The sequence below is a fragment of the Mesoplodon bidens genome (assembly GCF_964165515.1).
Source record: "Mesoplodon bidens genome assembly, chromosome: 1".
Taxonomy (NCBI): domain Eukaryota; kingdom Metazoa; phylum Chordata; class Mammalia; order Artiodactyla; family Ziphiidae; genus Mesoplodon; species Mesoplodon bidens.
Window position 1 is genome coordinate 10,471,022 of NC_138176.1, and position 142,920 is coordinate 10,613,941.

At 47.4% G+C, this 142,920-nt stretch overlaps 1 protein-coding gene across 9 annotated transcripts; it reads left to right on the forward strand.

The window, feature by feature from the left end:
* The first annotated feature begins 10,833 nt into the window (after positions 1-10,833).
* FGFR2 (fibroblast growth factor receptor 2) lies at positions 10,834-116,186 on the forward strand. Of its 9 annotated transcripts, none has more exons than XM_081228251.1 (18): positions 10,834-11,293; positions 15,098-15,388; positions 37,567-37,833; positions 38,718-38,795; positions 50,273-50,442; positions 62,023-62,146; positions 78,100-78,290; positions 79,416-79,563; positions 83,027-83,223; positions 92,352-92,503; positions 95,357-95,478; positions 98,037-98,147; positions 100,059-100,249; positions 107,110-107,232; positions 107,790-107,860; positions 109,510-109,647; positions 111,356-111,461; positions 114,486-116,186. In XM_081228251.1, exons 2-18 carry the CDS (start codon positions 15,223-15,225, stop codon positions 114,648-114,650), a joined length of 2,520 nt encoding a protein of 839 aa, XP_081084377.1. In that variant the 5' UTR covers positions 10,834-11,293; positions 15,098-15,222; the 3' UTR covers positions 114,651-116,186. The 9 variants fall into 9 exon arrangements, with proteins under 9 accessions (XP_081084377.1, XP_081084378.1, XP_081084379.1 ...); XM_081228252.1 differs by lacking the exon at positions 79,416-79,563 and adding an exon at positions 80,813-80,957; XM_081228253.1 differs by having other exon boundaries at positions 114,394-114,610.
* The last annotated feature ends 26,734 nt before the right edge of the window (positions 116,187-142,920 follow it).

Here is a 142,920-nt window from a genome sequence, read left to right on the forward strand (position 1 = left end):
GCATGGCTCGCTGACACCTTGATTTGGGGCTTCTAGACACCAGAACTGTGAGACAATAAATCCCTGTTGTTTTAAGCCGTCTACTTTGTGGCACATTGTCACAGCAGCCCTAGGAAACGAATGCACCTTGTTTTACCCTACAACATCACTACCCCATCTGCGGTAGGCAGAATAATGCCTCCCCACTCCCCTGCCCCAAAGACATCCATCCTCTAATCCCCAGAACCTGGTAAAAGGATTTTTCAGATGGGATTAAAGTTATGGACATTAAAATAAGGAGATCAACTGGGGGGACCCAATCTAATCACGTAAACCCTTAAAAGCAGAGAACTTTCTCTGGCTTGAGCAGAAGAGATGCCAGAGGGAAGAAGTCAGAGGGATTCCCAGTGTGGGAGGGACTTTCTGTGTTGTTGCTGACTTTACCAGTGGAAGAGGGGAGTGGAGAGGGGCTCCTGGCAGCCAGGAAACAGGACCCGCAGCCATCAGGAGCCGAATTCCGCCAATAACCTGGATGAACCTGGAAGCAGGTTCTTCCCTCCGAGTCTCCAGAAAGGAACACAGCTCTGCCAACACCTTGAGTTCAACTGGGCCCACCCAGACTTCTGAACCACAGACCTGTGGCTTAGCTAAATTTGTGTCAATTCAAGCCACTAAGTTTGCGGTAATTTGTTACAGCAGCAGTAGGAAACTAATACGCCATCTAGAAAACAGATGTAGCAACGGACACACAGAGAACTCGTCCAAGTTCAGAGAGTGGTTCAGTGGAGGAGCTGGCGTGGGAACCCAGGTCTGACTGAAACCAACATCCATGGCTTACCTGTCGGAAGCTGAAGGCATTGGTGACAGAGACAGGTGACGGGTAAAGTGAGCCCTGATGCATGATGTGACATGACAGGGGCTGGCAGAGGGGATGGGAGGGATGGGCAGTGGAATCCATGATCTCTGGGGCTGGTGTTGGGGTGATACCCACAGCAGATGGCTGACGCTGGTGGGGTCACGAGAAAGTATTGGGAATTCAGCAGGAATTCTCTGGAGCAGAAAAATTGGCTCTGAGAAATGGAGTCAAGTAGAGTAGCAAGGGCTGGCACTGGACAGCAGCCAGAAAAATGGCCCAGGTGTGTGGGGACATATTTGTAGCAGAGGGCCTGTCTGCTGCCATCTTGGACCAAAGTTGTGTTTTGCCCATCAACTAACTCCCCGTAGGATGGCAGAGATCAGGTGAGGAAGCACAGTGGCTGAGAGGCCCGTCACCACAGGCTCTGTGAACTGTGGCAAGCTGCAGTGCCCAGGGACTGTCACATACACTTGATGGCAAAACATCATGTCTTCTCCAATAGCGCAGTCAATACTGTAGTTACTACTTCATTCAAGAGGAAGCATGGTTTTATAATAGATTACTATCTTTACCTCCAAATATTCAAATAGCACTCTCAATACATAAATTAATCAGGTCCAGGACGGAAGGAGAAGGCAGTTAGTTCCCAATGACCTCTGGAAAGAATGCCCAGCTCTCTTGGACTTGCCCCAGTCAACTTGTGGGAGTGCCTTCTACCCAGTGTAGGGTTGCCATATAAAATATAGAACATTCACCACAATCTGAATTTCAGATAAACAATGAATACTTTTTTAATAGAAGTATGTTCCATGCAATATTTGTTCATGCACTATTAGGGAATACTTATACCAAAAAAGTATTCGTTGTTTATCTGAAATCCCTATTTAACTGAGTGTCCTGTATTTTTATTAAATAGCTAAATTTGGCACCGCTAACCCAGTGGTGTCTTGTCTTATTTGGAGGAGGCTAACAAATGTCCTGATTCCTGTTTTGAAGCACACAGAGGATTTTTACAAAGAAGTGAATGGGTTCTTTCCTTGTTCCCCGAGCATGGGACTAAATGATGCCTCAGTGGGATAAAACCAAGAATCTGCAGTTGGTCATGATGAGCCAACACTGGAATGAATTTCTGTGTGATATTGAGAAGCCCCTTAGAAGAGAGTGAGCAATAATTTGCCCTAGACAGCTTGAGCTGCTTCTGGAATCAAGGCTATTCGGGGTGAAACTTGAACATGGTGACATCCAGTACTCACCACCTATAAATAAGGACACAAGAGGCTCAGAAAGCCCAAGTCACTTGCCCATGGTAACACAGCAAAGAGAAGTTGCAGGAAACAAAGCCAGGGTTAGGACAGAGCTACAGAGAAGGAGGTCTGAACGCCTCTTCATTCAGACTGGAAATAATCACACAAGCTAACATGTACTGATCATTTGCCATGAGCCAAGCACTGTACCTGAAGCCCCCCATTCAATCTGCACAAAAACTCTTTTAAGCAGGTATTACTTGACAGAGGAGGATGTGGAAAGAAGGTGCGGATGTGAGGCCCACGGCAGGCAGAGCTAGAGGCTTCAGGGCCCATGCTCCCAGCCACTCCAGGACAGCAAGGGTGGGTGCAACCTGCAGGCCCACGGGCCAGCTGAAAGAGGGGCCAGTCCAAAAATTGACACAACTGTCATAATCTGAATGGGATGGCCAAGCTCTCTGAAAGGATCAGAAGAATTGGCCCTATTGGCCTCCATTTCCATCCACCAGCTGAGGCTGCCGCCCCACCCTGGACTTGATGTGGCCCCCACCGCCTGCTCAGGGAATCCTGGCAGCATAAGGGACAAGCATCTGCTCCAAAGCCAGGCTCCCTACCTCATGACTGTATGACTTCGGTAAACTCTCCATGTTTCCACTGCTTGATTTGTAAAACGGGGGTCAGAGTGGTACCTACCTCACAGGATACTTATAATCAATAGGGGGTAACCCATAAGGCCATGATCACATTTGCTTGGACCAGAGCAAGCACCTAATAAATGTCAGCCACCAAGCACCCGCTCTGTGATGAGAGCGCAGGGTCATGGTTCTAGCAAATGCGTGAGCCGCCAAGGCTCTGAGTGATGAAGGAGCAGGGCTGTGGTCGCCACCTCCGGGTAGAGTGGGTGGCGGAGGGCAGAGGCTAGAGGGAGACGCTGCCCCAGAATCCCAAGGGACTGGGAATCCAGGGCAGCTGCAGTGATGCTAGGAAAGAACAAACCCGAAAGGGGGGCGGGGTGTGCATGGTTTTCAAAAGACAGCCCAGATCCGGGCACGGACAGGCTTTGGTGGGAGGGGAGCTGGAAATCCCCACCCTGGAGGGTGGCAGTCCGGTTGGGCCCTGGGGCTGGAAGCCCAAACAGGGGGCCGAGGCGGGAGGTCGGAGCTGGTGTAAGGATGAGCGTGCAGACGTGGTTCTCAGGCTTGATCCACGTGGAGAGATGTGGCCACAAACTGGAAATGTGGGGGAGAGGCCACGCTGTGGACAGAGGAAGCCGGAGGTAAGGACACGCCAGGCCAGGCCAGGCCCGGTGGAGGCCGCGCCGCCCGCTCCCCTTGCCGCATCCCGAACCCCAGACATCGGGGCAAGACATTCCGTCCCAGCAGGATTCCTGCTGCAGACACGCCTCGACGTTAATCGCTCATCACCCGCCCGAACGACTTCCGGGAGAGGCCGGGCGCAGGCGGGATCGTCCCTGCTCCGGGCCGGGCTGCACCCCTCGTTCACCCGGCCCCGCGGTGCCGCCGGGGCGCCACCGTCCCACCCAGCCACCCTCTGCGCTCACGGGACGCGCGCGGCCACACGGGGGCGCTGGCGCCCGCCGCCTGCCTCAGCGCAGAGTCCGGAGAACAAAGGGAGCCCTGGGGACCCTGGCCTCAGTCACCTGGAGCCACCTGCTCCCGGGGCCGCGGGCCGAGCGCCACGCCGGCATCCGGCTCCCGCGAAGGAGTTAATTTTGGTTCAGCGCCGCTCTTAGAAATCTGTTAAAGAAATCGCTCCCCCTTGATGGTCTTTCTCCCCAGCCTGGGGACAAAATACAAGAGCTCTGGGACTCTAAAAGTGTTACTGGGCTTGTGGTTTTACGATTTCTGCTCTGTATTCTCCGTCTCCTTCCCCGACTTGACCAGGATCCTGGCCGCATCGTTCTTCTCCCCTTCGGTTTATTAAAGTGAACTTTTCTCGTTTGGACGAAGTAGACTCACACCCTCAGGGAAATAGCAAACCAAACCAAACGCAGAAATCAAGAGGAAAGGGGGAGGAGGAAGGCACTGTGGAAATCGCGTCTTGCGGAGAAAGGTAACTTCCGCTGCACAGCTAGGTGGGCCTTGCCCTAAAACGGCTTTTATTCTCTAACTTCTGAATATACTTCATGGACTAGGTGCAAAACCCTATGTAAATGTCCCCAGATGCCTTAATTAGGAAGCCCCAGAAGAGGCTAAGTTCAATCAGCATCCATCACCAAGTACCTGTTGAGGGCCTGTAGGCACAAAGGCAGCTCATGAACTGCCCACAACCAGCCAGGCAGTGTGCCAGGCCCTGGACTGCGAGATGGGAGAGGCAGGCTGGACTTTTCTGGGTGTTATGATTTAGTGACCCGCAATTAACCCTTTTATCCCCAAATTGTTGTCCAAGGTCAAATTCGACCGGGCTTTCTCCCAGGGCATTGCCATCTTGGTTCAGCCGGCCTTTCTCCCTCTGATTCACGGCCCTGGAATCAGAAGGTGATGGTACAGGCACCTCATCACTTTCACTCAGCCAACGGTAATATTGTATTTGTCCATCAAAGAGTACCCTGGGTCTCTCTGTCACTCTTCCCATTCCGAAGGGTAGAATTCCTATCCCTAAACCCTGCTGGTAGGGACTTCCCTGGTGGTCCAGTGGTTAAGAATCCACCTTCCAGTGCAGGGGACGCAGGTTCGATTCCTGGTAAGGGAACTAAGATCCCACATGCCGCAGGGCAACTAAGCCCACGCGCGGCAACTACTGAGCCCGCCACAACTAGAGAGAAGCCCGTGCACCACAATGAAAGATCCCGCTTCCTGCAACTAAGACCTGATGCAGCCAAAAATAAAATAAATAGAAATTATAAATAAATAAAAATAAACCCTGCCGGTAGCACAAGACGATGGAGAGCGAGTGGGAGTTGGGGGGAGAAAGGCAGGAGCAGATCCTGGGGACTCCCCTGGCTAAAGAGATCCTCTTGGAGGAGGAGGGGGAAGGCAGGGAGCCTTTCCAGGGAAGTCCATCCGATACAGCGTTCTGCCATGATGGCAATTTCCTCTAACATCTTCACTGTCCAATGTGGTGGCCCTAGCCACATGTGGCTTTCGAGTACCTGAAATGGGGTTAGTGTTAACAAAGACCTGAACTTGAAGTCTTATTTAACTTTAATTAATTTAACTTAACCACATTGGCTGGTGGCTGCCGTATTGGACAGCACAGCTCCAAGCAGCGACAGTGGGCACGGAGGGGGCAGTGGGAGGGGGCAGGAGGTGGCAATAGGACACCATGGTTGATCTCGTTCTAATTTGCCCTGCACCAGCTAAAGCCACCTGCGTGTTTTCTCTCCAGTCCGCTTGGAGGCGTTGTGGTAGAGGTGGTGGTTGAGGGCGGGGTGGGAGTGGAAGGAGAGCACGGAGTCCCGCAGCCAAGCAATGACATGCCGTAAATTGCTCTTAAGCAGCAATGGGCCGGAGATTAGAGGACTTTTCCGGCAGATACCGTTACTAGCAGACAGGGGTCAACAGCAGGGTTCCTGGACTATGGTTTCAAAATACTTTAAAGTGGACGTTGACTTCCTGTAACCAGTTCGCTCTTCAGCGATGGGTAAATGACAACCTCTCTGTTTCTCCAGAGGCAAGGAGTGCTCTGAGTTGGGAGGGGCTGGAGATCATAGACAAATTTATCTCTGCAGCTAGAAGGGGGAGACCTCAGTTATGCAAAAGTGGGTGATGCCAAGGGTGGTGGGGTGGGCGCATTCAATGACTTTGCTGGAATCAGACAGTTAGTCCCTGACAACGTTGGGATGAAAACCCAGGTCTTGGGTGCCCTGGCCTCGTGCTGTTTCTGCGGTACAAGGTTGCCTGTCAAATGCCCTGTGACTTTGGGCTTCACAGATATCACATCTGGCTGGTTTGGCCAACCAGTGAATCGATCAATCAAATTTCCTTCACGTGTTCAGATTGGCAAACGCCAGGTAGGAACTTGCAGCTTATGGGGGTGGCACTAGGGGACAGTGTTGAGACCAGAGTAAAATTTCCCCAGTTATGCCCTCTCCCACTATCTTTTACAGCGATTTTTGCTTTTCTTGAACCAGAACACAGTCAAGGTTCCTGAATTGCCCCTCAATTGCATTTTGAGTAACAGACCCAGTTACCCAGATGCAAATAGCAAACGTGGGGTGGATTTGTAAGGCTTCGTTTTTCAAACGAAGGTTTTTGCAAGCCTCAGCAATTCTTCAGCACCTTCCATTTCCATTTGTTTTTATAATATCACTGATAAGAATCACTTTACGAACCAAAAATGTTGGCCTTTAATTCTTCCCGTTTTGAAGACTATGCAAATTCAGCTGATGAAACTGTAAGTGTGCAAAAGAGATGTCAGACAATCTCATGCACCTGAACTTGAAGGTTCTTTGGAACATAACACAACAGTCCCAGATTCTTCTTGGAACACTTGACGAAGGAGAAATGGGCTGGATCCATGGGGAGTGGGTAATTTCTCTGGAAATATTAACATTTTGGGAGGCAGTGAATTCTACTCAAAATATCTTAGTTCTATACTGAGCTGAATCACCTGGCATAAACAGATGAAAGTGGCTGACTTGCTCTCGTGGCCACTGACAAGAATCCCAGCCTGATCGGGAGAACAGATTTCTGGGTTTCCCTGCCATCAGCCAGCGTGGTGGCCTAGAGCCCATCACTTCTCCTTTCTGCACCCTGATTTCCTCCCCTGTAAAATTCGGGAGTCAACAGGATGGTTTAATACACACTTCCTCACCTTTGGACCCAGTCTCCCTAGGAAGACCTACCCATGTCATTCAAGCCATTTGGAAATCCAGCAAACCATCAGAGCAGGGCATAGTGGCAATTTTTATTCAGATGCTCCTCACAATTTCAAAGAAGCTCTTTCTTAAGCTGTTCACTGGTGTTAAAAATGTCTTCTGCCCAACACCACCCCCTGTATCTTCCTCGCCACTCCCTGGGACCGTTTCTGGGCAGTGGGTACCAGTGAGCGTTGTAATGCTTTCCAGTTGGATGGCCATTTGTATGACTTGGCTGCCTTCCAGCCATTTCATCTTAGGGGGGTCTTGGGTAGGCACCTCCAGGCCTTTCAGCTGGGGCAGAGGAGGATTGGGGAATCCAGCAGTGTTGGCTCCAGACTCTCTTAAAACCAGGTTCAAAATAATATCCACGTGGTGCTAGTGGGTTCTCGGCTCTTCACTGAATCGCTTTAATTTTTCCAGTAGTCCCAGGAGGTGGGAATAATACTAACAGCTAATAATAATCATAGCAAGCACATTGCATTTCCCACGTGCCCAAGAGTTGCTCTAGAACCATGGGGTATCTGGATAAAAAGGTCTAAATGCTTGTCACACCTTAATTCATTTAATTCTTTGAGTGACTCTATTAAATTACAGCAAATCCCCTACATACGAACGAGTTCCATTCCGAGAGTGCGTTCGTTAAGCCCGATTTGTTTGTAAGTCCAACAAAGTTATCCTAGGTACCCAACTAACACAATCAGCTATATAGTACCGTACTGTAATAGTAATACGTTTGCATCGTTGAAACTTCGCAACTTGAAGGTTCGGATGTAGGGGACTTACTGTACTACAAGATAGGTACCATTGTTTTCCTAATTTTATAGTTGAGAACATGGAAGACTCAGATAACTTAAGTTTTTCTCCAGGGAAGTCTTGGCTTGGAGGTTCAGGCCCTGTTCTAAGTTTAGAATCATTGATGATGATCAGTGCTGGGGTTCATGATTTTGCTTCAGCTAAAATGTCATAAGCTCCCTGAAGATGGGTCCAAGCTCTCCGATCCCCCGCCTCCACCAGCCCATCCTAGGATTAACAACTCTTACCGTAGTCCTTGGACTATTGTAGATTTCTCCTTTCGAATGCTTCTTTTATGCTACGGACATTCTTGAGATGTCGCTTAAAGAATGAAATTCATAGTTTTGCAGGGCGCTCAGAACCACGTTAAAAGGGCTCATTAGCACTTAAATGTCAGTAGCCTTTTTATTCCTCTAACTTTTCTATCGGGTGAAGGAACAGCCACCCATTAAAAAACAAATTATTAAAAGAGAAATTCTAAATCTTTAAAGGAGAGAGGCCCATGGCAGCTAGCGTTCCCACCCCCTCCCCCTTTCTCTTCGCAGAACCAATGGGCGAGCAGCAGTTTGTTCCTTGAAGCTTATGGGGCATTGGAGTTCTGGTGTCCTCATTTTCCGTCCTTCCATTGATGTATCGTTACTGGAGTGAAAAGAAGAAGGGCGTCTCGAGGGCTTTTGAAAAAAAATGGGTGACTACTCAAGACGTTTTGTAAAGGGGGGGCAATTGCGAGGAAAAGGGGCCTCAGTGGGGGGCGGAGGGGCTGTGAATGGGGCCTTGTCTGGCGGTTCTTCCAGCTGAAACCTGGTGCTGGCGTTCGTGGTTCAGTTCAAACTGTCACCTTTAGTTCTTTCTGGCTTTTCTGCCCTCGGCTCTGAACCTCAACAGATTGGGGCTTATTTACCTATTCACACTCGGCTGTGGAAGCTCATTAATAGGCTTATTAGCTACACCATTCACGGGAGGCCATTGACAAAAGAGGTTCCAGCCACTTGAAGAGGGAAGAGAAAAAAACTGTAAAGAGATTATTTTCTCATTCAGAAGCCTCGCTGGTGTGAAAGCTTTCCTAGACCCTCTGAGGTCACTCGAAGCCTAAATATGATGACAGGATTTTTTTTTTTTTAATTCCAAACATGCTTTTGCTTTTCTCAAAACCAAACAGTTTGCTGTTGTGGGCTTGCGGGCTTCCCTCACTTAAAAACGGGCACTCTTAAGGGAATAAGGGGCTTTTGATGGATTGGTGTCTTTTCATCCCTATAAAGAATAAATTCTGCAAACTGCATCTGGACGTTGAAGTAGGTGTTCTTATTTGTCATTTTCAGCGGAAGGCTTCCTTTTTATTTGACGTACATAGAGCCATTGATGAATGGGGGACAGGGACGGCAGCTTCCTGCACCACTAATTTATGTGGGAATGTGTTAACAGCATTTTCAATGGCTGATGGATTCCTTGCAGGATGGGAAAGGAATCTGTACTGAGACACTTGAGTTCCCCATTGGCAGGGGATATAAAGACGTAAGTGCCAGCCTCTGAGCAGGCAGACGCTCAGCCACGTCTCTTTCCGTGACCCCTGGTCTGAGATGTTGAAAAGGTACTGATGTGGTCACAACAACTCAGGTGTGGTGGATGGCTGAGGGTCACCTGGCTGAGGTGTCCATGAATTAAAAGGTTCTGGGACTGATCCGGGTTTGAAGACTTGACCAAAACGCATAGCCCTCCCCCAATCATATACATGAACTGATTGTTTTGCTTGAGAGTCAGACTATTACTTTTGCTGTCACATTTCCAAAATAGAATTTCATAGCCATTTGCCTGAAGCATTTCAATGGATCTGTTACTCCTGGCTTTTAGGGAATTTTACATAAAAGTTCTCTGAGATGTATTGTGAAGGAAAATGATTTTCTAATGACGTGGCACCTTGAAAAAATATTTCCGTAGATGTTATGAAGTGTGCAGTGTCAATGACCCAGGAGCAACTGCATTTCTAAATTCAGGAAAAGTCGATTTCCCAGGTCACTTTGGTACTGCTGCTCCATCCATCTTCAGAACTCAAAAGCACTTCTGGGTTTAATGACCTTTTCTAAGGAAAAATAATTAAGGTTTTTATCTATATTGTCTTGGACTTAAGGCATCACTGCTTAGGAGCTGGATGAGTGAGGAAGGAGAGAAAGTATATTAAAGAACAAATTATCCGGTAGATACAGCCTAGTGGAAAAGGTAAATGGAAAATATGAACTTTAACCAGTTACAGCTTGGCATTTGGTTGAAGAATCTTAAGATTCAGAGAGAGGAATTGATTTGCTCAAGGTCGTACAGCTACTTACAGCAGAGTTGAGTCTTTAGAATCTTCCGAATTTATTGATCCAAATATATATTACCAAACAACACTTTTTTTTTTTTCTCCAGTTTTGAACTTTTTCTAAGAGATCCAGATTCAAAGCCAGGCTCAGCGGCTGCCAGCAACCAGCTGTTTAACCCTGGACAAATAACCTCTCTCATCCTCACTTTCCTTACCAGAAACTGGGACTATTACTCTGCAGGGTGGCAGTGTCGATTCAAAAGAAGACTCTATTCCGTGTGTCCCACCCATAGCAGGGCCTCCATAAATATTCGTTTCTTTTCTCATTGCTCTCGTTTTGAAGGACAGAGCAGTGTAGCGTCCAGCAACCACTCCCAAGTTGCTTCCTCTCCTCTCAGTTTGTTCATTACATTTCTCCCCCCAATACCACGCAGACGCATTTTAAAGTCTCTTTCGGGGGTAGAGCAGGCATTCTCTCATTTGTTTTGACTTGAAATAAGACAACGTAACGCAACCGCCCGGCAAACCGTCGGTCAGGCCAGCTCCCGAAGAAAGGGGGCGGGGGCGGGGGACCCGGCCTGATTCACCGAGGATGCTGCTGCCTCTCTCCGTCCCGGTTCTGGCCGGGCCCCTCGCCTTCCCGGCCGGGGTCTTGGGGCCGCTCGCAGGCGTCGGGAGCCGCGCGGAGCAGGGGCGGTCGGGGCGCGCGGCGCTGATTGGCAGAGCGGGCGCCGCCGTCCAGGAAACGGCTCGGGTTGCAGCGGGGGCGTGACCCGCCGGGAGGGGGCGGCGGCGGCGGCGGCGGCGGCGTGGGCGGCGGCGGCGGCAGTGGAGAGCGCCGCGGAGAGCCGAGCGGGCGGGCGGCGGGTGCGGAGCGGGCGGGCGATCGAGCGAGCGATCGAGCGCGGCCGCCACAAAGCTCGGGCGCCGCGGGGTCTGCGCGCGGCGTAGCTGGCCCCGCGCGGCGACTCCTTTCCATGCTGGCTGGGCCCGGCCGCGAGCCCCGGGCGCCCCGAGGCCGCGGCTTTCCTGCGCGCTCCGAGCGTTCGCAAGTTGCGAGCAAAGTTTGCTGGAGGAAACGCCAAGCCTGAGTCCTTTCTTCCTCTCGCTCCCCAAATCCAAGCGCAGCCTGCGGGCGTCATGCCCGCGCGCCTCCGCAACCTGGGGTGCGCGTGAAGCCTCGGAGCCTTGGCGCCGGCGAGGACCCAAGGACCACTTTTTGGGGGGAGCTCGTCGTTTGCTCCGTCCCGACCCACGCCGGGCGCGGGGACAGAGCCGGTCGCCGGGGATCGTTGCCTTTCAAGGTAACCGCCGTGGTGGGCCCCTTGGGGAGCCTCGCGGGACGGGAGAGTGGGCGCCGTGAAAGCCCGGGACGCCGGGTGCACGGCCCCCGAGCGGAGGGCTGGCACTGTGGAGGCTGCTCCCTGTTCTCCCTCTTTGGCGGCATAGGTGATGGGGGAGCTGGGTGCATGCTGACGGCTGGCGTTAGGGAAGTTCTGCCTCAACCACCCCCATCCAGATGCTGACATCTGCCTCTGGCGCTCACACCCGCCCCCCTGTCAAACTCCGGACGGCGCACTCCCGCCAGCCCGGCGAGATCCTCCGACCCCAGAGCTGGCGGGCGAGCGGCGGGGCTGCCTCGCTGGTGGCACAGCCGCGCAGGTCCGGAGCTCGGAGGGGCATCTTCGGGGTGCCTCGTTCCGGGCCCCGGGGAGCACCCGTCCCGTCCCATCCAGGCCCCGACGGGGGTGCCCTTCCCCGGGAGGGAGCCGCTGGGGTGGGGCCGGCGACACCTCTGTAGGGTAGGAGATGCTCGGGGGTGGCACATTTGGGGAGGGGGCTGCTCCGGTTCCCCGATTGCAGTGCCGGGCGCCCCTGGCCCGCAGCCGCCGTCGGCGCTGGAGGGAGCCCGGCGCGCCTGGGGCTAGGGGGCGAACTGGACCGACTTTTTCTAGTTCGCTGCCTGCTCCGCCGGCAGCAGTTCGGAGATGTCGAAAGCGCAGGCGAGTTCTAACTTGCGCGCTCATTCTTTCGGCTGCCGGACCGCGCCGGGGAATCAGCCGGGGGGCCGGGTCAGGAGCTGGCTCCGACCCTCGCGGCCAGAGGGCCAGGCGCAGAGGTCCGGCCCGGGGGCGATGAGTCTCCGCAGTTCCCCTCGCTGTCCGCTCCCTTGCAGACTCTTCTCGCGACCCTCCTTCCTCTCGCCCAATTCAATAAAACCTACCCTTAAAGGCAAACCTGCTTTCACCCATTATGTGTTTGGTGTGAAACGCTATCAACATTTAAAACCCCATTGTCCCCTTGGTCCCAAATCCCTGTAAATCTTCCACTGGCCTCGACTCATTTTCATCTGAAAAGACTGTTTAGTTTGAATAGAAAAGCAATCGGGAGCCCCCCCCCACCTCTTTCTCCGTGGAATGTCAATTAAAATGCAGATTTCTCTGAGCTCTTTAGCGCCCGGAGAAGGGGGAGAAAATCAGATATTCCAAGCAAACAAATGAAAGAAGTGCTACAGTGAAGCCGGGTTGGTGGTGTTCAGTTCTCCCGAAGCGGCGGCAAGTCCTCACTGGCTTGCCAGCGTTAACAGGGAAGAGAAGGTGGTCCCAGGTCAGCCTGTATTTTGTATTTTCTGAGATTTCAGTATGTTGAGGAATCCCCACACCCATCGCATTTGACCCCCTGAGAGGCCCCCGCCCTGTTAGCTGTGGGGAGAAGGGGAGCTAGGGAGGCTCTGAGCCAGGAGGTGGATCTGCCCCCTGGGGGACCTGGGCGCACCGCCCCCCCCCCACCTTGCCTGGCTCTCTTGACTGATGTGAAATATACTGGGAACAAAACACCCAAGTGCTCGTCATGGGCGGGCAGGCAGACAGACAACCTCTTAGGGGTAGAAACTCAGGTAAGGCGGGCGCTGTATGGGCTGTCTTCTTGGAGGGTGTGTGGGGGGGTGTTGGGGAATGTTCTGGTAAACCGAGGAGCCCAGCATCGACCTGGCATAGGGACCACTCCCCAGCCAAACCCTCTCGCTTGTCACTCTGCCTGTCTTTGGGGGCAGGCTTGTGCCGAGGTGAAAATGGACCAGGGGGACGGGTGGCCATGAAGAGCCATCCATCACTGGGAGGGTGACAACTCCTCCCGCGCCCGGGTGGAGAAGAGAGTTCCCTTTCAAGGGGAAACATAAACACGCTGGGGCTTTCACTGAGGCTCAGACTCCAGGAGGGATTATGGTATTGAAGGCAGGAAGCCGGGATTGTGGCCGCCAGCGGCATGCTGGGCCTGTGTTCCCAGCACCGAGCCTGGGGACCTCATTATCCTGCCTAGGAGGTCCCTCCATACTTTTGTCCAGTCTGGAGAGGACTTGTGCAGACCTGCCGCCCTAGGCCTCCACCTTCCAGAGATTTGGGAAAGGGGTGGCCGCGGGGCCTGGACCTGGAAATGGCTAAAAGTCAGTTTCTGGTGCAAGCTGATGGGATGAACGAATGGTTTGGGATTTAGCTGAGGTCACTCACTGTCCACCTTTCCCTGCCTAGAGCAAAGGAAGCTCCTCTAGGCTGGGACAGGTGGGCGAGGCGGCTGGGGAAGCAGCCTGGGGCCCACTCTCCTGCTAGGATTTAAGATTGTTCCTGTGAGGCAGAAAACTCCCATGCATTCTGGAAATGCTTAGTAAATCAATGAGAATGTTTGTGTGTTTTCCTCCCACGTGTATGTAGAAATAGATATGGAATTATCTTTTGAGGCTCTTAACTTGAAGAGGAAGGAAAAGCTGGCCAAAAAATCCCTCAAGCAGTCTGAAAACAGGGTGGGCACACATGCTTTTCTTGCTTGTGCTGTGAATCACACCATTTCACATGTGCTTTCTTTGAAGCAGAGATTTTCTTTATTCCTCCTCTGGAAGTGGTGCAGCATCCTCTTTTCCCTTACCCACTTTAATCCTTAGTTAAGGCTGAAAGTTTTTTCTCATGTAGCTTTGGGGAGGCTCCAGCAGTATTGAAATCGTAATCATAATTCGAAATATCAAGTCATGCAAAAAGTGTGGGGTTTAGAAAGCTCTCAGCCCTACCCTCAATCCTATAAAATGTGGTTCATTCATATATAGTTCACAGAATCTGACTGTGTCGATCAAATTCTCTAAAGTTTGTGCATTTCGGTTCTATACTTAGTAATTGATACCGAACACATTTAAAGTTATTTGGAATATCTTAAGTGTGGAAACTTTTCTTTGCCTTTGGATCAAATGAGTGAACAGAATAGCAGGTTGGGCACCCCCTTGTAATTTCTGCTCTGAAATTTTAGCCAGTAGGTTAGCATACTGAAAGTTCTTGGCCCAATCACATACCTTGATAATAATTTACATATCATCAGAAGCAGCATCATTAATAAATGCCTGTGATATTCATCAGAATTTGCACTTGCTCCATTTCGTAACCCGCTCTGTCTGAAGGCATTCGCTAGGCCTGGGTTGCCATTAATCATAGTGGAACGGGATTCAGCTTTCGAATCTCTCTTTTGGATCAGCTGCTTTGAATGTATTGCAGTTCCGTTCATTCTTTGTAAGTGACTGCTTGGCGAAAGATTGAAATACATTTCTGCGTTTGAAAATGAATCTCGACAAGTGTAAACTGGTGGGAATTTTTGGTCGCCTTCCTGGGGTTCTCTTTACTTTGCTGGTCTCCCTTCTTCCTGAGGCCTCCAGCCCCCAGAAGCAGATGCCTCTGAAGCCCAGTTGGCCTGAGAGAAGTTAACGAGAGGCTGGGTATGCCAGCCTGAGCATCATTAACTTGCTTTGTAGTTGCCCTTGAAACTAAGGTCACGTTGCTTCTGCTTTTTGAGGGCTGTAGAGGCGACAGTGGGTAGGAGAAGAGGGTACACTTTGCCTGACTGAAGTGGCCGCACGTATCTGTGTCCTGTAGCTACCCTTTTTTTTTGATCTCTGTTTCTTAAAAGTAGGCCTTCTAAACGATCAGCCTGACACCTTTTGTGGACCCGTCTGGTGGAAACCCCTGGGACTCACGTGCGGATGGAAGGCATTTGCAGATAATGAAAGAGAACTGGGTTGAAATGAATTGGCGTTGGGGAAGATTTCACTGACTTGCCGACTCTCTCTCCTCTAGAGGCTACAGCAGCAGCAGAGTGACTGCAGGGCCAGCAGAGGCTGTCAGAGTACCTTGGTTCCCGAGCCCACTGCCGGCTGAAGGCATTGCTGCAGGCAGTCCATGCTCATAGAGGAAGTGTGCAGATGGGATTAACGTCCACATGGAGATATGGAAGAGGACGGGGGATTGGCACCGTAACCATGGTCAGCTGGGGGCGCTTCCTCGGCCTGGTTGTGGTCACTATGGCAACCTTGTCCCTGGCCCGGCCCTCCTTCAATTTAGTTGAGGATACCACGGTGGAGCCGGAAGGTAAGTTGTTTAATTTCACTTTCAGGGTACCAGGTTTGTTTTGGGATTTGTCCGGGGAAGTGGCACTCAGGTCAAGGCCTGTTTGAGAATCAGCTGCCCCTTGCGTTGTAAATGAGTCTTCCAAGGGCAAGGGAGAGTGGGCTGTCTGCTCGCCGCAAGCCAGAGATTGCGAGAGAAGGTTCCCAGCTGTCACACTGCAGGCAGAGTGGTGTAGTTTGGTGGTTTCTCGGCGTGTGCATTTCTCTGAGCTGGGTGAGGGAGACAGCGGGCAAGTTTATCCAGTGCCCAGGAGAGCCGTGGAAGGGGAGCCTGCAGCTGAATGCCATCTAGGGCTTCCTGCGGGAGCATGCTTCCCGGAGAAGGTCTTGCTCCCAATGTAAAGAATTGCTGTTTTCTAACAAAAGGAGTCACTAAGGGAAATTGCCAGCATCTGAAATGCTGACATTTTATTTTCATTGTCTAAGGAGAAAAAGCGGCCTCTGAAGTTCAGCACAGAGATGCTTGACACATTACATTCTTTTGAGCCATTGTAATTCATAATACTTCAGCAGTACGTCACAAAGCGGCAGATTCTATTTTAAGTCAATTTGAAGTGTACCTGGGCCTTTCCTGAATCTCTGAGAACTTCCAGATCTAACAGGGTGTGCGTTGGTGTTTCAGCTTTGGAAATTGCATGAAGGCAACACATTATGCATTTTGGAAGGTACAGAAAGGCATGAGGCCAGTTGTGAGCACCAGACAGGGCTGAATTATCCCGCCGGGCAGATTTGGAACCTCTTCCCCAGGTCCTTCGGAGACGTCGGTAGCCAAGCCTTGACTTGGTGCAGCACTGAAATCTGTCATCAGTAGGGAATATTGGTAGCTGAGCTATTTTTCACGTGGTAATCTGAGAATAAAACGGCAGATCCTAGCACTCATCGCCACTTAATGAACCTGTTTGCTGAGAGCCCACCTGGTGCCTGCTGAGCTCGGGGGCCTGAGTGGGCTGGGGTCAGCTCAGCTGTTCTGGAAAGGCACCCAGCACAGAAGAGGACCGCAAGCCCGTCTAGGACCACGCGGGAGGGAGGGCTGTGTCCCCATCCGAGGGGGGCTCCCGCTGAGACCCTGAGTCAGGAAGCATAAAGGCATATCTTTTTCTAAGACGGAGGGACTTCTTACCGGAAGCAGTCCAGCAGTCGTGAGATGAGGCTCGTGCCCTTTTTCTTACAGAGCTACGGAGGCTTTATAATGAACAGGTGTGGTGACATCGCCGAGGCTTCCAGATCTCCGGGAAGGAAATCTGGTAGGAGCTTGTGTCTGTGACTGCCTCCTTGTGACACAAGCATGGCTGTACTGTGCAGTGGTGATGCATTTTTAAAGGGCTTAACTTGAGGGAAAAGGGTCCTGGTTTCTGAAAGTCATGCCTGTACTTCTTTAATTTTGCTAATAATTAAAATGGATGTTTCTCTAATTGCCAGTTTTCCCCCGAGTGTGTGGCTCAGCCCACACCGAGGCAGCTGAGCTGGGATTTCCCAGGAATGGCCCAGGTTAGGAAGAAAATGTCATTTTTCATTTAGACTTTCAGGGCAGTATTATTGGGAGTTTATTTCAACATAAAGTGTAAAATGGTCCTGGAGGACTTCTTTTTATCATATTTAATTATTGAAGAGAGTTTAAAATAAGTGTGCACATACTGGAAGAAAGAGGTGAGGCAGAGAGGGGGAAAAGCAGTGGACAGGGATGAAGTCCCCACGGTGGTTCTTTGTTAAAAATGTGCATCCAACAATGTGAGTATTGTTGGAAGCAGGTCTTCCCAACTTGGCATCTGTGGATGCACTTGCGGGTTGAGGGGAGGTGCCTGAATTCCCTGAAATGGTAGGTCATATTTTGCAGATGTCCTTCTGTGCATATTTCGGGGTTCATAGCTCCTATGAGGTTTGTGTCCAGAGTTGTGAGAGGTTAAAAAAAAAAAAGATTTAGTGGACCCCGCAAAACCCTGCAAAGAGGTGACTTTGGAAAAGCAAACAAACCCCTGGACCTCAGTTTCCTTCCCTTTCTGTCACCTGAGGGTTGGATAAGACAGTCTTCAGGGTCTCTTCATTCGTGCTAAATGAATATTTATATCCTCAGAAGCCTTCTGATGACCTGCCTCAAAAGCTTGCTGGGAGATTTAGGTGGGCCTGGACGTAAAGTGCAGTTAGCGCAGGGCCTGGCGTCTAACGAGCACCTGGGATGTGTTGTCATCGTTGTTCCCAGTGCGCTGGGCACATGCATCTTCCTGGTCCCGTGGGCCGGCTGGGTCAGTTGCCACAGTGTCAGGAAACATCTAGGCTTTTGGAGACAGTTGAGAAGAAGGTTGCTGTCTAATGCAGGAGGCCCTTCGTGTTTCCAGGCAGCTGTGTTTGCTTTCTGCAGGGTCTGTACTTCCCCCTTCAACTGATTTGAGCCCTAAGATGAGTTCTTCCAATGCCGGAGTTTTGCTTCGGTGTCCGAGGGTGTTAGGAAGGTAATCTGATTATAGATGAGGAAGAGGAGATTTTGGCAACTGGAAGCAGGCTAAGTAGGGCAGCTCCACTTTAGGCTGTGGTACCAGCGAATTGGAGAGAGACAGACTGAGAGTCCCCCATCCATGTGTGTCATCAGTCCCTGTCTGTCTTCCGCGGTGAGTTTAACTGTAGCTTTGGTTGAAATAAGTTCAGCCTTGACCTTCTAGTGCACACGGCCTTATCTTAATTTTGGTTTGCTAATTGGGAAGCTCAGTTTAGATAATGTGTATTGGGCTGGACCAGAGGAAAATTTGTCCAGAGAAAAAGGTGACTAAGTTCCAGGAAGGAGCCTGAGCCCTAATGCTTGAGGGTCCTTTTCCAACTGTCCCGGCTTTGTACAGTATCATGTCATCTATCATCACCCTGTCCCATCCATCATCATATCATGTATCCCATCATCTCATCTACCATGTATCATCATATCATGTATCCCATCATCTGTCATAGATCACTTGTCTCTGGACACATTCTGAAGTGGTAACAGTAGGTTTGGGTCTACTCAGCTGACTTAAGAAGAAAATAATCTCTAGAAGATTTTAGTTGTTAGTATTCCAGACTAAAAACGAATATTTTCAGCTGGTCATTCATTTTTGTAGGTGACCAGCTGCGAAGGGTTGAAACTCAGTTGACTCCAAGGGGCCAGTCCTCAATGCCAAGTACTGTTCTGTTGATTAAGATTGTAATTATTTAAAGTATAGTCAAGCTTGATGACCCTGGGGTGGAGGCGACTCTTACTTTCAAGTTCTTCCTGACATTGTCACCTACTCTGGTTAATTAAGTCATTGTTGACATTATCCACATCTTTGTTTACATCAGCCCAGTAGGAGCTAAAATGAAAGGACTTTTCCAACCCCAAACCCTTAATTACTTTTCCACCCTCCACAAAGTGTCATTCTGAAAAGCAACAACCTGGGAAGAAAGTATATGCCTTTTTTTCTTCTTCTTTTTTTTTTTTTTTGTAATCAATTTTTGGGCAAGGCAATGCTGACTGATGTGAGTTGGTCCGAAGTTCAGTAGCAGGGGGTCCACACGGAGACCTCCTTACCTCAGATTTTTCCAGCATGGTTTAAGTCCTTTGTTAGAAGTATTGTAAATGCCATGATATCAGCCATACGCATTTAATTGCAAGTTAAAAGAAAAGAAAAAAAGAATATATCCGCATACCAAGAATGAATGATTTAAAATAATCTTCTGTTTTGTATTATCTGCATCTTTGTTTCTCAATATGAGTGTTAATATTTAAGAGTTGACTGTAACTTGATAGCTTAGGAACAAGGACTTATTCTTGGTAAATTAAACCAAACGTAGGCTTATGCAGTTAAATACACAATGAAGTACACATTCTTTATTAGTATATAAAGTATTTCACAATTCATAGACAAAGAGCTGTGTTTAATATTAATTCTAGAGCAAAAATTTGGCAAGCTCAGAGAATTGGTATTTGTGTACTTTCTATACTGGCTCGCTCTCATCCAAATTCCAAGTGTGTGTGTGTGTGTGTGTGTGTGTGTGTGTGTGTGTTTGTATTTTGCCTTTTTATTTTAACCAGTTAAAACACTGAGTACCTACTAGGTGACCAGTCCTTGCTAGGCCATAACTGAAGACTTGTTGATCTCAAGTGTTTCCCACTCGGTGGAGGGTGAGAATTCAAATAACTAGAGCAATCCAATATGAGATGTTTCCAATATCAGACTTAATGAATAATTACATGGTTATGAAATAACTGGGGTAGTGTTTAAACAGGAAGAGTTTTGTTTAATGTTTGTATTCCCAATAAAATGTGCCCAGGAGCCCTCCCATTTGTAGTCTCTTGTTTGGGTATTTACTTATCCAGGGTAATTGTTAAAAGGCTACCCCCCTCTTTCATCAGAGTCTGGCTTAGTTTTACATTTCCATTAAAAATGCTGTCTAATTTTAGTCTTTAAAGGAAAACGTGGGAAATTGATTTTTGGCTGCCAGCATCTTAGGCTCGGTAGGAAATACAGCTAGTGTGCTACTTTCTGCTGTGTTGGTTTGATTCTTAGCAGGGTGTGCTTGCCTTGGTAAGCAATTCAGAAGTGATTGGAAGTTTTTCAGGCTGTCCCACAAATGATTCTGAGCCAGTGGGTTTTATGAGGCTGTGCAAAAAGGCCCATTATCTTTATTATTATTTTGTTTTCCTGGAGGGATGACTTTAGCCTTAGGTTTTGCAACCTTTTTATGCTTTTGCTATATCCAAGTGAGACTTAGAGATGGCTCTGCTTTTCCTGCTTCCCTGGCATTGCAATGCCTGATGCCACACCCTCACCCCACGTCCTTCTCTCTGCCTTGCCATCTTAGCAGTAATTTCTTTTAACTGATGGTGACAGTGCTGAAGGCCATATGTGTCTGAATCGTGAACCCAATGTAAGGGCTGAACATTTGGCCTTAAGCCAGAGAGGTGGGTTTCTGATCATTATATCCAAGATGAACAAACCCCGAAGAATTCAGCTTTGACTTCTTAGAGGCTTAGAGGCTCTTGAGCTTGAGTTTTTAAAGCTATGCACAAGTCGTGTTCCATTTTGCGGACAGTGTTTATCTTCATGGGAAGCCTTAAGGCTTTCTGGCAACCCGAGAGTCTGCACAAACCGGCCACTTCCTCCTGCTTACCCAGATAGACCTGGAGTGACCCAGCCAGGTTCAGCCCTGGCTTTCCTGGATCAGGGAATGTGAGGAGGTGGGGAAGGGAGCTGAGGCCGAGTTCTGTAAAGAAGTCTGGTTGAACAAGCTGCTGGCCTTTTCACTATGACGGTCCCCCATGTCTTGGAGATATTTCCTTTTGAAATTAACAAAGGTCACACTTTTCCCAAGTTTTTTTCCCCCCGTGCTCTGATTGTTACTACGCCATTTTTGGGCATGACAGGAAATCCAAAATGGTAGCCACATCAGTGGTAGATGGTGGTTGCAGGCTTTCACTGGCCTCTGTTTGTATAACTTCAAGCTTTTACCGTTTATATAATCATGCAAAAGGATATTTTTAATTATCAGGCTAGACCACTGTTGTCCATGAAGAGTGCAAATCAAGTAAATTAGGCATGCTTTAGAATTTCAGTAATTTTGGTTTTAGGAAACTTGTACCATGATGGAGTTTTAAGATGTTGGGTGTGAGCTGTTGTCATTTATTCCACTTTGGAATACCATAAGTAGTTACGTCCCATTCTGGACTTTTGCCATTTCATGTGAATATTAAAAATGTCAACTTCTTTTTGACTGTACTGAGTCAGGGAGCTAAGGTGTGGCCTACTCTTTGCTTTAACCCCTGTCCAACTAAAGCATGGTAAATTCCGAGTCGTGTCTGAATGGAATGCACATATATGGAACGTCGGGTCGTGGTGAACGTGTTTTATGGGGAAGTCAAAAAAATAGCTTATAAGGAAAATACTGACAGATTCAGAATTGAGGTCAAGGGACATATATATTTTATGATTTATATACAGCACTTTACTTGAAAGAAAGAACCCAGTTCTGAGCTCTGACATTAATACAGTAAGCTCTGTATATATTGTCATGATTATTTTCTAACACTAGAACTTCTTCTGAGTTACTATGTGTGACCTCTTTTTAAAGGCCAGTTTACTGTGAAGTTTTGCCATACATAACCGGCTGTAATGTTTTAAGAATATCAAGACACCGAAAAGGCCAACTTTATGTGTTGCAGAGGGCAGGGGGGTCGGAGGTGGGGAGGTGCTATAAAATGAATAGAAAGATCTTTGCAGTGGCGAGTTTAGGGTTTAAACTCTTTGAAGACCCTTACACTTCAGATTGTGAGTAGACAGTGAGTTTGCCCCAAAGGAGTGTGGCTGCCTTCAAGGCACCTCCTTCCTTTGGGAATTCCCTGGCGGTCCAGTGGTTACGACTCTGCGCTTTCACTGCCGAGGGCCCGGGTTCAGTCCTTGGTCAGGGAACTAAGATCCCGAAAGCTGGCTGCACAGGTGGTGGCCGCCCCTAACCCCCGCCCAAAAAAAGGCACCTCCTTCCCATCCCGCTAAGCCTCCTGGATCTTGACCAAAACTTGTTGCCTTTTTAGCTGACCCAGGTAGGCGCACAATTAACTATACATCCTAGGGTTCAAACAGAAAATCACTCAGATCTTTAAAAGACCAGGAATCCTCTATGTAATTAACCTAAATTCTGCCTCTGACTTTTTTTTTTCATAGAAATGAATAAAATCATTTAAAGTGGTATGTAATGTGCTTTCTGGGGACAGAAACTCACAGAAGGAACTTGGCCTTGGGAGCTAAACAAAGCAGATTTGAATCTTTCCTTTATCTACTGGTGCTGTGACCTTGGATAAGTTAGATAACCTCTCTGAGCCTCTCTTTCTTTATCTAAAAGTGGGTCTGATAACATCTATCTTGAAAGGGGGACCATGAGGATCAAATGCAAGTGTATGTAAAGCCCGTACAGTAGTTCCTGGCAGATAGTACGTGCTCAGTAAGTGCTGGTTTCCTCCCTGCCCCACCCCACTTCCTTGTAGAAGTAAAAACCTGGGATAGGATGTCAAACCAATATTTCTGGGATGTTTACCCTACCGATATACAATGACAGATTTTCTGATGAGAGTCATTTACTTTAATTATAGTAGAAAGGGAGCCTATCCAACCCTTTTTATTATCCTGGGCATTTACAAGTCTGGACCTTAGAAATGGGGTCCTCTTGCTGCTTGCAGTCCAAATGGTTCAGGGTTGACATTTTTTTTCCCTGTTGAAAAAAGTCAGTTGCGGCTATGTAATAACGGCAGGATATGTGCTTCATACGGAGCAATATATTTTGGCAAGGAGTTCTGTGCTTGGGGCTTCCAAACAAAGGATTGTCAAGAGGCCCTGTGAAGAAGGATGGAGAGGGACTTCCCTGGCGTCCAATGGTTAGGACACTGTACTTCCACTGCAAGGGGCACGGGTTTGATCCCTGGTCAGGGAACTAAGATCCTGGATGCCACGCGGCACAGCCAAAAAAAAAGAGAAGGATGGAGAGAGGTTTATGGGATTGGTTGGCAGGGAAGGGGGGTGTCACAGGCTCTGCTTTTGTCCTGGCCCATGAGGGGAGCTCCATAGCATGTTATGATAGGCTCTGCCAGGTTGGCCTGTAGTGACTTCCCCCCGGGCAGCCTGCTGGGCCTTCCTTAGGTGCACAGGTGGCTGGGCTTCCAGTCTTCGTGGAAGGGAGCTCAAGGAGATTGTTATGGTACCCATGGTACTGGGGGTGTGAGTGGGGTTCGCAGTGTGGCTGGGGTCGTATTCTATTAGCCCATTCCTTGAGAGGCTGAGGATGCAGGTGGTGGTAACAGTAATTTTTATTACCATCTATTAAGTGCCTGCTGTGTGTTGGACATCGTGCTAGGTACCTTGACATATTATCTCTAATCTCTTTTCCCCAGTTTTATTGAGATATAACGGACAGCACTGTTTAAGATGTATGGCATAACCATTTGAGTTACATATATTTTACCACAATAAGTTCAGCTAACATCCATCATCTCATACAGACACAAAGAAGAAAAAGGAAAAAATATTTTGGGATTAACTCTCTTAATGACATTCACATATACCAGCCACAGAGCAGTGTTAACTCTAGTCATCACGCTGTACATTATATCCCTGGTACTTATTTCCCTTCTAACCGGAATTTTGTACCTTCTGAACCACCTTCCTCCAATACCTCCTCCCGCCACCATCTCTAATCTTAGTAATGCAGCTGACCCCAGCTATCCACATGCCCATTTTATGGCTGAGACTCTCGACTGAGACTCTTGGAGATGAAATGATTCCTCCAAGTCCCCATAGTTAGTGAGTGTGTGTCCAGGCCTTGGGGTAAATTTATTGGTGGAAGGGCTGGCCCACAAGGCAGCAGCATGAGGCCATCCCATTTTCCTTGTCCCAGGTGCTTCAGGCGGTCTGCCCTGGGACCTACTCTGTGTGTTCAGTTTTGGTTGTCAGTTTGACATTGTGTCAAGCTTTTCTTCAGCATTTCTGGTTTGAGATTGGGTCAAGGCTTACCTCTGCAGACTGGTATACCTGGGGCTTCTGCAACCTGTGGTCATGGACAGATACTGGGCCTTCTAATGTCAGAAGCTAGGAAAGCATAAATAAATAAATAAATAAATAAAAGGGGTGGGGAGGGAAAAAGATTCCGAGAACGAAAGGGCAGGAGCAGCAACACCTATATGCTTCCTGTAGCCTTGGCCAGGAAGGGTGTCCGAGGGAAAAAAGAGGCCGAGGAGCAGAACCCATTTTTAAAGCAAACAGAGTTCAGTTTGGTGGTTTTAAAAAAAAAAGAAAGTGAACTCTGAGCGGTTCCAGCCCGACGTGGAGGTGAATGAAGCCTGGTTCAGTCAGTTGCACTCTGCGCCGGCCACCTGCTCGGTGACGCAGAAGACGCAGGCATTCAGAAGGGGGGCCCCGTGTGGGTGAGAGGTTGTAGGATGCTTGGCTGGAAGGTGACACTGCACGGTTCCCTCTGAGCCTCTCAGCCTTGGGGCGGCCGCAGCTTCCAGAGCCCAGGTCATTACCACGGAACACCTTTCAGACTGCAGCGTAATTGCTGTGGCTCCTTTGAGTTTGTCCCCCAATGATGTTGAGACCCTACTATGTCCTACTGTGTGCCGGGCTCTGTGGGGATAGAATGACAAGCAGAGAAGTCTCAAGTCCTGTTGAGTTGGGAGGGACAGGGGGCGGGGACTGGGATTGGCATTCGTCAAATACTTGCAAAAAACGAGGGGGCACTTCCAATCGGAGGTGAAGGTAATCTGAAGTAAAAGCATGGTGTGTCTCATAGGGATTCGGGGAGCCCCGAGGAGGCCAGTGTGCTAGAGATGGGGCTGCAGAAGTAGGCCAGGCCAGGCGGGGCTGGAGGCAGCCTATGTGCCACGTTAAGGATTTTTCTGGGTCTTCCAACCGTGCACCTTCCTGACGCTGGTCTTGAAGGCAGTGGGTGCCGCCTTGATTTGCTGGCAAGTTCACCGCGTTGGCCCTAGTCAGCCCCGGCCAGGTGTGCCGGCTAGGTTGCTCTGTGCCCACTTTGGGAATCCTCCTGACCTCTCTGCTGTCCGGTGAGAGGTACCTACCCTTAAAGGTATGGCGAGTAAGGAGGTCACGGGCAGCCCTCAGCTGGCACTTGAGTGGGGCATCTCCTCGCTCCTTGACAGTCTGGAGCTGCGGTTCCTTACCAGACCTACGTGGATGCAGGGAGACGGCCCCGGGAAGCCAGGGAGACCTAGTGAACACAATTCTGGTCCCCTCTTGGGGGCCTCACCTGGGGACTCAGAGATTCAAACAAGGCTTCCTCCTCTTTCCATGGAGAGGGGTGCACAGTCTCAGCTTAAGAAAGGACCTGGTACGCCCTGTCCACGTCTTGGGAAACCAAGATGTGGGGGAGCCGTGCACAGCCTTTCCAAGAGCAAATGCTCCCAAGGGTTTTGAAAGGGGCTCTCTTAGGAGGTAGGGGCTCTTCAAAGTTTGTTTCCTTGAAGTTTTTACCTCTCTGCAAATAGGCGGCTTAGGGTTGGGGAGAAAGGTTAACCACGGTGGCGCCTATCTTAATTTGGAATTTCCTGAATGAATGTGGTTTCAATCCTCAGGCACAGGATTCCCCTAGGGAGACTTTTTCTTTTCTCTGCGTATCACGGGAAAAAAGTGATCCCTGTGGCTTGTCCTGCCTTTCTGGGCCCAGCCCGGCTGGGAATGGGCCCTGCCCACCACAGAGGCTCCCCGCCCCCTCTGACTTAGGGAGACCTCTCCCAGGGGCCATTCTGATCGAGCTGCTCGCTAAAGACCCCTCGGGCTAGGAATCTGTGCCTTCGCCTGCCTGAGCAGGATTTCAGCGCTGGCCGGGCCTGAACTTGCTGAGGCCCGGGCTGCCAGATCAAACCCATTCAGATGAGGAGGCCCATCTGTTTCCCAGTATCCAGCTGCTCTCCCTTCATTTGCAAATGGCTGGGATGCTGCTGGAGGGGGGACCAGACTGGGGACACATCTGCAGGCTCCGAGCGGGTGTTGGAACTGGGGTCCTGCTGAGAGAAGAAAGGCCGAGCCCTTTAAGTAAACTAACTTGCTGAATAATACCCCCAAAAGGTCCTGAGTTGCAGAACCCGAGGCAACCTTGCCTTCAAGGAGTAACTCTTCACCTCCCTCTCCTCGTCAAGCTTCCCGTTTTCTTCCCCTCTCGTTTGCCGCTGGGGCCGCTTTAAAAGTATTCATGTATTCAGAACGTGCTCACTGAGGGAGGGGCTCGGGAAAATGTCCAATAGGATTTGGACATTGATCTGACCTTTACGGGACTCAGAGGGCAAATGTATCCACTGGAGTTGGCACCATTTATGTCAGTAACGGGGCCGTGTGAGCCACAGGTAACACTAAGGTGGAAAGGCGACCGCCCCTGAAAACTTGCTTCTGAATGTAGTCAGACTGCTGGCTTTGGAGCATGCTCTCTGCAACGCAGGCAACTGCCCCACTCACTGGAGTCCAGGTCCTCAAGCTAGTGGCCTCTGGGTCTGGCGTTCAGGGGTTTTCATGGCCTGCTGTCGGGTTGCGGTGAGTCATCCCTGAGCTCAGCTGGGATCCCCTTTTCTAGGGGGTTCTTTGGGGGTTACCGTGCCCCCCATACAAATATCAGTTATCTCAAATTTGTTGGATGGATGAATAGTAAATGGTATTTTAATAAGCCACAGGCTTCTTCCCTTACAAAAGTAATCAAACAGGTGTTGTACATGGCCGTTGATGACGACGACTCTCACAAGATCCTTGGATGTTTAGTTCCATTTGGGAACATTCCAGAAATCCCCATTTTGGTAACTTACATATATATGATGTGGCAGATTTGTTCATTTGAAAGAAAACCCCTTTTTAAAATCAGACAAATTCAAATTGAGGTTCCCATGTGATTGGAAAAATGTAATGCTGCTGATCAGTTAAAATATTACTCAGCCATAAAAAGGAACAAAATTGGGTCATTTGTAGAGACGTGGACGGATCTAGAGACTGTCATACAGAGTGAAGTAAGTCAGAAAGAGAAAAACAAATACCGTATATTAACGCATATATGTGGAACCTAGAAAAGTGGTACAGATGAACCGGTTTGCAGGGCAGAACTAGAGACACAGACGTAGAGAACAGAGGTATGGACACCAAGGGGGGAAAGCGGGGGTGGAGTGGGGATGGTGGTGGGATGAACTGGGAGATTGGGATTGACATGTATACACTGATGTGTATAAAATGGATGACTAATAAGGACCTGCTGTATAAAAATAAATAAATAAAATAAAATTCAAAAAATTAAAAAAAAAAGTATCAAGCTACAGCCCACAAGCAGGAGCCTGGCCTGCTCTGGCCAGTGCTGAAGGGTGGGCAGGCAGGGCACCCCTGCCGGGGTGGAGGCTTCTTTTAGGTGTGCCCCCCACTTTACAAAAGCCTTCCCAGGCAGTCTCTGGTTTTGTCCCCGTGGTGACCTTGACCTAGCCTGGAGGTAGCCTCTTCTACAGACCAGGACTCTGAGGCTCAGGGAGGAGAAGGGGCCGCCCAAGTTGACAGAGTTCATCACTGCCGCAGCAGGTCTCAAGCTTGTGCTTAGACACTGGAGCTGAACTTCTCACAAGGCGGCCCTTGGACCAGTAGTATCAGCATTCCCCGGGAACTTGTGGGAAATCCAGAATCTCAGACCCCACCTCAGGCCTCCTGACCTAGAAACTTTGGAAGGGGGGCCCTGGAAGCTGTGTCTGGCTGATCTTTATGCAAAATAAAGGCTGAGAAGCAGAGCCCCCCTCCTCACACCCCCCCGACCCCCAGCTCTCAATTGGAGTGGGTGGGTGGAGGCAGACTGTATTCTGCTGGGAATATACTAGACGGATAAACAAAGACCTGATGAATTGGAGATGCGAGCCATGCAGTCTGTCTTAATGGGAATCAGAGGAGTCTTCACAGAGGAGATGGTATTTGAGTTGGGCTTTGAAGGCTGAATAGGAGTTTGCCACGCAGAGTATCAGGACAGGGGATGCAGGTAGAGGGAACAGTGCCCATGTGAACAGACAAGCCTCGGGTGTGAGAGAGAGGGTAGAGCGGGATCTGGGGCCAGGAGCAACCAAGGCCTTAGCGTGGTTGACGTTCTTTGGGTTTTACCCTGTCGAAGTGTGGAGTGGTCTGTGCCTTTTTTTTTTTTTTTTTTTAAGTAGTGGTAAGATTTGCTTTTCAGAAGATTGCTCTAGTGGCTCATGAAGGACACAGGGGGCGGCCCACGGGTGATGGGTTGGGGGTGATTGCAGAGCTCTTTTGGAGAGGTGGTAGAGGCCTGGAGTAGTGGGCCCGTGGGACCGAAAGCCACCCTTGCTTTTATTTCCAGAGCTGTTGCAGAGACGGACTGAATAGGGGAGGAGATGCGGGGACTGACGAGATGCGAGGCGAGAGGGAGCAGAGATGCTTTAGGGTGGGTTTGGAGCTTGAGCTGATGGCACGTGGCGACTCCATGCAGCAAGAGGCCAGAGGAGGAGGACGAGGTTGAAGGTCATCTGCCGGTTTTAGATAGGACCTCTGCAGACACCCAGGTCATGTGTTCCCTCGGGCAGGTGGAAATGTGAACCCGCAAGCAGGGACTTGAGTAGCCTTGCCATGTAGGGGTGGGAAAAGCTGCAGAGATGGAGGAGATCAGAATGCAGGGAAAAGGACCAGAGAAGCTGGGGGTGGAATTCAGAGCGTATCCACAGGTATGCGGGGCGGGGAGGGGATTCCCAGAAGGGCAGGAAGGTCTCCAGGCACATTCCTGTTCTTGAGAACACATGTGCACACGCGTGTGCACACACACACACACGCCAGCAGCAAACAGCATGCCGCCGTAGGTAAACAGGCACTAAACTGTGTGTTAGGGGCTCTCCCTTTTCTATCCTCGCCAGCCTTCCACGCTGAGAAGACCTGGTCAGGAGCGTTTCCTCCTTTCACGCTTAGCCGACTGCAGCCCCGGAGTAAGGCTTTCAGCCACAAGCTCTTCCCCACGGCTGGTACTTTGGAGTGCTTGCTAAGTGCTGGGCACTGTGCTGGGTGCTTTCCGTGCACTGTCAGTTATGGTTGTTCCTGGTCTGCGGGGGAAGCACGACGAAGTGATTAGAAAGCTCAGGGCCCTGTCCTGGGTCACGCAACTTCTAAGTGGCAGAGTTGAGACTCAGGCCTGTTCGAAGTCTGGTCTTTTAACATCCCCAGCCTGTCCTTGCCTTTTCTGAAGAGTCACCGGGGAGGGGACCACAGGGGAACAGCTCCAGGAATTGAAGGAGCATCGGACGAGGAAGGCGGCCTCCCACTCTGTACAGTGAAGAGGGCGGCCTGGGGGCAAGGGCTGCCACGAGGACTTGGGGACAAAACTGTTCTGGGGGGCAGGGGATTCATTTTTCAGGACTGGAGATGATGGTGTTTGTTCATTTTACAGGCGATGATGCCTCTGCAAGCCCACTCTTGACCTTAACGAGGGTGCTGATAAAGCTCAGGCAGATCCCGTTCATGCCTTCATTCCTTTACCTCCTCGTGACGCCCCCATCCCCGTTCCCCCCTTCTCCCTTCCTGGTTGTGGTGATACAGGGAGTACAAAACCTTCTGCTGAGAAAAAGAGACAGATTTTCCAGTGGTCTCAGTCAGTCGGCAGGGCCAGCTTTTTGATGATGTGGTTTTTCCTAGAACAGCATGCCCTAGGAAGCCTAGATTTCGAGAAGGGCCAGCCTCCTCCGCTGTGTCTAGCAAGCGTGTTTCCAGAAGGCAGGCTCAGGGCCTGGATGACCAGGTGGCTGAGCACGTAGGCTCACTGTATATCCGACCTGGGGCAGGGGAGCTACTTTGACACAACTCTTAGAGCCAGTTTCTGCTTCCCGGGCACTAGATACCCCGATGGCTTGTCTCTCTGGGAAATGGTTTTTGAACAAAGGGCTCAATTTTGAAGTTCTTGCTCAAGCAAAGCTGCCAATATCTAGGGATTTTATGCAGGTGGTTCTGCTCGATACCCTCATCCTGGTGGTCCAGTGGGAATCTTGCTCTCCCGAACGTGAGTTCGATGCACGCATTGTGACCAGGAGAAAACCTCTTTTGTGTCCCGCTTGTTCCCTTTCGGAGGACACTATAATTAATAGCCTAAAACCTTGGATCAAAAGAAGATGGGATGCTGACAGAATACGGGGTGAATATTTCCGCGTTTTGGGTCCGAATATTGGGCGATAATGGTGACTCACTCTTGAATGGGTACTTTCTTAGGCACTTTACTATTTCCACGTTTTTATTTTCTCTTAGGTAACAACATCATTTCTTGTCAAATCTGGAGAGCCGTTCACCATGTTTCTCAAAGACAGACCTAAATTATATGAGGGGTGTGCCTAAATATATACTTTTTAATGGTTACCATATTGGAAGCATTAGCCATTATCCCATCTGATCACAAGGAATGTGAGCCAGGCTAGAGTTTCTGGAACAGTCAAGCTACTGTGGCAGAGACAGCTATTAGTGGTTGTTCTGGCCCCCGTGATACCGCCAAGGAGAGTTTTAAGTCCTGACGTGAGTCTGCAAGACACCCCGACAAAGAGTTGGAAGAGAAAACTGCAGCCTGTTTACTTATCTGTGTTCCAGCGCTTTGAATTCTTTGAGGCCCCCATTTTTATGTTGGCAGTATTTCTTGAGGTAGAGAACTTTCATCTTTATATTGTGCAGAGTATTTGTCTCTCCCTTCCCCCCTTAAGGAACAAGTAGTACCCAGGCCTTATAAGGCCTCTGTTTGAGGCCCGGATTTTGTCTTCTGCAAGCCCGTTCTCGTAAAGGAGAAGCTTCGAGCCTGTCTGAGCTGAAAACAGCCAGCTCTGCTGCTGCCCTCTGGGTGTCTGCAGAACCCCCCTGCTAGGGCACGCAAGGGTGGTCATTTCTGGCTTGATTGCAGGGACACCAGGACCTTTAAATCTTTCTACGGCTAAGTTTTGATGCCACCTAGATGGAAACTGTGCCATAGAAAAGTGTGGGCTTTGCTCTTCCAAAGCCCCTGTGCTCTAAGACATCGTGGATTACGGAAAAGTAATGCGATATAGATGTCTGTCTGTCCAGACTCCCTCCATTCCGGCTGGTAGAAAGTACTTTGGCAGTGCTGTGCATGTGAGGAATTCTGTATTCTGTTCCTATGGACAGGAAATGGGGGATTGGCCAGTTGAAACTTCTTACCGGGACCGGAGTGTGGCCTCTACGGGCCATCGTGAAGACCAGGAGGGCGAGTCTGAAACAGACACTTACCTGCTCTGTGCCCTGTGACACTGCGGTGACATGTGCAGCTGCGTCCTGTGTATTTCTTCTGTCAAGACGGTGGCAGCCCCACAGCAGTGATATTTATTCGTCTCGTGCAAGGTGGCAGAATGTCGGGAGGGCACCAGGAAACCAAGGTTTTACTACTCTTGCCCCACATGCTGGTGTTATAGCTCCCGGGGAGGCCTGCCACCCGTACCCCCTAGCAGGACACCCCTTTCCCTTTCTCTTCCTTCCTCCTCTCTTGCTGAGGAATCTGTTTAGGGATTTCTTTCTCCATTTCTTCCCCTTCCTGGAGGAATGTCTTTAGGGCTTGGATGCCCCTGACTTTCTCAGTTGGAGAGACCTCAGGGGGGATGCATTCCAGGGGTGACCCCCCCTGCATCCTTGAAGCTGGGCTTCCCATTTCTTAGCTGTGATCATCTTGACCTTTGAAAAGACACTGGTCCCTAGGAAACCCTAGAAAAGGCTAAATTTGTGTAGTTAGTTGTCCCCTTGGCATATGCGGCTTTTTTCTTCCTTAACAGTTTAAACCTGTCATCCATTCTCCACGAAATGATTGGACAGGGCAAGACGTGGGTTTCCCATCTGTTCTCTGTTTGCGTTTGGGCGCCATTTCAAAAACCACACGGGAAACGTTTATAGGCAAACATTATAAAAAGTGACAGTCTGAAGTGCTGCTCTGGCTGGTACGGCAGCATCAAGTGTTACCTGAAATAGCTCCCTGTTCCAGATTCTCTCCTGCTTCAGTTGTCTCAAGACAGCCTCCCGATGACACCAGGGAAGAATCCAGCTGGTCGTGTACAGCGAAGTCCCAGAAACCACAGCCTTTTCTGACTTTTACAAGACTTCCCCCTCCCTGGGCTCTGCTCACCCCCAGCAAGGATTGGCTTCCCTGTGTTGATTTCCTGTGAAGTAAAGCTGGTGACATCAGCGTGATGTCACACCTCTGCCCTGATCCACTGCGGGACTTGGGGTGTCAGGCAGCCCTCGCCTCAATCTTCTCTTCCCAGTTGGAAGCCCCTCAGTTCTACATTCCAGTAGCTCCCAAGGCATCCCGGCTTCAGGGTTTCTTAGGGGTGGGAAGGAGATGCAGCTCCGGACAGGAATCACACACCAACCGTATGCAGTGGCGGCTGTTAGTCACACCATTCACTTTTCGATGAGCTGTAGAGATGCCCATCTCTCATTTTTTAATATCAGATTAGTCCATTTATTGGAAAGCAGCTGTGAGATAAGATGCCACTGGTGCTTCTCAAGTGTTTGAAACTTGTGGGGAGAAAGTTCAGATTGATGCAACCAAAGATCTGCACAGCCGAGCTGCCCCCGCCAGTCGTGTGGCCTCAGCAAGTAGAAACACGTGCCTTTTCGTCCTCCCAGAAAGTAAACTCAGCGCCTTGTTTGTTTAACGCTTTTAGGTACAGAGACAAAGAATGTCCAGCACTGGTGTGTGCGCTGCAGCCTTCTTGCTTCTTTGTGGATTGTAATTTATATTATGAAAGATATGAGGAAACATCTTCTGTCTGTGGAAGCCTCTGGAAGAGCAGTTGGTGTAGAGCAGGGTGGCTTCTGGAGTCTTCTCCTCATTGTGTTTTGGTGAGAACAGATGAGGGAAGCGTTGGGCTGTGTGTGTGCTCTGCATGGATCTCTCCACTCCTGTCTGTAAGAAAGAGTAAAAAGGGTGCTACAGTACCAGAAAAAATAAATGCAGGAAATATTAATATTGCTCTAAAAGGTACTGTTTACATTTCTCAGGGAATACTTTGCCCCATGTCAACCATCATATTTTATAGAGCCGGCCGTGCACCTTGGTGGACTCAAGGGGAGGCACTGACCTGTGACCCTGGGAGGTGATCACGTCACAGTTAGAGGGGTGGGTAGGGTACCGCAGATGCAGCATCACCGATGTCAGAGGGAACGGGCCCGTTGTCTCCACGGAGCAAAGTGAGGTCGGTACCACTGTGCAGGTGTCCGCTGAGCACTCGGGAGCACGTGGCAGGGAGTCGCCTGGAGGATAGCGGCACAGAAGAGAAACCAAGCCCCAGTGGCCGCATGGGAGGGGCCGGGACAGAGCTGCCTCCTCTGAGCCGGTGGTTTGGGTCTCGGGCTAAGTGTCCGTGTCCTGGGATGTCTTTGATGCAGGAACCTGCGAGCTGGGCCGCGGAGCTGCTGGGTGGCCTGGGATGGGCGTGTCGTCCTGCCCCTCACCCCCACCATGTGCCCCCCTGGTCTTCCTTGACTTTTTACCCCCAACCTCTTCTGCCTTTCCCCCCCTTTCTGTTCACTCTCCCATCCTCCCTAAGTTGCGCTTGAAGTCCTAGATTACTCAGAAGTGTTGCTGGGTTCTGCTGGGGTTCCCCAAAGCCGCCACAGACCCCCAGATGAGCCTGTTGTGAAATAATCAGCTGGGGGGGGAGCACACACTTTCAGAATTTCCCGCCGGTAGTAGTTACTGGTTTCAGACCTTGAAGGTGGATGGCTTAATGTTATGAATGAACATCGTTATCTTATTGATATATTTTAGGGAATTATTTTACTATCCTTGAAGCTTATCACCTAATTGGAAAACTGGGTGACAGGTTTTTTTTTTTTTTTTTTTGCGGTACGCGGGCCTCTCACTGTTGTGGCCTCTCCCGTTGCGGAGCACAGGCTCCGGACGTGCAGGCTCAGCGGCCATGGCTCACGGGCCCAGCTGTTCCGCGGCATGTGGGATCCCCCCGGACCGGGGCACGAACCCGCGTTCCCTTCATTGGCAGGTGGACTCGCAACCACTGCGCCACCAGGGAAGCCCTGGGTGACAGTTTTGACCTGGTTTTCCTGGAAATTAGAACCACTCTTAGTATCTCAAGTCACCTTACTAGTCCGTTTGACCTGGGAGCCCATCATTAGTAGCATCATTCTGTATCCATGGCGATACAAATCCAGGAGTCTCTCTGATGATCCTCCGAAAAGAGTGGTGCTCGAGATCGTGGTAGTGTCTTCAGCCTTGAAGAACGACGGAGATAGTGACCATCATGGGCTTAACAAGGTATAGTTGCAAGATCAGGTTCATATTGAATGGCTTGTTGGAGTCTCAAGATAATATCCTGTTTGGGGGGCATTCTTGCTTCTCAGGAGATGAGGAAGCTGAGGCCGAGAGGTTAGGTAGGAGCAGAGTGCGCTTGGACCTCAGGGCTTCATCCTTTTCCCAGGCAGGCAGCACGCACTTAGCCAGCATCTCCTGTGTGTCCAGCCTGAACAGGACGTGGTCCTTACCGCCCCGTGTTACCTCCTTCTACAGCAGCAGGTGGTGGTGTCTTTTTGGTGATGTTGGTCCAGTATCTCAGATACTCCTGGTTTCAGCAAGACTTTGTGGTTTACCCATTTCACATGAAGGACAGGCTTCTCAGTCAAAATGCTTTCCTTTAAAAATGGAGAAATCATAATTCCACCTTGGTCCGGAGAGACATTTTTCTGCATCATAATTGCAAGTGTCTTGCTTTTTTAAAAAAAAAAAAAAAAACCCAACCAAACAAACAAAAAAACCAAAACCCAAACCAAACAGTATTAGAGCTTTCCAATGCCTCCATGAAATAGGAACATGGCTTCCCCTTATCCGAGGGCCAGGACAGAGCAGGTTGGCCCTGCGGGTCCTGGGCTCTCCTTTAAGGGAGGAAAGTGTTGCTGCTTCTGACCAGCTGCTTCCTTGCTCAGTCATCTCTTGATGACCAGTTCTGGTTCAGAGGAAAGCAAATTCCACAACATTCTTGGTAACTTGCTCATCATACAGTGTGGTTGTAATAAATATCGATTGTTTTATGACCCAGGCTAAGCCACTGGCAATTCATTTTGACATGGTGGGTGCTGTTCCTGTAATCAGTTGTTGGAGACCCAGGACCCAAATGACTTCCGATCCTGGCCTTGACCAGCTGTGAAAGGGGTGGGCCAGGTGGCCTTTGGGGGCCTGTCATTTCGGATATTGACTGGCTCTGACTCTAGGAGGTGGGAAGTGGGAGATGCTCTGAGATTACGGGCCAAACTGATTTCTTTGTTCTTCTCCATTTCCCCTCTTACCCGCATTTCTGCTCAGGATCCAGAGTTCAAAACATTTTTATTAGTCCCTGAATTCAGCAGCATTATGACTTAGCCTTGGGAGGCCTCATCTGAGGACCTTCCAACTAAGTTCCCAGCAACATCTTTTCAGCATTGCTTTGCCCTTCACTTCTCTCTAGAGAAGACGTCTCTGACCGTCCTATACAACAGGAGTTGGTGAAACTTGCTCTACAGGGCGAGACTGTAGATATCTTAGGTTCTGCAGCCCATCAGGTCTCTGTTTCAACTACTCAGCTCTGCCACTGTTATATCACAGCAGCCCCAGACAATATGTAAGCATGGCGGTGCGCCTGTAAAACTTTGTTTACAGAAACAGACGATGGCTGGGTTTGGCCCGGGAGCTGTGGTTTGCCAGCTCCTGCTTTGGAGCCCAGAGCCTCCATCTCTGGGTGTGCCACTAACCTGCTGAATTCTTCTCCCTGACACTTAGGACCACCCTACATACTTTATAATTTTGTAGATGTTGTATTTATTGTCTGTCACCCCACTGTAATTAATATCCCATAAGTGCAAGGACTGTTGTTGTTTCCTGTTGCTTCTTGAGCATCCAGAATAAAAAGCAGCATGGCCCGTAGTAGGTGTTCAATAAATAATTGTTGAATGAGAAAAACAGACTTTTGAAATGTAACCTGCTTGTCAGTTGGGGCTCTCTGCCCTTGTTTTGGGGTGGTGTGTTTTTCCATATTAAATATGACTTGTATTTTCTTCTCTTGGTGTGGTTACTTCTTTATGTTCCCATCCTGTTCAACGTCTGGGCCCTTCTTGGTGTGGATGCCTCGGTGAGGCTAGGGGTGCCCCTTTGGGGGGCCCTGGCCCTCCATGTTGGCTGACAGTGGTGGTGGGGAGAAGGATTTTTCTAGAACCAGATGCGTGCGGCTCTTGCTGGCCCTTGGATACAGGGACTGAAACCTGAAGTAACTTTCTTTCAATCTTATGTGGGAGATTGGTTCAGACCACATTCAAAAGGACAAAACAATTGCCTTGTGATGCTGCCCAGCTTTGGAACCGTCCCAGAGCTGGGAAGCTTTGTGTTTTGCTGGGCCTGGGACTCTGGGTACCATTCATAGTTCTCACTGTGAAGGATGAAAGCCGATTCATAGACCCTCGTGGGTCCCGGCTGGCAGCTCCGGCTGTTCTTAAAGACGCATGGCTCCTTGTCACTCCTTTCGCGGAGGCTGGATCCTGCCAGGTCCCATCTTGCCCTGCAGGTTTGGGGACTGTGATCCTGTCCGAAATGATCACCTTCCATGTGTCTGCCTGGGGCGGGGGGGTGGCGCTCACAGAGAGCCACAAGACCTCAGCCCTGGCTTCAGGATCTTGGCATCTCCGAGGGGAGACCCGCTGCACTCTGGGTCAGGGTGGCTGGTGGCACACCCTCATCCAGGAGGGCACGAGTGATTTGGGCCTTGAAGGACAGGTTGGTGTTAGTGTGGAAGCAAGGGAGGAAGGAACAGCCCTAAAGGAGACAAAGGCCGAGGCCTGAGGAGGCTGAAACCCAGGGTGTATGGCGGGGGCTTGTGGGCAGGGAGCGGTCCAGCTTTCCGAATGGAGCAACAGGCCTGCAGCCTTCAGCAGCTTCATTTCAGGATCCATTTAAGTGTAATGGGGACCGCCTCTTGGCCCACTGGGGGCATTTTTCTCTTTTCTGTTTTGACGTTAACGCCTCCAGGCTATTATCATTGTAAGAGAAAGCAGTGTATCCCAGCTCACCCAGCACAGAATTAAATCTCCAGACCAGAAATGTTCTGATCTGAGCCTGAGAGTTTGAGGCATTTCTTTTTAAGAAGCTCAGATTTATGACAACAGGCAGAGTCAGCACAAACAAATAGGGGGGTGTGTGTGTGTGCGTGCGTGCGTGCGTGCGTGTACACAGCCATGCAGCCATGTGGAATGAAACCATTTGTAAAACACACGTTCTCGCAGATTAAAAACGCCACAGTGATAGACTTTCCCGGGGGTTACAGTGTAAGCAGGCTTTGGATTGATAATCGACTTCAGAGTTTTCTTGTATAGTGTCTTTCCAAGTTGGGTTTGGGGTTTGTGTTTAACGCTCTACAGTTTGCGGAAACTCAGTGGGGCAGCTTTTGCCGGGTGCTTCCTCTGGTTGGTTTTGGATGCTCCTTTTCTCCTTGGTGAGGGCGGCTTCTGGGGGTGCAAGGAGAAGCAGACACCCCTGGGGCCATTTGCAAAGCATGAACTGCCTCTTCTGGGAGTCAAGGGGCCTCCACTGACCTTTGTTGGACGTTCTCTCCTTTCCCTCTTTCCCATCTGTCTCCGTCTTCTCTCTCCCACCTTTCTGCAGAGCCATCAACCAAATACCAAATCTCCCAACCAGAAGTTTACGTGGCTGCGCCCCGGGAATCGCTAGAGTTGCGCTGCCTGTTGCGAGATGCCGCCATGATCAGTTGGACTAAGGATGGGGTACACTTGGGGCCCAACAATAGGACAGTGCTAATTGGGGAGTACTTGCAGATAAAAGGTGCCACGCCTAGAGACTCCGGCCTCTATGCTTGTACTGCTGCTAGGAATGTAGACAGTGAGACTGTCTACTTCATGGTCAATGTCACAGGTGAGTTGGCCTGCCAGCTGTCTGCTCTCTCTCTTCTCTGTAGCCATTTTTCTGGGTAAAGTGTTATTGGACAAGTGAAATCATAGTGGGATCTGCTAATTGGATGCCAGGCACAGAACTTCACAGTTTGTGATTGATCTGTTTTTGAAGTTCTTCTACGGGACCTGGTATATCAGAGAGGCTGGTCATTAAAAATGATAGGATTCTCATGTGCACAGTAACATTTTTCTTTGAAGACAGCACACTTTCCTATAAGTAAAAAAACATCTTTTTTTTTTTTTTTTTACCCCCATACCACTGGCATCCTTGGCATTTAGAACATAGAATTGAAATTTGGATGCTGAAGATTTCTGCTTCCTTTTGTTAAAATTTGAGTTTCTCTCCTTGACTTTTCTTCCATGTGGTGAGGAGGGACTGCACAGGACCCCTTTTGCAGCCAAGTTTAAAGTTCCGCTTTCAGAATATTAGTAAACGGTTAGAAGGCCACACGGGGGCTAAGTTTTTTTAGCGACTAATTCCTTTCTTGAAGTAGACCCCGAGTGCTGAAAGGTTGTGTTGGAAAGAATCTTTGGATATTACACAGTCAGTAAGTTCGTTGGGGACTCGAGTACCATTTGAAGCTTAAAATCCAGTTTCAGTATATCCAATTTTATAGCATGTTTAAATAATGTGAACGCAAAAACATTGAGAATTATAATATAGACAAACTATCATCATGGAGTGAAAATTTAAGCCATTAAAACCATCTTAACTAAACATGGTCTCAGACTTCTTGCCTGGGCTCCTGGGTTGTTGAATCCCCTTTCCAGAAAGACTAAGTTGTAGATGATTGCAACCTTTGGCTTTGCAAAAACACAACCATGGCTATGTTCTTTTGAATACAGATGCCATCTCATCCGGGGATGATGAGGACGACACAGATGGCTCGGAGGATTTTGTCAGTGAGAACAGTAACAGCAAGAGTAAGTAATTGCTGTCTCCGAAGGTCCCCGAGAGGGGAGAGCTCAGTGGGAAGTCCTTACTCTAAGCCGTCTCCCTGTCGACTCTTCGGGATGCTGTTGCCTGCGGTCCCCACCTCTCTCCGCTGTGTCTACTCTGTTGACTTTCAAATCTGAGAATAAACCAGTGTTACTGTACACCCTTCTCTACTGTTGGTTCTTTCTTATTGTGTCAGTAGCCACTTTTCTTTTGAAAGCAGTTATGACTTTTCTTTCCTTGATTTTCCTTTTTCCTCTGGCTTCTCACTATTTGGAGATGTAAAGCCAGTAGAGCCATGGAACATCCCGGTCTTCTTCACAACCGTCGACGGTGCTTGGCTTGTCCCAGTGGTTCTCCATGGGGGCGTGATTCTCCTCCTTCCGCCTCCCCAGGGGGACACTGGGCAATGTTTGGTTGTCTCAGCACAGGAAGTGGGGGGATGCTAGTGGCTTTGAAGAGCCCAGAGATGCTGCTAATAAACATCTTTACAATGTACAGGGCAGCCCCATAACAAGAATTATCTGGTCCAAAATGTCGATAGTGCCAAGGTTGAGAAACCATGGCCTTGTGAAACACTATTGCTTGCTGAGCAGAAATAAGGGAAGTGTGTCTTATGTTGCAGGTAGAAAAGGGGGGCAACAAATTCTGTTTGCGTATTTAAAGGCAGTTAAAGCGCTGCCGTAACTGACACTAGGAGGCCTTTACATGGTGAGTGAGAATGTGGCCTCTCAGAGCTGGGCAGCCTCGGTTCAAATGCTGTTCCACCACTGCTGAGTTGGGTAACCTTGGGCAAGTAATTTAACTTTTGTGCCTCAGTTTCTTTATCTGTAAAATGGGAATAATCACAGTATCTTTTGGGGTTATGATGATTAGTGAGTCCATGTTTGTACATTGCTCAGAAAAATACTTGTGAGTGTTTATTCAATAAAGAAGATCAAATATAGCAAGTTGTATTTTCCAATAACATGGTTGGAATATTTCCAAAGTGATTTTGCATTGGTCAGTGGCATTCTTTGCTTAGATGTTATAGTCTACGTTTTCTCAAAAGGATATTACTTTAATAACTTTAAAGAAGGCCTAAATAATAAGATCATTCGTTATTAAAATAGACCCAGGGCTTTTTCAAGGAAGAAGAGAAAAATCCATGTTGTCCGGCACCTGGGATCATGTTTTGCTTAAGTGGGGAACTGGATTTGTCTCTTCGTTTTTTTTTTTTTGCGATACGCGGGCCTCTCACTGTTGTGGCCTCTCCCGCTGCGGAGCACAGGCTCCGGACGCGCAGGCCCCGCGGCCATGGCTCACGGGCCCAGCCGCTCTGCGGCATGTGGGATCCTCCCGGACCGGGGCACGAACCCGTGTCCCCTGCATCGGCAGGCGGACTCCCAACCACTGCGCCACCAGGGAAGCCCTGGATTTGTCTCTTGAGCCTCCTAGCAGCTTAGGCAAAAAGGGAGGTATTTTGGCTTGTATAGTTTTCACTCTTTGGCAAGAGAAAGCTTGCGGCCTGGACCACTAGCATCAGCGTCACTTAAGAACTTACTAGGAATGAAAATTCTCAGGGCCCACCCCAGACCCACCGAATTAGAAACGTCGGGAGTGATTCTCATGCACAGTAAGCGTAAGAACCACTGGCTTAGGGATTCACACATGCAGGTCTGCTTCCAGAAGGAGTTTATTGTTAGAGATCTTGTTGGTAAAACAGTGGGTAATAAGGTGAGTGAAAGTGTCTTCGGCTGTGATTAGTACCAACCTTCTAATGAGGTGGTTATTATCATTGCGATTTAGTAATAAAACACTGGTACGTTAACAACATGCCACTCACTTCTTATTAGTTCTTTGGCTCTGGCAGGAGAGGCAGTGACCCTGACAGTGATGAAAAGGGTCTGCTCTGGGCCGACTCTGGGCTGGCTGCGGGTTCAGTCAGTGCCCCCAACCACCAGATAAGGTGGAGAGAGGAGTTGTTTTTTTCATTGGGAATTTGTGGTTCAGTGAGCCCAAAGCAGAGCTGCAGTTCAGTCAGAGGCCTGTCGCATGTCTAGTCACAGCGCCCTTCTGCCAATACTCAGGGTGATGATGGGGCTGAAGGGAGGATGCTCGCACAGTTGTTTACGGCTCTAAAGTGGTACCCGTGTGCGGGAGCCATTGCTGTTGACTGGGGCACCAGATTCAGCGCGGTTCTGTCGGCATGCCTGGGAACCGTGTTGCTCAGTCCCCCGCCTAATAGCGTGTTACCCGGAATATGCAGGAAGTTAGAAAATGTAACAGCAGGGTAGGCTGAATGAACTGAATCTCTCTCTGATGACTCTCTTTTCATCCTGAGTACTAGTCCTGATGCTCAGTGCCCAGCTAGGGCCAGGTAGTAGCGTGTTGCATTTAAAGAACGCCAGCCCACGTTGGGTGGATGGCCGTGCCTTCACCTTGCGCCCAGGGTTCTTTGTAATTAGCTCTCGAATGACACCAGCTCTGCCCCGAAGTGGGTGCTCTGTGGTGATTAAGGGCTGGTGTTAGCTGTACCGGGCAGATACTGCTGTCGGGAATTGCCTCTGTTTGGTGCCTGTGAAACATTAGATGCGATTTAAAGTGATAGCAGTTCTTAGCTGGCTGCTTGGCCTCTGCCATCTGTTAGTGTGATTAGGCCGGTCTGATTCACAGGTGCAGCCTGGGGCGGCTGAGATTAAGCAGCTGTGGCCTGCGTGGACAGAGGAATGCCATGGCCAGGGTAATTGGCAAGGCGGGGAAGGGGATGTTGCCATTAAGACAATTTTTTGCCACCTCGAGTGTCAAATGCCTGACCTGATTAATAGGGAAAATTGTAGAAGCACTGAATTCTTTGCATTTTCAGCCACCTGGAAACCACTCATGTGTCCAAATTGATTCCTTCGGTGCCTTCTGATTGCCTGGAGATGCCACTGGGGTGTGTTTTGAAAGTTCCCCTTCAGTGAAGTTAACAAACGATGCTCCCCGTAGCCCTGTGCTGACAGTGATATTTCTGAGCTTCTCTGAGAAGGGTTTTTCTCTTTTAGGATTGGTCTATGTTACTTCTCCATCAAGTGACTCCAAAAATAGATTGTAGGTTACTCTCATTGCTGGTATTCTTGTTTATCTAATTTTGTCAGTTAACTCTCAAGTTAAGCCAAGTTAATCTGCCTGGTAGAGTTCTTCTTAGATTCTGTACAGAGTACAAAAAGTGTGGTAGTCAAATATAATGGCAAAAAGAACAGTCAAAAATTAAGGCAGGATTGTTGCATTTTTGGCCGTGAAACTGGTATCCATTAACCTCCAGGTCCGGTTTGATTTTTATAGGAATGTACTGCAATGTTCAGGTTGATCTGAACACTTACCTCATCCTGCGAGACCCAGCTCAAAAGTGGGCTCCTCTGTACAGGATTTCCTTGTTTACATTGGGCGATTGAGTGGCTTTGACTGTTGTTCACGGGTTCTGTGATACCGTGTATCACAGGTAGTGTACATTGTATCACGTGTAGTATCACGTAGTATCTCAGACCTGCCTTTTCTGGTAGGTTGCTTCTGGAGGGCAAGGACTAGCCTGGATGTTGAATGAATATTTTGTGGAACTACCGTCCTCACGTATATCTTTTACGGATCCCATTAAAAACAGAGCAGCGTTCAGGTTTGGTTTGTACATTAAGAGAATCAGCTGGTGTTTCTCAAAGAGTATCCCTTGGAACCCTAGTTCAGCATAATTCTCTGCCAAAAATGAGTTGTGTTTTGAAACGAATTTGGAAAATACCTCATACTGTGACTTTTCTTGAAGACTTACAGTGTCTATCAGCCTGTTACCAGCTCTGAGAAGTTCTGTAGTAAGACATCTGTTTCTTTTTGTCCTTTCCCAGGGTTTTCCAAACTTATTGCCCGTAAGACCCTTTTTAAAATATAGCATCTATTCACAGCCTGCTGCACGTGCTTTGAAAATCCCTGCAGTGGGCTGATTTGATTGATCTGACTCCTCCTCCCCTTTAAGTCAGGTTCTTCCATCACAGATGTGAAGGGTATTCTCCGGTCATATTTTAGCAGCTGACTAGCTGATGACCTCACCCTTGACCAGTGCTAGACGTTTCCCTGAGTGGAAGAATCTTGTGATGTCACTACAAGCCTGGCTGCCAGGAAATAATGCTGCTACATATGCCCTTTGGTGAAAGAGACTTTCTCCGGACAGAAAGTTGTGATGTCAAATGCTAATTTTTGAAATGCATCCAGGTTGAGGATTTTGAAAAGGTTCAAGCTTTGTGCTTTAGCTTAAAAAAGCCTAACTTAACTAGTCCTTGCCTTCCCTAGGTACTAGGTATCTTAATGGATAAGTTATCTGGCAGCAAATAAATAGACATGTCTGTCCGTTGTTTTCGAGGTGCTTTTTATCACCTCTGGCTTGTGTTTAAGTGATTACTGTCTCTGGAGAACTTGAGCCTGACTTCTTGGGAAAGGCACGAGTGACAGAAGGTGCAGGTTGGCTGCTTAACTAGAGGAATTGATAGTAAGACGTATCAGGTGCAGTGGTTCTTTCTACTGAATGAGGAGAGAGAAGGTAATTTTCTATTTTGGCTTTATTTTCGTTCAGACCTGCAGCTGCCCATCCTCCGTATTAAGGAGAAAGGCAATTTTTTTTTTTTTTTTTTTTTTTTTGTAAGCAACTGGGGAAAATGAAGGTTCTTGGCCTGAGATTCTAAACTTTCATTGAGAGACCTGCTGATAGTAACAGTTCGCCGTCTCCTTGGCTCTAATTGGGATTTTCCTTGGAAGAGATCATACCTAAGTTGGTAAATGCTGGTTTCTTAGTTGTGTTGAAGTTTCCAGGAACTGAAGAAAACAAATTTTTAGAAAATGTACCAGCTGCCTAAAGTGTTTGAAACACCTTTGCAGTGAAAACCTCGTTACAAGTTGGTTTGGGTGTTTTATCACAAAGGCCAGTGATGATGTTCCATCCATTCGGCCAGACTGAGTGTCTTTTCTTTCTCGGCCTCCCCTCTGGTCCAGCAGCATCACCGGCCACTAGTGGGTTCTCTTTTGAAGGCAGAGCCTGGAAACTCCCCGCAAGCCACTTGGTCTCCCAGTGGACTTAGGCGTTTCACATGTGGGTCCCTTGCCTGGTCTGCTTTAATGTATTTCTTATTGAATGCCTTGTTGGTCAGCAAGCTGTTGTTTTAATGAGATTTCTCAAATAAAGCCCCCCTGAGCCCCACAGTCACACCTTCACTGACATCTCCATATTTTGTTAGAATTGTTTTCTCTTTCTCTGTGCAAAACTGAAGACAGATGAACTGCAGTCTACTGCAAAGATGGGTAGAGCTCTCAGAGACGTGCCTCCTTCCCTCATCAGGGGTCAAAGCATTGAAATGTCCTGATTAGTGATTTTTTTTTTTTTTTTTTTTTTTTTTTTTTCTTTTTGCGGTATGCGGGCCTCTCACTGTTGTGGCCTCTCCCGTTGCGGAGCACAGGCTCCGGACGCGCAGGCCCAGAGGCCATGGCTCACGGGCCCAGCCGCTCCGCGGCATATGGGATCCTCCCAGACCGGGGCACGAACCCGTATCCCCTGCATCGGCAGGCGGACTCTCAACCACTGCGCCACCAGGGAGGCCCTAGTGATATTTTTAAAGGCACTAATTATAGACTTAAGACAGAGGCCTTAGTGAGGCTTTAGAGAGTTTGTGAGACTTAATCTAAGAGCTGAAACAGGCTGGGTTTTTTTTGTTTTTTGTTTTTTTACATCAATAAAAATACAGTTGGCAGTCATCAGCGGCCACAGCTCACATAAATCTTGAACTTTTGACTTAATTACCATGGGAGAGTTCAAAGGGCAGCATGGAGTGGTTGAAAGAGCACTGCTCAGGGAGCTGGAGACTTGGGTCTAGCCTCAGCCCAGCCTCTGGCCACGTGACCTTGATCAAATCACTTAACCTTTCTGGATGACATTGATCACACCAGCCGTTGGGCCAGATGGTCACTGAGGTCCCTTTTGGTACAGTGGTAATTTGAGCCCATGTTTTTCCTTTAAACCACCAGGCTGTATTCTCTCTATTTGGTTAGAGAGAGAGAGAGAGAGAGAGAGAGAGAGAGAGAGAGAGAGAGAGAGAGAGAAGACCATAAACCTTAGATGTCAGGGTGGGGATACGTAAGAGTTTTCTTGGGAGCTGGCTCAGCAGCCCATGTTTTCTCCTTAGGTTTAGGTTGCAGGGTCAAAATAAATCCTCTGATCCTATCATTCGTTGACAGAATCAATATCTGTGTAGAATATAGATAGATACCTGGAAAGAATGTTAGAACGGGGAGGGGCCTTATCAGCACATTCAGTTCAGCTCCCTCATTTTATAGCTCAGGCTTTTAACAGTTGTCTGTCTGGTCTGTCCATCCATCCATCCATCCATCTGTTCAATAAACACTTGAGTGCCTGCTTCATAGTCTGAAGATGGTTCAAGCTGTACACTCCAGGTGATCTACCCTTACTGGTCAGCAGACATCGAGAGGAATATATTTCAGTCTAGAAACACCCTGGATATGGAAACAGACATAAATAACCAAGAAGATGGTGGACCAGAGAAGGAATGATGAGTCTTTATTGTGGGTTGAAGGGGGTTTAAGAAAGGCTGTGTTGAGGGAACGTTGAGGGAAGTTTCTGTGGGGTTATAAATCTGCTTAACCAGCCACAAGTTAAGAGACTTCTGTTGTATTAAATTAAAATTCTACTTACTTGGTATTATTACTAATATACAGTATCTGTTTCGGTGTAGAAAATGATAATGAGTCAATACGCTAAACCTTGATGGTGGGCTTGTATTTATGTATTTATTTATTTTGGCTAGGTCTTACTGTTCCCTTAACTTGCTCGTTATTAGTATTTAATGACTAAGAGAATGTCCTTCTTTTGCTACATACTACAGCAGAAGATTTGAGAGTGTCAGAGCAGAAGGGGCCATACCTATCATCTAGGTCAACTTATTTCCTCCTGATTTAAGTATAATTCTTGTTTTATGCCATCAGGGGTTTATACCACAATTCCATCTCTATTAAATATATCCCTAAGATTATGTCAGGGAAGGTGTACAAAGTGGATGCCGTACACCTCTTTCAAGCAACATGATGTGGCCTTGGCCATCCGTATTGAGTATCTGCTGTGTGCTAGGTAGTCTTCTCTGCTTTTGATCATTAATTTGTTAAGTGAGTTCCTCCTCCAAATGAAAATTGTTAATGCTGTTCACAGCCTTGGGATAGAGAGGCCTCATTAGGTAGAGGAGCTTCTTAGGAGCCTGGTCCCTGTTTCTCTCCAGCTGCATTGTAGTTCTTGAGGTGGGGACCCTGGCATTTCCATGTGTCCAGACTGCAAACATAGCAGGAAATATTGAAGCCAGGAAGAGTTTGCAGAGGACATAGGCCATTGATGATGGAAACACAGCAGGGCTGTTCCTACAGTGTCATTATTTTTCTGGACCTTCCAGATTCTTCAGGTTTTCCATAAAACTAGTTTATTTCAGAAAGAGCCCTTGTAAAATAATAAAATAACTCCTCCCCTCCAGCATCATGTTCTTAAAAAAATTCGTGAGCTCGACTTCTTAAAGGAAGGCCTCATCATGAAAGCACATTGTGCCTGTGTGATGTTAGCACCCAGAGTGGTGTTGGACATGGAGTTGGTGGTGATCCATCACTGCCACTCAGGGAACCTCGAAAACTTGGCCTGACGGCCCTTTTTGTTGAGTCAAGCTTTACCGTTATTCAGAGAAGGCGAATGTTGTGAATTCAGGTTTCCAGTGACAGTCATGTAGGTGATTGGCTTCTACTTTGTTGATTAGATTTCATGGCGCCTCACCCACCTGTGATCTCTGAGCCTTTAGATGAGACACATGGTGCCCACAGACTTTATTTTAAAAAATTTTTTTTCTGGTTTCTTTCTCTTTTTTTTTAACATCTTTATTGGAGTATAATTGCTTTACAATGTTGTGTTAGTTTCTGCTGTATGACAAAGTGAATCAGCTATACGTATACATATATCCCCATATCCCCTCCCTCCTGCGTCTCCCTCCCACCCTCCCTATCCCACCCCTCTAGGTGGTCACAAACCACTGAGCTGATCTCCCCGTGCGATGCAGCTGCTTCCCACTAGCTATCTGTTTCACATTTGGTAGTGTATATATGTCAATGTTACTCTCTCACTTCATCCCACCCTAACCTTCCCCCTTCATTGTGTCCTCAAATCCATTCTCTACGTCTGTGTCTTTATTCCTGTCCTGCTCCTAGGTTCATCAGAACCTTTTTTTTTTTTTAGATTCCGTATATATGTGTTGGCATACGGTATTTGTTTTTCTCTTTCTGACTTACTTCGCTCTGTATGACAGACTCTAGGTCCATCCACCTGACTACAGATAACTCAATTTCATTTCTTTTCATGGCTGAGTAATATTCCATTATACATATATGTACCACATCTTCTTTATCCATTCATCTGTCGATGGACACTTAGGTTGCTTCCATGTCCTGGCTATTGTAAATAGTGCTGCAGTGAACATTGTGGTATGTGACTCTTTTTGAATTAGCCCATAGACTTTAGATGAGGAGCATGGCTGTGTGTCTGTTTTGCACAAGCAGATTTTATGGGTGCAGTTTTTTTTTTGTTTTTTTGTGGTACGCGGGCCTCTCACTGTTGTGGCCTCTCCCATTGCGGAGCACAGGCTCCGGACACGCAGGCTCAGCGGCCATGGCTCACGGGCCCAGCCGCTCCGCGGCATGTGGGATCTTCCCGGACCGGGGCACGAACCTGTGTCCCCTGCATCGGCAGGCGGACTCTCAACCACTGCGCCACCAGGGAGGCCCTATAGGTGCAGTTTTGATGATTGAAATTTCACCCCAGGGAAGTGGCTACCTGCCAGAAATTCCAACAAAATTCTTTCACCCTTGTCCTTAAATAATTCCTCAGGCTCCAAGAAAAAGGTGCTGGTTGCCAGTGTGCTATTGCCACAGGCCAAGACCGTACAAGCCCGTGTGGCCTGGGGTTCCCCATGTGGGTTGCAGGCTCACCAGCAGCTTAGCCCAGTGAGGGAGGAGCAGCGCAGCGTTCCTAGTTGCTAAAGCTGAGTCCTGCTTTTCAACATAGGGAACATGGAAATCATGCCTATTGGTACATAAGCACATGTCTGTTGATTTCTTTTTATATAAAAATGAAAAGACATTCCACAGGATCAGGGCAGCTGTAATTGATGGTATCTGAAAGAGCTACTACATTAATATTTAGCTAATTCGTATGAATAGGCTATTGTGTTTACTTAAACAGATAACATGAATGCAGACACCTGACAGCATGAGGTATGCTTTTCATTTAGGTCAGATTTGTAAAAGTCTTTGTGTAGCGACAAAGCTCATTATTTATTTTGTGCTCTCAATGCTTTCTTTTTTAGTGGCTGTGGATGGAATTTTCTAAGTAGAAGCTTTTAAAATGAAAGATGATTGAAATTGTTTCTGTATATGCCAGGCCGTGGGAGACTTATGATAAATAGGAATCGAGTACTCCCTGGGGAACCCTCAAAAGAATAGGTGTGATTATGGGCATTTGACACCCCAAGTCAAGTGGCTACCAAGTTGCCTACTCATTACAGACGCAACTGGATTCAGAGAAAGAAGGGAAGCTCTATTTTCTCCCCCGGCTCCCCTCCCGCCCTCCCACTGGCCTTTCTCTCTCTGGTGCACATGACTGACAAGTTTTGCCTCACTTTGCTCTGCCTTGGCGTCATGTCGATACCACCTATACCCCACCACCTTGACACTTAGATAAGCAGAAGGATAAAGAAGATACAGCATGTCCCTGTTAAGAAATCCCTGTTTCACCCTTTATAGCAGGTTTTAAGAGCAAGGGTGAGTCAGAGAAGGGTAGGTGTTTTGGATGCAGTTTTTCCACTTTCTGATTCCACCGTGACAGCCTGGCTGTTGAGTGAAGGGCATTGTTACCTTGCCAGGAACAAGCTGTGTCATCCACAGAACAGAGGAGGAGACTTCTAAATCTGCATCGCAGACAAAGCCCCTTCCTGCGCCCATTTTTGCTTCTGGTTTGTGGAGGGTGTGTGCTGTTGCTCAGTCTAACCCTTGTTAGAAATAAGCACTTATGGATCAGTCTTCAAGAGTTTTAGTGTTCTAGAATGTTCTAGGATGTTAAAGGCCCTGCTGATGGATGCTTTGGTGGGGGGGGGGATACAGGGATTTTGGTTACCTGTTTGCTAAGACAGAATCACGCATGTGAAAAGTTAAATTGCTGTATAAGATTTCATTGGAAATCCTGGGCAGTAATAACGGAGGCAGTGCCTTCAGCTGAGGCTGTCTGTCCTGGACGCCAGTCCTGCACATTCAGAGAGGTTAAAGGTATGGATTCCAATGCTTTGGAGAGTAGGTAGGGGAGACAAACAGTGGGCCCTGAAATCAAACTGCCTCGGCTCACATCCTGGTTGCACTTCTTCCTGGTTTTGTGGCTGTGGGCAGATTACTTCTCCGTGACTCAGTTTCCCCATCCCTAAACAGGGATTATAATTTAACTGTGTCAGGATTAATACAGTAAACACGTGAGAGCTTCTGGGGCTTTGTCTGCAAATAAGAAGCACCCAGTCAATAGTGGTCATGAGCCATTATTAGCAGGCTTGAAGAATTTATGGCAGAATTCCCGATAGATGCTGTGACTTTAATTTAGAAAAAATGTCCTTCCTGTGGTAATTGAAAAAGGTGTCTTCTTCTTTGAGTTTAAAAAATCACTAGTGTCCCTGTCTTTGAGGGCTTCTTAGAGGGCACAACTTTCATGTTTAATTGGCAGCTTCCTATTAAGTTACCTGCTTAGACATGCTGGTAGAATTATGGGCATTCACAACCACCATTGGAGAGGAAAGAAACCTTTTTTTTTTTTTTTCATTTTAAAAATTAAAACATATTTAGTAACATGGCTTGTTGACTTGTCATATAAAGTGCTGGGGAATTAATGATGCCTCCCTGAATTATTTTACCCTACTGAGATAAGTTATACTATTGATTACCCTGTGAAGCGCCAATGGATAAATTGATGGGGCTTTTGGGCACAACTTGTTTATGTGTATATGTGATCCTTTCATAGGTGTGGTGATCTAAGATGATATATTTGAGGGGGACTCAGCTGTTGTTATGGTGTGTGTTGTCACTGTGTGTCTAAAGTAGCATTTTAAAACATGATTCATGAATTTATATTCTGGCGCTAAGAACAGGGAGAGAAGGTTCCCTGTTAACAGACATAAACTATAAACTATCAAGCAGCCCACCTCCAGGGACCTTCTGGGAGGCCAGCTGGATCAGACTTCAGAAAATGTTTCCCTAATGTAAATATTACCCAAAGATTTTGAAAGCGTCAGATTGTTCACATACAAAAGAAAATGATCTTACCTGTTAGGAGTTTAATGATGGAGATGAAGCTATCCATCTATGTACATTATAATGTCATTTTCCAAAACAGGAGCACCGTATTGGACCAACACAGAAAAGATGGAAAAACGGCTGCACGCCGTCCCAGCAGCCAACACTGTCAAGTTCCGCTGTCCAGCTGGGGGGAATCCAACACCAACGATGAGGTGGCTGAAAAACGGGAAGGAATTTAAGCAGGAACATCGCATTGGCGGCTATAAGGTAGAGTGAAGCTTTCAAAATATTCTATTTCTTGAATTTTTATTTCTTTATTTTTTTAAGCAGTCAAAAATTAGCAGGAACTAGAAGGAATATTCTTTTTTAAAAAAATCAGTAATTATCATAATTGATCATTTCCATGTTTGATATTTTTAAAAAATTACCCTGGACTTGCATGTAATTTTAAAGTACAGTCCCCATTTGTGTTGTTCTTTATATGAAGAGAATTTAGTAATAGAAGGGTCGAAAGTTGAGAGTCTGTTTTCTATATGTTTTATGGTCTGTAAAACTAAAACTGGAGCAGAATTTGAGAAGTGTAAGTACAGTTGCCCTATCTGAGCAGGATTGTATGAACAGTGGATGGACTTGGATGAGAGACTGGGGTATGAAATACTACTTATTAAGAGAGAACACTTGGCGGGGCTTCCCTGGTGGCGCAGTAGTTAAGAATCTGCCTGCCAATGCAGGGGACACTGGTTTGAACCCTGGTCCGGGAAGATCCCACATGCCGCGGAGCAACTAAGCCCATGCGCCACAACTACTGAGCCTGTGCTCTAGAGCCCACGAGCCACAACTACCGAGCCTGCGTGCCACAGCTACTGAAGCCTGTGCTCCTAGAGCCCGTGCTCCACAACGAGAGAAGCCACTGCAATGAGAAGCATGTGAACCACAAGGGAGAGTAGCACCTGCTCGCTGCAGCTAGAGAAAGTCTGTGCGCAGCAATGAAGACCCAACGCAGCCAAGTAAATAAATAAATTAATTAAAAAAAAAAAAAAGAACACTTCCAAGATGACAGAGGCAATCTCCCTGTCCTCCATCCTCAAGGATTCTGAAGAGCCCATTACAGAATGTGGTGAAATATAGTCTCATCACTCACTGGGGAGGTTGAAATTGACAACCATTTCCCTGAAGATCCCTCTTCAGGCGTTTGTTCATCCACTGAGCAAATGTCGATCGAGTGTCCTCGTAGCAGGCACTGTCCTAGGCTCTGGGCAAAGCACGGCCCTAGCTTATCGGGGCTCCTCATCCAGCAGGAAGGCAGACAAAAGAGCTGGCAATCAAGACACTGATATGGGTGAAGTTAGAAGAGTATGTTGTGCTGTGGATGTGCAGAGAGAGGTGATGTTGGCTCCTTGGGAGACTAAGGTAAAGGAGATCAGGAAAGGATTCTAGGCTGAGTCTGAAGGAAGTTTGTCTCAGAAGAGTGATATGGAATCTCCAGATCATTTAGTGTGGAAGGGGAGAACTTTACGAGTTTAGTATATGAGGATGACTTAAGGAACCTTACTGTGAAATTCTTTGGTGCATTTGGAACATGAATGGGTGTATCAGTTACCCATTGCCTTGTAACAAATTACCCCAAGACCTGGTAGCTTTAATAACAGCATTTATTCTCTCACAGTTTCCACGGGTCAGGAATCCAGGTGTGGCTTAGGTGGTCTTCTGTCTCAGGGCCTCTCACAGGACGGTAATCATGGTTGCAGTTAAGGCTGGGGTCTCATCTGAAGGGTCAGTGGGGAAGAATCTGCTTCCAGACCCACTCATGTGGTTGTTGTCAGGATTCACTTCCTTGCAGGCTGTTGGACTGGGGGCCTCAGTTCCTCACTGGCCGTTGGCTGGAGGCCACCCTTTTGCCACATGGGCCTCTCCATAGGGCAGCTGACAGCATGGCAGCTGGCTTCCTGAGGGGGAACAGACAAGACAGAGGAGAGTATGAGGAAGACAGATGTCACAGCCTTTGTAACCTAATCACAGAAGTGCCATCCCACCACTTTTGCTGTTTTCTGCCATTAAGTAAGTCACCAAGGGAGGTGATTGTTGAGGGCACGAATATCAGGAGACATGGGCATCACTGGAGCATCGGAGAAACCTGCACAGTGGATGAAACAGAATATGCATCAACTCAGGCCCCAGGTCCTTAAGAACCATGTGGGAGAGGATTTCTTGGTGGCAACAGTGTGATACCCAGGAGGACTTTCCTTCATGTACCCCTTACCTGTGTTAACACAGCAACATCACTTTAGATGGCACGTGAGTCCCTGTCCCATCCCTGCTGCGCTCAAATGGGGCTTCCCTCCACACAAGGTGCCCTGGAGCCCTTTCCTGAAACACTATACACAGTTACTCATCTTGAAAGGGTTAGTATTTTCGTCTGTAAGAATTTTTGACTTTTGTTTTAACATTGAAAAATTACTTTCTAGAAGCCAGAACCCAGAGGATAATTGGGAAAGCCTACGAGTAAATTTCTAAGCACACGTGTGGGCAGTTTATGTGTGAAACAGATGTGAAACACATCTGCTGGAAGGTGGATGCCTTTGAAGCTGTGGAGGAGAAATACTTGGGTTGTCTTCTACGACTCCTGCTCATTGGGGGAAGCAGTAGCAGGAGGACGATTTGTCTCTTTGTTCAGTCCTTAGACTGGTACAATGAGATTGGAGGTTGGCTTTTTTTTTTTTTTTAAAGAATGAATAGACAGAGATTTCATTAGGTGATGCTGGTTGTAAAGGAAGAGTTAAACCACTAACATCGGGGCCCCCGGGATTGTTCTAACCACCAAACGTTCTCTGAAATCATAACTGATGCAGTTCCAATGGTTTATTTAAATACAATTTAAGTATAAGAAGGGTGGTAAAAATCTTGGGGGTTAACTCATTTCCTTCCTTAAGAAAGTCTGGGAAATGAGTGCAAAGGGTCAGTGAGCCTCCAGAAACTCCTGGTCTCAAAATAAATAGGACCGACATCATTATTATGGATAAGGAACTTTTTGCAAACCTGAATTAGTGATTACAAACGCGCTGGCAGACTAAGGGTGCCGAATGAGGAAACGCTACTTGATTTTTAACAGGTGCAGTTCGGTTTTGATTATTGATGACAACATCCCACTAAATGAAGGGCAACTATGTTCTAAAAGCAAAACTAGGAACCTTGAGCCTCCTCCCGGGGAGGCACAGATGACCCAAGTATTTTTGTTGTTTGATGTTCGAGTCATTTCTGGAGTGAAAGAGGGATGGAATTTGAGCGTGTGGGGAGAAAAATCTAAACTCTGTTTTGCTTTTCAATGCAAAGAGCAAACAAAAGGGAGAGTATTACACCTTTGGGGCGGGGGGTGGGGAGTGCTGGCCGGCCGTGATGAGGGTGCATCTCTTGCCCAGCTGGCCTTTCTCTCTGGAGAAAGAGGCTGGGACGGTGGGCCTGACTGGCCTGGGGGCTTGGCGCATCATTGCAAGGGTAGTCAACCTGGATCCACAACAGTTGTGGCATTGGTCATTCGTTTTGGGAATATGGGACACCCTTAGAAATTCCATTGAGCCCAATGGGCTCCTGGGACTTGAAAGGAAAAGACAGAGATCTCTTACCTCCTGGGAAAATATAGTTACCTGAAGCCTAAGTCTTGCTAATGACGTGTTAGACCCACCCCAGGTCCCCGGGTTCCTAGGCCATGAAGTCACTAAAGGTCACAGAGGTGGACTCCCACCTGAGGGCCACCCCTGCTGGGCTGATGAGCTCCAGGGCAGAGTGGGGAGCATGGTCATGATGGGGGGGTTTCCCTCTGATGTTTTCTTTGTCACCTACGTACACTTGTAAAGAACTGTGTCTCTGAACATTTGACTTGAGGGATCCGTATTGTACAGTTTGTAGTTTCCATTCCTCGGCACTTCCCCCCAAAGCCGAGACCTAATTGTTCACGTGGAGGGCCCGACTGATGTCCAAATGACCCCTCCTCTCACTCCCGTCCTTTTGCTCTTTTATTTAATGAAGAAGCAAAGTGTCAAGTTTTCCAAGATGTGTTTTTCCAGAAAGCAAGACCTGAAATTTTCCATAAACAAAATTGTGATTTTTTGGTGTGCATTTCTGTGATTTTTTGTTTTCTCCTTCATAAATCTCATTCCATAAACCATGGCTGTGCTCTGGTGGCCGAGCTGTCTGTCTAGCTCTTTCTACCTGTTTATGGGCTGGGCACTTTGGCCCTGGTCTACTGTATTATGCATATGTGGCCATTGAAGGGAGAAGGAACACAAAAAACCAAAACAAAGTCAAAGAGAATTATGAAACAGGACAGAAAGCTCATTTTAATTAAAATGGCCCATAGAGCTCTTTGGTATTCTGTGTTTCAGTCTTATTTATCAAAGAACTCATGCTGAGCCATTCTTAGGTTATTAAGAGTCAAATTACTGTTTTTCTTAGTATGTGGGCAAAGGCTGGCTGGATGTTATATAATGACAAAGCATGACTTGAAGCAAAACCGTATCTCCCTAATTGTGCTGATGCCTGGGCTTTTTAACATCAGTTAAGCCCAGAGAGCTTCACATCACCTATCCTTAAGATGAGAAGATGGGATAGGAAATCTCTAACGTCTGATCCTTTCCAGCACTAAAACCTGTGATTTAGTAGCATAACCATAATGCAGCATCAGCCATTTTTCATCTTAAACAACAGCACAGATTTTGTTTTTTATAAGGAGGTTGCCTTTAAGGCTAGATATTTAGTAGGGCTCTGAACAGCGATTACAATTAAATGTAGAAAAGCAAGATGACTGAGATAATTAATAGACCAGCTCAATTGCTAGCTTATTCCTAGGTAATGATTTAGGCATAGAGGAGGAGAATACTGTTAAAAACCGTCTTTCTAGTGGGAAGCAGCCGCATAGCACAGGGAGATCAGCTCGGTGCTTTGTGACCGCCTGGAGGGGTGAGATAGGGAGGGTGGGAGGGAGGGAGACGCAAGAGGGAAGGGGTATGGGAACAGATGTATATGTATAACTGATTCACTTTGTTATAAAGCAGAAACTAATACACCATTGTGATGCAATTATACTCTAATAAAGTTGTAAAAAAAAAGGATATACTGTACAGGACAGGGAAATATAGCCATTATTTTGTAATAACTTTAAATGAAGTATTATCTATAAAAATATTGAATCACTATGTTGTACAGCTGAAATTAATGTAAAATGGTAAGTCAAGTATACCTCAATAAAAAAAAAAATGCAGATTAGGATTCAGTAGGTGTGGAGGGAGGCCCAAGATTCTGCCTTTCTAACAAGACCCGGGAGATGCTCCGCAGCTGGTGTATGGGCCACACTCTGAGTAGAGAGAGAAGAGAGTAGCCTGACTTCTGAGCAGAGACAGCCAGCTTGCATCCAGATACTCCTCTGACCATATCTTTATCTAGCTACATATTGTTTATAAATAAACTACTGTATGCTTAAAAACAAAACAAAACAAAACAAAACAAAAACCATCTTTCAAGCCACGTACTAACTGCATAAGACCCAAAAGAGATCACGGGATAAAGCTCTCCCTCAACATGGCCATAGAATTGGCACAAGAGCCCACGGCATCCAAGAGGTTAGAATGCCCACGGAGTGGCCTGGCAGAGGAGAGGAAGCATTGTAGAGTATGGACTATTAGTTTCCAAGTACATTTCAGGTCCAAGAAAAGACAACTAAAAAAATTATTTTCTTATCACAACTGAACTGGTTGTTTTGATGGTTAGGTTAGATTTACATTTTCTAGGTTATTAAGTGTAATGCTTAACCCCAAAGTATGTTTTTTTGGAAAAATCACTACTAATGTGCTTTTTAATATATTTATAATATCTTGAACTTTTTTTCAACCAAGACACTTCTGCTTTAATGTCAGATCAAGCAGACTGTGATGAGGAGCTGGTGTATGTTGGTATCTGCTGGCATGTGTTGTCTGCTCACCTGTGTCCTGACTGTTCCAGGTGCCTCCTGTATACATGGCACCCTGTCCCCTGCACAGCCCAAAGAGGTGGGCACTGTTCTTTTGTTCCTTTTGCAGATGGGGCTCCTAGGCGGTAGAGCTGTTATTTGGACCCAGGCAATCTTTGCTCCAAAGTTCATGCCCTTATTAAGCTGCTTTTTCTCAAATATGGTTCCATGTTTTGTTAAGAAAAAAACCAAAACACTGTTATGATAAATGAAAGACACGTAGGTAGTAACGGCTTCCCAAGAGCATATGAATATCAGTTGATGCAAGGTATACTGTTGAGAGTAAAGTTGGGGGGAGGGGTATGATGCTGTTCTTCTATCTTCTGTGACCTGTATGAGATTTTTTTTTTTTTTTTGGTGTGTGGTAAAAGTATAACATAAAATTTGTCATTTATTTCTAAAACTTTTTCATCATCCAGAATAGAAACTCTGTATCCATTAAACATTAATTCCCTCTTCCCCCTTTCCCCAGGCCCTGGTAACTTCTAATCTACTTTCTATCTCTGAATTTGCCTGTCTAGGTATCTCATATAAGTGGAATCATAGGAAATTTGTCCTTTTGTATCTGGCTATTTCACTTAATATGTTCAAGGTTCATCCATGTTGTAGCATGTATCAGAACTTCCTTCTTTTAAGAGAATGGCTGAATAATATTCCATTATATGGATATATCACACTTTGTTTATCCATTCATCTGTTGATGGGCACTTGGGTTGTTTCCACCTTTTGGCTACTGTGGATGATGCAGCTGTGAACATTGGTATACTAGTATCTGTCTGAGTCCTTGCTTTGAGTTCCTTTGGGTGTATACCTAGGAATGGAATTGCTGGATCATATGGTGATTCTGTGTTTAGCTTTTAAAAGAAGGCCATGACGTTTTTAAAGAGTTAAGTTCAAAAGGCAGTGGATGCCCTTTTGGCAGTCTGTCCGCAGAGCACCTTTCTGGGCACCGTCAGGGAACAGGCATCGAAGGGAACAGGCATCGAAGAGATCAGCCTTGCATTTTATAATTCACTTCGCACCTCCTCTGGAGAGATCCATTGTTTACTGAATAGAGGGAAGAGTTTCTGCCACTGGTCCTCAAAGATCAGAGCTCACCCAGCCCTGTTCTCTGGACCCCTCCCGAAAAGCAAATTTCTTGGCGTTTAAGCATTAAACAGGTGTTTGTCTCCAGGTCTGCCTGGTGATAGGAAGCAGCATGTGCCACAGCCCTTGGCACATGTAAGCTCAGTTTGTATATACACATCCCAGAGGGATGGTTTGGAGTCCCCCAGGAACCAGCTGAAAATGGGGATCTGGCATGGGCTAGTAAGATTTTATGCATCCTCATGACACCTGGTCTACATTGAATTGTAGTCCATGGGGCACCTTATGAAGGCCAGGGTTGAAAGGGAGTGCTGTCCTTCTCCATAATTTGAGCCCTGATACTGGTGGGAGGAAGTGTTGGGGGTATTTACCATCATGTGGACACATCATTCCTGGATTTGGCACAGAGCAAAACTTTCCATCCAGCTTCTGGGTGTTTATTCTGCTTGTTATCGAACACCTGGCTGTTTGGAAATGTTCAGAGTTTTTTGCAATGTGGAAAGTAAACATCCAGGTGACAGCTGGGTCTTTGACCTTTCACCTTTCACCTAGGTGTTTTGGTGTCCTACCAACTCCATCGACATTCCCAGTTGTCAGCTGAAGGCTAGGGGTTTTATGTGCAACGTGGAGGCTTTAGGTAACTGAGGAATTCCGAGAAAACCTGTCTGGGCCACCTTTTGTCTTTGCAATGACAGGGTGTAGAATGTTTGTGGATCCAGTTTTTGGATTACAAGTAAGAAGAGAGTTGAGGCCATTAGCTTCAGTCTGCTTGGTTTCAGTATTGAAATGTTATTTTTAGAAGTTTTTAGGGAACATAGTTTTGAAACCCCATGGTCTCTCATTTTGTTCCTTGGCAGATGAAAAATACTGATGAATTCCACGAAGATTTAGCCACAGGGAGGAATGAAAAGAAGGGATTGTGCATGTGTTGGTTACTGCAGGATTTCTCTTCTCCCTGGCTTCTGTGGTCTGTCTGCCGGAGAGTTACACATGCAGTGTGATTCTGCCACAAAACAACTACTACCCTAGGGTTTATTTCACTTTTTTTGTTGTATGTGTATGAGATTTATGTTTAAATTTGAAAAGTGAAAATGAGAAAGGGGTAAACATTTTTAATCCTACTACTTAATTATATAAAGTATATCACTAACAATTTAGTACGTTTTCTTTCTGATTTTACTTTGTGTACAAGTCATGCTTACAGATTCAGGCCTATATGCACCTAGAAGGTTGTGTGTGTGTGTCATGTGTGTGTCTTGTGTGTGTATATTTTTTACAGAATGGAATCATGACTATACATATTTGCATTCAGGCTACTTGTTTTCATTCATCAGTAACTATTGATGATATTTTACCAGGACCGAACATAAGAATACCTCATTCTTTTTAATGACTGTATGCTATTCTTTTGGAATAAACTGTTCATTATGAATGAGTCTCCTGTTGATGGATTCCAGTTTTCTTCTGTTACAAACTGTGCTTGAAGCAACAATTTTATTATGTGCTTTGAAGTAATCCTGCTCTTTTCTGTGTAGGCAAGATTTCTAGAAGTGGAATTAACTGGGTCCAAAAAAAAAAGTGTGTTGCTAATTTTACTGGGTACTAGCAAATTATTTTACAGAAAGATTTTTCTCAACTTATGTTATCAATTTGAGTTTCTATTTCCCTCCACCCTCACCGAGTACTCAATGACATTGATCTTTCTAATTTTTGTTAATCAACTGGTGAATAACAGTGTCTCATCGTTGTTTTAATTTGCATTTCCCTGCTCCTTAATGAGGTTAAGCATCTTTTCATATGTTTATTGAGTATTTACATTCCCTCTTCTGTGCAACCAAAGATGGTTTATGTTCATTTGACTTAAGTGGCAGAAACAATGGAGCATTAAAAAGCTGAGGAATTGAGAAAAACGTGTTGAAGGTGACATCTTACATTTTTGCACTTTCTTTAGGAGTACCCGGAATCTGGTGTGGAAATGGTGTGTTTAAAAAAGCACAGAAATCTTTGTGCCTCTGTTCCCCATCTTTGTAGAGTTACTATTTGTAGTCTCTTAGCTTGTCATTAAGCAGCCGATAATTAATGGTAGGATGTCCCCTACAAAAGTGTCAACTAGTCTCCCTGTTGGAGGCTTCCAAGGGCATCCATTGGAAAATGCCACAGCTCATAAAATTGGGGATTGGTGCTATGTCAAGGAATCAAATCCTGGAGCCGCGGTGTAAGAAAATAAATATTAACAGCACTGTATGGGGCAATATTGATTGAGTACCAAGGTCTCTGGAAGGGCAGAAACACCCTGTTGGGTAAATGTGTTTCTCATTGTGAAAGCATTTTATAAATGTTAACTTATTAACATTATTGTCGTGCATCTCTAGGAAGTAAATATCCAGGGAGCACATGCCCTTGTAGATCTTACGTGGAATGCCATAGCCCCGATGAAAGACTGAGCTGACCATATGCCCTAGGGTTAAAAAAAAAAAAGGCAGTGGCATGCGGGGCTGTATATGCCAAGATTTAATGTCTCGGGCAGAGGCAGACCATGCCCTGCCTGCACAGTTCAGGTTCAGCTCCATTTGGAATCCACTCTGTGCCAAATCTGGATCCAGGCACAAGAAAGACATTGACAGTTTGGCTGGGGTCCAGAGACAGGCACTAGCCATGATTAAGGGCTTATGGGCATGACATTTGAGCAGGGGCTCAAAGAACTGAATATTTACAGCAGGGCTAAATGCTGGATTACGTGGCTTGGTGACATCGGCCCGAGTTACCCTCCATGTGACTGGTTCCTCAGAGGCCAAGACAGTCCCATTCCTGATACTCCTGAGCGCTTATGGAGAAGGGAGGGTCTCATTGTGGGCTCATCTGCCTCGAGCTAAATCAAGGGGCTAGCACCCACCTTTTCCATGCTCTGAGCCTACAGCTCCGGGGTAGCCCCCAGGGAGGCCAGGACTTCCATAGAGAATTCTTAAACTGGAGATTTTAGCATTCACATCTTCTCCTCTTCCTGAGCATCCCTTTTATACATTCTGCAAAGAAGGAGCTTATCCCAAGAGGAGACACAGCCTCTTGTTTTGGTTCTCCTAAAAGTCTGTGGCCCAGCCAAGAGCAGAAAGCGAGTCTTCTCCAATGTAGAGAACAGACTCTCTCCATTGTAGGTCTGATGACTTCACGTTCATTTACTGCCAGACAGTAAATGGGACAGTGAGAGAGCTCTAGGACCTTAGACTGAAACAACCTCCATGGTTTACAGGGGGAGTCGTTTTCAGGCAGCGGCTGAAGCAAAGTGACTGCTCGGAACGCAGTCTTAATTCCGGGCTTGTAGTCTGTGAAGAAGAATCCAGCCTTCACCCCCATGATGCTTCCTAAGACTGTTAGTGATGACTAGCAATCTTGTTTTTGGACTCAGCATCAGTAACTGCGCTCTGCAGTGATGGCTTGTGCTGAACCGAACGGCTGACATGAAAAGAGTTGTCCTATAGTGTGTTCTTCTAACCTCTCACCTCTGTTGGCTCTGCTTTTCAAAGTGGACAGCTGCTCTGCCCTCCCCTTTTTATAATGGAGTGTTCGCCAGACGATTTTCTTTATTCTCTAATTTAGCTCCTTGAATCACTCATGTGCTTGCACGGGCTCTGCTGGCATTATCGGTTTTTTAGGTGATTAAGGCAGAAAACACTTGCAGTGCTCAGGGAATCATTCAGAAGGTCAGTTGGAATTCCTGAAATAAGATGAGTAGGCCCTGGCTTTTTATTTTTTCTTTCCATTTCTCCAGAATGCCTTGTCCAAAATGCCTTTAAAGAATGATACGGATTTGGAGAGAAATATTAAAGCCATGAACCTGAAAGATGAAATCTGCATTTTGGCCTTGATAAGGAAAAAGCATGCTTGCTTGAAAGCCTGAGTCTATTGAAATACTTTGAAAGCAAGGTGGAAACCTTAGAATCTTAGTCTGTTTGCATGTTGACAGAACGAGGGTGAGAATCACAATAACGTATTTTCTCACGCGCTGCTTATCTTCGAAAAGTCTCAAGGAGTTTGTAAACAGATGCATACACAACTGAAGTGTCCTGAGGATTCATTGCTCCCATATTTGAAATTCCGAGTGTATCTCAGGAACACGTAGCATCTATTCAGCCAGAGATGGGAGGGGCAGACCTATGTTTCCAGCTGACACTTCTTGAGATGTCCTGACAGCATCTAAGCGCTGTGGGGAAGGATCTAAGAGGACTTCACACCAGAAGCTTCCCGGAACAATAACAGCACCTACCTTGTGGGCTCCTTGGGAGCTTTAAGGTTAAATTAGCTGCGGTGGAAAGGAGCGCTCAGGAAAGTGCCTGGTTTCCAGTACGTGTTCACTGGCGTTTGCTCTGCGTAGTTCCTTGGTGCCGTAGGGTTTGAGGGCTCCCAGTGGATGAGCAGTCTGAGGCTCACCTGCCCTGGGGTGCTGATACTGTGGGTTACTGTTAGGTTCCCCGGCTACTTGGCGGTTCCTGGAGGACCCCTCAAACCCATAAGAGTGACAGACCTACTGCAAACGCTCTTTTGTATATTAACATGATGATGTCAGCTTGCCAGACGTTCACCATGATGATAATTATTGTTTTCCTTTGTCACCAGTCTGAGTATTTATTATGAGGAAAATTTAGAATTCAGGTGATTCTTCTCTACCTTCCTTGTCTCCCTCAACTTCTTTTTAGATCAAGAAAGCAAAGCGCCTGGTGTTCTGTACTAAGGTGATTCAATAACCACCTTTACTCTTATCTTTGCAGGTACGAAACCAGCATTGGAGCCTTATCATGGAAAGCGTGGTCCCATCCGACAAAGGAAATTACACCTGTGTGGTGGAGAACGATTATGGGTCCATCAATCACACGTACCACCTCGATGTTGTTGGTGAGTTTGCTTCTCCCCGAGTGGCAGCCACGTGCCAGCCTGCTGCAGCTTTACTCATTTGAAATTGTGAAAGTGAGTCTTGTTTCTCCCCGTGCTTTCAGGAGACTTGGTTTGTCTTCATTCTTTCTAAATACACGCTATCATTTGGGAAGGATTCTTCTGTCATTTGACAGTGTTCTGTTTCCTGATTAGCTGAGTTTTATGTGTTTTGCGTGATCCCCTTGGCTCCCAGGCATCATCTTGTGTAATGTGGATGTGGTGTGAGACGTGCTGACATTCTGGAAGCTGAGATTTCTCTGCAAAATGTTAGTGTGTGCAGGGAAAGGTACAGTTGGGGTGTGGGAGAACGTTGTTTCTGAAAGAAGGGCAACTATATAATGCTGGCTGAAGAGTAAAGGAAAAGGTATTATAATGACTGAGCTTATAGCTGGTTGGACGAAGGTTAACGTCAAGGGACCCTTCAGTTCCATCAGAAGAAAGTCATTAGACACTAAAAGTTCAACGTCTATTCCTAGAAGCTATTTCTTCTGTGAAAAGAGAACTGTTTTAATGGGCTTATGAGTACTTTTTTTTAATCAAAGTGCTAAAATAAGCTATTTTAATGAAATATCTTAAGACAACATAGCTTGTGGTCCTGGAAACTCAAATTTCTTCCTAAGTCTGGTCTATTATGATGGGTTTTGTTGTAACTGATGAAGAAGCTGTTTCTCTGTCTTGTTGGAGGATTGATAAACTTACACCTAGGAGGTGTCTCGTGTCGGGATGGTGGGCTGAGATCTTTTCTTTGTAGAAGCCACCTTTTGTCTTTGCCGTCTACCCTGACTCTCAATGTGACCATCTGTCCTCGAGTCCTTGCTGTGGGTTACCTAATCGGTTTGCACATCCCCACATGCAGGTTTCTGACTCCTGCTCAAGTCTCAGTCTCACCTTGATTCATTTTGCCTTAGTGTGACCCTCTGTAACCCCACAAACTCATGCCCACCCACTGTGCATCCATAAACAAAGGCCTTCCGCCATCATTTCCTGTGCATGTGCCCTTAGTATTATTTCACACGTGGGCATTTCTTCTCCTTCAATAAAATATAAACTCTTTGAGGAGAGAGACCCCATAGATATTTGAATTGTCCAAAGAGCCATTAAAGAAGCTTTGCAAAAGCTTGATTAACCAAATTACATAGATGTGGTTAATTGAAGTTTTAGGTTAACTGAAAATTAAATAGAAAACCATTTAAATTTTCTATCAGATTAAATTAAATCCATGAGAAACTCTGCCTTAGAAAGCATGATACAGCCTTTATCTCCATTTGTAAGTGTTCAGTGAAAAAAGCAACATTTTGTTATTCAGAAGCCTTAATGTGAAATTTGAAAGGATTTTGTATAATATAGATTCTATAGATATTCATAAAAGCCTGAGTTTTAAGAGCCTTCTTTTCTCACAGAGATATTTGTGGAATGTTTCTTAGTGGGAATCACTATGTACAGATATTTTACCAAACAAACACAAAGAGAAGTAACACTCAAACATGAGAAGAAAATGGTTAACATTTATTTTGGCATTGATGTGTCATAAGTCTATTGATCAAAGAGCACACGACTTGGACTTCCCTGGCGGTCCAGCAGTTAAGACTCCACGCTTCCAATGCAGGGGGCGCGGGTTCAGTCCCTGATCGGGGAACTACGATCCCACGTGCCGCGTGGCGCGGCCCAAAAAAATAAATAAATTAAAAAAAAAAAAAAAAAAAAAGAGGAGCACACCACTTGGATTTCACTTTGGACCTCGCATATCCTGAGTTTGACATGAAAGTATTCCTATTAAAGGGAAGAAAGTTTGGGGGCTAAAAGTTCTAAATAGTTAATTTTGGACAAAAGTCATTTATTGTGGGAATAAAATCATTGTGCTACAGCTATCTTTGGGGATCCTGGCTTTGCAGAGATCTACAAATCATTCATTAAGATTGGTTGGGGCCAGTCCAGGAATCAGGAGTCATATCTCGGCCACTTCAGCCGCGGGCTCTTGCTTATAGCAGGTTTTAGGTTGAGCTGTTATGTAAAACGTTCAAAAGCCCCTCACCCCACCTCCCCTTTCAGCCTTCTGGCAGCTCATCTCTGTGAAGCCCTGAAATCTCTCTTAGAGTTTAGGGTTGGATTTGAATTGGGCTGCTGAATAATGGAATTGTGCTGTCTAATGTTAATCCCCTGGCAATCAGTCTTGTTGAAAAGAGCGTATGATTCAGTGGTGTAATGTGGAGGGAGCGTAGTGTATGGAGTAATGCAGAGAAAGGCCTGATTATGTCACAAATTTGGGAGATCGCCCAGCTAAACGTGGGCCAATAATGACACAATGCTGGTTGGGAATATCCATTAAAGCTCAACCCCAATAATTTTCCAAGCCTTGAATCTTCTTTATAAATAGAAGCCAAAAGTCAGTGGAGTATAAGACATTTTCAGGAAAGATGGAGGTGTGAAATACTCTCATCTTTGCTCAAAACCCTAGTAATTGCTTTGAGAAGTGGTAATAAAATAAGAATTGAGTCAGCTGAAGAGTCTCAGGCAGACTTACAGGGCTGGCAGACAGACATCCGGAACATCTCAGCAAGTGGAAACAAAAGGGGTTCAGGCTCGAACAGTGAATTTCTGGTGGCCTGTAGGTCCAAGTTTAATACATGGCTGCGTGATAGCAGCCTCTCAGCTACATCTCTGTTTGACAGGATATCAGAGACTCTTCCCCAGAGAAAGTGAAGTCCTGTCCTCGTTCCCATTCTCCGAGGTTTTATTTTTGTTGCTATGATACATAGGCTTGTAGTTTGGATATGACGACGCATCAAACTGGGTGAGACCTTTTTATTGAAATTCTTCCTTGGAAAGGCATTCCCATAAGCACTTTAATGTAAAAGCTGTGTAATTTAAGTGACATTCTTGTGTTCTGGAATTAAATAGCAAGCCATTGTTGTGTGTGCGGGAAATGCTTTGGTTTATGGGAGCCCTTTTAGGAGCCTTGCTTGATGCTCATTAAAATTGACACCATTACTTTTCAGCCATTTACTTGCAAGGGAAAATTAGTGTGAAGCTCCCCATCTCAGTAATTGTGGTGATAATAAAACGGGCTCTCCTTAAAATAGCGAGCTCTGGGAGGTGGCAAGTGTTCACCCGTAGTTCATCCGTGAGTGAGGCTGAAGCGCAGAATTCTGCCTGGGGCCCTGCCACCAAGAAGCAGCAGCCTGGCAGAAGTCGTTTAACTTTTGGTTTCACTCTCCTCGCGTCTGAAAAGGAAGGTGCTGAGACTCACTAATGTTAGATAAAGGCAGCCTGGTGCTGTGAGCCTAGCGGGTCTGTCGGCCCACACACTGGGGACCAAGCGAACTGGGACAAGTGACGTAGCTCCTCTGAGCCTCTCTCAGCGGTGATGCTTACCTCGTTTCTGTGATGGCTGTATCAGTTTCCTAGGGGCTGCTGTAACACATCGTCACAGGCTGGATGGCTTAAAACAATAGGAAGTTATTCTCTTGTCAGTTCTGGAAGCCAGAAGTCTGAAGTCAGGCTCTCTGTAGGGTTGGATCCTTTTGGAGATTCCGAGGGCGAATCCGTTCATGCCTCTGTCCCAGCTTCTGGTGGCTGTCAGCAGTTCTTGGCTTGTGGACATATCACTCCATCTCCAGCTCTGTCTTCCCGTGGCCTTCCTCTCCGTGTTGTCTCAAATCTCCCTCTGCCTTTCTCTCGTAAGGACACCTGTCATTGGATTTGGGGCCCACCTTCAATCCAGGATGACCTCATCTTGAGATCCTTAACTCAATCACAAAGACCTTATTTCCAAATAGGGTCACGTTCACAGGGGTTAGGACGTGGACTTATCTTTTCTGGGGCCACAGTTCAACCCACTATAGTGGTTATGAGAAATCGGTTGGGTAAACAGGTGAAAACACCCAGCTGGTACCTAGGTGGCTAGCAACAAATGCTACTTTCCTCCTTTCTAAACTTGGAAACTCCTCTGAGGGTTAGAAGACATCTTAAATGGCCTTTATTGACTCAACCAGAAGTTTTTTTTGTTTGTTTTTGTCTTTTGGTTTTTTTTGCTTTACACGGGCCTCTCACTGTTGTGGCCTCTTCCACTGCGGAGCACGGGCTCTGGACGCGCAGGCTCAGCAGCCATGGCTCACGGGCCCAGCCGCTCCGCGGCATGTGGGATCTTCCCGGACTGGGGCACGAACCCGTGTCCCCTGCATCGGCAGGCGGACTCTCAACCCCTGCGCCACCAGGGAGGCCCTCAACCAGAAGTTTTATTGAACAACCTGGATGCCGTGTTGGGACCGACAGAGCCGGCCAGTGGCTGACAGTCACTCGTCCTGCTGAGGTTTCCATCTTTGGTTAATGCTGTCGTCAGGGCCTTCCCAGGACTGAGATAGTTGCTTGAACTCGCAGAAGAGGGTTGTAGAGTCTGAGAGCTTCAAGTTCATCGAGTTGGTCTCGTGACCTCCACCTCCACCTCTCACCCCATTTTACACTTGGGGGCCTCCAGGTTCCGGGCGGGAAAGTGCTTTTTGCCGAGGTCTCCAAGGAGCTCCAGAGCTGGGTCCTGTCGAATCCTGGATTCGTGCTGCGGGCACCACACATTGCTGTCTCTGTTTCAGGATTGCTGTGGAGTCAGCAGCTGCCGCAGCCAGACTCAAAGGTGAACCCCATGTGCAGCTCTTTGTTTCCAAAAAACCCCAAAAAGTGAGAGAGAGAGATGGAAGTATTCAGAAGACCAGTTGCTCCTTCTGACTCATGTAGACCCTTTCTTTGGCTTTGAATTATGAACTCTATCTCCTCTTGATGTCCCGTTCTGCATTCCCAGAGACCATCAGATACCTTAAGAGCTTTTCACCTGGCATCGGGTATTTTGGGGGGCAGCAGAGCAGCAGAGGTGGATACGGGGCCTCTGGATTTGCAGAGGCCAGCCTTGCCTACTCCTCTACAGTCTACTTTCCAGAAATTTGTCCTCCCGGGGCGAGAGCTATAAGCAGCACACAGTGTCTCGGTGGCTGGTTGGGAGCCGGTCGGGGCCAGGAGTCCCTTCTGGCTGTGAGGGGATCATCCAGGGCCCTCCGCCAGCCCTGACTTGCTCGGCGGCAGACAGGGACAGCGCTGTCCACTGGCCCTTGACATCAATCCGCTGTAACTCGGCTTCAGACGTGATGGGACTCAGCCCCAAAGCAAGAAGGAATCCGTGCTAGTGCTGACTGCCACCCCCCGGGTGTGTGTCGGGGAGGAGTGAAGGCTGTTATTGCGGGCGCTGACCCATAGGCCTGACTAAGGGGCTGACGCCTGGCGTTGAGCGCTCGGCAGCCCGTCCCGTGGGAGAGGTGGTGTCAATCGTTTGTTGCTTGGGGCAGTCCCGTCCTGGGAAGACAAAGGACCCAGTGTGATCCCTGAGCCCTAGGAAGGGGACTGAGGCAAGTCAGAGCCCCTGAAACCACACTTCTGCAGTACAGCGGACCTTTCTTTTTGGTGAGAGGTGTCAGGTTGGAACAAAGTAGTGTTTCAGTAAATGAAGAAAGTGGTCTCGTTCATGAATTAACCGGTTGGTTTATTAGTGAGGCCCTCAAAATTAGGACCATTCCCGGCCACTTGCTCCGTATGGAAGACCTTCTCTGTCCTAGTTTCTGTCACATTATGGCTCCTGGGCACTGCTTCTGTTTCTCTGAGTGAAGAGGGTGGCTGTAGTGCAGGTGGCATGAAACTCCACAATACCGTGTATCTGGAGATTTGAACGCATTGGACACCTGACCCTCACCTTCCAGCTTGGAGCTCTTGTGCATTTCCCTGGCAGTCGCCAGGCCTCAGCTCCACAGAGCCCCTTGGGATTCTCAACTTGAAGCATCTTGACCTAGAAGCTTCCTGGCCAGACCTCATTTGATTTTCCATATTCATGATTTTGATGCCAATGAATTCTTTTCCATTTCTTGCTCTGAGTTCAAACCTTGGTGTTTATCCTGATACTGGTTCTGCGTGCCAGCTTGACGTTGTGAAATCTAGCTGGAGGAAGGCAGAAAGCCCCTCAACTGAGAATGGATGGATGGAGGTGCCATGCCAGGCATAGGTCACAGCGGTGCCTTCCTAAGTGGGCTTGTTAAAGTGGACATGGAATGGTGGGGCTGTAGTGGGGGTTGTGTAGGGGGCCAAGTCCTGCTGCTTTTATGGCTCCCGCAGCCAATACCGCCTCCTCGTCCTAACCGTTGCTACGGCGTCAACCCTCAGGGGGGCACCTGAGCACCTCTGGAGGTCCTGGTGGGAATTACGTGGGTGAGTGGTTCAAATCCTGTTTCCATCCTTTGCTAGCTTTGTGGCCTGGGAAGTCATGGAACTTCTGAACCTCAGTTTCTCATCTGTAAAATGGGGGATGACATGCTTTGGTAGGAGGGCGGTGCTTTTAAATAATGGGACCCACTAGTGATGTCTAGTCCTGTCATTAGGGGGTCCCACACCTCCTTTCATAGCTCTAAGCCGAGACATGTACACTCAGCTCAGCCCTGGCTAAAGGGGTGGTTGGTTGGTCCTCTCCTTTCCTTCAGGACGCAGATTTCAAAACTTCCTTTGGTAGCTACTGTTTAACAAGCTTTTTGGTTGCTACAGAGTGGCTTTTCATACCTATTTCACAACAGGTATTCCAGGGGCAACAGCTGGCCAGTGGGTGGCTACATCAGCCCCGAATGTACTGACCAGCAGAAAGTGCTTTCCTGCAGGACTGATACCAGCTCAGAGTTACTCCTTCTGGGCATTGAGGGCAGGTGATGCCTGTGGGTGCCAGCTCCTGGGGTTGGAGCAGGCACACGCTGGCCTGGATGGGACCATGTTAGAACTGCCGTGTCAGCATATTTGCCATGTTCTCTGCAAGCCATCAGTTGCCCTCTGCTCCACAGTGGAGGAAGGAAGCCTTATTGATTGTTTTAGATTCTGGCAGTGGGCCTGACTGAGGTGACTGGGGTGAGGGCTAATATTTGAGCTCTCGTCTGATCTTTGGCATTGAGTCTATGGTGTGGGCAAAGAGGATGTAGAAGTGTTACAGGGCTTCCCTGGTGGCGCAGTGGTTGAGAGTCCGCCTGCCAATGCAGGGGACGCAGGTTCGTGCCCCGGTCCGGGAAGATCCCACATGCCGCGGAGCGGCTGGGCCCGTGAGCCATGGCCGCTGAGCCTGCGCGTCCGGAGCCTGTGCTCCACAACGGGAGAGGCCACAACAGTGAGAGGCCCGCGTACCGCCAAAAAAATAAAAATAATAATAATAAGTGTTACAGACAAGTGAATGACTTACAGCATTTTGTAAGAGGGTCTCTTCGTCGTAGCTGGAAATAATTCAGGTGGGCGCAGAGGGCGGAGAGAAAGCTTGTTGCTATTAGACTCTGGGCAAGTAGGCTTGGCGTGAAGATGTAAATTCATCCATGGCAGTCAGAGTGCCCAGTAATTTGAGCTAGAACTTAGCAAGATTTTGATCAGTATGTGCTGAATTGAAATAATAGAAAAACAGCCTGAGTTACTTATATTTGGGGGTATGTGGTTCTTAACATATTGCAACTTCTAATGCAAGGAATCTTCTGAATTCCCCTCTAAACTTATATATACAGCTTCAATTACCGGTCACCTTTTTTCACAAAAGACCCCAGTTGAGACGTATTATGCCAACTCTCATTAAGATGAGTGTAGAAATGCCAACACATTCTTCCCCTTTTAAACAATACTTCCACCAGAGTGCTTTTATGGATTCTCCCTCCCTTAGAGCACCCTGCTGTTACATTCAGGTCCTGTGTTTGGTTTATTTTCACAGTCAGGAGAAGGTAGGGCAGAAACGACCTATCGTAACAGGGGTGTGCTCCCAAGTTCAAGAGCAGGTTTGAGCTGGAAAGGCAGCATTTAGAGTTTCACCATAGTGAGGTTAGAGTCAGGTTGGAAGTGGGGAAGAGATGGCTGAGGGGAGGATGTTAGTGCTTCTCTGGGAATGTTTTTCTGTTTCTCCTTCTGAGAAGAGAGAGGTGAGGAGATGAGGACCTCAGTGCCTTGGTTTAGAGGGAAAAGACAGAGCAGAGCATTCTACAGGGATTGTCTTTATTGATTGTACTGTAATGGTTAATCCTCTGTCTATGGGGCACCCTGTGCTTGGCCTAGAGGGTGTTTGGGACAGTTGGTTGAATGAAACACGTGCTTTGGCCTCTTGGGGTTCTCAGCTCACAGTGCAAAAGACCCCAAACTGCCGCAGTGAGAAGATGATAAATAGGAATGGAGATTCCTGGATCTTGATAGAACTTCTCCTTTTACTTTCTTTCTCCTGGAGCCTCCCCCTTAGAGAATTCTCTCAAACAAGGCCTGTAGGAATTCTGTCCATCCCAAATAAATGTGCAAATCACAGGTCAGGTGGTGCCCCAGACATATTCTCTATCATCTCCGCATGAAAGTGCTCTTTTTTAAGATAAGCATTGCATATTATTTGGGAGGAATCTTTTGGAAGTTGTGCTTTTTTTTGAAAAAGGAATTCCTCATTTTATTTGGTTCTGTATACACTCTGGACTGAGACTGAGAAGTGAAGGATTTAGTCCTTTAAATTTTACATTTTGGCCAAAAGAAACAAAACCATCTTGTGTGTGAACCATCACTGAGTGATCAGTGGGCAGTGGGCAGGGTTGCAGGCTGGCCTGAGGCCTCCCATTTGCCTTGGATGGTGAGAAGAGACGTAGAACTCACATTGGAGCCTTTTGTGATCTGGGTGACTATTTTGAAACTTCTCTTTATATGCTTGTAGCAAGGAATTATCTAGAATCACTTTTATTTTCAGGGTCTGAGTTTGCCTCTAAGAAAACAAATGAGGTTTTATTGTTCCACTTCTCCTATGGTTCGTTACCAAAGGGAGGCATTTCTTGTCTGCCCAGATGGGCTAAAAGCTTTTGCTTCTGCTTGACACGCCCCAGGAGCAAAGTAAGGCATCTGAGAGATTAGCATGATAGATTTTTCTGGACTTCCTCTAGAAGTAAGGTCTTTTAATGGTGAAAGTTGATGAAACTGTCAACATTATTACCGTGGACATCTCTCCACGTCTGTACGTATCTCTTTGCTTCATCCTTCCTAGTGGCCTGTATGCTGTCTGTTGTGAACAGAGTAGAGTTTACTTAATCATCCCCCTTTTGCTAGGTATTTAACTTGTGTTCACTTTTTAGTTTCCAGTTACCAGAGAGGCTCCATTGACAAGCTTTGCATACACCTATTTCTTGGGCACCTGGGTGAATATTTTTCTAGGACCTATTTCTGGATCTTTTTTGATATCAACATTTTCACCCTAAACAACTTCGTTCTGACTGCTGCTGTCTTTGGGACTCCTCCATGGTTTGGTTTTTAGCTTCTTTGCAAATCACTTGAAAAAAGATATTCTAAATCAGAGTTCTGCCTGTGTGACAAGAGGGTATGTTTAATTCCTGGACTTTTTTTTTCTCTTCTTTTTTTATTGTTTCTAGCATATTCTTCCCATGAAGGGAACCCAGCTCTGCAGACACCAGCTGATAATCTTGCATTCCTGAAAGATGTTGCACCCTCTGTGGCAAGTGGCGGGGTGCTGAGGCTCCGTGATGGAGCTCCCCAGCGTGACTGCTCTCAGCTGTGTTTACCCCAGCTCCTCAGGAGGGAGCCTGGGGAGACTGTTGTCTGAGTTTCGCATCAGCGTGAAAACCAAGCACAATACAGGGAAGGGTGGGGGGGACCTTGTGCAGAGTCTTTGTGTCAGAAGAGAGAAAAGCCTTCATTTAGTCAATGGGACAAGATAAACATGCTTAACTAATTGAGAAGGCAGCTTTTCCATGATCCTAGGACTATATCTTACTCTATGATATTGTCACCTTTGCCATGTCTCTCTCTCTCTCTCTCTCTCTTTTTTTTTTCAGTTGTGGTAAAATACACATAACATAAAATGTACCATTTTAACCATGTGTAAGTGCGCGGTTCAGGGGCATTAAGTACAATTGTGTAACCGTCACCGTTCCCAGTGAACGTTCTCTCGTTCCCAGAACTTCTTCATCATCCCAAAGCTATGTCTCCTTTTAACAAAAAGAAGGGCATTTTTGAACCTAAAATTGGCATGCCTTTGTGGCTGCCAGAGAGTCTTCAGTGCCAGTTTGAGTTTTCGAAGGCACAGAGATCAGGGTATCGTAAACATTTGGGGTGTAAATGACATACCGCCCTGCTCCTGTAATTTGCCCAAGAAGACCTAAATTGACACCCAGCTGGTAGAAGCCACTCAACTCCCAGCCAAATAATACCGTCTATGACATTAATTAAGGAAGGCACTGTGCCTCCGCCTGCTTTGGGCTTCCCAGGCCCTCCAGCCTCAGCCAGCACTTCACCCTGCGTCTCCACCTCATCGAGCAAACACAAAGGAATTAGTGGTGTTTTGCTTCTAGCATTTCACATGGTGCAGCCTCCATAAGTCACTGAGGAACCTCAGTGCTGGAGGGAAAACACTTTGGCTTTTCCCAAACCAGCTTTTGCTCCCCAGACTTCGCTCTCTCTGCCGAGAAACATGTATGTTTTAGAGGAAGATGGATCCCCAGCCCAGTTCCTCAAGGTCAGATGTCTAAGCAGGAGGAAAATGAGGCTACGTGCAGGTTGGAGAAAGAGCAGCAAACCAGTCATCTTCTACCAAAATGCATTTCCCGCCCCCCCACTTTGTTTTTTTTTAAAGTAATTCCAGGTACCCAGCATCCCTAGTCTGTTCTAGAAGGTGACAAGCAAAATACTGGTTACGCATACTTTGATTCTTTCTGAGAAAGAAAGAAATGTGGTACTCCTCCTGTGGCACTCCTTCTCATCCTATATCCTAACTGTCCCTTTTCCTCCAGATCACTTGGTTCTGACCTTCTTTTGTGCCGGTCTCTAGAGGCTGGAGGAAGCTTAGGGAAAACAAAACTCAGAACCCAGCTAGATGTAGCCTGTCTGGTTTGAGGGCATTTGGCACAGTCTTGACAAGACAATGAACTCATTCTACTAATTGTAATTAGCATGAGGTCTTTAGCAGGTTCTTGGGCTCCTCAAACTTCAGAGGCCTTTGATCGGCTCCCCTAATAACCATGCCTCATGCTAACTGGTTTAGTGCGGGGTTTTTTTTTATGCAACAAAAGCCACCACCGCCTCCTCTTGAGAAAAAAGGGAGGCTGGGCTTTAGAAACAAGAATTCTCAGTTGTTTTCACTTGTTCTCTAAATCGCAGAATGTTCTTTCCTCATTCAGGCCCTTGGAGTTGCTAAGAAACTGCCGTTTCAGAGGAGAGGTAATTAAATTTTGATTTTAACTTAAAGACAGGGAAGGCAGGGTTCTTCACGTTCCTTAAATGAATGGGCGCCCCGAGAGCAGACTTTCTGTTTCCAGATCAGTCCTGGGCAAGCGGTGTGATTGGGAGTCTTTTGGTGTTTTGCTGCCAGAGAGCGGGGTTTTGAAATGGTTCTTTGCTGCAAGCGCTGCTGAACTTTGGGGAGAGATACTTAGAAGACCAGTGTGTGCTGGGAAACCAGTGACTCTGGGCTTGATTAATTTATAGGGTGTGATTTAAGAAGCTGGTTCTCCCTCTGATCCCCGGGATGCGTATTTACTGAGTCCGTACAGGAGGCCCCTCTGCCTGGTGGACATTTTTTATGGCCTTTGCTATGTCAGAGCAAAAGTTGTAGATCTCTTATGAGCAAACGTATTATTATGTCCAGGAGAGGATGGGCATGTTATAAAGTTTCAAATGGTCAATTAACAAAGATTTATTCTTTGTCACTCAGGTATTTTCTCTCTCTCTCTCTCTCTCTCTCTCTCTCTCTCTCTCTCTCTCAATAATTAGCCCTTGGAATGAAGCAGGCTGTGTTCTTCCTGCTTTCCTGGTCCTAGCTTCAGAGCAGGATTTTGAGACAGGCCATCTGATGTTTAGACTTTTAGCAGCTGGGCCTTCTGGTTCGGTAAAGTGGACTCATTTGGAGCACTTGACAAAAGGGAGTGAGAGAGAGAATGCGGGGGAGAGAATGTGTTTTTTAAAGCACTCCGGGCTGTGTTTACTACACATTTATTTGGTAAAACCTCATTCCAGCAGGGCAGCCAACTGTCCATTGGCTTCAGCCACGCCCTTTGGACTGCCTTCCATTCTGTCTTAATTTGGAGCTCACGCAGGGACCTTAGAATCTCTATTGTTAAGAGTTCTCATCCTCTTTGGGGCCCAGGAACTGGCCCCTGCGACCTGCTGAGCCCAGAATATGTATTTTTAAACATTTCAGTAAAAACACAGAGGTGAGGTGCTCGTCAGCTTTTCTGTATACGTATTTCACTCCCCCGGTAAAGAGAAAAATCTATTTGCTATAATATCTGAGAGTTGAACATGCTGTAAGAGACCCTTGCCTAAAACGAAATCCTTCCTGGCGGAGAAGATGTGACTTTTGTTATCGCAGAAGAACAAGAGATGGGCCAGCTCTGGGTTTTATTTTCTCATCCAGAGATAATTCACTGACTAATTCTTCTTTTTATATCAGCTTGCTGCCCCAGAGAGTTGCAGACCCAAGGGCTTTGGTGTGGCCCAGGGCCGAGGAGAACACATTCGCTGTTGGAGGGTCTTCCTGCCCACCGTCACTGCCCTGTCCCCGTGGTGCTTCCCAAGTGCCCGCTGGGCCGGGCCTCGGAGGGGCTGCCCGCTTCCTGGGGGCTGCCACCCAGCCTGTTCTCCTAGCTGCCATCTGCACCCTGCTTTCACCCCAGCTTTTCAGAAGTTAGAACGGGAGTCCAATCGCTGTCATCCCCTCACTAACGATTCCTGTTCTTAAGGGTCTGATGGACGCAAGGAAGAGTGATCACTGAAGGATCTGAGAAAGGGGAGCGCCGTGCTCGGCAGATGCTGGCATCCAGGGACCTTTTCCAAGATGTTTCAGGCCTCATTCTCCGACTTGTTTAAGGGCAGAGAATAAGGTTGCAAAGGAAATCAAAGCCTGATGTGGAGAAACGAAACATGAGGCCTACTGACTTTTTAAAAACATTTTAAATAACATTCTCTAAGGTTTCATTTTATACTGAAGGCAGCTGTAATAAGTTTTGGAAGGCGGTGTAAGGTTTCGATTACAGAGCGATCCAGCTTGCAGTTTTTGTACCCAAAGTGAGAAAGGGCCGAGGGGGAGTTGGGGTGGCTAAGGGGTTATTTTGAATAAGGTGAGAAAACTTGAAAGGATGAATTCAAGACTGTAAGCGGTAACATTTGGTACGCTGTAATTTGCAAATGCAATAACATGAAACCATTGCAAAGGTGGTGGGTTTTTTTTTTTTTTGGTGAACATAGTCCGGATAGCAATGGAATAACTTAATAACTAGAGCGCAGCAGCACGCTGACCACAAGTAAAACAAGACTGCAGCTCCGTCGTGGGCCCTGCCAGTGTTGCTCCAGTGACGAAGTTCTCTGCTGAAGGCTGGCGCAGGCTGGAGCTGTCGTGCCGTATGAAAGACCTCATTGTTCATGGGCATCGTTATTTGGTATTACATGCACAGTGTTTGCTTGTGAAACGATTTATGAGAAACAAGCATGTTTAAGAAAGGGGACTTGGTTTGAAATTCAGTTGATCTGGCTTATGACATTGAAGATTTTATAGTGCCTTTGTTTCTGAGAATAAATATTTAGGTCCACTGTAAATATTTACCTTTGAACATGCAAACACATGCACGCCAAACTGGAACACTGAGCCAGAGAATGAACTGATACCTGACATTCACTTCTCTGTGGAAAGGAGTAAACTAACTCAGTATTTGATAGGTGCAAAGTCGCCTATTCTGTGAACTTGGCTGGCTGTGTCCAGCCCGCAGGGCAGTGATCCTTGGACTTAAATCTCTTGGGAGGAGGCCTGGTGGGGAGAGTGTGTGTGGACTTAATTCTGTTCTTCTCACGTGAATGGGGCGAGCCGGGGTCGAACCAGAGCTCTGTCCCTGCCAGCTGCTGGCAGGTCCCCGTAGCATCCAGCTGGCCGCCAGGCTGGACCAGGAGGCTCACAGTGGCCCATCGCTAGGACGGTGTCTCAGCCAAGCAGTGAGTGTTTCTAGTGATGCTTGAAAGGATCCCAGCTTTGAGATTTTCTGCCCACAAAAACTAGGAGCCTCGACTTCTGGGCTCTTTGCTTAGCCTGTGCGGATGATACTGTGAAAAATGAATGACTTCTTTGGGGATCTGAAATCTTTATCTTTTTAATGTAAAAATATAGGTGTCTGTGAAGTGATGGGAGGTTCTGGAATGAAATGTGCTCAGAGTAATTGCCAGCACTTTTTCTTTTTTCGATTTTCCCTCCCTCCCTCCCTTCCTTCCTTTTTTTTTAAGTTTTTACAACCAGCAACAGGCTTATTGCAGTAAAATCAATTTGCACATGGTCTGGCTCTTGTCCAACACATTCCACTAAATGACATTTTAATCTGAAAGCCCAGATATAGAAAAGGTTAGGTAGCTAGCCATCGTGCTGATTGGCTGTTTCCCGCCCTGTGCGCGGGGATACTTCGGTGCACCATGGAGACATCCTTGCTGTGTTGGACCTGTTGGCCTGTCCTCGTTTTCCTTGGTGGTGTTTCAGGCTGGAGGGTAAAGGCAGTGGTACCCACAGTGCGGAGAGGGAAATGGGCGGTGACCCGTGCGTACAGGTAGGTGGGGATGGGGTGATATTTGTGAATGGACGGATGATTGGGTGTGTGACTCTTGACCGAGCTGCTGTGTAGGAAGGTTCCAGTCCAGTTGTGATTATGGTGCCTTTGCAGACAGGATCACACAGCAGGCTGGTCTGTTACTTGATTCTTGAGGAACCTGGTGTGTGTTTGCTCCTGCACCTTGATGTGGGTGCCTCTACAGGGTTTCTGCAGAGACCACCTCTGAACCAGAGAGTTTCCCTAGAGACTGAGGCAGATGAGGGAGGCTGGGAAGTAATTCCTGGCAGCTTCTCTATGGGGACTCCTTTAAGACACCCTGAGACATGGCCAGGGTTTGGGAACCGGTGTCGCTTTTTTTTTTTTTTTTGCGGTACACGGGCCTCTCACTGCTGTGGCCCCTCCCGTCGCAGAGCACAGGCTCCAGACGCGCAGGCCCAGCGGCCATGGCTCACGGTCCCAGCCGCTCCGCAGCATGTGGGATCTTCCCGGACCGGGGCACGAACCTGCGTCCCCTGCATCAGCAGGCGGACTCTCAACCACTGCGCCACCAGGGAAGCCCCGGTGTCGCTTTTTGTTCTTTCGGTGCCACATCTGAATAAGCTGAGGAATGTCTGTCTGTGCATCTAGCATGGGATGCACAGTGACACTTACTACTTATCGAGGAGGTGAATGGGGGCATAGGACAAAGAATGGCCGAATGGAGTGAATGCCACAGCAAAGAGATGAAACCATTTGTTCATAACTTTGGGCCTTCGTTTTTAGTTTATTTTCTTTTTGAAACAATGGATGGGAGTCTTCTCAGAGCATCTTAGAAATGCACGGGGAGACACTGCCTGTAGGCACCATTTTGGAATTCAGGGCGACCTTAAAGGTAGTCTTGTCGCTTCCCTGGGATGGTTAAGCTGACGACCAAGGTGAGCTTCTGATGGTGTCCCCAGTGGAATGAGAGAAGAGGCACTCTTTTCCCCGCCATTTGTCTTTTAGATTGTCCGAATAAAATCTTATCCCTTGCTCGTCAGGTGGCCACGGACGTCCAGTGACTCATGATGTAGTAAGTTCTTCTCTCAGTTTTCTAAATAAGTACTCCTTTCACAAGGGTCGCACTCCAGCCGTCTCCTTTGAAGTCGTTTTTGTTCTGTGTCAGGCTGTGGTGTTATTTCAAAGGAGTCAGCCAGCAGGCTCGAGGCCTTTTTGGCTTGAGTTCACGGTCAGCCTTCTGGACAACACAACTTATTTGTTCGTCTCTCCCCCCCCCGTCCTGGCCCTGCTCCCCCTTCCACCCCTCGCTCCCCCTTCCACCCCTCTCTCCCCCAGAGCGATCGCCACACCGGCCCATCCTCCAGGCCGGACTACCGGCAAACGCCTCCGCTGTGGTCGGAGGCGACGTGGAGTTTGTCTGCAAAGTGTACAGCGACGCCCAGCCCCACATCCAGTGGATCAAACACGTGGAGAAGAATGGAAGTAAATACGGGCCCGACGGGCTGCCCTACCTCAAGGTTCTGAAGGTGAGCACGTTCTGAATCCAAAGACGCCCATGGCTGGGGTCTCCCTGAGGGGTTCGGCCACAGGTCCTTTGGCTTCCCGTTGGATTTGAGAGGAGACGACTCTCTTACTTGTTCAGCACAGGGTGTGTTTAAGAATTAGCAGATCGTTAGGCTTGCTGATAACGCCTCAGAAGGGAGCCAGGGGGTAGCGGGAGGACTGCCAAAGCTGGAATCAGAATAGTTGAGCTCTTTATCTGCCCTGAGGTCTTAGATGGGACATTTAGGCTTAGCTGCACATCTATAGAAGTGGTACTATCTCCCCTACAGGGCGTTACGTGGAGTAAACGGGATGAAGTAGCTGGAAAGAGCTTTGTAAACTCGAGGCGTTGTGCCAACGTTTATTGTTACACTGATGTTGTTTTCTCTTAATATCCCTTAATATGACCTTAGGATCACATTTTAGTAGCCACCTTTTAGAAACAATGTAGATTTTCCTTTTAAGAGAGACCCCTTAACCTTTGAAATTCATTCACATGTGGTTTAGGTGATAAGCTTGAGAAGGTATTCCTGCACTCATGTAATGTTGAACAAGGAAACTTTCTTTCCCCCTGTAGTTCTTACTTGGTTCCTTGCAAGACCTTGTTTTAATAGCACCAGCCTCTTTATTTTTTAGATCTGTCTTGCTCTTCAAGATGGTGATAGCAAGCGGCAGTTAAGTCTGTACAAATGCTTCTGAGTGCACTGCCTGCCACGCCTCCCACGTTGAGCTGCTCATAGAGAATGTCCTTTAAAAGAACAGTCTTCCAGTAGGACCATAGGAAGCTCAACTCAGAACATTAAACCCATGCAGTGTTCTCTCCAGCTGAGAACACCAAGGATCCAAAAAGCTGGAAAGAGATGAGCAGCCTGGGGAACTGTGGACCTGTTTTGCAAGGGGATCGATCCCACCCTTCCTCCCCTCTCCACTGGGTCACTTCTGCTGTCCACTAGTTGACTTCTTGTCTTCCTTCTAAACCCACAGCCCTTTGATGTTGCTGTTTAGATGAGATGGAGGTTGTTTTTCTGTGGTGTGTTGGTGGTGGGACCCTAGGTAGTGTGAAGTCCTTCCTGGTTGGCCATTATATTGTTCTCCTATGTCTGTTCCAGCACTCGGGGATAAATAGTTCCAATGCAGAAGTGCTGGCTCTGTTCAATGTGACTGAGGCGGATGCTGGGGAGTATATTTGTAAGGTCTCCAATTATATAGGGCAGGCCAACCAGTCTGCCTGGCTCACTGTCCTGCCAAAACAGCAAGGTAACAACGTTTTTGTGTTTTTTTGTTTTTGTTTTTGTTTTAAAGAAGGCTGGATATAGAAGCTGAAAAGACTTGGTGCTTTGGGAGACTGCAGGCAGCTTATAGGATAACTCTGTGGTCTTGGTATATTCATCATAATCTTTCTTTGGTGATGCAGCTGGTATGATGCCAGCAGCCATGGAAAAATGCCCACAATATTCAAAGTGCTTGTTCTAATTTCTTCTAAAGATTACCTTCCACCCCCACCCAGTTTGTAAGTTGTTCCTTCTGGTTTATCTCGTTCAGGCTGCACATCTACTATCATTACTGCACATCAGCACCATTGTAAACGCACACCGGCATGCCTGTTGAATTTGTGGCATTTGCATAGCAGCAGAATTCATACCTCTTCTGCCCCACATTTTGAAAGAAATATTGGCACGATATAATTGGTTCAACAGAGCATCAGTTTCCTGGTTGCGTAACTGATACTTATGGAATACTGTCCTTGACTTTGTTATCCCAATTCAAGGATATTCCATCTGAGTGAGTAAATGTATGGCTGGCTGCTGTTGAAGACAGCAGGTTGCCTTTCTCGATTTGTCATGACTCACATTCAAATGTTTGTATTAAGAAAAGAAAAAAAAGAGTCTGTTTCTTTGCTACCAAGATCATGCCTTCTTTCATTTTCTTTCAATGCAATCAATGTATGTCAAGATGGTTACGCAGGAATAAAAATAACCAGAGCCTGCTAACCAGCACAAACTCCCTTCACCCTGGTGGTTCCCACAGGCCTGGAAGGAGGTGCCAGGTGTCCACTTGGGCTTATCTGTGGTGTGCTGTCTTACAACACGACAGTTTAGACAGAACCATCCTTTTTTCGAGGTGGGAGTCTGCAGCCAACAGGACCAGAACCCAACTTGGACTTTTGGGTGCCATACTTTTGGAAAATCACCCCTATATCCAACGCAAAGCAAAGCAAAGCAAAGGCCAAGAGAATGGATCTCTGTGGGTTGATTTTTCCATGCCTTTGATCGCATGCATGTACGTCTAGGTGGTGAAGCCAGTGTGGTGACGGGCCTGTGGAGGTGAGCTGCTCCGTGTCGCTCAGTCTCTCTTGGTTGTGGGCTTTGTGGATGGGCTGCAGTCGGAATCTTCCGGTGGCCGGTACCCTCCGGAGCCCCCGGTGTGACGCCTCATGGTTCCATGGCCCCCTCCACAATCATTCCTGTGTCGTCTAGCCTTTTCTCTTGCTTTCCTTGTTTTCTAGGCCGCCGGTGTTAATACCACGGACAAAGAAATTGAGGTTCTCTATATTCGGAATGTAACTTTTGAGGATGCTGGGGAATATACGTGCTTGGCGGGTAATTCTATTGGGATATCCTTTCACTCTGCATGGTTGACAGTTCTGCCAGGTATATACTGCTCTTTCTCTCCATGGTTTTTTCCCTCTTCTTGGTTGATTGCTATAAAATTAACACAGCTTCTGTTCTCAGAAATGGCCCCTTTTCCCCTTGCCTAAAGAGTTTTTTTAAATGTTTAAAAATTATCCCCCAGGGATAAGAAAGTTGTCTTGGAAATTCACTCACATTGAGATCCCACCCTCACATTTATGATCACGTGAAACTTCACCCTTCAAACCCAAAGGGATCTTATATTTTTAGTGAGTCATTGGGTCAATGTATAGATTTACCCCATCCCCCTTTCTTTCAAGGAAGACATTGAAATTACTTTGTAAAATCCAAAGTAATTTTTTCCCATGTCAAATTCCATTTTGCTAAAATCCCGTAAGTACTTTTATTACTTTTGTTCTGCTTTCTATTTTTAACAAGATGTAAATAGATGGGTGTATGTTGAGGTGCCCGGGGAGAAGCACCCCCGTGTGTAGGGTGTACAGAAGCAGTGTGTTACCTACCTTGGGGATCGGTGGCTTGCTGCATGATGCAATGGAATGGACTCTCAGTTTGCTTTTACTGCAGAGCATGCTGTTGCCATCTTGGGCTTGATGTTATTTCCACCCCACAGAGAAATCAACATCACTGAAGCCCTGTTGCCTAAACATTGCTGCTGTCTGAATCTTTAACCGACACCTCTATCCTAGTCAAGCTTTCTTGATAATTCCTATCTCCTTTAATGCATCTGTCTCTCCATCATTTCCTTCGTGAAACTGCATAGACTATGGTTTGCTAGCTCATAATGTTCCACTGCAGTTATTAATTCCTTATTTTTAAAGTGCGGTGCCTACCTGCATGCTTATTTTATATCTAGTAAAAATAAATTGAGCATTTCGTTTTGTGCTGTGCTGCTAAGAGTTTTGACTATCTTGCAAATAGTTTTCTGTTTCAAATGTATAAGCTTTATTAAATAATGCCATTGCATTCGTTTTTCCTTTTGTTGTGAATCTGCTCTGTGAATATTTGCTCTGAGACAATGAGATGCCTCTTGTATTGAGCTTGCTTTTACTTGCAGTACTGCATTCTGCAGGTGCCTGATTGGCACTTCTTAACCAATTTGCCTGACAGTACAAGCACATTAACTAAGAGTGCAGTTTGAGAAAAATACTCCTTGGAAATACACTGCTTGTCGATGTGACCGTTAAGCACTAAGGAGGAAGCAGATATTATTGGAAGTTGGTCTAAGAATGTGCTAACTTAAGTAATTATATGTATCCTCACGTGCGACATTATCTCTATTTTTCCTTTAAGAGAAAAGTTGCAGTGACATCAGTATAACGAGATACACAAAAATTTAAATGGTTATTGATGAAGGAATGTTACAAGCTTTTTATCGTATGGACGTAATGATTCTATATTATAAGCAATTCAGTCTTTATATTAAATGCGTCTGCTTGTTTAGTTGAATAATCCACTGGACTATATTAAGAAATTCAGACCTGTTTCAGTCCGGCCTACGAGATGAATAGTTATCTCATGTCCGATGGAACTGTGTTCATCTGGGTCGATGACTGTTGCATCTTCCTTTGGAAGAGCTTTTACCCAAATGAGACTGAGGCACCATTCCTTTAGCAATAAAAGTGGGCATCGTGCATATTTAAGAATGTTTCAGTGGTTTGCCTCAGGGACCATCAAGGAAGATGACTCTCCTTTTGTTGAGGTTGTGGCTGGCTGCCTTACTATGCCCACATGTCTAACAGAATGTGACCTCGTAACCTGCCCCTTGTAACTTGGTGGCAGCCAATCCACCACGATCACAAGGTTGCAGAAGCCCGTTGAGGAGAGAGATAGTGACCACCTGGGCCCCGGTGGTAAAGTGAGGAGCCCTTGGTTATTCACCTTCGCTTGGAAGAGGCGCACGGCTGGCCCGGAGCCCACGCCCTCCTGCAGCGCTGAGTTATCGGGAAGCCCGTCTTGCCTTGGGAATGGTCGTCGCCTTTTGATTCCTGTAGTTCTGACAGGATGCATCAGTCCGGTGTCCTAACTCTGTGGCCTGCTTATCTGTTCCTCTCCTGTGATCTGCAATCTAGCTCCAGTGAGAGAAAAGGAGATCACAGCTTCCCCAGAGTATCTGGAGATAGCCATTTACTGCATAGGGGTCTTCTTGATCGCCTGTATGGTGGTGGGGGTCATCGTGTGCCGGATGAAGAACACAACCAAGAAGCCGGACTTCAGCAGCCAGCCGGCTGTGCACAAGCTGACCAAGCGCATCCCTCTGAGGAGACAGGTAACAGAAAGTAGATAAAGAGTTTGAAGAACTTTACCCCTCCCTCATGCCTGGCCAGCTCTTGGGTCTCTCCCTCCTCTGCCTCCGTGCCATCTTCTCCTTCTGGGGGTGTCCCTGTGCCAGTGGTTCCCATGGGCCTCTTAGTGGCCATCTGATCAGGGTCTGGAACTTGGAGGGTCAAGTCTGGGTGCATCAGTGGGGTCGACCGAGTCTAGTTCCAAGGGCAAGAAAGCCCAATGGTGCAAGACTCTGAGCTCTTCCACGTGACTGGAAATAACCCAGGAGGCAGTGCCCTGGTGCATTTGGTGGGGCTCGAGTGCAGCGGTCTCTTCAGAGCATAAGCCCCTTTTGTTCCTGTGATCGAACGCTTCTTTTGGAGACAGGCTCATGCCACTAGTTGGAAAGCAGGGGACTCTAGTTCTCTTAGACTTATTTTTTTTTAAGTCAAGGTCAGAAATCTGTCCCCGGAGGTGACTGAGCTACTGCCCCATGAGGTCTGTCTTAACTGAAGTTTGGCTCCACCTCTTTGATTCTTGAAATAGAATCATATGCCTATAGTATATTGTTTGCACTAACATTGTGACTGTGGATTCGGTGGCAGAATGATTTTTATAATGAATAGGGAACAGACTGTTGTTGTTAACCCCGCACTTGGTCTTGGTCTTGGTTACTTTTCCCTTGCGTGTTCCTCCTGATTGGTTTACCTTTGCTTTGGGCAGACAGGGCAAGATGCAGCCTACACCTCTGCTTTAAGCCAAAACCCTGCAGAGCTGACAGAGCAGGCAGTGCTCTGATTCTCTCTCATGCTCGCGAAGATGGAAAGGGGAAACACGTGTGAAGGCAGTGTTTCCAGAAGTACTTGGAACTTGGTTCCAATAAAGGCATGTTTTTTGGGTTTTTTTTTTTTGCGGTACGCGGGCCTCCCACTGTTGTGGCCTCTCCCGTTGCGGAGCACAGGCTCCGGACGCGCAGGCTCAGCGGCCATGGCTCACGGGCCCAGCCGCTCCGCGGCATGTGGGATCTTCCCGGACCGGGGCACGAACCCGTGTCCCCGGCATCAGCAGGCGGACTCTCAACCATTGCGCCACCAGGGAAGCCCAAGTCATGTTTTTTGAAACAGCAAGGGAGATGGCTACCTCATGGGCCCTAACTCAGTGTGTACTTCAGTTGAATTTACAGGGTGCTTGTTAAAATTGTAGACTCCTTAGGCTCAGCCCCCGGAGCTTCTGGTGGTTGAGTAGGTCTTGGATAGGACCAGGAACCTGCATTTTAAGCAAGTCCTCCAGTGATTCTGAAATGCACCCCGAGCAACTCTGGGTTAATCCCAGCCCTGTCCCTCCTGGGACTTCAGGTGGCGATGACATTTTCTGGACAAGGCCCTAGCCAGGATTAGGGACCATTCGGTCAGCAGCGGTTTTAGCACAGATCCGGCTGTTCTCAGCCCACCTGCGAACTCCGGGCTCAATGGGTCCTTGCTGACTTCTTTGAAGCCACGTTTCAAGCAGGTCTTTCTAAATGGAGGCTGAGGGTAGCATTTGGAGTATGTGTCACGTGCAGGCAAGTGCTCAGATGGTGTTAAGAGTTGGGGAGGAGAAGGGTGCCCATTGGCCCCCCTGCCTCCAAGAGCGCTGTTGTTATTAAAATGGTACCACTGTCATTCTTGGGGCCAGGGCAGCGACGATGAGGCCACTTGCCTGATTCTGGGAGAGTCCAGTCCTAAGGTGACTCTTACAGGCTGGTACCCGTGGTGACCTTCAGGTGATGTGGCCACCCCTCCCCAACCCTTGCTCCTTACCAGTTACCTCTGGGCCATTCTTACAGCCACCATCTTGAGAGCCTGGCTCCAGGGAGCTGAAAGAGGGAGTGGTGTTCCCATCTTTATTATTTCTTTTTTTCTAATTGGGAAAAATGCTGCCTTCTGGAGGAAACCTGTAATTTGGTGTAGCTAGACCATTGTCCTGTAATCATTTCATCATCTTTTTTTCTGCAGCTGTTACAATGCTCTTCTCTCTCTTTTTTTTTGCGGTACGCGGGCCTCTCACTGTTGTGGCCTCTCCCGTCGCGCAGCACAGGCTCCGGACGCGCAGGTTCAGCGGCCATGGCTCACGGGCCCAGCCGCTCTGCGGCATGTGGGGTCTTCCCGGACCGGGGCACGAACCCGTGTCCCCTGCATCGGCAGGCGGACTCTCAACCACTGCGCCACCAGGGAAGCCCTCTTCTCTTTATTTAATATAAAAGAGGCGGATGCCTGTAAAGTGCCCTCGACTCACCTCTGTTGGTTGTGGTTTATGTCTCTCTGGCTGACTGGCCTTTCTCCATCGTCATCTCCACCTAAGTTGGCCATTTCTCCCCTGCTCCCCTGTGTAGCGAAAGGGAAGATTCGAGCTCTTCCTCCTTTTTTATCCCTCCCTCCTTCCTTCCTTCCTTCATAATTTTCTGAGTGCTTAGTCTAACCCAGGTTCCATATAAGACGTGGCCCGTCGCCTTCGCCAGTGGCTCCAAGGTCATTTGGGGGCCTTCATTTGAGATGCAGTTGCCTTGTGTTTCCGTAAGGTCGAGTGCTATAAGCAGAGCAAAGTGGGCAAACACCAGGTCCCTGGAAAAATAAATCTCTGGGAGTTTATTTGGGGAAATGTTAACACATCTCAGCTGCTCGTATGGGAGGCCCTGATGCTTCACAAAGAGCGATTCGTCCGTCATAAGCACAGCCCCTTTGGTGGAGGAGACGCTTATCAGGTAGCTGGATAAAAGGGGGTTATTGGACTGTAGCGGGAATGAAAAGCCCCAGAAAGGCCGGCAGATCTGTTGATGACGGAGAGCATACCACAGGGATGCCAAGCATGCCTTTACCTGGCGACAGGTGAGCCTGTAATCAGATGTCTTAGGGGATGGGTTTTTCCCGGGCATTTGCTAGGCGCTTGTCATGCTGCATGCGCCCGGCCCTCTTTATCACACGGTAGCATTCTGCGTCTTTGTGGTGAGTCCGAATTTCATCTTCTCGGCCCTGACCCTCGCCCCTCCCCGGAGGTGTACAAACCACAACTCACTCAATCAATCATTGCTCCCTTTTTAGAACAAGAGAAGGTTAAAAAAAATTTTTTATCCTACTGTGAATTTTTTTTTTTCATTGACATTTACTAATCTGTACTGGACTTACCAGTGTAAGACAGACATTTGAGTTTATTTGTTTTGGAGACAAAAATACTTTTTCTCCAGTACCTAAGAAGAAATTCCCTGTGATCATTTCCCAGTAACCATGAATTTTTTTGAGACTCTTTATGCGTTTTGATGTTTGGGGAAAGAGAAACAACTTTTAGGTCGGGGGGAGGCGGGTAGCACGGGGCATCTCCTGGTTCCCCTTGACGGGGGTCCTCCCACATTCTGAGCTGGGGCTCAGGCAAGGGGACCAGCAGGAGCCAGTCCAGAGAGGGGCGTCTGCGTGAGCCTGTCGGCTCGTGTGCAGGTTTCCAGGGCTGCCGGTGGACGGCGTGGCCGTTGTGAAGCCTTCCTTGCACATCCGTGAATTACAGGGAGGGCTACCCTTCCCGCGTTTTGCACAGATTGGTTGGGTGGGGGCAGGGAGGGGTGTGAAGGGAATTGAGGACGTCTGCTCAGGAGGCGAGCAGCCTCGCTGCGTTTGTTGAATTGGTTTTTCAGGGAGCACATCAGCCTCTTTCTCTGGAACAGACACTTGCATAGGGCACAATGGAGCTTCAACTGTCTCCATAAGCAGATAAACACAGCTCCTGGGTGGGGACATGCACATGGGTGTAGCTCATGCTGTCTCACCACCACCAGCATCTCAGAAGGGGCTGCAGGTTTGTTTGGGTTTTTTTTTTTTTTTTTCAGACTTCAGTTTCACCCTCCTGGCTGCCGATACAGATAGGTTGAAAGCCAGAGAAAAATCAAGGGCTGTCAAGGTCATGTTTCATAACAATGTCTTTGAGGCAGATGGCACATTCCCAGGGGCGTCATGAACAGGACAAAGATGGCGTGTGTGATTCAGGAGCCAGTTCTCGGGGCTGGGTATGAATGGCTATGAAACATACCGAACTCCGTGAAAGGCAGTCCCACTTCTAGAAGCTCATTTACTACCTAGCAGCTAAACAGCGTGATCTCGGAACATTCTCTGTATTTTGGTCAATCAAGTGGTCTAATGAAACCTCGCCAGTTCCAGAAAGCATGTGGGTAATTAGATGGTCATGGATGGTTTAACTGGAATTTGCCCTTCTGTGTGGGCGCCTGGCCCTCCCAGCCCCCATTTGGCCATTCTGTCCTCTCTGCTTCCAGAAGACACAACAGTTTGGCTAAGCTCGGACCTGGGTGCGTTCTTCTAGGAAGACCAGCCGGTTGGGGTTTGATAGGTTTACTCTGGAGAGTCCTGGGGGGAGGTTTGGGGAGGCGGAGACTTGCTAAGGGAGAAGAGCGCGTGCCAGATCAACGACCCTGCCTCTTTACCTAAAATGTGTTTTGGAAGGAAAAAAATCCCGTCCCCACACGCCTTGGACCTTTATTTCAGCTTGAGGTGGTGAAGGCACTTTGCCTGCCGTCGGGGAGTGATGGGCAGGGCTTATAGCAAACCTGTGTTAACTCTGGGACCTTGTGCTTTGGTCTGGGAATGCGGACCCGTGGACTGAGAGTCGGAGGGTTTCTCTGGCTGGTTGTGGTCCGTTTGTGAGTCCTCAGAATAAGCAAGCACACAAGTATTCATACCTCTTCCCTGTGGCATCTGTGCCTCTGTCTGCTCTGTTCTCTGTGGGCCCCCCTCTCACTGTTGAATTGAATCTAGTATTAAAAGATAACATAGTTTCTCGGTGGCCCTTTAAAAAGAAAAGAAAAAAACCCCCACTTCCTTGCTTAATCTCCTTTATGTACCGTGGAAATAGACAAAAAGCACATTTAGTTAAAGGCTTGATTTATGGCACGAGGAATTTATGGTAAAGAGATTCTGGAAAGTGAGGAAGCTGAATTGAGACTGTGAAAAAACATGCTAACAAGTGCCTGCCAGGATTTGGGAGTGGGGAAAAAAGAGCTTGTTTTAGACTGTTAATGTTTATTGTTGTACACAACTAAATGATCCTCTATCGATGGGCTATTTTAAAATTAGATAAAAAGGAAACCCAGAATTGAAGAAGCATATCTGATAGGGAGGATGATGATTTTGTGCCAAGAAAAAAAGTGATCATCTAACATGGCTGCAGAAGTAGGATTCAGAGGTGGACATTGGATTTCCTTAAGGAGTGTGGTCCAAAGGAGAGAAGCTCCAGAAACACAGTGTTCCACGGAGGAATTGCCTGCAAGGGGTCGTGCCAGCCCTGCAAACACATTAGCACGCGGAGTAAAACGGAGTGAAGAGAAAGCCAGTCATATTTTACAGTCTCAGAGGGGATTTTAAAAGCATAGTAAAAATGCATGGAGGTGAAATTAAGATATACGTCCACAGACAGAGTGATTGAATTCTGTCGTTTCTTACACTTGGGGCATTTTCTTAACCTTTTTTCTCTTTGTGTGTTTTACAAAAGTATTTTCCAGATCTGTACATGGAATCTAAACCTCTACACTTAATGTGAGCAAAATTTCCATAACTTTAATCATAGTGACAGCAACTAAGTTTGGAAAGGTTTTCCATTTTCAAAGCTCTCACCTTAAAACCTTATTGGAGACAATCTGTTTGTGGGGGAAGATGTATATGGGTGTGAACTTTTGTCACGGTCTGTGGGCAAAGATTCCTTTGGGGTCACAGGTTAGCCGCAGAGCAGTTAACTTCTGACTGGATGTTTCGTTTTTCTTTCTGAAGCGGCCTCTAAGCCCTGTTAGTCATGAGGACTTTCCTGCTCTCCAGCTTTCCTCTTGCCCTGGGACCGTGCCCTGACTCCTGGGTCCTTAATTTCTGGGGTTTGCTTTTTTGCTCACTGGAGCCCCCGGCGCATCCTGGCTGTGAGCAGAGGACCTAGTCTTTCACACCATTAAGGCAAGTCCTGCCCTTAACGCCGGTGGGGTTTCTCTCTCCTCCATTGCACACCATGTCATAGGACCTCACACACGGAACAGCCTTGGGCTCCAAGTCCTTGGGCTTCCCCGGGGGAGGGGCCGTCTAAGCTCCCTTGGACCTGAGCAGCAAATGACTCTAAAAAGATGCTAAGAGAAACCATTGTGGGGTTGGTAGCGAAAGTTGACTGAGCTCTCAGCAAGCGCCAGGCTCAGCACCAAACGCTTTATGGGTGTGACCTCATTTTACCATCACGGTAATTCTGTGATGTGGGAACTGTTCCGGTCTCCCTTTAACAGGTGAGGAAACTTGAGCTGAGGAACGTCAAGTGACTTGCTGAACCTCTCACAGTTACTGTTGGAACAGGGGTCCCACAGCCCACGGTGGTGCACTTGGCCAGGATGCCGCCACCGGCTCACGGCCCCACGTTATAAACAGTTTGCAGGGGAAGGGCACCAGCTAGGGTTGGCTGCTTGGCTAGGGGAGGTCACGGGGTACCCACATGGAAGGACGCAAGGACGCCCCAGCACCCAGCCTCTAGCCCAGGGAAGGGACGACAGCAGTGATCTCATTATTTTAACTCCTTTTAGAAGTCAGTTTATTTTAAGCATATGCCCTGTTTTCCACCCCCCAGTTCCATGCCTCAGAGGGTCCAGATCCTCTTTATTCTTAAAAATATTTTTGTCATTAAAGAAAAGTGCTTTGTTTTCACAGAACGTAAAAGAGATACATATGCATGGGAATGAAATTCAGATGGTTTAGGAAGTTCTGAAATGAGACATGGTCCACCCCGTCCCTCAACGTCCTATAATCTCTCTCCCCAAAGGTGACCATGGCTAAGGCTCTTATATATCCTTCCCGAGGCTTGTTTTCAGTGCCTGTGTCCTCACACCTTGCCATGGGAAGGCTACTCCTCTACGTTGTGTCCTGAAGCCTCAACCATGTGTGATGTGCGAGGACATGGCAGGGAAGGCCAGACGGGCCTCTTCACCCAGAGCTGCTCCCCTCATCACCGCCCCAGGGGTTTCTCCCTCACCACGATCCCAGCACACCATGCACAGGAGTTCTGGCCACCCTGCGGTCCAGCAAGGAGGGCTACGCTGCTGGCCATGGAGGGGGTGTTCGTCTGTGAAATCTGCCAGCCCTCGTCTGGTTGGGGCCAGTAACGGTCTCATTGCCAGGCTGACTTTGACTGCTGTTCCGAATCTTCTTGCCTGTCATCTTCAAGCCCGGTTCCCACTGCAATGAGTGGTGATTTTTGCTTCTTTACGTGGGAGACCTTTTTGTCTCTGAGAACACCAGTCTCCTTTTGCATCCATAGCTCAAAACCGACGCAGGGCGTTAGGATTTGGGGAATTATTTTTAGCCCAACTTATTCCTTGAATCTTTCTGAGCCCTTCTCTGCAGTTGGAGCTCAAGACATATATATGTGGTCAGTGAAGGCTGTGGAGATCTTGAGGATGTTACTGGTGGGCCCTGCAGCCGAGGTCAGCGCACTGCGGAGGTCGTTTCCACGGGCTTTTCGTCTTTTTCTTTTTGCTTCTGCTGTTTTGCCTCTGTGGCCTAGACACTTGGGTGTGAAGCCTCAGCCTCTTAGAACCATATCTATTCATGAGGCCCCTCTCAGCTCCAAAATTAATGATTGTTCAGTTCCTTAAAACAAAAATTATTTACTATGCTCACAGTGAATAAACATTGATCATACTGTCTGCATAATAAAATTTAGGAATAACAACCTTTGACAAAAGACTGCTCAAAAGGCCCAGAAATGTTTTCATGTACGTTTAAAAAGATAATAGAAGTTCTGTGTTAAAAATTGCCTACTTCTTGCTATTAATACTAAAACCAACTTCCTATTCCTAAAATGATTCCCTCCGGATCCATTCTTGGACATCTTCTCAGGTTTCCTACCTGCTTTTTAAGGGCAGTCTGGGTTTAAAAAGGAGAGAATCAACATTTTTTAAGTAGGACGTTCCCAGGAAAGTACAGTCTTCTGGTTCCCCGTGGGAATGGTCCAGGCTCCACCTTGAAAGTTCATCTCCATTAAATATGTTCATCTTTACTTGGTCCTTGCCACCTTGATTTAAAAAGTGTTTGTAAGCACAGCTGGGAAGAAGGGTTGATGTGGGCAGTCATGCAGGGGACAGAACCACGTTTGAGGGGTCGCGTCAAACCCCAGATTCCAGCTCTCTCGGGCCAGAGTCTTGTTCACGGCTTGCAGTAAGGTGATGGTCAGGCAGCCCGCGATGGTGTTTTCCTTTACAGAAACCAGCACAGGGAAGATGATATATTTAAGAAATAACCATTTTATCAAATGCGGACTATAATGGATTAGAGTAAATGAGAAAACTCAGTGAAGCCCTGCAGGCTTCCCGGGGGGAGAGGAGCTTTCCCACGAGATTGTGAATAAAGAGGTATTTTTCTTTCCCTTGACTCTTTGTCCACTAGTTTCTGAAACTGAAGTTGACAAGAGGCGGTTGATTTTCTGCAAATGGCCTGGGCATCAACCAGAAGGTTCCCAGAAGGACCAGGGAGAAGCAGATAGTGGTCCCCAGTGCCTGGGTCTCTGGTGACCTTGAATAAAGGCATGTGGAGCTACTGGAATGCTTTTCACGTTCAAATCCTAGAGCTAGTTCCTTGAGGTATTCTGCCTACATTTCAAAAGATAGAGCTGATTGAAGAGCTGATTTTCCAGAAGTTTTTATGGAATCTCATAAGCACAGCATTGATTCACCATCCCTGCTGGTCTATGGGCAGGAGATTGATAATCTGGGGCTCCAGTAGAGGCACGGGGAAAAAGGCAAGAATGAAGCCCATATGGGGTCTGTCTCTATGTCCTCAAGTGATTATCTTGAGGAATTAGGACAGAAAGAAGACATTTTTTATCAGGCACTCTCTAAAACTGTTGTTTGGAAACCTGGCCTTAGGACCATGTAATTTGGATGAAATCTAGCACATACTGCATGGATGGGAAGACAGAGGAGTTGGAATCCAGGGTTCTGGTCCTCAATTCACGACTTTGGCCAACCCTCACCTTCCCCCCTTTCTAAGAGCTGACTGGCTGGCAGGGCTCTGGCCGTCTTCCAGCCTTCTCAGGTGGAGCCAGGATTACATCTGTGTCTTTGTATTTTGTATCCAGGTTTCTGCTGAGTCCAGCTCCTCCATGAACTCCAATACCCCACTGGTGAGGATTACAACTCGCCTCTCCTCAACAGCAGACACCCCCATGCTGGCGGGGGTCTCCGAGTACGAGCTGCCAGAAGATCCAAAATGGGAGTTTCCAAGAGATAAGTGAGTACTTCTATGGGGCACATCCCTGAATGGAGATTAAGTATAAAATGGGGATATTGGGCTGACATTTTCTTTTTATTACCCTTAACTGCCAAGGTCTTGCTGTGATGATGTCAACAGGAGTGGGTAAGATTGTATCTAAATAACCAACTCTAAGAAAAACAAAGAACTAATTCTCTCTCTCTCTCTCTGTCTCTCTCTCTTTTGTAATAGTTCTTTTAAAACAGAGCTACTAAGCCATGGCTGATCCCCAAACAAAATGGTACCTTGTTAGCATTTTTTTTTTAACTTTCTAGATAATTCAAACCCAGTCAAATGGAATAAAAGTGGGATTATCCCATTTATAAAACAGAGTTGACATTCCAACTTCTGGTTCCTAGAACATGTCTATTCTACAGTTCATTTCCTTAGAGAAATTAGGTCTAGCATATAAATTGCCTTAAGAATCTTCACCCAGTGTTGCTGTTTTTAATAGTTATTAATATAATATTGGGCTGGAAATCTTCAAATACGGTACTTGACATCGAATTTCTTGTGGTCCCTAGTGTTTTCCTTATTGGATGATATTGATGTGTTCCAGTCAGATGTTCAAAGTGTGGCCACCTGGGCTCTGCTGAAAGCATTGTTGGGAGCTGTGTGTCTCTTGGTCTGGCTTCAAGTTCAGGAACTTTGGATTCTATTGGGCTGGATTGGAATCCTGGCTCTGCCAGCCAGTGGCTGGGCAACCTTGTGTGAGTTCCCTGATTCTCTTTGAACTTCATTTCTGTGAAATGAAGGTCATGGTACAGACCTCCCAGGACTGAGCAGAGTTCTTGGCTCATGTGAATTTCCCTTCCTTCCATTTCCCTTCATAACCTGAGAGATCTGAACTGCAGATCTCAGCAAGATGGCAGAGCCGGGCATCGAGTCAGTGGACAGATCTTGGACTACCAGCCCCCAGACTCGCCTTCTGAAATGAATACGATGGTCACTGAGGGGCTGTTGGCTCATTTCCAGGGTCTCTCTTGTAGTAATCAGAGTCCAAACAGCTTGAGGATAATGGAGGGTAGAAATCGCTGACTATACATCTGCATCAAATCAGCTGGAATAAGCTTTTGACTTGCTCATGTACAGCAACCCTATTGGTCTTGACATTTGCACTATCTCCCTGAGATTATGTCGGAGAAGTGCCTAATTACTAGAGAAGGAACTCATACACAAATTTGGAAATACAAAGATAAGCTTTTCCAGAGGCTGGATATCATGCGCTCTCTTTGGAAGGAGAGATAGCTTCCAGGGCACTTGTAATTTTGACTCACACAGCTCCAGCCAGCTTTGTTTTCTACTGGCTCGTTACTTTAAATAATAAACAGCTCATTTATTCATGTGCAGCATACGTCAGAACCAAGTTATTGTACCTGTATCATTCTGTTAGAGTGTTAACGGAAATGATTTCCAGTTTATGTGTGTACTGTTCGTTCATTCAGTACTTGTTTACTGAACACTTACCAGTGAGGTACCAGAAAAAACAAAGAATGATTTCTTTACCTGTAGAATGTGGAAAGGGGGTGTTTCTCGTGAGCCCTCCCAGCTCCCTGGTTTGATTAAACAAGTAGGTGGGTTAATGTGCACATCCTATGGATATAGGACTGAGTTTGGGAGCTGTGATCATATTTTAAGAAACTGCAGCTCTCAGGTTCAATCTGTAGTTTTTGCCACCTGTGACACCACCGGCAACAGTAGCAGCCTGTCTGTTAGCTCCCACCCGGGGTACCCGGAGTGTGGAAAATCTGAGTGCAGAGCATTTCAAAATAGTGTTTAGCACAACCGTAGGTGAAGCAGATTTCCAATGAATGAAGCCTATTTAGAAGCAGTTTATTAGATCGGAGGCAGACGTTATACAAAGAAAGGATTGTCATGCTTGTAGCAGCAGGGCAGTAGGACATAAATTAGCCATTTTTCCAATGCAAATGTTTATTTTCTGCGAAGATATTAAATTTAATTTTAGCTCAGGATAGAAAGGGAATGACCTCAGCATAGCACACACTGCCCTCGGTCTTTGCTGTGACTTCTGCAAGCCATTGCGTACTTACCAAAAATACCGCTTACTAGTGGCAGCTTGGTACTTTGCTGTGTTATGCTTAACTGAAAAAACCGCATTCATAAGTATTCCAAAGTCTCTTCCATTCGGTTGGTTTCTGGAATGCCCAAGGAGTCTATATGGCTATTAGTATGATGTATGTAGAGCTTCTGAGCTTAGAAATTTAGTGTGTTGTGTTCGCTTTGGATTTTCTTCATTATTAATTTTGGGTAGTCATAAGGATTTCTAAACAATTATGTCAAAAAAAAATTCCCCCAATTTCTAGCATTTCCTTTTTCCTTTAATGAAAAAATAGAGATCCCTTGAAATGCGTTTAAGATTCATATCTTGTAACTTGGCCCAGAATGTGACCATAAAATCCATTGGTATTCGAATAATAGCGATTTTTAAAGACATCACAGAGACAAAAAATAACAGCTTTAATGGTTTTCTTTGAGATATCCTAAATTATGAAAATTCGATAGGCTCAAGATCAAAAGCTCCTTGTTTTTAGCACTTAGGAAGGCTGACCACCTCACTTGCAAGGATACCGTCCATAAAGAAAATAAATGGAGAATACAAATGTGAAATTCAATAGCTGTTCCAGCAGTAATTGACATTCTCTAAAACGTCACTAAGAAAATACTCAAGCGCATGTGTACCCCAAGTCTCATTAGTTCCATATGATAAATGCTCCATGCTTTTGTAAGCCGCTGAAAGATTTTTATATTGAGTTCTGGAATTTCCCTCGCTACACCAGATGCTGTTTGCTAATCCTCTCTTTACACATTTAGGCTGACGCTGGGCAAACCCCTGGGAGAAGGTTGCTTTGGGCAAGTGGTCATGGCTGAAGCAGTGGGAATTGACAAAGAGAAGCCCAAGGAAGCAGTCACTGTGGCCGTGAAGATGTTGAAAGGTGAGTGGGGTGGAGGTGGGGAGGGTGGGGGAAGGGCGGGGTGAGGGCGCCTTATCAAGAATGTTCCTTTTGTGGCATGTGAACTCTGTCATGGCAGGAGGTTAGAGAGCACATAGCTGACCTAGGGGTTGAGAAGTTTTCAGTATAAATCAGCATCTCGGACAGACTATTTATCTTGAGCTGTGTGCACTTATAAAAAAGAAAAGCCAGTTGTATTGGAAAGTGGCAGCCTCATTCCCTTTATATTTGTAAGTGCTTAGAAAGTATCGACTCACGTAGAATTGATTATTTTAGATGAGTGTTGGTATGTCGGATTCAGGATCCAAACCTTCATTTACAAATGAAGGAAAATTGGCCCTTTTAGAGGGAGAAAGGAGGCTCAGGGAGAGGAGGACACACTTGCTCCTTTGCAGGAGGAACAAAGCAGGGATGACGTTGTCTGTGGGAGTCGCTTGGGAAGCTGGAAGGGGACTCACCGGATTGGTGCTGGTCCAGAGCCTTCTGGGACGTGTGAGCCGTTACCCAGGGATGTAAACATCGAGTGGCGTTCGTGGGAGCCTGAATGTCTCTGCATTAACCTTCCAACCCTGCTTCATGCCTGCGTCCAAGGAGCTTAAAGAACTTTTAACCATTAACTTCATCCTCCCACAGTGTTCTTTTATGAGAGCAGTTACAGGGAATGGTTGCATTATAAATCCCGTTGGAGGCATCTCAGAAAGGACACCCCAAGCTGAGTTTTCCCCACGTGTCCCAGAGGAGAGAGGTCTGTTCTTGGGACATGGGTGTGTGGGGGGGTGCCTCACGCATTGTGGACGCCCTGGGGGCTAGGCTTTTTCTTTCTTTCATGGGTTGTTTTTTTTTTTGTTTTGTTTTGGGTTTTTTTGTGGTACATGGGCCTCTCACTGTTGTGGCCTCTCCTGTTGCAGAGCACAGGCTCCGGACGTGCAGGCTCAGCGGCCATGGCTCATGGGCCCAGCCGCCCCGCAGCATGTGGGATCTTCCTGGACTGGGACACGAACCCGTGTCCCCTGCATCGGCAGGTGGACTCCCAGCCACTGTGCCACCAGGGAAGCCCTCTTTCATGGGTTTTTGTGGGATAGTCACCACGTCTCTCCCTGAGGGGAGGGAGCAAGGTGGAAATAGTAAAAAAAAGTGTTGGGTGCTTTTTTTCTGTTTGTTTTTTTAGCTATGGATCTGAATGGCTCCCAAGGCACACTAGGGTGTTTTGAGCTGCTCCCCACTTTGGGGTGTGATGCCTGGGAGGACTGTGTTCTCGCACCCTGCGTGTCTCAGCTCCACCCACAGAGGCAGCCAGCCCTCTGCCTGCATCCTGCATGGCCTGGGCCTGCCTCCTGTGCCTTTGCCTTGGTGAGTGGCAGGTGCAGTGAGCTGTGGGCTCCCACCGGCCGTCCCAACAGCCCCTGGCCATGTACCAGGGCCGAGTATGCGGAAGGCCCAGGCTCCCGGTCTCTGTGGACAGAGCTTCTGATTCGGTTTACGGAGCTCAGGGGAAGGAGGTCTGGGAGTTCTCTTTCTCTGGTTATTTCAAGGCTGGCCTTCCCTTAGGATGGAGAAGGACATTAGCCACAGAGCCCTTATGACGTGGCCGTTTTTACAGCCAGTGGGTGGCTCAGAGCTTAGAGGAGACCCCACAGTGTCACCGCAGTGGAGCCTCCGCATCCGAGGGGCAGGCGCTCAGCCCTCCACGTGAGTCTGCGTGGATTTTACACTCCAGGCAGTTGTGTTGCTCTTCCTGTTGTGAAGCTAAAAAGCTTTATGCAGCATGGCTTCTATCCATACCCTTACCTCATTTTTTTTTAGTAAGCCCAGATTCCCCCATATTGAATTAGCTCAAAGGGGGATACCTGCAGGAGAATCTAGCCACTCTTTGGAAGCTAACTGTGAGCCTGTGTATGCAGAACCTAAGCCATTCTTGCTTGAAATTATGGAGCAGAGGTTTTTAAAACCTTAACTTTTTAGGAGGGGAATCCCAGCCCCTTTCGAAGCCCGTAGAAGGCGCACACACGCACTTTTGTCCTCAGTCCGGGGTGTCCTCTGAATCCATCTGTGAATGCTCCATGGGCTGCGAGGGCTCAGCTTAGCAGCACGTGGTGCAGAGAAAGTCTGAAGTGATGTGAAATGCTCCCAAACTCCTCTTCCTCTTCCTCCCCGGAAGTCCTCACAGTTGCTTTCAGGCCCCATGAAGTTTGATGTGATTCTCTCAGGTACCTTAGGTCTGCCAGAGGATGGAATTATTTCACGATAGAGAAAAATGCCCCCGTGTTTGTGAGGTTTGCTGGAAAAGATTTGGCCTTGGCATCCAAGGCCTATATATTTGTTATGACTTTTGACCCTCTTGACCCCAAATTAGCTATTCGACACCGAGCGGGGCAGTGCTGGGCCCTTCCCGCTTCACCAGTAAGATGAGGGAGATGATTTGGAAAGTTTTTCTGGTTCTAAAATTGACTTTCATGCTGTATCAACCAAATTTTCGTCAACTAACAGTAGCAACCAAGGAGTCAGAGGAAACTGATCTGTAATTTACCTAATGTTCCTAGATGATGCTACAGAGAAGGACCTTTCTGATCTGGTGTCAGAGATGGAGATGATGAAGATGATTGGGAAACACAAAAACATCATAAATCTCCTCGGAGCCTGTACTCAGGATGGTGAGTAGGAGGGAAAAGAGCTTTCATCCACATGACCCAGGGTTCAATGTCAGCATCGTTTTAAAAATGGATGGACTCTTAGATCTTGCTCCTAGGGCCTCTCAAGTGCATGTTTAAAGTTTTCCTTAAAAACCTCCTCAGGGGGAATTCCCTGGCGGTCCAGTGGTTAAGACTCTGAGCTCTCACTGCCTAGGGCCTGGGTTCAATCCTTCGTCAGGGAACTAAGATCCCACAAGCTGGGTCTTCCCTGCTGGCACAGTGGTTAAGAATCCACCTGCCAATGCAGGGGACACGGGTTCGAGCCCTGGTCCGGGAAGATCCCACATGCCGCGCGGAGCAACTAAGCCCGTGTGCCGCAACGACTGAGCCTGCGCTCTAGAGCTCGCGAGCCACAACTACTGAGCCCACGTGCCACGACTACTGAAGCCCTCGTGCCTGGAGCCTGTGCTTCGCAACAAGAGAAGCTACCGCGAGGAGAAGCCCGCTCACCACAACTAGATAAAGCCTGCACAGCAACGGAGACACAACACAGCCAAAAATAAATAAATGAAAGTAAATAAGTAAAAAAAAGAAGTAAAATCCCACAAGCCATGTGGTATGGCCAAAAAACCCACAAAAAACCAAAACCCGTCAGGAAGTGTTCCTGGCCACGAACACAAAGAAGACGTTATGACTGTGCCTGGGTTCTGGGGGCGGGAAGGTGGGCATTGGGCGACTCTGGATGGGAAAGCCTATAGCGTCCTCCTGTTTTTAGGGCATAACCTGGAGGGTTTTCGGGAAAGGCAGCCTCCTTATGTTTTCGTTTTGTAAGTGCTAAGAGAGATTTCTCCAAATAAGATCCTACATTTTGGTTGACAAGTTCTTCCCTTAAAGTGGGGATTGAGGAACCCATGTCTCGTTATGGGTACCAGGTGGCTGAGCTCCCACGAGTGGCCTGAAAGAGGGGAGATAGATAGGAAGGGGCACATTATCTTCCTCAGGGGAGCGAGACTCCTGGCTTCTCTCGTGGATGATCTGTGGCACTTTGCGAATCAGTCTGATGATAATTAATGAACTTGAAGATGCCTGTCTTTGCCTCAGCAGTTTCCCTTTGAGGTCTATACCAGGAGTCAGGAGACTTTTTCTGTAAAGGGTGATTGTAAATATTTCCGGATTTGTGACAACTACCCATCTCTGCTGCCGCAGTGAGAAAGCTGCCACAGACAACACAAAAATGAATGGGCCACGTTGTGTGCCAGTAACATTTACACACAAAAACAGGCTCGTCTATACCATGGGGAAATTATTGCACGTATATATACAGAGACGTGCATAGCGGTGTTCACTGCACCCTGTTTGCAATTGCCCAAACCCGGAAACAACCCATAGCGGGATGGAGAAATAAATGTGTATTTATATGATAGAATCTATGTAACTGTTAAAAGGAATGATCTAGATCTATTTTTATCAGCCTGACTGGCTTCCAGAAAGATAATATGTGGGGGGGGGGGGCGGAAATGGTGCAAAGCTATGTCTTTATTACTCATTGATGTGATTAAAAACAATACATTGTTTATTGATACGTAGGTATCTGTAAAATAGTTAAAATGCACTACAAGGACCAAATTTATGATAGCTGTTGCTTTCCAGGAGGGCGCAGGTGAGAGGCTGGGCGAGACAGGGAAAGGACACTCACTGTAGTATCGCCGTTTTATTTCTTAAAGACTGTTGAGTCTATCTCGACCAAGCGTTGGTTGTCATTTGGGGGAGATTAGAATGCAGGTGTTCTATTTCTGTGTGTGCTTTCTGTATGTTTAAAATTTTTTTAAAAATGATAAAGCACTGGGTTGGAATAAGTAAAACTCCTTTGCTGAGCTGCCCCAGGGCAGATCCGGGCTTCCCTGCCTCTCCAACCTGTGTTCTCGTCCACAGGGCCGCTCTATGTCATAGTCGAATATGCCTCAAAGGGCAACCTGCGGGAATACCTCCGTGCCCGGAGGCCGCCCGGGATGGAGTACTCCTATGACATCAGCCGGGTTCCCGAGGAGCAGATGACGTTCAAGGACCTGGTGTCGTGCACCTACCAGCTGGCCCGGGGCATGGAGTACTTGGCTTCCCAAAAAGTGAGTCCTTCCCTCTCTCCTTGGTTGGGTGGATTGCAGTGAAACACGTCTTTGAAGAAAACAGACCACTGGGACGTGCTCGTTTGCTGAATCAAGCCCTTGCCTGTCTTGTACGACCTGGAGACTGTGTCTTGTGTTATTCACATTGGGGTTTAATGAACTCTTTAAAAGCCAAAGCCTCATAACCAGTAGTGACACCACAGAGATGAGCAGAAAAGATGTCTCTTTTCGCAGGCACGGCTGGCCGTGGTCTGCCAGGGAGTCGGCTCTCCAGGTGGACAGCAGTTGGGTTAGGGGGGCGCTGCCTTTAATTCTGAGGATATTTTGGCTTTATTTGTTTTGTGGTTATTGAGTCTTGGGACGTGGACTTCGGGTGTTGTCTTCATGGTTTTGAGTTTGAAATGACGTTAAATGGTCTAAGAACAAAGCTCAAATGAAGGAATATTTTGGTAACATCGAGTGCCAGGCATCCGCTGGATTTATTTTGTCTCGTTTGGCGGGGTGACCCTCTGTGGTTAGAAGTTGGCCAGGTCCCCTGAGGTGAATCGCCTGCATTCCGAGCATGCCACACGCAGTGGACTTGAAACATCTGAGTTATTGTGAAAGCGGTTAGACAGGTGCCCAGATATCCCCTGGGGCATTGTGGACGGCCCAAGACGCCCTTCCCTGGCCCACGCTTGGGGGGAGTACACAGCTACCTTCTTGGGCAGAGGTGGGTCAGTTCCTAACCGCGCTGGAGCTTAATGCAACATCAGGGATTCCTCTGGTCCCCAAAGAAGTAAGAGCCTCTGGTGGGCGTGGACCGTCTGTCCCCTTGTGGCCTGGGCTGGGTCCTGGCCATGCCAGTCACATGAGTGAGCGAGGCAGCCCCTGTCACGTCACACCGAGTAGGGATTTGGGGACCGGTGGCTGCACCTCAGCCCCTGCTGACTGTAGCCGTGTGGGAACACGGCCAGAGCCACCACATGTTCTCTTTTTTGTTTTTTTTATTTTCAAGATAGTCAGAGCTTTTTTTTTTTCCTGTAAGATGTCCCAAAGTATAGGTTTTAGGAAACCGAAACAAGGTTGTGCAATTGTGTACACGTGCGTGTGCACAGCGGACTTTGCCAGCTGACAAGTCTTTAGCAGGAAGAAACAATCAGATCTAGAATGTGGGACATTTGACAAGACATTGCTTCGAAATGTCAGTGTCACAAAAGACAACAAATGCTGGGGAGATGGTTCCAGATTAAAGGAGGCTTAAGAGATATGACAACTGAATGTACATGCGTGATCCCGGAGGGGATGTGTTCTGGATGGGAGGTGGGGCTGCCGCTTTCACAAAGGACATTTATGGACAATTGAAATGTGAAAGTGATTGGGTAGTAGATAATGTGACTGTTTCAATGTTACATCTGGGGGTGGTGATAGAGGTCTTGTGTAAGGTGGGAGGTATGTGCTAATGAGGTCTGCAGCTCACTTTTAAGTGGTTCAGCCATAAAACGTGTGTGTGTGTGTGTGTGTGTGTGTGTGTGTGTGTGTGTGTGTGTACAGGGAGGCTGGGTATAGAGAGAAAGAGAGAGCAAGGAAGCATAACAAGTGAATCTGGCAAACCTGGATAGCTGTTGTTCTCTTTCGCCTTTTCTGTAGCTTGGAACTATTGCTAAATAAAACCCTGGGGAGGCAGCCTGTCCGCAGGCTGCCTGTCCTGAGCCTCTGGTCCTGGTCGCCCTCTGTCCTCCTGGTGTGGGAGAGGGAGGAAGGATTTTTTGAACTCAGCAGGGTTCTGCTCCTAATCCAAAGTGGTGGGAGACTGGCCTGGTCATTTTATTAATCCTTCAACGAATATTCCTGAGCGTTTCTGACTCAGGTGCCTGGTATCCTGGGTCAGGTGACTAGGACGGACATAGTCCTTGGCCTCTTGGAGCAGGAACTATGGGGGGCAGCGGGTGAAATCAACAATAAATGTGGGCATGTGAAAGGCTGAGGACCATGCTGTGGAGGAAACCGACGGTGTGAGGTCAGGAACAGGGGGGACCTGGGAGGTTTCAGGGGGAGGTGGAGGGCGAGCCCTCCCACAGAGGGACGGGCTGTGTGGAGCCTCTAGGGCGTCAGGGCCTGACAGCCTCAGGCAAGGACTCTGCCCTGTGTTCTGGGCTCTGGGGAAGCCACCAAGGGGGAGTGATTTTGATCAGGTTTGTGCTGTAAAGCTGGCTCCTGTGACCATGGTTTGGGCTGAGGTTTATTGGCCCCGATAGACACGAGGGAAGTAGGTTGCTTTGGGATATATTTTGCTATCAGGACAGTTAGTGGATTGAGTAGCTATAGGAGGGAGAAAAAGAGGAATCAAGACTGACTCCTGGATTTCCAGCTTGAGAAACTGGATGGTGGTGCAGCTTAATCAGGATGAGGAAGATGGGGGCATGGGGCGGTGGCAGGGATAGATTCTGGTGGGAAATCCAAGGTACGTTTTGAACATGTCTGAGGGTCATTCAAGGGCAGATGTCAACCAGGAAGCTGCGAGCTGAAGCTCAGCTCTGAAGGCTGGGCTAGACACCGGAGCCAGTGAAGGAAGTGTAGTTTCAAGCCATGGGAATGGATGGGTTCTCCTTGGGTGGGGAGATTGGGGAGAGACAGAGAAGAGGGGGAACAGAAGCCTGGAGTCAAACCCTGAGAAAACTCTCAAATCTAGAGATGGGCTGAAAGCACAGGAAAAGATGGAGGAGACATGGTCAGAGAGGGTCAGAGAGGGAGGAGGGAACCCAGAATGCGGTTCACAGAGGCTCTGGGAGGAGTCTCAGGAAGGTGGAATAGGAGAAAGGAGCTGGTGGAGTCTGGCTTGTGGAGCAGTGGTGGGTCCCCACCACCCCCTACAGCCGAGGACGAGATCCTGCCTGCTTTGGAGCTGCTTGGTGTGGTGGAGAGAGAACTAAGGATCAGGTGAACTTGGCAAAATGGGGAAAAGGATACATTTTAGAATGACAAACTGAAAATGCCCTTCTTAATAGTATTGTAATAATAATAATGATCATTATTACTAATCACTACCACTTTGTGAGAGCTTAATGTCTGCCAGGCATGGAGCAAGCGTTTTACATACAGTATCGTGCATAACCCCAGAACAACACAGAAACAGGTGTGTTTAAATCCCCATCTTATGGATAAGGATGCAGGGGAGTGTTTGGAAGTGCCAGGAAAGCTTTGAGCCCAGGTATGAGGGAGTCACTGTCCTCCTTTCTGAGCTGGGGACTCATCAGCCTGGAGAGGAAAGTGGCTGGTCCCAGACCTGGCCTTTTTGTTCTCTACCCACCTATCCTGCTCTCAGGTATTCCCTGCCTCCCTGGACCGAGAAGAGGACCACTGAGATGCCCTGTGTTGGGGTTTTGTTTGCTAACCCAGGGTGGGGTAGAGGGGACGGAGTCCTGTTTCCTGAGGCTTTGTAGTTGTGTTTCCAAAGCTCTTTGCTGAAGGCCACCGGCAATTAAGGACCTAGAACAGGTTTGAAGCAGGTTCTAGACCCAGATCTTAAGAACGGTCCCCCGAGTGGAACCTGCTTCCAAAAATGGAGGGCTTATTCCTGACAGTGGAAAATGAAGAAGCAGGGGACAGGTCAGCCCCGTCACACCCATTCCCTCCCGGTGGATGGCGATAAGTTTGTTAGAGACCTGCCTGAGGAACTGTTGGGTGAGACATCTGGTTCATTGCTGATGGAGTGTAATTAGGAATTCAGCTCAATGGCCGTTTACTGGGTCAGGTTCTGTGCTGGGAATGTAGAGGTGAACCTGGAGTCCTGCCCTTGACCTGGGGACGCTGGGGGTGGACAAGTTAAGAAACTCCATGATGTGTACAGTAATACAATTAGGTGATGTGGGATTTGAGCCTTCTACCAGTTATGGAAGCCTTTCTATTTTCAGTGCAAAGTACACTAATTTTTCTTTTTTACAAAATCCTAAGGCCAGTTAAACCTCCAAGGTGTTAAACTTGAGCGGCTGTTTTTGTTTTTGTTTGTTTGTCTTCTCTTTTTTTTAGCAAACTCTAACTTCCCCATCTGTAAAATGGCTATAATAATACCCATCTCATAGGCTGCTGTGGGAATTTAATGTGATCAGCTGTGCAGAGGCACCCAGCACACTGTCAGGGTCATAGAGGTGTTAGTTTTCCTTCCCTTAGTGACCTGTTGACCTTTGCTTATTGAAGAAATGGAACACCAAACAGTCCGAGAGCCCTAGTTATGTAAAATGGTCAGCTCTTTGCACTGGAGAATAACTCAGATTTCTGCAGATGATGGGAATTTGGCTTGACTTTGATTATTTTCTTTTTCTTGGTATTGGTTCCAAGTCTCTTCTTGTTCAGCCCAGAGGGTGAGCTTTGGTGTCTCCTAGCACCCTGGGATGCGGGAGGTTGGTGCTGAGTTCTGGCTCTCTTGGAGAAAATGGGGGTCGCCGTCGTAGTGACCCTGAGTTGAGCCCTTATGTGTGGTCAGAGCCCCACGCACAGGGAGTCAGATTCTTCTGACCACACAGCTTGCCAAACTCACAGAGTTGTGTCGGCAGGGAGCACACCACTGGGAGAGTTTGGCCCAGGGCTTGGAAGTTCAATTTGAAGGGGCCTCCAAAACCAGGAACACAGCTCCCGCCCCAGCTGGATCCCCGGGAAGCTTCTGGGAGCTCTCACATTTCCTGCTTCCATTCTGGCCGGGCACAGGCATGCCTGTGGTGCTCTCCTGCCTTCCCTTCAATGATCTTAGCCCATCCAGGGGGCCACAGAAGCAGATTAAAAACAAGGAATAGTTGAAGGGTGGGCAGAAAAAAATTATCCCTCATTTATTCTTCAGAGAGAGTTTGGTCTGCTCCTTTTTCAATGGGCCATGTTGTGGAGTATCAATCTCAAATCAGCCCCATTTCACCCATGTCAGATGGGTTGATAAGACTCTCTCCTTCATATAATAGTTAGCCTTTGCCTAGAACCTGTGTAAAAGTGTCTGTTAGGGATGTTTGTTCACTTCTTTTTTTTTTTTTTTTTTGGCGGTGCGCAGGCCTCTCACTGCTGTGGCCTCTCCCGTTGCGGAGCACAGGCTCTGGATGCGCAGGCTCAGTGGCCATGGCTCACGGGCCCAGCCGCTCCGCGGCATGTGGGACCTTCCCAGACCGGGGCACAAACCCGTGTCCCCTGCATCGGCAGGCGAACCCCCAACCACTGCGCCACCAGGGAAGCCCTGTCCACTTCTTTATACCTTACCATTTCGAAAACTAAGAGGTGATGATTTGGGACCCTAATTACCATGTATCCTGGTAAAATCTTGGTGTATTAAAGTACAGCTAAAACACTTTTAACAGCTTACAAAAACATATCATTTGTAGAAAGGAAACATAGAAGTTATAACGACTAGAGCTTTCTGAGAGCAAAGAGTTAGTATTGGAACCATAAATCGGCTGCCCTGTAGTGAGCATCTCAGCATCTGGCCCCCGTGTATGTGGCAGACATAGGTTGGGCCCCGTGTGGGGACCAGGTGTTGGGTGAGAACTGGACAGAGAATATGAATAGACAGGCATTGGCCTTCATATAAGCCTAGAACAGATGTGATCAGCTCCTTCAGAAACATAATATGAGGGAAGCAGAGAAGATGCAATAGTGCTGAGTTTGAAGCACGGAGACCTGTTGGAAGGGTGATGAGACCCCGGACTAAGGGCTTAGCAGTGGGAACGGAGCCGGGTGGACAGATTGGAGAGGCATTTGGGGTTTGAAATCAAAAGAACTTGGGAGGAGTGTGTAAAGAATTCTGGTGTATATATCTCAGGTGTATACGAAAAAGACCAAGAAAATAAGAATAGAGTAGAGACCTTGAATTTAAAAGCGCCAAAGGGATGTCAGTGTGGAAATGTCCTATTGGAAATGAGAATCTGGATCCCAGGAGAGAGGTCAGGTTAGAGATAGGAATTTGCATATCTTCTGTATGTATCCAAGAATGGAAGCCATGTGGATATGTAGAAATATACAAAAGTAATGGGACAGGTCCTCTATTTTGAGGGAGAGAGAAGCTAAAGCCAAGGAATCTGAGGGATCGGGGAGAGAGAAAGAGAGTGAACCAAGAGAAGGGGTGGGTTTAGAACTCAGTGGGGGGACGGTTTCAAAAATGAGCAAGAGGGGGCTTCCCTGGTGGCGCAGTGGTTGAGAGTCTGCCTGCCGATGCAGAGGACACGGGTTCGTGTCCCGGTCCGGGAGGATCCCACATGCTGCGGAGCGGCTGGGCCCGTGAGCCATGGTCGCTGAGCCTGCGCGTCCGGAGCCTGTGCTCCGCAACGGGAGAGGCCACGACAGTGAGAGGCCCGCGTACCGCAAAAAAAAAAAAAAAAAAAAAAAAAAAAGAGCGAGAAAGGAACAGTGTCCGGAACTGCAGAGGGGGAAATAATTGTGGTATTAAAAGAGGTCATTTAGGTGTTCATAATACGAAGGATGCCAGTCAACTGCAGATAAAAGGGCATGTGTTTTCTTACCTACCTTTGCTCTTTGAAATAGTTGGGGCCTTGGTCTTTTTATTTTAATTAGAAAAGAAATACCAGTTTTTTTTTTTTTTTTTTGCGCTATGCGGGCCTCTCACTATTGTGGTCTCTCCCGTTGTGGAGCACAGGCTCCGGATGCGCAGGCTCAGCGGCCATGGCTCATGGGCCCAGCCGCTCCGCGGCATGTGGGATCTTCCTGGACCGGGGCACGAACCCATGTCCCCTGCATCGGCAGGCGGACTCTCAACCACTGCGCCACCAGGGAAGCCCGAAATACCAGTTTTTTGACGTAAGATGTATTTTCTCTCTGCATTATAAGAAGTGCGTACGTTACCTTTTTATTCTTGTAGCATTCTGAAATGAGTTCTTTCTCGATTTCAGTGCATTCATCGAGATTTAGCTGCCAGAAATGTTTTGGTAACAGAAAACAATGTGATGAAAATAGCTGACTTTGGACTGGCCAGAGATATCAACAATATAGACTACTACAAAAAGACCACAAATGTAAGTTGTGGCAGTGATGCAGTGGGAAGGGGTGGAGAGGTGGCACGGAATGTTCCAGGTGAAAGATGTTGCTCAGAGCTAGAAGGACCAATGCCTTTTTATTCCTGTTCTTTTGCCTTACTCTTTACAAACTCCTCAATAAGCACATTTAGACTACAGTTAAGATACTCTTGGTAAACGTGAATCCGTCTTATATACAGAATAATCAGCAGCAAGAATCTTCGTAAGGCTCCTTGTCAAGAACTTTCCTAGCAAAGGTTAGAGCCTGGCAGTTTCTGGGTTAATTTTCACCTAGGAGTTGGTCAGGGTGTGTCTTCCCGCTAGGGAGATAGATGATCATGAGAATCCAAGGAAACGACATTTTATTAACGTGTCCAAATCTGTGCATCTCCCACGCTCCGTGTAGTCCCAGTTGAAGCTTATTTCTGTGCTAATGACTGTCCAGCAAAAACCATTAGAGTGTCAGCTCTTAAAATAAACAGGGCACAGCCGGGTTGAACCTGCTAAAATAAATCGGTTTTAATATATTGGTTTGTCCATTTCTTCTACACTTGCAGGGCCGACTTCCAGTCAAGTGGATGGCTCCCGAAGCCCTTTTCGATAGAGTGTACACCCATCAGAGTGATGTGTAAGTAATTCCCTTGTCTCTGCCTTTTCCCTCGGGCTGAGTTGTAAAAATCTGTACATTCTTTGCCTTCCTTCATTCTTTGGTCCCTGCTGCATTTCACACATGCAGAGAAGGTGCAGGAGCTGGCCTTAGAAAGGATGGATTTTATGGTAGGCTGGTAACCAATGCTCTGTTACTAATCTGCCCGGCTTCAAAGCGCACAGGAGGTGGAACCACTAACCTGCTCCTGCCAGAGCGGAAGTTCTCCCCCTTGAACTAATTCACAGATGTGCAAGTTCAAAGCTGCTATCTAATTTGCCAAGCTGTTGGCACGTTCTTCGCGCCCTTAAACTTTTCCTACTTGAGAGTAGCTTGTCCTGTTTTCCCCGTCCTAGGTTTGTCCTCATAGGGGAAAGCTGGTTGGCACACGGTCCACTGGGACGATCTCGACAGGGCCTGCTCCCCGTTTATCTGTTGAAAAAATTCTGATCTTGTCTTAGCATCCTTGATAATGTTACAGAAATAGAGTGCAAACTATACAATATTTCTATTGGGATACACTTAAAAATATTATTAGGGCCAGGCTCCAACTGGTATTTTAGAATTCCAGCTTTGGAAATGTGGTCGAAAGATGTTACCATTGTGAGAAACTGGGTGAAAGGTACAGAGGGTCTCTCTCTGTTCTATTTTTTGCAAGTTCCTACGAATTAAAAAATCAGTTGAGCTACTCTTGTTTGTGTGGGTGGGAAGATTTCTGGGGCAGGCATGGATCCCATGCTATAGCCACTGGTCGTGTTCAGCAGTTCCAGAAGGAAAGTGTTACGATTCCCAGTTCTGCAGTGAGCACACTGCCTGGATTGTGCTGCTCTTCTCGCTCTGCACAAAACCAAAGGCAGTTTCATTTCTGAAACTCAACAGAATCAGTGAGGGTGTATTTCCAGGGACCTAGGTAAATGCAGGATTCTCGGCCTGATTAGCTCAGGAATTGTGAGTCTCTTGTTGAACAAGGCTCCGGATCCAACTGTGGGTCTCCGCACGGTCAGGAATAAATTGTGCCCCGTGAGATGTTTTCACTTTCTGTCGTATGAAGTTTGTCTGGGGCACAGGGCTCCTCCATCCTAATCCCAGCCCGGCACTAACTCCCTTCATGACCTTAGTAAGTCGGGAAACTTTTGTGTGCTCAGATGGTCCACTGGCCACCTTGGGCAGCTGTTACCTCTCAGAATCGGCATGCTGGCCTTAGTCTGTCAACTGCTCATACTGTAGGTCACAGCCCTGGGCTCAGGCACGTAGGCCGGTGGAAGAGCTGGACAGGAGCATAAAGAGCTTTGCAGTTTAGAAGTTCATGTTTATAACACTGCATTAAGACAAAGAGTTTTATTTGAGAGTGATGGAAGGAGGAAAAAACCCCCAAATCTCCACCCTCCCCTCTGCTCCCCAAAAGAGTGAGGGCTTACTATCACTTGTCTGTGGATGGAAAATTCCATCCGAATAGCCTCTGGGGATGCTCTTTGGGGGCAGGAAGGGGCAAGTTGGATGAACTGTAGGAGGGCCCCGGTCAATTGTCTTTGAATGTAAGAAGTAAGTGGGCGTTTACTTTCTTAACTGGGCCTGTTTAGGTCTCTGTGATTCAGATGGATTACTAATGCTGTTTTCTCCCTTCTTTGCAGCTGGTCCTTCGGGGTGTTAATGTGGGAGATCTTCACTTTAGGGGGCTCGCCCTACCCAGGGATTCCCGTGGAGGAACTTTTTAAGCTGCTTAAGGAAGGGCACAGGATGGATAAGCCGGCAAACTGCACCAATGAACTGTAAGGGCCGTTGTCTCTCCCGATGCCCCAGGAGCCCCTGCCCGCCAGTGACGCTTCTCCTGGATACTTTGGTTTTCTAAGGCCCCTGGTTTTTTAAACATGTCCTAAGAAGAAGAATTGCTGAAACTTTCTGGGCCCAATCCTGGAAATGAGATAGAAAGCTCCATGGGCAGCCCTGACTGTCCAAAAGAAAGAGCATCCTTCTGAGGTGTATGGAGCGAGCTTCAAACCACAGAGGGTGTCGGGCTGCCCGGCCGAGGGCTCCTGACTTCACACAGCGAGCCCGGTGATCTTCCTGGGCCACTGTACTGTGCCTTGCTGTTGTCAAAGTGACAGGAAGGTACATCAGGCTTCCCACATACACAAGCTCAAAAGCCGTGGGGCTGCCCCCTTTCCTCATGGGTTGTGCCTGGCCCCTGCACAGCGAGTGGAGAATGGGTGCTTCTGCAGCCTCTTTGTGACCATTGAAAATTGCTATTATAGATGGACCTCAACCACATTCCTCGGGGCGAATGAACTAGCGTCTGGTTACCTATATTTTACCCATATTTTAGTGCAGAGAATTAAAAACTTGTCCAGTTGCCATCCTTAGAGTACCCGATCTGACTCTAAAACCATGAGCTGGTTTCTAGCAAAACCTACCCCGCACTTTAAGTGGAATTACATTGTGTTGGTGACATGGGTCTTGTGCAGTAAAGTCAGTGCTTTGGAAAGGAGTCTCTCCTCCCAACCCCCAGAATTGACTAAGAAGAGGGATTGTTGTCCCAGAGACCGCGGTCTCTTGGGTATCGTTTCACGGGATTTTACATCAGTAATCCCATGAGTGCTTTTTGGTGTACAGTGGACATCTGATGAATGGCCACATTTTATAGTATGTTATATAAAGGCATTTATTTATTTATTTATTTATTTATTTATTTATTTATTTATTTTAACATCTTTATTGGAGTCTAATTGCTTTACAACGGTGCGTTAGTTTCTGCTCTGTAACAAAGTGAATCAGCTATACATGTACATATGTCCCCACATCTCTTCCCTCTTGCGTTTTATTGTGTTCCCTGTCATTCCTGGTGCTTTTGCTGCCTTAGAGGGTCTGTCGGAACCCATCATCAAGATAAGGCCTGGGAACCTAGGCCTATCCAAGAGTTAATCAGGAAGTGAAGGTACAGCCCAGTGATAGCAGATTATTTCTTAAGAACCTTGCCTTAAAGTTGTAGTTTTCAAACTTCAGTTTTTTAAAACTGAGGAACCTTTGTTCAGAGTGTCAGGCAGATAACAGTAGAGCAGCTTTGGTCCAGGCAGGGGCCCGTGGGGAGGGAAGACCGGATTCCCGCCTGCTCCTATAGGGCTCTTCCCACAGTGTCCAAAAGTGCCGTGGAAATGTGATACCCTATTATAAGTCACTGCCACAGGGATACCAGAAGTCAGCCGTGAAAACACATGGAAGTGTCTTTTTGGATGGCATATATACCTTCCTAAAACATTTTGGTTAACGTGATGTTTTTGTAAATCAAAGTGCTTTTCAGAGGAATTAAGCAGTGCCTCTTTTGGCAAAGTGGATCACCACCCCCTAATTTAGTTGCTAGGGAAGTTCTGATACATTTTCATAATTGAGGACATCTCTCCATATTGACTATTAAGACTGGCTTATAGCCATGCCCCCTAGTACTTAGGGAATTAATTCACCAAGGAAACCCATCTCTTCCAGGTATATGATGATGAGAGACTGCTGGCATGCGGTGCCCTCACAGAGACCCACCTTCAAGCAGTTGGTAGAAGACTTGGATCGAATTCTCACACTCACAACCAATGAGGTAAGAACCTCCTTCCAGAAGCCCAGGGTCCTCGCTTGGGAGACCAGCACAGTTTTTGAAATGTAGCCTCCCCTGTTGGACTCTGGGGTACAGTTTACCCTTGTTCCACAGGGGTCAGACAGAGTGAACCTATGTGTTCCTCCCAAATCCTGACTTTTCTCAGAACTACGTCTTGAGAGTTCTGTCTCACAAAACCAGAGACAGAGGACCCCACCTGAGGCTGCCCCTCGCTGTGGCACGTGGGCGGTGGGTCCAGGGTGCGTATATGTAGGAGGATGGGGAGAGGAAAGAAGTGTCCGACTGCAGTGTTTGGGTTTGCATGGGAAGGAGCTGGGGTTTCTGTGCTGGTTGGATCCCTTGCCCTGGTCATTAGGGTGAGGGCTGCTGATGGTCCGTTACTGATGAGCTTGATGGGATGCATTGAAGTTGTGCCATTCCAGCTTCTATATAACACATGACACAGCTTCTATATAACACATTCCAGCTTCTATATAATGATGCGACCCTGCCTGGTCACAGCGTAAATGTACACAGAGTTTCCTTTAATGAGTGACTTACAGGATCTTTAAGTGAAAATTCATACCTTTTGTTAAAATATTTATTTTCTAGAAAATATAATCTATATCAACAAAAGAAACTCTCTTTTGTCGCTCATTGTCCACACTCGGCCATGTCAGTGGCTCCTTCGCCATGCAGAGTCATCTCTGGTTGTGGAAACAAAGTGGTCTGAGCAGGAAAGATGATAAACCCATCAAGGCCAGAAAAACCCCACAATAGGGAGAACTTGTTAGCGGATGAATTAGAGATATTTAATGAGGATGTAGAATAGTGTTTCTCCAAACAGTGGCGGGGTGGGTGGGGGGGAACCCTACAATTGTCTCAATAACAGCAAAAAAAGGTTAAAATTGCCTAAATATTTTAGAAGGAAAAGAATACCTTTATTTTAAAATAATGCATTTAATAGTGTCAGGCTGATTTTTTTAAAGAATAATCAAATGTTGTGATTTGAAGCCTTAAGCCAGCAATATTATCTGTGCGTCTGACTGTAGCTGATAAAGGGAGAGATTGCATTTAAATGAATACAGCTGACCTTCAGAAGTTGAAAGGAACAGTTCAAGGGGAAAAAAAAAAAAACACCAACTTTCTTCTCCTGCCAAAATTGTTGTTTCTAGTATAAGTTCCTTTAACCCTAGACTTGGAATCCACTGATATCCCTAGTTTTTTTTTTTCTTTTTTCCCTATCAGATCTGAACATTTATGGCTTCAGTCAGAAACTGGGAAAGCACTAAAGTTCCATCTTAATGATCCTGTGTCCATGCTCTATGCTGTTTATTTATATATTTACATTTAAAGTGGGCCCATTTTCACCCTGAAATTTACATCTAGCATCCTAAAATTAAAAAGCAGAATGCCATATTGTCTAACGGATATAAAAATCGAAGTTTCTTTCCTTCTGAAAATCATTACCATATGCTGGAGAAAATTGGTTCCATTTAGGACAAAATTTCATTTTTATCATTGTAAGCAAAAAAGTTCTCTTTTGATGTGGTGGGCGTGTTTGTTTCCAGTTGTGCAGTTCCTGCTGATGTTGTTGGAACTGACACATCCCCCATTCTTGGATGGGGACTCTTTTCCTTGCCAAACCTGGTGATGAATTACAGGGGTGGTTTGGGTTTTGTGTTTTTTTTTGTCTTTTAAAATGTATAGTCGCCAACATTCTGTGGGCGCTTTTCTGATAACACTGAGGCTGGTTGTGCTGTGGTCTGCACTTTTTGCCCCACTTCAGCAAAACCATGTGTCATAGTATTCTCCTTGGCTTTTGGGGGTGTGAGCAGAAGCACCCCAACATGCTAGCCCAGTTGAGGCAGTGATACCCAGAAGTTCCCCAGTTTAGAAATCTTTTCATAGTTTGCAGACCTTTTCTGTCAAGGGCCAGACAGTCAACTTTCAGCTTGATGGCCTCTTTGTGGGTTTCTGTAAGCAACAACTCAACTCTGCCGTTGTAGCAGGAAGGCAGCCATGGACGATGTGTAAATGAATATGTCTGTGTTCACATAAAACTGGATGGACCCCTAAAATTTAAATTTAATGTGAATTTTGTTATTTTACATAGTTTTAATACCATGAGATGTTATTCTTCTTTTGATCTTTTCCCCAACCCTTTCAAAATGTTAAAAACCGTTCTTAGCTCACGGGCCACACAAGAGCAGGCAGTAAGCTCTCACCCTGTCTTAAGTCGGAAGCAATGTTATCTGGGGGCCGTCGGGTGGGCTTTCTGACAGCAACACCGATGGATGCTTCAGGGAGCCGAAGAGCCCTTTTTGAACTTCCAACCTTCAGAGCTTTAAAACGCAACCTGCGTTTTCCTAAACTGTTCTTCAACAGTCCACTGTGGGTGTAACGAACACGAGTATATCCAAGCCTTTTCTGAACCTGTTTACATTTTCAGCTCAGAGAGCTTCTGAGAGTAATGAATTGCATCTGTGAAATTATCCGCGGAATGAAGACATATTCCCCTTAAATTATCCTGGAAGCTACAATAGTAGAATGTAATTCATGAAATAAATATTCATGGTCTCAGCTATGGAAAGGGGTCCCGGGCATCCACAACATCTTGCGTTTTTTCCATTTTGCTGGGTGCGCATTTGAACCGTGTGGTCTAACAAGCAGGTCCTTGGGTCTGTGCCCGTCGAGGTGACTGCTCAGCTGGGTGTTAGCATTCCCGACTTGGCAATAGTTCATTTGAGATGGGTTGAGAAGAAAAGTGAAGGGCACCCTAGAGGAGATAAAGTTAGGGTCTCAGGGCGGTCTTTGTGGAAGCCGGGGAGGGCAGGTCTCAACCTGCTGGGGGTGCCCCATGTTGTCCTAACTCTCATATCAACGTCTCAAGAGCCTGCGTTTGAAATAAAAGTCTTCTCTTCGCTTCTTTCAGGAATACTTGGACCTCAGTCAGCCTCTCGAACCGTATTCACCTTGTTATCCTGACCCGAGATGAAATAAAACGTCTCTCTTCCCTTCTTTCAGGAATACTTGGACCTCAGTCAGCCTCTTGAACAGTATTCACCTAGTTACCCTGACACAAGGAGTTCTTGCTCTTCGGGAGATGATTCTGTTTTCTCTCCGGACCCCATGCCTTACGAACCCTGCCTTCCTCAGTATCCACATAGAAACGGCAGTGTTAAAACATGAATGGGCTTGTCCCCCGTCCGCAAACAGGGCGGCACCAGGAACCTAGCTGTACTGAGCAGGGAGGCCCTGCCTCTGGGAGCCTGTTGTCTTGGCTTGTGTGTGTATATGCATCAGAGGAGTAAATAATTGGAAAAGTAATCAGCACACGTGTAAAGAATTTGTAATCTTCACCAGGAGAAGAAGAATGTTTCTGGGGCGATGGACCGCCATGGGCCATCACGTGCTGATGACCCACTGTGGGTACTGGCTGTGGACCAGCCAGACTCAAGGCAAACGTGCATTCTGCATTTCTTGTGAATTTTGTAATAAATGGAGAAAATATATGTCAGCACATACTTATAGAGCACAATTGCAGTATATAGGTGCTGGATGTATGTAAATATATTCAAATTATGTATAAATATATATTATATATTTACAAGGAATTATTTTTTGTATTGATTTTAAATGGATGTCCCAGTGCACCTAGAGAATTGGTCTCTCTCTCTCTCTCTCTCTCTCTTTTTTAAATAGCGATTTGCTAAATGCTGTTCTTACACAGGATTTCTTAATTTTCACCGAGCAGAGGTGGAAACATACTTTTGCTTTCAGGGAAAATGGCGTCACATTAATTTATTAATGAATTGGTAATATACAAAACAATTGTTTATAGTTTTTTTTTGTTTTTTTGGCTTTTTTGGGGTAATTTAAGTGGCATTTCTATGCCGGCAGCGCACCAGACCAGTTAACCTCTTGCTTGGACTTAACTAGTTATCAGACCCTTTGAAAAGAGAAATATTTACAGACTATGACTGATTTGGGGAAAACGAAGTTCTGACTTCCTTGTGTTTCAACTCTGCTGTCAGATGGTTGTTCTTCAACCACCTAAATGCCCACGTTAAAAAGAACTCGTCAATAAGAAGGCGTTTTGTTTTGGTGCAGCTCTGTCTTGGGGCCCATCAGCGTTGAACTGGGCTCCCCAAGACACATGGCGCCACCGTTCTCTGAAAACGATGCCTTAGTCCGTTCCTCAAGGAGGGCCCTTCGCTGAGATGTTAGCAGTGGTCTGCTCGCCGGCAGCTGGCCTCCTGCCTCTGAGTTGGCACGTTGATCAGATTAGCCTGTAGTCTTCGGCGACTCTTCATAATGGCTTCCAGATTCACTGGCGACAGAGGAGCCTTTTAGAATCTTCATGTCCCCTCGAAGAAAGTGGAAACACCGAGTTGTTCTGCTGATAGTTTGGGGATCCTTCCACCTTTTTAAGGGATTGCTTCCGCCTAGCAGGACCTCACCAAAAGAATCCCACGTCATGCCAGCGTCAGAATACTGCCACGCTGTCCGTTCTGTATTGAAAGTGCTGTGTTTTGCTTTCGAAACACCTACTCACTGTGCTGTAGCCATGCAGCATGAATGGAGATGACACTGATTTTTAACATGCTATGAAATTGGAGAAAGTATTTAATAAAGCCTGTTAATTTTTATACTGACAATAAAAATGTTTCTACAGATATTAATGTTAACAAGACAAAATAAATGTCACGCAGCTTATTTTTTTAATACTCGTGTCTTACCAAATGGCTTCCCGTGTTCGGACGTGCCGACTCGTGCTGTGCGGTGTGATTGTGCAGGAGGAAAGCAGAGCTGGGGAGGTCTGTTCTTTGCTACAAGCGGTGACTTGTCAGAGGGGTTGTCCGGGACCAGCAGTACCTGCAACAGGTGGGTCCAGTGGAAAATCAGAAGAGACTGGCTCAAGTCCTGGCTCCGTTGCTCCCTGGGACCCCAGGGGAGTCCGTGTTCCTTTCTGGGCCCCAGCCGCTCCCAGAGGAGCACATGAATGGCATCGGAGGGAGCTCTGCGAACGGGCAGCTGTTCTCAGGCTGGGAGGTATTGAGAGGGGAGATGGTCAGAAGGTCTGGTTACTGGGCACCTTGAAATCTTTTAGGCTGCCTTCCTCATGATGTAGAATTTGCTTCGAAATCTCAAAAAGACAACTTGAACAAACTTTGAAAATAATTTTACTTATTTCCATGCCACCCAGAATCTGAAGAGAGAAAGGGCTTTTTTGGCCTCTTAACAAATGTGAATCTGTGACTCTTACGGCTTCATTATATTCGTTTGCCAGCCTCAACACCAGGAAAAGGAGACAAAAACAATCTGGCTTCTGAACTTCAGCCACGCTCTCAGAACCTTCTGGGGCTGTTGGTGGTTAAAAAGTGCCGTCCTTGGCCAGAACTCAACTTTTCAGTTCAGAATAAAATATTTCTCCTGGGGGTGGGGTTGGGGGAAGAAGGTGCCATCCTTGGCATCTTTGTTCTGTTTGAGGCCATTAGTGGTAGAGTGAGGGTCTCACCAGCCAACTGAAGCGTGGCCTCAGCCCTCTTTCTGCATTTGCCAATCTCCTGTGCTATTTATTATCAGGACAGGGTTATAATCCCACCCAAGAAAATGGGGTTTAAAAAATAAGATAACACGGGAATTCCCTGGTGGTCCAGTGGTTAGGACTCGGCGCTTTCACTGCCTTGACCCGGGTTCAGTCCCTGGACGGGGAGCTAACCCACAAGCTGCGTGGCATGGCCAAATAAATAAATAAATAACATCGTAAATCAAGTATACTTCAATAAAAAAATTAAAATTAAAAAGAAAAGGGAAAGCAGCCTTTAGTCACATGTGTTCAGGAAGATTATTCTGCAGCCCTCTGGCCATCTACACCAATGGGCTCCCCTTGGCCAGGCTGCAGGAAGGACTTGCTGGTGCTCCACATCCATGTAAATCCCCGGTACATCTTCTATACTTTTGAGACCGAAGGAGCAGGTTACGGCTTTTTACGATGTAAGCTATCTTGTAAATAGACAAGGTAGATTATACTCCTAGCTGTTGGCCATTTTAGTTTTAGAATTAGATTTGTCATCAAGGGAAGGAAGGTAATGTGGTCCATGAAAAGGATGGGAGATACTTCTTTTTTGATACCTACCCCAAATAAACCGACACGGGCAAGGCTTGGTAAGAATCCTGGAGCATAAGGCTTCCCCCTGCCCGGCTTAGCTTAGCCCACCTCCCACCCCGAGACTTAAGGAAACAATGGGAATGAGTCGAAACACAGTGTGATTGTCATCGAGACATGAAGAACCAAAAGTCGCAGGCATCTTGGTGAGGAAGGAGGGGTACCTGACTCTGCTGTCTCCAGCCCGGAAGCAGGGTGATTCGAGAGGCTGCTCAAGGTCCAGCTGGTGGCGACCTTGGGCAGGATGCGCGGGTGGAGAAGCACGGCGGCGAAGTCTGCTGCTAACATTTGTGTACAAGTTTTGTGTAGTCATATGTTTTCGTTTTTCTTGGTTGTATACCTAGCAGTGGAATTGCTGGGTCATAGGGTCACTCTGTGTTTAACCTTTGAGGAACTGCCAGACCGTTTTCCGAAATGGTTGCACTGTTTCGCATTCCCATTAGCAGTGTATGAGAGTTCCATGTTCTCTATATTCTTGCCAATACTTGTTATTGTTCATACTTTTTATTATCGCTATCCTAGTGGGTGTAAAAGGTCTTCCTAAGGTTTCAATAGCCGTGGAAATAAGACGTAGATCATGGATCAAGATACATAATAGCTACTGGGTTTTCTAAAACAAGATATTTCAGTGAATTGGCTGGCTTTTGCACCTACAAACTGGCCAAGATAGCTAAGAGGCCTCAGTGGAGCTTCACGGAGTGGAGGGCCTGAGAAATTGATCAATGCCATGTCTCTCCTCTTGACTGAGAAAGGAAGGAAGGGCTAACACGTGATGCAGAGGGACAGAGATTCTTTCTGGCTGGAATCCTTGAGTGCCTCTCTGCCCCCTGTCCCCAGTTTTATAGCAAACAAAGTCTAGTGAGCTTGAGCAATCCCCCGGGACCGATGAATGCACTATTACTTATGTATGCACATTGGAGTCGTCCTTATCCAGCCTGCATTTTGATGTTATTTATTTTTTGATGTTTTTGAAGATGAAAGCGAAGTTTATCTTCTCTCACATTTCATTCCTTGGAAGCCTTGAAATGACTTGGCTGGGCCAGGACTACAGAAGCCCTTCCACGTCTTAAGTGACATTCTGGAATGGGGCCCCTCTGTGTCCTCTTTTCCTCAGGGTTTCCGGGGGTTTTGATGAAGATGCCAAACACTGTTCCAATGCTGGCCACTGAAGCAGCCACACCAACTGTGGCAGCCCCGGCACCAATAAACTTGGCCGCTGTGTCAGTGTCCCAGGGGCTTCAAAATTGCCTCCAAGGCCTGTCTCAGAGGTCACATGAGGTGCTCCAGAAGACAGTGGATATGAGGACAGTCAGTGCCAATCATCTGGAAACTCCAGCAGCCCTTGCCATCCTCCCGGGACCTTCGAAATAAAAGGCAGTGGATTTCTTTTATTCGCAAAGTTGAATTCCAGGGTATGTAGTTCAGTGACGGAATTAGGCTTAAAATACATTTGTAGGTAAGTAATCTATCTCTCTTCCTGCGACTCAGAACACTGCCTTCTGTTGGGTTGTGTGTTTTTGAGTCTCTTTTTCCCTCTAATTCTTTAGTTGACGGCACTTAACTCAATCTTGCCTGCATCACTTACGAGTCAAAATCCTCAGCATAATGTACTTGGAAAGGGACAGATTGATGGATTTATAAATTAAGAATAAAGGAGGAAATGTTTTCTGGGTCTGTAAATGGCGTGACAAATGATCCCTTCCTCAAGTGAGAGTTGAATTCAGTGAGATTTTACTAAACACAGTGCCTGCTACATAGCACTCAAATATTAGCTGCTGTTTTATTTAGCTATCGATCAAGCAATCTAGATGTAGACAGACATAGATGTAGAGACAGATATAAAGAAAAATATAGGTACATGTATGTGTTTATAATTGTCACTTTTACCAAAGAAACTTATTCATGAAATTGCTAGTTAATTGTGAATTTCACTAGGACCATGTCTCCCCCACTTTTGTAAACAAACAAACAAACAAAAATAAGTTTTAAGTCAGTGAAAATAATGATCAAAATTTGTTTAAATCATGAAATTATGTTTACAACAGTGAACCTGTTATGTTCCCCTTTTATTTTTTTATTGAAGTATAGATGATTTACAATGTTAATTATATTCCCCTTTTAAAACAAGCATTTGCTCATAAATACTGCTAGGCAATGCCCTGGATGAGCTTTAAGGGACGATTCAATGCTTTCAGAACTGTACCAGCCAAGCTGGTGAAGGGTTTAAGTTACCACAGTTAAAAAAAAAAAAAAAAAAAAGGCAGACCAGACCAAAAATGTAAAAGTTTCGAAGGGTTTTTTGCAAGGGAAGCTCCTCTCTGGCTCTGCATGTGATGTCGTTTTAAGCCAATCAAAACTGGTACCGTGACAAATGGAAATATCACATGGAAAAAATAGAGGAGGCCTGAAGCAGTGCTGTCCAAGGATTATGATTGTAAATTGTTCAGGGGCGGTCCCAGTGAATCTTCGGCAGTTGTGAAGTTAGCGTAAGTTCCCACACAGGGTTGGAAATGTTGAAATAAGCTCTCTCCGTTCTGTGGGGAAGTTCATCGGGGGTTCTGGCCGACTACAGGCATCTCTCATTGCTGCTAATTCTACTGCAGAAGTTTAAATGGGAGAAGCTGGCCAGAGCCTTTATTCAGAATAGGAGCTGCCTTTTTACATTGTTTTGTGACTTGACTTGATGCCTCTTCTGGAAAAAGGCTAACTGTGTATCTGTGCATATACTAACACAGCAGGAGAGGAAATCAGAAACCTAGACTCCTTCCTGGCCTGGTCTTTATTCCCCATGAGACTAGCCCTTTGGTTGCTTCTAAGTGGATTTAGATTTAACCAAAACACAGAAGTTCCTGGTTCATTTTGGCCATCACCCCGTAGTAACCAGAGCCAGGAATGAAAAAGACAAAGACAAAACGTTAAATCAGAAACTGGCAATGAAATTACTGGGGCTAGGGGTGTGGCTAGTGGGGGAGCTTGTCTCGCTCTTGTGCAGAACAGGGGTGGACAAACTATGGCCCACAGGCCAAATCTGGCAGCCCACCTGCTATTTTGTACTGCTTGCAAGCTAACCATTTTTAAGCGGTTGAAAGAAAATAATAAAGGTGTATCTTGTGACTTGTGAAAGTTACATAACCCTCAAATTTCAGTGCCTATAAATAAAGTTTTATTGGCACACAGCCATGCTTATTCATTTATCTATTGTATATGGCCACTTCAGTGCATATTATATCGGAGAGCTGAGTAGTTTCAACAGAGACCCAATGGCCCACAAGTTAGGATATCTACTATCTGTTACCCTTTACAAAAAAGTTGACGGACCCCTGGTTTAGATGATGATGTACCAGGTGGATGCCAGGCCCATGCAAGTGGCTTGTGGTCAAGGATAGTAGCAAATAACAAGGTTCTGAAATTGGGGGATGCTTTCAGGATCAGGGTCCACTTGAAAGGCCTGGGCGGGTGGGGATGAAAGTCATGAAAAATACCCTTTGGCCAAGCGGGATGTTTTGAGATCCTTTGGAGACAGTTAGTGGCCAATGTGATGTGTCGAGACAAGCCTTCCTGGCGCCGTTTCTCCCCTGGAGCATCGTGTACCAGCATGCCCGGTACTCTTCCAAACAAGGTTGCCACAGAGAGCCCCAAACCAAAGCCTAAATAAATAACGTGGTTCTTCCAGAAACAGGGAAGGAGAGAGGTTGACATTCGGATTTGAATGATGCTTGTTTGGCAGGAAGTAAATCTGATCTCTCCCAGCGAAAGAGCACCTTTGGACCATCACACTCTGTATTCCTCTGCAGGGCTGGAACACTGTGGTCAGGGGGCAGGGTGGCCCTCTTTACAGTCTTGTTGGCTGGACCTTATTTTCCATCACTCAGGTGTTCTCGCATGCATGCATTAAGATTTTCACGGACGAGATGGTAGGCGCACATTCTCGTCCAAACTTCTCCCTGGCCACAAAGGCCATCAGAGGACAGATCGTGTTGGTGCTGCCTGAGTTCACCTGGACCCATCACTGAGCGTGACTTCTGTTTGCTTCCCTAAAGCTGGAGTTAAAGTTATCTCTAAAGGTCAGATTGCTGAAGGCTTGAAATCACAGAGCCCCTTATCCCATAAATCAACAAGCAACTCTCCCACGTACACAGATCCAGAAAAAAAAAAAAAAAAAGCAAACCTACATATGCAATAAATGTATACAGGTAAAGGAGACTGGTAATAAAAATGCTTGGATCTGGTTTCAGCTTTTTCCCTTGTCTTCTAAATGAGGTTTAAAGCGCGTCAAGCACTAAGCCCTTATTTTTCTGACCTGAAAGCAGGTGAGTTTAGTCAAGTGCAGGAGACATGACATGAAGGGGACCCCTGGGAAAGGAAGCCGGGGCGTGTGTAGCTGCTCTGGGGAAGCTGAGCCTTTGGCAGCTCCCCAGGGTGAAAGCCTAGACCGGGGCGGGTGCGAGGGAGAAGGCGAGGATGTAGGTGGTAGCCCTTGAAAGGTACACATTGTTGTCCTGACCTGATTTACATGGCACCTGTGGACCCAAAGAGAACCCGAGAAGGGGCCCCTGGGCAGCGGCTGGGCGGGGATTTGTGGTTGCCTGTGTGTGTGCACACGCACCATTGTAGATGAGGTTTTTAGAGCTTTTCAGAAAAATAAGAATATTCCGGGGCTTCCCTGGTGGCGCAGTGGTTGAGAGTCTGCCTGCCGATGCAGGGGACACGGGTTCGTGCCCCGGTCTGGGAAGATCCCACATGCCGCGGAGCAACTGGGCCCGTGAGCCAAAATTACTGAGCCTGCGCATCTGGAGCCTGTGCTCCGCAACAAGAGAGGCCGCGATAGTGAGAGGCCCGCGCACCGCGATGAAGAGTGGCCCCCACTTACCGCAACTAGAGAAAACCCTCGCACAGAAACGAAGACCCAACACAGCCAAAAATAAATAAATAAATAAAGCAAACTGTCAAGTAAAAATAAACACTAAAAAAAAAAAGAAAGAAACAACCTAAATAAAAAAAAAAAAAAAAAAAAAAAAAAAGAATATTCCGAATTCCTCTGGTCACCCCACAACATAGGGCGTCCTGGTTATTTAAGATCTCATGGGACCCAAGCACACCTTAGGAGAGTTCAGATCAGTTCCACATCTACAGAGGAGCACACTGCCTATTAAGAAGGAAAGAGGTGGGAGGGCATAGGTGGTTCCAGAATTCCTTCACAGAATTGGTGGAGGGTCTGAAATTGGTGTGGAAGGTGGTTTGAGGATTTAGGGAGTTGGTCTGGAGCTGCTTTTGCATTGCAAGCCTTCTGCTTTTATGTAAATCAAACGGTTTGGTTGTTGATGTTGCTGCATTTCAGGGCTTGGAGATTGGACAGGGGGCATTGAAAGGTCCCTAAACCCCCTCCCCGCCACTGCCCACCTCTTCTGAAAGGTCCAGTTAGCCTGAGCAGTTTCATTTCTCAGGCCTTCTCCCCAGAAGTCCCCCAGACCAAGTTTCTAACCACTCCTGACCACCCCTGCCCCCCAGCCCTCGCAGGCAGCGAGGAACACGGAGCATCCTTTCTTGCCCCTTAAGAAGTCATGCGTGACTCCAGCTGGTGCGGGGCCCCGCTCCACGGGATGAACGCGGGGCAGTGTCTGTCCTGCACAGCTGAAATGCTGTCAGAGTTTGTGCAAAGGGAGGCTCCAGTGGAGTGTTTCCCTTAGCTCCCATGAGGCAGAACCAAGGGTCACGATGCATTCTAGAAGTGTGTGGCCACACCCTGTTTCCAGGGGAGGAAAGGCTATTTGGGTAGAGTTGACATTGGGTGAGGAGAAAGGGGGGTGGTACCTGCAGAGATGGCCCTTTAAGACTGTCCCAAAGGACATTCGTGAAGTTGCTTTGTCAGGGGACAACTTCTGAGACGATGTCGATGTTCATTCTAGCACTCTCCACCAAGCCAGCCAGTCACAAACTATGTGCTGTGGGCCCAGCACTGCACCAGGGATGGAGGGTGTATTAGCCATTATTCATTGTTGAATAGTCCTATAGTTCCCTCTTGCTGCTGTAAGAAATTACCACAAACTTGGTGGCTTAACACAAGCAGAATTTATTCTGCCACCATTCGAGACCCAAATCAAGATATCAACAGGGGTGCGCTCCTTCTAAAGGCTCCAGGGCAGAATCCGTCTTTGCTCCCTCCAGCTTCTGGTAGCTCCAGGCATTCCTTGGCTTGTGGCTCCATCACTGCCATCTCAGTCTCTGTCTTCACATGGCTCCTCCTCTTCTCCTTGTGATCTCTACTCCTTTGTGCGTCTCAGATAAGGACACTTGTCACTGGATCGAGGGACCACCTTCACGATCCAGGTTGATCACATCTTGAAAGTCTTAATTTAATGATATCTGCAAAGACTTTGTTTCCCAAAAAGCTCACATTCACAGGTTCCAGGGGTTAGGACATGGACATATTTGGGGGTTTGGAGGGGCACTATTCAACCCGTTACAGAGGAGGAGGGTGGGATCTTTGAGACTTGGTGGCCTCTCAAATAATTTTACAATCAGGTTGGTGGATCTGGGGGCTCCCATTTTATCCGAGGGCCTTCTGGTGTCCTGACTGGACAGAGCAGTAAACCCGTTCCCTGCCTGACCCTGGCGAGAAGGGGACTCAGCGGGGGTGGGTCTTCCTAGCATCTCCTTTCATGTTCGCACCGCTCTCCCGAGACAGGTGCAGGGAGTTGAGGCAGTGTAGTCACAGTTCCACAGCTGCCACGTGGGAGACTGGGATCCAAACCCGAGCTGGCCTGTTTCTAGATTCGGGAGACTTTCCTCAATATGCATACTTCCGACAACTGCCCAGCAGTTAGTCCCTCCCCGATGGATGAGCGTTGGGTGAGGTGGTGACCCATGCTTAACCTTCTTGGAGCATAGAACAGGCTGAGGAGGGATGCACATGACCCAGGTCAGAGGAAGCCTTGAGGGTCAATCTCTGGTGGACAACGGAATCAACAGTGAGAAAATCTGTCCATGTGAAGGGGAGTTTTAAGGAAAAAATTGTTACCTGGGCTGACTGGGGTAGATCTCAGCCCAGGTCTCTGTGGAATAGACAGACCTCCTGGAGATGGAAGAGATTCGGGTCTGGGGGAGGGTGTCAGGCATGGAAACAGAGGGGTGAGTGTGACATGATGCACCCTGGGTGGTGGCTGGCCACAGCGAGGTTGCTCTTTCTCCCCCTTCTTTGAGTTTGTGCTCGTCTTAGTCTGCTTGGGCAGCCATAAAAAATACCACAGACTGAGGGGCTTAAACAACAGACATTCACTTCTCACAGCTCTGGAGGCTTGAAGTCCAGGACACGGCTTCAGGCAATTTGGTTTTGGGAAGAGCTCTCTCCTTGGCTTGCAGATGGCCACCTTCCCACTGTGTCCTTACATAGCCTCTCCTCAACACCTGTGGAGACAGAGACAGGACAGGGAGGAAGAGAGGACTCGCCTCCTCTTGGTTTAAGGCCACCAATCCTATTGGATTAGGGCCTCACCCTTATGACATCACTCATCTTTAATTACATCCCTAAAGGCCCTATCTCCAAATGCAGTCACATTAGGGGACAAAGGCTTCCACGTGAGTTGAGGAGGGACACAATTCAGTCCATAGCTGTCCTTTTCCCTCTCTTCCTCCTCTCCTTTTCTTCCTGGTCTCATGTCCAGCCCTCAGACCTTGTCCCCCAGGGATACAGGCTGCGTTTCCCCACAGACCTCAGCCAGGGGCTGTAGACATGACACCTGTCTCTCCAAGCCAGTGGGGTAGTTTCTGAGTAGCCATGGGCTTCAAAGCCAGGGCTGGCATCTCCTGCCTGCCCTCACTGGATGGACCCCAGGGAGCCCTCTCGGCCTTCACGTGGGGGTGAGAGGGGAGCAGAGTGAGGCAGGCTGCCCAGCCCAGTGGAGTTCAGGAGCTGGGCTTGAAGCCCAGCTCAGCCCTCACCAGCCAGATGGCCCTGGGCAAGCCACTTAGTCCCTTGAGCCTCAGGTTTCTCATCTATAATGTAGGGGCAGTTATCATCTCTGGCCCTGCCCCCCCCCGCAACACAGCTGTTGTCAAGTAACTTTGGGGAAAGCCCTGGAAAGAGGCAAAACAGAAGCAGGTCTAAAGGGTAACTGCGAGCGTGATTGTAAATAAAAAGCCTTAAGGTCTCGGTCACGAAGAAGATACCTCTGCCCAGACCCCCAAGTCCACAGGGGAGCTTCAGGCATGACGGAATGAGTCTTGGGTCCCATGGGGGGTGACCCTCTGCTGCGGACAAGGCGGTGTGGATTCTCTGGTTCTTTCTGGCTGCTCGAGGCACATGGTTCCAAAGAAAGAGAGACCCAGTTCTCCCAGGGCACAGGGGAACGTCATTTCTCTGGAGAAAAAGGCATACTTGCTATGTCTCCTCTGATGTCAGGATACGCCCCAGGATGAGGGTGGCGCGGCAGTCCTGGCCCCTGCACTTGTCAAACACAGTCACTATCCTGTCCTTTTCCACATCCGGGCTTCTGAAAGGAAATACCATCAAAGAGAAAGGAGAAAAAGCGATTTTCTTTCCAGGTAACGAATCTGTGTTTTGGTTTTGGTTTTGGTCTTTTTTAAACTGAGTTATCTAGAAGGAGGGTGGGCTACTTGGTTGGTCTTTCAAAACAACAGAAATGTGGTCCCAGAAGGAGTTGTTAAGTTGGACCTAAGGCAGAGCTACCCACGGCTGTCTCTATGTGGCCAGGAACGTGGTAGGAGGGGTAGAGTGTGCCAAGATGCTGAAAATGGCCCATTTTTAATTGAGACACTCTCTCTTCTTACAGTATTTGGGATTTTAGTGCCTAGAAATGGGTGGGCCAGCCTTTCCTCCTGATAGAGACCACCCTCAGTTTACTGTGACCTTCTCTTGGCCTTCTCCTTGCTGTGTGACCTTGGGTAAGATGATGAATACTTCTGAGCCTCCATTGCCTCATCTTCAAAATGCAGGCAAAGAAATGGACAAGGGTACCTACCTTCCAGGCTTATTGTGAGGCTGAGGCGTGATGAGATTGCCTAGAGTCTCAATGCCTCAGCAAATCCCTGTGGAGCACACAGGGGTGGGAAGACAGGTCACCCTATCACAGGAGCCTCACTGAGACTTCAGTTTATTAGCTCTTTTTCCTTCTGGAGGTTAGGGAGATTCCTCATGAGAAATCACCTGAAAACCAAGAGAGGAGTACAGAAGGCTGCACCCACCTGAATTCCTGAACCATTAACTCAGGGTCACCTCTGATTCCCAGAAAACACCTCTTACGCATTGAATGGTTTCCATCAGCCGAGGGCATAGCATCCCAGGCTGTAGGTGGCCAAGTGCTTGGAATTCACCTCATCCTAGCCCCTCCTTTCACAGGCCTGGAGAAGGGGGAGCTGGCAGCTGGCAGCTGGCCCAGCGACATACCGAGGAGTTAGTCAAAGAGCTGGGACAGGAACCCAAGTCTCCCGGCTTCTAGTATCAAGATAGCGCCTAACAAACGAGTCCTCTCTTTTCTTTCCTTCTCTTGACATGTTGAAATTCTGCCTCAATCCTGATTAGCACGGGAGAGAAGAGATCTCAAATGGTGCCAGCAAGCTGGGCTGTGTTTGGCCTATGTTGTGTTTCAGGTTTTTTGGACTTGGTTCTCAGTGTTAAAATTCAGAAGATTTCACATAAACATGCATCTCTCAAGCTCCTCCTGGAAATTCAGAGGTTGGTGACACTAGCATCACATGGCCACAGTGGCCAGAGCAGATTAGCATTTGTCCCCTCATGACCAGGCACGTGAGCTCCACCTGTCAGCCCCTACCTGGCCAGCCTCACTTCTCAATGCACCTGCCTCGGCTCGGTGGGCCTGAGCCTGTGGCACCTGAGTAGAACTTGCTTACCTAGGAAGGGTCTGTCTTCCCAGCCCGTCAGACAGCAGTTCTGAACAACAAACAGGTGGTTCCTGTTTTTCTGCCATTTTGTTCTCTCAACCAGTTAACCTGGCTTCAGGTAAAAGAGAAAGCAATAAGGCATCCCATTCCATAATGAAGGTATTTTCCTAACGTCCCATTTGAAAACTGTGAACTTTCCAGAAGAAACTGTTGTTTTCTTTCCACGTTGACCTAGTTGCAAAGGAAAATCTCATTTTCTTAAAGAGCCGCCATCTTGCTGGTGTGGTGTGTGGACAGGCCGGTCAGCCTTTCCATTAGGAACACTTTCCTGGGCTTTAAAAACCCAGCCATAAGGATGTGTTTTGGACTGAAATTGGTCCTCCCCCAGTGGAACCTGGGAATCTTTATTTCAAGGACTCTTTCAAAACATCTTTCACTCTTGAAGTGCAAATGTGTGTGGTTTGCGGCATCCTCGACCACGTTTGGGGTTTGGGATTTTGCTGCATGACATTTTTCCAACATTTAATTTTAAAGCCATCATCTTCTCTATTTATTTCCGTGGTTAAAATTGGTTTTTTCTTTTTCTATTGGGAGAGGATTGCATGAAAGGGGACTTTGTCCATCATTCCCAGTTGGGGTACACACGGACATGGGGCCTTGGTAGAGTCCCTAGCGTGGATGTGTCTTAAGTGAGTTAATTTATATCACCCGACAAGAGTCAGTGGACGTGATTCAATGACAAGTTAAGAGGAGGTTGCCTTCCCAGTACTGCTTTGCTTGTTATTCTTGTTTTGATCCTTGCCTGCCCTTTGCAGGTATTTTTGATGATCTTGTTGGCTTTAATGATCAGGAGATAGAGTTCCAGGCTTGTGATGATTGTTCTGGGGGGAAATTTTGAAAATCTACTCTGTATCACTTAGTCATTTCTATGTTTCAAGAATTACTTGACATGTGCAGTATGAAGAGGTGGCCTACAGAAAATGGCCCAATACGTGTCCATTTGCTCCATTCATGCCAAGCTACTCAAGTCTGCTCTTCTTCCTCACTCCCTAACTTGGTCAAGACCGTTCATCAGCCTCCCAAACCGGAGACTCTGGATGTGGCCTTGACTCCTCCCTCTTGTCCTCTCCCACGTTGTCCTGTCCTCGCTCTGTCCCTCTCATTCCCATCTCCATAACCATGGCCTTCCCTCTGTCCTCCCATGCCTTTGCCTCCTGACTAGCCTGGCTGTCTCCATCTCTCCCTGGCCAGGCCACCCTCCACCCTGCTACCAGTTTTAGGCCTAAAAATGTCACGTCTCATCCCATTCCATTCTCTTGTTTAAAAAAACTTTTGTTGGCCCCTGCCATCTCAGGATAAAATCCAAACTCTGCAGCATGACGTACTAACCAACTTTCCAGGCTTGTCATTCACCATTCCCCACTGAAGGACCTTAAGTTCCCATCACTCTGGACCCATCATTCCATGGACAACCTCTCCACCAATCAACGTTCCGTTCTCTATATCTAGAATGGCTCTTTCAAGGCCCAGGTCAAACATCACAGCCCTTGGAAGTCTTCCTTGGTCTCTTGCACGTGGAGTTAGAATTTTATTCAAAGCTCAGCAATAGTGTTTGTCATCATGTACTGTGGTTTCTCTTTCTTTGGGTCTTATCTTCCCCTAGACTATGAATACTTTGAAGATATTATTCCAGATTTGTATTGATCTCTGAATTTCTGTCACCTAATACAGTGTCTGACCCATAGGAGGTGTGTCTTCAATGCCAGGTGAATTGAATAATCTTAGCTAATAGTTATAAAGTGCTTGGCAGGCACCAGGGACCATTTCGAGCGCTTTGTACATTTTAACTGTCAAAACCACCTTTGAGGTATAAGCACTCTTAGAATTCCATTTGCTGATGAGAAGACTGGGGCATGGAGAGGTTATGTGAGCTACCCAAGGTCACACAGCCTGGATTGCGTTCAGCCTGCCTGAGCGCAGAGCCTGTCTGCTGGCTGAATCCTGACATTATTCTGTTTTCCAGTAAGTGAGTCCCAAGTCAAGTGCCCTGATCAACCTCTGGATAGATTTAAGGTAAAGATCATAGTAGGGGCTCAAACCCAGGATCCATTTCTGGTCCTAAGATTTTCATCTCAGACTGGAGATCCAAAGCTCCATCTCTGTGCTCTTTACTTCCTCAGCTACTAGACACAGGTGAGCCATGGGAGGCTTGGGTAGGAAGGCTGATAAATGGCTGGCTCACTTTTGGGAACAAATCATCTAAAACCTGAAATCCTGATCTGAACAGATACCTCCTAGGCAGTATCAAACCTCAGGGACAAAGGCAGAGACACACTGGTCCCTTCATTATCATCTTCATCATCACCCTCGTCCTCTGGGAGTGTCTCTGAGGTCAGCAAATAGACACTGTGCAAGTCTGCAAGCCCAAGTGTGATTGAGAGTTTTCTGTATGTTTGTCCAGGACACAGGTTTGTACATGAATGACCCAGCGTGAGTCCTGCGTGTGGCTGAAGTTTCCCCGGGGGGACAACTGTCAGGAGAGCCAAGGTAATTACCTCCTTCCTGGAAGGATGTGGATGGGTTCATCTGTCTGGGATGTTTAGGTACAGTCTTCCCTGGAGGTGGGGACCTGAACTAGGACTCCTGCCAGATCTAGTCCACTTTGGAGGCAGGTGGGCTGGAAAGAACAGAGGCTGAGGAGGGCGCCTCGCTGGGGTTCCAGTGCCAGCTCTTGTCTCTCCAGCATCATTCCCTCTTTTGACCTTTCCCAATTATCGGCAATCTCTGTTTTGCTGATCTGAGTGGTTTGGAGGAATGGATTCACCTGCTGGCTCCAGGGGTGGAGCCGTGAGAAGGCCAGTCCGATCACAGGACCTTTGCTGGGAATCCAGGGCAAGGAGACTTTGTTTTTCCCCTGAATATGCCTGAGCAATTCTGTAATCCTGGGGGCTTGTTAGAAATGCAAATTCTTAGGTCCTACCCCAGACCTATTGAGTCAGAATCTCTGAGCCCGAGCCCAGGAAACAAGCCCTCCAGGTAATTCTGATGAGCACTCCAGTTTGAGAAGCACTTCTCTCAAATATAGATGACTAAACATATATATATATATATATATATATATATATATAGGCACAAAAAAGCAAGGCGATTTGCCCAAAGTCACACAGCTAGTGAGGAGATAAGCCAGGTCTAAAGGTCAGCTGTGCTCCCACCCATGCCATTTAAAGGCATCTCTTTTTGTTTGTCTATTTGTTTTTGGTTTTTTTTAAACTTTTTATTTTATTCTGGAGTATAGTTGATTAAGAATGTTGTGTTAGTTTCAGGTATACAGCAAAGTGATTCAGTTATACATGTACAGGTATCTATTCTTAAAGAAAAAATGAAGAGGCATCTCTGTGTTTTCGTTAAACTGTAAAACCATCAGCAACAGAAATCACTTCTCGCCTCTGAAGGTCCTCCCCTACCCGGTCTTTTTCTCCAGGGATGAAGATAAATTTCACTTGCTCTGAGGTTAGGTGGAGTGAAGCCTCACTATTACTCACATGTTTATGTGCCCTATCACAGACTTGATCAACGTCGGCTGCCCTCAGGAGACCTTGGAGTCAGCGAGGACCACGTCCTGCCTGAAGAGACAGGTCCACCTTTGGCCCAAGCCCCAGGTCGTGCTGGGAGAAAGGTGGGTGCCATCCTTTCTGGGGTCAAGGTCCTGGTCTCTTGGCTGGCTCCTCCCAAGTTGATCTGGGCTCCCAGCTTTGGTTCGCCACCCAAGCCTCTGCTCCGTGTGTATGTGAGGGTAGGTGGGGCTGGAGGGGTACGGCTGGGTCCTGGCCAGAGTCGTGGCTCCAGTCTGGAAGTCCAGGCATACCTAAGTCGTCTCTCGTGGCTCCCCAATGCCATATTAGGCTGCCCCCTCTGAAGGGTGGAATCTCTGACTCATCCTCCCCCTCCCCCCACACCCTCACACTCCTGCCAGTTTTGGCCAAGATTAGAATTCACTCAAATCTGTGGGTTCTAAGGTTTCTGCGCTATTTCAGTTTGGCAAGTGACTCCTTGTTTCAAGTTAGAAAAAGAAGTCCTTTCCCGAAAGAGGCTTGGGAAGGCTTTTCTTGGTGACCCAATGGTTTGGGCAACTGAAAAGGTGATGATTTCAGTGCATGTTAATCAGAAAGAAGCTGACTCTGTTTTCTCAAATACATCTGGGGTTAACAGATGAGAAGCAGTGAGACTTTCTCATCAGAATGACAATCTAATCTACCCTCCCGGAACGTCCTGTAGATTTCCAGCCCCGTGCTAGGTCCTCTCTGGGCATTTTAGTAAGCCACACCCCAGTCCCACCAGGTAGGCAAACTTTCCCATTTTAGAGACGAGAAAACTGAGGTTCAGAGTAGTCACATCCAAAGCCTGAGGCCATACAGCTGAGAGGTGGCATCGGGACAGGAGCTCTGGTCTCACCTCTGGTTTTGCCCCACCGATGGTCCTGACTCTTGGGAAGAGGCAGGGGTCTCGCTCTGCTACCCCAAGAGGACCAGCTGTGCAGTCTCTATACCTCTGCCTTTGGATTTGAAAGGTGAATCAGATAGGGCTTTGGGGATGTGGGCAACAGAACAGGCAATTGAAAATGAGGGACAGAATCAGGGAACAGTAGACCAGCCAGGGCCGAAGGATCGGAATGTGGCTGCTCTGAGAGTCTCGGCAGAAGCAGATGGAAGGTCTCTCTGTGGTGGTGCCACTGGAACAAGGCCACCAACCATTTCCTGCTTTTTGTCCCTCTGCTCATGATTCAGATTCCAAGGAAAACCTGCATAGTGGGCTCTGTGGGGCTCAGGTGCCATCTCTTGTCTTGGGGAGAGCGGGGCATCTTGAATGACGGTCTCATCAGACAGCTTGCAAGTTTCCAAAAGGAAATCAGGATGCCAGTACTGAGAGAGAAAGTGAGGAGAGTGGGTGTTGGATTGGGTGCCAGAAAGCCAGAAACACAGCACTGGGTGCTGATGGGGAGCCCAGACAGCCCCTGGTCCCCTGGCTGTGGGGTGGGTCTTTTTTCCTCCTCTCATTAACACCTCTGAGGTCTGGATGTGCTTTTTAAGTCTGGTAGACCTGAAGACATTTTTGGGTCCAGGCTGACCTGTTATCCTGAAATGTGGCTTCGAGAGATGGCCCAGTTGTGATAATGGGGCTGGGAGATGCCAGCCTCATGCAGCTCAGGCCCCTCCTTCAGAGCACAGCCCCCTACCGGCTAAGCGACGCCCAAGGGGTGTGCAGTAGGGGGGCGGGTCATGCGTGCCAACTATGAGAACTCCCTGTTGTTCTGCAAACTTTGAAGCTCTGGGGCAAAAAGGGCCAGGAGATAATGAGTGGGGGCTGAACAAAACGACTCCCCTGCCTGACTGCCAAGAAATGCTCCTGGGATGAAGAAGAGAAGAAGACAGTCCAAGGGGTCTTAGAGATGACCCACGCCAAGACTTTTGACTCTAAGAGGGAGACTGAGGCTGGAGAGGGGAAGGCAGCGGCCCAGGTGGTACCACTGATGACTCAGGTTCCAGCCTCTGCTCTGGCCATGTCTCTCCCATTTAGTCTCCCAACCACCACTGATCAAGCACCAACTGTGGGCCGCTCGGTGGGCACACTGGGTCTCATGAAACTACTCTTTACCCCCAGGGAGTTTATAGCCAAGAGGGAGGAAGCAAGGAAATGAAAAACCACAAGAGGCTGGAGCTGAAGGGTTTTACCTCAGAGACTCAGGGGGGCACATTTTTGGCCTCTGTTGACCCCCAAAGCTTGTACCTTTGTCATGAGGAACCTTGGGGGCTCTTGTCCAGAAGCTCAGTTTCCTTCCTCTATGCCTGTTCTACCTTCATCCTGGTCTTCTAAGTCCTAGCTCGAAGGCCTGCCCACACCTCTCCCTCGGGGGAAAGACGCCTTTTCTGCATCCCAGTCCCGGGATCCCTCTCTCTGCAGATCCCGAGTGAAGTGCCCAGGGCCCGCTCGTGGTTGGCTCTTCAGTAGGGCCACCTGCATACAGTGAGGATAAATGATGAATTGTACCCTCTCTCGGCTGGACCCCCCGGTGTTTGCCCACCTGCTTGCCCTTTCTAGGCTCACTCCCAAATAGCACTTGCCCAGAAATGCTTTATACACTTGCTGAATAAACATCTTGGTTTCATTCTGGGGCCACAAAAGCATCAAAAGTGGAAATTATGCTTCACTGAAGTGGAATTTGGCAAGCATGTAGTGGCCATGGCCTTACTGTAGGTTTAAACTAGAAGTTCAAGCTCCAGCTCTCCCACTTAAAGGCCGTGTGACATTGGGCCAGCTTCTGAACTTCACTAAGCCTTAGTTTACTGATCTGTAAAATGGACAGAATTCTGATGCCTATCTCACTGGAAGTACGTGAGAATCAAATAAAAGAGTATAAATATAAAAGTGCTAGGTAAACCTCAAAGTACTGAGCAAATACTAGGTATCATGGTTACATGGCCCCTTGATATGGTCCATTTGAGAAAACATAGAATAATTCAAATCTTAGTGCCTGGGCCTAATCTTTATGATAAAAAGGAAAAAGAAAAAGAAAGAAATTTAGTAACCTGTGGTTGGCTGTTTTCTCTTAAAAATGAAGTTAAAATCCAACAAGAAAGGCCTGGGAAACTAGAACTGATTAGATAATTCTCCGAGGGCGTCCCCAATCCTTTTCCAGGAGGGCAGGCGAACATTATCACAGGGCTCAAACAAAACATGTGTTGACTTTTCAAAGTGGGTATTCCCCCACCCACAGAAAAACCTGGCCCGGAGGGGTGGCCTGGCTGATGTTATCTTCAGGGAGTGCCTGGTACAAAGGAAAGAAGTGGGGACATGATGGCATCCAGAACAACAGAGGCAGCCACGGGGAGGAGGCCAGGCTGGGAAACACCGAGAACTTTGCCTGTCTTTAAAGAAACTCACTCGTTCCAGGAGCAGGATGGGGCGTTTAAAACATTGTTCTTATCTGATTCTTATCCAGAGAACGATGTAGTAACGCTTTCCAGTATATGACAGGGGAATGCCACAAGGAAGGGGGTTACTCCAGCTCCCCTTGGCCTCAGGATGGGGAGACGGAGGGCTCAGTGCTGTGAAGAAGTCGTAAGCTGAGCTGTCCCCAGAGACAGAGGTGTTGACACAGAGGCTGTAAGGCCCCAGGGAAGAGGAGGGGGTGATGCAGAGAGAATCCCCATTAAATGGGATGAAGATGAGATAGAGGGTCATTTCGACTCGGGTTCTTCAGTTTTTCCCAGCTTTGAGGTTTGGGGTTAAAATCCTAACAAGCACCTTCTAAAGATGAAATCCAGCAGAATGCATGGTCCTCTGCACTGTAGATCCACCAGTGAAAAGATATGGACTCTCTGGATCTCCACTGGGTCCTCAATCCCTCCGTACAGGCCCTGCACAAATAATTATTAGTTGGATAATCAATAAATGATCAGAGTCTGGTGGTTAAGTGTGTTGGACTGCTTGGATTCAACCATGGCCCTATTTCCTGCTACCTGTGTGACCTTAGCGAATTATTTAACCTCTCTGTGCCTTGCAGCCCTCGTTGGTGAAGTGGGGCTATAAATACACTCGGCCTCATAGGTGGTTGTGGAGTTCAAATGGGATGATACGTGCAAACTGCTTAGCACAGCGCCTGGCACATATAGTAAGAGCCCAGGGGGGTTAGCATGGAGGTCGTTAGGACACAGCATGGGGAGGACAGTACTTCCCACCCCCGTGAACTTGGGTGGGGCCATAGCACTTGCTGTGGCCAATAACATACGTGTAAAGTGATGTGTGGGACTTTGTAGGTGAGAACTCTTTACTACATTCCCTTCCCCTCCCACAGCCACTGTGGAAGCACATGCTGAGATGGACCCCTGGGTCCCCCAGTGACTACAACAAGCAGAGCCCCCTGCCTCCCTGCACCAGACAGTGATGGGAGCCAGAAATGAACTTTTGGGTGGTTAAGCCTCTCAGATATGTGATATGTTTGTTATTGCATCATAGCCTTAATTCTCCTGACTAATACAATCCCTTATTTCAGTTTTAGGATGCAGGTACCCATGGAGAATTCTCCTCACACACTTTATTTTCTGGAAAGAAGCAGCATGATAGGATGGCCAGAGCTCAAGCTCTTGTGCAATAGACCTGGGTTTGAATCCTGCCTGGTTGCTGTCTAGCTCTCTCTTTTCAGGCAGGTTCTTTAACTCCCCAGAGCCTCAGTGCCCACGTATAACCAGCCCTGCTGCATTGGGTTGTAGGGGCTCCAGGTGCTGGAGGAGTGCCTGGCACAGGCTGGCAAGCCTCCCGTGTTTAGCGCTGATGGGCTGTGGCCAGGGCTGCTCATGAGAACTTCTAGTGTGGCCGCACATCACCTCCTCCTGGGCTAGTGAGACACATTAGGTAATTCCCCGAGGGCGTCCCCCGTCCTTTTCCAGGAGGGCAGGCAAACATTATCACAGGGCTCAAACCAAACATGTGTTGACTTTTCAAAATGGGTATTCCCACTTTGAAATTGTGTGTAGTAATTGCTCAGAATCCCTCTCTGGCCATCTGAGCTGGGCTGACATCTTTGCTTTGCCCCCGTGGAACCACTCTCTACTCTCCCCACCTTCTCTGCCCCAGGGGCTGACACATATAGACACACAAGCAGGCCACTGACCTCCACTGGGTTGGGGATATTTATTCCTTCCATATCTTCCCCAGCTACCTGCCTGTGAAGCCACCTCAGGCTGGCATTGCCATTTGACTCCAGGGCCCTGCTTCTCTCAAGCTGGCCTCACCATACAAGGTTCCCTGGGGGTATGGTCACTATACCTGAAGGTGGTGAGGGCTGTGCTATTGCCATGTTTCTGCACTGTGGGGTTCCTCTCACTCCACTTTCTAGAATGATCCTATCTTCAGTGTGCCACCCAGTTCTGGCCAAGGTCCTGAGGATGTCTCAGTCCTCAGGGCTGTCTCTCTCCCTCTCTCACCTCCTGTGATCTCTCTTGCCGGTCTTGTTTCCCCTGGACAGAGCCTTCTCTTCTCATAGCAGACTGGCTTAGCCCCTTCTCTATACCTCACCTTTCCAGTTATGTTACAGGCACGCTCTTTAAAGGCAGAGCCTCTCAGGTCTTTCTTGGGCACCTGCCCAGAGTGGACTGGAGGACTCTCTTTTCGTTGCACATGTGGAGCTTGTATAAAAATACAGATGCCTGGGTTCTACCCAGACCTATTGCATCCAGATCTCTGGATGGGGCCCAGAATTCGGATAAGCAGACAAGGGTTGAAAAGCAACAGAGGATGAGAGTTCCCTGGTGGCCTAGTGGTTAGGATTCTGGGCTTTCACTGCCACAGCCTGGGTTCAATCCCTGCTGGGGGAACTGAGATCCCACAAGCTGTGTGGTGTGGTCAAAAGAAAAAAAGCGGGCTTCCCTGTTGGCGCAGTGGTTGAGAGTCCGCCTGCCGATGCAGGAGACACAGGTTCGTGCCCCGGTCCGGGAAGATCCCACATGCCGCGGAGCGACTGGGCCCGTGAGCCATGGCTGCTGAGCCTGCGCGTCCAGAGCCTGTGCTCCGCAACGGGAGAGGCCACAGCAGTGAGAGGCCCGCGTACCGCAAAAACAAACAAAAAAACAAACAAAAAAACAAACAAAAAGAAGCAACAGAGGAGATGGTTGGTAACTGTGATACACCAAGGCCCTGTTAATTATATTATGATTGTGCAAGAAGGTTGATTATGCACACTCATTCCACGTGGACACGTGTGCCTGGTGTGTGAGTATACGTAGGGGCAGGCTGGCTAGTCTGCTCGATGTCCCACAGAAAGGCTCTGCTCACTGCTCCCCCTGAGCCTTCGTTCCTGCTACTCTCCTGTAAGAACAGCAGAGAAATACCCTTCCTTCTGCTCATGGAAATTCCCCCATCTTTCAAGGCCCACCAGCTTCGGCCAGCCATTGCTTGCAGCACACAGTGAGGGAGAAGGTCCCCTTTGACATTTACTGTGGTTTCATGCCCAGTTGTATTGATACATGAATGATCTCATGCTGTATATTCATTTGGAGAATGGGAACTCAGTTTTAAACTTGCTTTTTCCTCCTTCTCCTCTGCACTGTTTATTGACTGCCTCGTCTATGCCAGTGACCATAGGTGCTCTTTTTTTTTTGCGGTACGCAGGCCTCTCACTGCTGTGCCCTCTCCCGTGGCGGAGCACAGGCTCCGGACGAGCAGGCTCAGCGGCCATGGCCCACGGGCCTAGCCGCTCCGCGGCATGTGGGATCTTCCCGGACTGGGGCACGAACCCGTGTCCCCTGCATCGGCAGGCGGACTCTCAACCACTGCGCCACCAGGGAAGCCCCATAAGTGCTTTTTTATATGTCAGGTCATTAATCGTTGCAACCATCCCATGAAGTAAACATTATTATCACCATTTGACAGATAAAGAAGCCAAGGTTCTGGGTGGGTGGGTGGACAGGTTGGGGGTAAATAACTCGTCCAAATGTCAGAATTGAGTTTTCATCCCAGGTCTGTCTGGCTCCAAGTCATTTGCTATAAATCAGACCAAGCTCTTTGGTCTCAGGACTCCTTTACATTCTTAAAAATTATTGAAGAGTCCAAAAAAAACTTTGTTAACCTGGGCTATATCTATCCATATACCATATTAGAAAATAAAACCAGAAAAAACACAAGTATTTATTTCACATAAATCAGCAATAATACTCCCACTATATATTATACGTATAACTTTTTAAATGAAAATTAACAATATTTTCCAAAAGAAATAAGAGCGAAAAGTGGCGTTATTTTACATTTCGCAAAACTATTGCCTGCCTTAATGGAAGACATCTGGATTCTTGTACTGGCTTGTGCAGTCAATCTATTGTGATACAAATCATGTAGTCCCTGGGAAACTCCACTGTACACTTTGGAGACAATGAGAGTGGAAAGAGCAGACAATTTTTAGTATTGTTACGGAAACCATTTTGAACCCATGTAACCCTGAGAAGGTCTTGGGGACCCCCGGGGATGCCTGGGCGGTACTTTGAGAATCACAGCTCTAAGCTGATAAGCTCTGCCTGCTCTTTTCATTCTCACCACTTCTGGGTACTTGTCTATCTACAGCACAGTCTGGACTTCATGCATACCCAACCATCACTGGGTAACGTGAAGGTAGGAAGAGGATGACTAGGCAGTCTTCATCCATCCTTTACCACCAGAAAAGGGCACCCATTGAGTTTGGCTCTGACCCTGGGCTCCTGGAGAGAGGCTGCTATGGTCCAGTGAGTGGCCCAGGTTCTCCAGGCTGTAGAGGGCACATGGGAGGTATGGTGTGTTCTTTTTTTTTTTTGTGGTACGTGGGCCTCTCACTGTCCTGGCCTCTCCCGTTGCGGAGCACAAGCTTCGGACGCGCAGGCTCAGCAGCCATGGCTCACGGGCCCAGTCGCTCCGCGGCATGTGGGATCTTCCCGGACCGGGGCACGAACCCGTGTCCCCTGCATCGGCAGGCGGACTTTCAACCAGTGCACCACCAGGGAAGCCCACGGTGTGTTTTTGACCAGGCTTCATGAGAGTTTGCAAGCTCAGCTTGATGATGAGCCTATGACCTGAATGAATCACTGCCATTTATTTTCAAGGGAAAAAAGAGAAAAAAAATATAAATGTCTCTAGCACATTGGGGATCAAAACACATTCCTGTCAGTTTTGGGGGGAGGGAGGGATAGGTGGAGCCCAGGGGATTTTTAGGGCAGTAAAATTATTCTGTATGATTCTATGATGGTGGATACAGGTCATTATACATTTGCCAAAACCCATAGGGTGTACAAGACCAAGAGTGAGTCCTAACGTGACCTATGATTTTAGTTCATAATAATGTATCAATATCAGCGCATCAGTTTTAACAAATGAACTACGCTAATGCAAGACATTCATTATATGTGGGAATGAGGAGAGAGTGAGAGGTTCTATGGGAACTCTCTGTACTTCCCGATCATTTTTCTGTAACCGTAAAACTGCTCTTAACAAAATAAATCAGAACAAAACATCCCTGGCCGTCTGGGTCTTAGCAGAGGGTCTTTGTGGTTTGGGGGCTGGAATGGCCCAGAGGAAACCCCTGAACCACTGTCTTGACTGTGCCACCACCCTGGGAAACTGTACCCACTCACACATCATGACCCCAGACGAGACGTTCTCCTGGGATCTTTCTCCCATCGTCTGCATCTGTAGCTCCCAAAAGTCTACGGTAGCATCAGCTAGGATTTGGAAGGTATAATTCTGGTGGTGAGACTAGTAATTAGAGGATTGTTTAAAGACTCCTGGCGTTGTTTAATTACTTGAGAACTATCAGCCCATCATCACTGGGATAATAGCCCCACTAAAGCACAGTGAAGCCAGGACACTGTGCATCTGTGGCTGGGGAATCTCCTGTACTGTGATCTGGGAGGGAGCCCCAGCTCTTCTGCCCAGACTGCTTGGGACTCGAGCCAGGAATTCAACAGGAAGATGTCTGGTGACTTGGGGAGGAATCAGAAGATGTGGCTGGCTGAGGTGTACACACTGTGAGTTGATCACCAGCTCAGGCAGCCATGCTTTGACTTGCTATAAGAAACACCCCTCCTCCCCGCCACTAAGTCTTCTTTTAAACAAGCCGAGTTGGTAGAACAGAACCTGTATGGCCATCCTTGGGGATGTGTGGACCATAAGGTTGAGATGGAGAAGGCAAGGGAGGCACCTAGGGCATCAGTTTTTAGGAGGTACGGTAAGTGCAGACTTGGCACCTGAGAGCCTTTTGCATCCCAGGTACCTGGCTCTCAGCTCCCTAGACCCTGTCCTACAGTGTGCCTTACCTTGATAGCTGGTTGAATCTTCAGCAGTGTTACTGGTCTTCGCCACACCTGAGTCCTATGCACTATAAATAGCTCTCAGTGTGGGCTCCCCAACTTCTTTCTCCAGTGCGCCTCTCCTTCCCCAGCTCCTTCAGGGCTGGCGGTCCCAGGAAATGAGCCTGACCCTGGAAGGTTTGTTCCACAGTCCAGTGAACACACAGGCTCTCAGATAAAAATATGCTTAGGAGACAATAAGTGGTTGTTTTGAGATTGAAAGCGGAGACCCTAGTGACAAGGCATGGGGGAGGCTTTCCTAAGACTTTCTACTTTCAGGGTGAGGAGTGATGGGGGGGGATTGTTTGTGAGGACAGCTATGGAGGTGACCCCTCAAGGAATTTGTTTGGGTTTTTTTTTTTTTTTGGTTCTCTATTTGCTCAAACTTAATTAGTAATATTATAACTTTCCATTTAATCATTGACCTAAATGAGTTGTATTTTTATCTCAGCAGGAGTCTGGCTGGGGCTGAAAGAAGCAGCTGTGGCAGCTGAGTGAGAGGCAAAACTCTTACTAGAATATTTGGGCTGGCAAGTGACACCACTTCTGCTCCGAGATAAGATGGAGACTCTTCCAAGCTATGTTTTAAAATCATAAAAAAACAGAGTCTCCTGCTGGAGATAAGATGTATGTTGGTTTGGAGCATCTGGGGGCTGTAAAAGAGGAGGGTTATACCAGCATTACTGAGATTATTGCTGAAACCAAGATTATAAGTAATTAAGGTTTTGAAAGTTTTCTCCAGGTACACAATAGACTAGTCAGTATCTTGGATTCTTGAGCTGGGGTCAGGTTAACTATTAAAAGAGGAAAAAAAAGTATTTCTAGCAAACCTGAAGTTTATTTAAAGCCTACGCCATTCCTGTTGCTTTAGCAGATCTCGCTTTAAGCTGTAGCTCTTTTCCTGGCTCTCAGGACATCTAATGTTGATTCATTTCCATGCTGTTTAAACTCATTGCCAAGTCCAATTAGCCTCATTTTTACCCCGGGATGGATGTCCTTCACCACCCTGTCCCCTGGGATCCAACAGACTCACAGCCCTAGGAGAAATGAGGACCAGCAATCATTGCATTTCTTCTCCAACTTTAACTCCCTTTCCTAGAACCAAATGCTGGGTTTGCACGGGAGATTCTTGCTCCCATTTTTTCTCAGAAGGAACAGATTGCATTTTTCATTGCAGAAGCACATGAGCCCTAACTTTCATGTGACTAAAATGTTCTTTTATGGGCATCTTTTTTCAGTATCTTTGATCTGCAGGATGTAATCACATTTTCCTTGAAGATATAAATCATCTAGAAAAACATAGAAGAGGAGAAAATGCCCTTAAATAACTTCTCAAACTGAATTAAAAACATAAGTTAATTATTTTGAATTATTTCATAATTCTCCCGTCTATATCTCCTGTTCTCATCTTGTCTTAGCATCATCTGTGCTGGCCACCCTGGATCTTAGACACTTCATTCACAAAGGGAAACTTTTAATTTGCTTAAATTGGCATGGAACGACTTTCACAGGATCAGAGGATTTAACTTTGTTTTTTAAATGTCCGTTTTTAATTTTTAAATGTTTTTTATTTTTTTAATGCCCACGGATAAATGGATAAAGAAATTGTGATACATATCTACATAACAGAATGTTATTCAGCCTTAAAAAGAAAAAGGAAATTTCTCCATTTGTGACAACACAGATGAATCTGAAGGAGGTTATGCTAAGTGAAATAAGCCAGCCACAGAAAGACAAATGCTGCCTGACCTCACTCATATGTGGAATCTAAAATAGTCCAACACTTAGAAGCACTGAGTAGAGTGGTGGTTGCCAGGAGCTGGGGGTGGAGGAAACGGGGAGATGTTGGTCAAAGGGTATAAACTTTCAGTTACGCAAGATGAGCAAGTGCTGAAAATCTAACATACAGCATGCTGACCGTAGTGAACAATACTTTATTGTATATTTGTGTTTGCTAAGACGGTAGATCTTAAATGTTCTCACTACACACATACACACACACACACACACACGTAATTATGTGAGGTCATGGGTATGCTGATTAGCTTGACTGTGGTGATCATTTCACGATCATACACAAATCATACATCAAGTTGTACATCTTAAATATATACAACTTTCATTCGTCTATTATACCTCACAATTACCAAAGCTAAAAAAAATTTTTTTAAAAAACAAGAAATTAAAACAAAACAAAACAAGACATTTTAGCAATCATTTAACCAAAAGTGTGCCATGGTGTTCAGGACTTTTTGTGTTGCAGATACCAGAAACCTGCTCAAGAAATAGAGAAACACTATGGAAAAGATAAAAGGGTAACTCTCAGGATGGAAGGGGGGGCCCCAGGGCCAGGCAGCTCCAGCGTCTCAGGAGTAGGTGCTGGGCCCCTCCGGGCAATCGCAGAAGCTTCTCCGCCCTGGATGACCTGTGCTGCCCATACCTTGGGGGTTGCATCTTTGGAGCTTGGTGCCAAAAAAAAAAGGAGGATGTTTCCAGTCTGCAGAGTTTAAAAAAAAAATATCCAAGAGAAGGGCTCAATTTGGCTGAACTTGGGTCATGTGCTCACATA

Bases quoted from the DNA above. Each gene is read 5' to 3' on its own strand.
- FGFR2 (XM_081228251.1), top strand. From the start codon at position 15,223: ATGGGATTAACGTCCACATGGAGATATGGAAGAGGACGGGGGATTGGC. The intron at 92,504-95,356 runs GTGAGTACTTCT...TTACACATTTAG, and splicing joins TGGGAGTTTCCAAGAGATAA to GCTGACGCTGGGCAAACCCC. The intron at 111,462-114,485 runs GTAAGAACCTCC...CCCTTCTTTCAG, and splicing joins TCACACTCACAACCAATGAG to GAATACTTGGACCTCAGTCA.